Genomic DNA, 143,316 nt, shown 5'->3' with positions numbered 1-143,316 from the left:
TCTGGCATTTTATTACCGAGACCTGGGTGGGTGAGCTAGGAGTTGATCTAACCCAGCTGTGTCCACCTGGATGCTCAGTGCAGAATCAACACAGGCTGCAGTGCCAGAGGACAAGTTGCAGTGGTCCACAGAACTTCCGTTTCCATCACAAGGAAACCCCTCTGTCTTCTCATGGGCCAAGGAGACAGTAACCTAGGACTACTGGTGGTGTACTTTCCACCCAGCTGCCCAGCAGCTTCTCTCACCAAGCTGACAGAGGCCACCTCAGATTTTGTGTTGGAGCAACAGAGAACATTTCCAGGTGATTTCAATATCCATTCTGAAGCTGCGTCTAGTGATCCAACTTGGGGCTTCATGGCCACCCTGACTACCAATACTAGAAATGGAATTGTATCCTCCATTGCATCTGAGGGAAACTGGCTAATTTAGGAGGTCATGTGGCATATACAGCTCTGTCTTCCAACACAGGGAAATGCCCAGGGGTCTCAGGAGGAACTACCAGAAGGCAGCCACCAGTGCTCCCAGCATCTACCACCTGATACAGTTGTCCCATTCTGCCCAGTGATAGGACTGGTCTGGTTGTAGCATACAACAGATTCTGGGAGTGACTGGGAGTGGCCGCCGAGACCATACAACACCGGTCGTGAAAGACCTTCATTGGCTCCCAGTATGTTTCTGAGCACAATTCCAAGTGTTGGTGATGACATTTAAAGCTCTCAACAGCCTCGGCTCAGTATACCTGAAGGAGCATCTCCACTCCCATTATTCTGCCCGGACACTGAAGTCCAGCTCCAAGGGCTTTCTGGTGGTTCCCTCACTAAAAGAAGTGAGGTTAGAGGGAACCAAGCAGAGGGCCTTTTCAGTGGTGCCCACCCTGTGGAATGCCCTCCCATCTGATGTCAAGGAAATATCTGACTTTTAGAAGACATCTGAAAGCAGCCCTCTTTAGGGAAGTTTTTAATGTTTGGTGTTTTGTCATGTTTTTAATATTCTGTTGGGAGCCTCCCAGAATGGCTGGTGAAACCCAGCCAGATGGGCAGGGTATTAATAATAATAATAAATTATTATTAATAATATTAATATTATTATTACCAAATACTTTCTGCCCCCACAAGCATGTGATAAGTGTAGCATAGGAACAAAGGAATCTACCTTATACTGAGTCAGATCCAATGGTCCATCTATCTCTATATTATTCTGTTAGGAGCCACCCAGATGGGTGGGGTATTAATAATAATAATAATAATAATAATAATAATAATAATAATAATAATAATAATAATATATTTCCTTGAGCAATTTGGGTTGGATGGTATTGTTCATTCCACACACACTTTATTAAGGATATTTCACAGATTCCTTGGGACTTCTATCCTGATCTCCCCTATACCTTTGGTACTCAGAACCAAAATTTCTCATGTCAGGGCCAGGTTTTAAAAAGAATAAAAGGAGTGGGCAAGGCCATGAAAGAATGCAGCACAATATCCAGGAGGCTTTCCAGGTCCTTATCAAAAGCTATGGCATTCAATCATAAAAAATGTCACATAAACAACAGAAATGAACTTTTAAAACAGCAGGTGGGTCCGGCTGGATTCAACCGACACTGTCAGCTGTCCTACTTTTGCCATTGACAGCCTGGAATATGGCATCAAATACTAAGCACAGTACTGTCACTTTTACAACAGGGAAATGGCTTGACATTTTAAAGTATATGAAGAAAAGAAAATAAGTGTTGCCACTTATTTCTGAAGAAATGTTTTGTTTTTTTTCTTTTTACCCCACAACAAACATACAGTGGTACCTTGGTTCTCAAACTTTATCCATTCTGGAAATCCGTTCAACTCCTGAAACTGTTCAAAAACCAAGGCACGGCTTCCGATTGGCAGTCAAGTGGAAGCTGTGTCAGACATTTGGCTTCCGAAAAATGTTCGCAAACCAGAACACTTACCTCCAGGTTTGCGGCATTCGGGAGCCGATTTGTTCAATAACTAAGCCGTTCGGGAACCACTCCACCCTACCCCACTAACTCTTAATGATTTCTGAGGCTCCTGGCATTGTACATTGATTTTTCTGCCTGTGGTAGCAATCTTAATGCACTGTGCTAGATCTACGTAATTGTATTTTTTAATTACTTCTTTTGCACTGTATTTTATTGTATTAAAATTTGAATTCCATAGAACCCCTCCCATGATCATCTGGTTGGCCATTGTGGCAACAGGATGTGAAGGGACCACGAGGGTCATCTAGTCCAACCCCCTGCAATGCAGGAAGCTTTTGCCCAACCCATGACCCTGAGATTGAGAGTCTCATGCTGTACTGGCTGAGCTGCTATAAAACAGCAGGATCTCGTAGTATCGCATCCCCACCATATATTCAAGGGTGTAGCCAGGGGGGCAAGGGGGAAACTGCCCCCCAACTCAATAAAAAATAATAAAAATACTTAACTGAGGTTCTGCCCCCCCCAAAAAAAAACAAAAAATCCTGGCTATGCGCATGCATACAATTAAAGCACTCATACCATTGTAACGGGACATGGGTGGCGCTGTGGGTTAAACCACAGAGACTAGGACTTGCCAATCAGAAGGTCGGCGGTTCAAATCCCTGCGAGGGGGTGAGCTCCCATTGCTCGGTCGCTGCTCCTGCCACCCTAGCAGTTCAAAAGCACGTCAAAGTGCAAAAAAGATAAATAGGTACCAGGTAAACGGTGTTTCTGTGTGCTGCTCTGGTTCGCCAGAAGCAGCTTAGTCATGCTGGCCACATGACCCGGAAGCTGTATGCCAGCTCCCTTGGCCAATAAAGCGAGATGAGCGCCGCAACCCCAGAGTCAGTCACAACTGGAGCTAATGGTCAGGGGTCCCCTTTACCTTTTTATACCATTGTAACAGGCATGGCTTCCTCCAAAGAGTCCTAGGAACTGTAATTTGCTCAGGGTGCTGGGAACTGTAGCACTGTGAGGGGTCTGCTAACAACTCTCAGCACCCTGAACAAACTACAGTTCCCATGATTCTTTGGGAGAAGCAATGGCTGTTAAAGTGGTAAAGGAGTGCTTTAAATGTATGATTGCGTTGTGACTTTAGGCCAGAGGTAGATTTTCTGGAGTTACTGCTTTTTATTCTCCAAAACAATGAAATTGGTTCTGCAGTTCTTGGCCATGCATTGGCAGGCATCTGAGGACTTAGTTGTGTAAATGCCAACACCCCTGCCTTAGGCTAACTAATTTATTATGACATACACTTCCATGAACTACGGTTCATTTCGCCAGGTGCTAATTGTTTTAACACTTAAGGGATTCTGAAGGCGCACACTTGATTGCAACATTCTGGTGGACCGTAGAATTCTGTTATGATGGGTGGTATTGAAATGAAGCCATCCTGCTCTAAAACACATTCCAGCTCCTTCAAAGCAGACAGTTGCCAAAGCCTTGGCAGAACCCTCCAGCAGCTTCAAAACATGAAACCACTCTATCTTCCTATTCCAACCTTCCCCACCCCTGGGAGCAGAGGAGCCCAATCCAGTAGGGTTCAGATGGAACAGATGCAAAAATGACTTCAAATATTTGCCTTAAAGTGGTCATTTTGGCCAGCGTGGACTGTCCAGTAAGTGACAAAAAGCCACAGCTGCCAAACTGCAACCCAAGGAATTTTTTAATAAAAACATTTTTCGAAAACTGTAGAGCCATTGGTTTTCTATGTGTTCCATTAGTCTAGGAAGCAGGAGTCCTTGGAAAGCTGACAAGACTACCAATTTGCATTCCTTCCCTTTCCTCCCAATTGTTGTTGTCCAAGGTCCTAAATACTCTGCTTTCATTCACAAAGCCCAGAAAGACTATTACTTGGATTGACAAGCCGAGCATGTGTGTTGGTGGCGTTGAGAACTTGCCATTCTTCCCTGATTCTTCCAGTCTGACAGCAGGAACATTGCTATTATCATCAATAAAGAGCTGGTTTTTACCTTCCAAGGCAAATACACATGAAGGTCAAATGGTGATTCTTTTATCCTGCATATTCCTCCTCACAGCCATTGTCTCTGTACCCACCTAATTAATGTCGTAAACACTGGTTTCTTGCACCTTTGTCTCCATCCCAGCAGCACAGCTGCCTTCTGCTGGGCGAAGCTATAGGTTTTGAAATCAACAACCGCAATTCGTGCTGCTGGCGTATTCCTGATTAACCCACCATTGGAAATGAAACTTTGACAGGATGAGTCTATTTTGGCTTTTGCTCAGCAAGCATCTTCTCAGCAGAAGTCTTCTCTGGCCCAAAGTAAACCAATTAAGAAGTCAGCAGAGATTGTCTCACCTGACCAACAGATGCAATTCAGGGAAGAAGCCTGATGTCTTTGAAGGAAGAGGACATTTTGGCAGGCATTACTCTCACGCTAATACACAGGATAATGAGGGAAGGCAGCACTTTTGAAACCCTTCTTGCTATTTCAGACTGGTAACTGCAGGAATTGCCACAAATGAATTTATTCCTGTGGCCTGTCCAGCTGACCAATCCGTCTGTCAAGTAGATCCTGGTAATTGTTCAGCAAGGTCAGCTGGTATCAGCTAATTGTTTATTCAGTGATGGTTTCTGGGGGCCTGGAGAGTGCTTTTGAGCATTTTAAAGGAAATGTCTAACAGAGCTGAGATAGAGCGCTTCCCCAGCTAAGGAGAAGGGGTTGGTAGAAGGGGTGTGTGAGGTATGGATGCTTGAGGAATGCAATTTATGTGAACTTTGATGCAGGTTGAGCTGATTTTCTAGATTAATGTGTAAATTAGAACATAATTATCCTTTGGATTTTGCACTTCTCTGAGCCATTTCATGCAATTTCCGGCTCAAAAAAAGTACAAAAATGCCTGTTATTGTGTTTTTTCCAAATAAATTACACTGTTCTGGTAAAGCACAGGGATTTTGTGTTGTGGCAACAGTTCTATGCAATAATCTTGCCTTAGGAAGTGAAGTGAGCCCCAACATTGCTATATGTGCTCAATATCCTATTGAAAACTTTTCTCCCAAGTCTTCCCAAATGAGCCTATTTCATTTCTCCAGTTTTAAACTCTTGTTCTTTCTTTTCTGTTCTGTTCTTTTTAAATCATTTGTTTATTCTGCCTCTGTAATCCACTTTAATGCTGGTTTTAGTTGTACCGTTTTATGCATTTTTGTATTTCATTGTTAGGTGGAGTTGGTTTTTGATTGAATATTTTTACTGACGATTGTAAATAAATAAAACTGAGTTGAAATGTTTCTTTACATGCTTGTTTCCATATGGATTCTTTCTAAAAAGAAAGATGCAGATTGGTGCAGAAATAGAATGAGACAGGCTTCTGAAAGAACACATGTGAAACTGGCACAGCCATTTGGAACAGCGGAGGAAAGAGAGGAAGTTGTCATCCAGTCAAAGGCACCTGGAGGGTTCTTGGGTTCTCTCTGGAGATCTGGTGTGGGGTTGCAGATAATCTTCCTGTTCTTCATCTCCATTTCTGCATTTTTAAAATTTATATCCCACCTTCCCTCCAAGGAGAACAAGGCATCATGCAAAGTTCTCCCTCCTCCATCTTATCCTCACAACAATCTACGTTAGGCTGAGAGGCTGTGACTGGCCCATGGTCACCCAGTGAGCTTCATGGTTGAGGTCTAGGTCCTGGTTTAACACTCTAACCACTACACCACAATGGCTTTTGTTATGTACTGATGTTCTCACCCTGGGCCAGCAGGGGGATACTGTAGATAGTTATGCAAATGAAGAATCGAAAGTAACGTTCTGTGATTGGATAGTTTGTATGCAAATGAAGGATCGAAAAGTGTCGTTCTGTGATTGGATAGTTTTAGAAAGTTGCAACAGTTACAATTGTTCTGGAGCTCTATATAAGCAGGCTGACTGAGCTCCTCAGTTAGTTCTGTTCCAGCTTACAAATAAAGAGCTGCTTTGGAAGAATTGCTGTGTCATCTGATATGTTCGCCCACAACTTAACAGCTTTATAAATATAGCAATTATTGCAAAGATACCCTGAGTCAGCAGTCCTCAGAGTATCCAAAGGAAACTGGCCTCAGCTAATGCTGTCCCCAGACCTTCTATAAGAGTTTGGGCAACCACTTGCTCTGTTGATCCTGGTCCATCATAGCTTATAGAAATTGAAATTGAAATACTTCATTGTCACTTGTACAACTTGTATCCAGTGAGATTACACGAGCACCCCCCGCTCAGCTCTCTTAGTCTTAATTCCCCTCGTTTACTGATGCACACCCACCAAACCCGAAAGTCAGTTGCCCTGCTGTTATCTTTTCATTCAGTAGCCTAACAGCCCACGGATAGAAGCTGTTCTTTGCCCTGTTGGTGCAACTAATCATGCTTCTGTATCTTCTGCCTGAGGGCAGGAGATCAAGAAAGTGCCAGCCAGGGTGTGAATCATCCCTGAGGATTTTCCTCACTCTCCTGAGGCAACGTTCTTCCGCTATTTCATCCAGCAGATTCACAGGACAGCCCATAAAATCTTGTGCTGTATTCATCACCCTCTGTAGGCACTTCCTATCAGTTAATGTCAGTAGGGTTGCCATATTCTGAAGATGCTGCTCTTTTGTGATTCTCTGCTGCAGACTAGCTTAGCCAGGTGCCTTAAACCTGAGTCTAATGCGCTAGAAAAAAATATTGCGTTACTGTAAATAACACCACCACCACCCCCGACATTTTGCCAAATTTTAAAAATGTCCCTGGACAGAAATTTTAATCCTGAAAAAGAGGACATGCTCGGGGGAAAGAGGGCATAGGGCAGCCAGACCTGAAAAAGAGGATGTGTCCTGGGAAAAGAGGGTATATGACAACCCTAGCTGAGAGGGGTTGACTAGGTGGGTCCAGGGAGTGGTTGATGCAGGAGGAAGCCATGTTCAAATATATAAAAGGATGTCACATAGAGGAGGGAGAAAGGTTGTTTTCTGCTGCTCCAGAGAAGTGGACATGGAGCAATGGATCCAAACTATAAGAAAGAAGATTCCACCTAAACATTAGGAAGAACTTCCTGACAGTAAGAGCTGTTTGACAGTGGAATTTGCTGCCAAGGAGTGTGGTGGAGTCTCCTTCTTTGGAGGTCTTTAAGCAGAGGCTTGACAACCATATGTTAGGAGTGCTCTGATGGTGTTTCCTGCTTGGCAGGGGGTTGGACTCGATGGCCCTTGTGGTCTCTTCCAACTCTATGATTCTATGATTCTAAGTGGTGGCACATGTCCTTAAAGAGATACATCCCATCCTTAAGAGGACCTTCCTAGACCTAGAAGTTTTGAATAGCTACCGCCCAGTCACAAATATTTCCCTTTTTGGCAAGGTGCTCAAGAGGGGTGGACCTGCTTGGGGGGAAATGATTCAGGCCTGGGTTTGGAACTGAAATGGCCTTGGTTTTCCTGGTGGGTTACCTTTGCCAATGAACTATACATTATCCTTGATGTCTTGATGGATGTCGATACCATGCTATCATTATACAGTTCTGGAAATAAAAGCTCTGTGGAGGGAACAAGAGTCCCCTAGCAATGCTCTGCATCTTTAACAAACTACAGTTCCCCATTGGCAGAAGCCATGGCTGCTTAGTACTGTTGATGATACTGTTCTAAATCAGATGGAGCTTGAGGTAAACATGACATGAAGTTGTCATTTCGGGAGGCAAAATCAATGCCCCTCTCCGCTTTCTAATATTTCAAACATTACAACATTACAACAGAATCCTAGACATGTCTTCTTAGAAGTAGGCTTCCTCCCAGGTGTGTGGGGTTAATGTTGCTGCCTTAGTGAGCTAGGTAACAGACAACTCTGTTCCACTCTGTTGGGATTCCCTTATGCACAACTGTTGCTGCTCCAGTCCAGGGAAGGATAATTCCTTTGGAACACAACACAAAAATCTAGTAAGTGGATAGAATCTATTCGCTGCAGATGAGGACATTTCCATTGACATCAGTCCAGAACAGTCAAATGTTGTTGATAGATGTCAGAGCACACATCACCCGCCTTGAGAATTAGTGGCAATTTTGACTGCCTCTGCTCAAAAAATTGACATTGCCTCTAATTGACCAGTTAATATTCCTGCTTCACTGTTTAAAATAAATAAATGAAAATGAAATGGTCCTGTTGGGCCTAAAAAAATCCATCACGTTCAACAAACAGCAGAGGAGCCATGGTGGACCAAAATGGATGGCAAGGAAGGAAAAGCACGACTCTGTGCTACTGTGTGCAGAGACCATTGTATCTTTATTATATTTGCACATATATCCTACCTGAGGCTCAACATGATTAACTCTCTGGAACCCACAGCTTTGGATTCCAGCAGAAATCAGGCTTTGCTCTGACTCTCTGCCTTCCCAGCCTATTGGCTTGCTTCCATCTTGTACCTTCCTGCTTACATAACTCAATTTTCAACTCTGGCTTTTACCTTTCTAACTACCAGTGAGTTGATGGAGGGGGCCAACACATTTTCTCTCTGGCACAGAGCCACTCACTTTGTTTCCTTAATGGACCTCACCAGGAAACTTGACTGGCTATTCCAGGAATTAGAAGGGTCTCAGCATACAGCCTAGGGACGCTGTGGGTTAAACCACAGAGCCTAGAACTTGCCAATCAGAAGGTCGGCGGTTCGAATCCCTGTGATGGGGTGAGCTCCCGTTGCTCGGTCCCTGCTCCTGCCAACCTAGCAGTTCGAAAGCACATCAAAGTGCAAGTAGATAAATAGGTACTGCTCCGGCGGGAAGGTAAACGGCGTTTCTGTGCGCTGCTCTGGTTCGCCAGAAGCAGCTCAGTCATGCTGGCCACATGACCCGGAAGCTGTACGCCGGCTCCCTCGGTCAATAAAGCGAAATGAGCGTCGCAACCCCAGAGTCAGTCACTACTGGACCTAATGGTCAGGGGTCCCTTTACCTTTACCTTTACCTTTACAGCATACAGCATACAGCATACAGCCTACCCCTTCCCAGAAAATGCATAATGATATGTTTTGAATGAAACACTGTACATCCATCAATCTTTTTTTATTATTCTTTTCAATTACAATATTGAGTCTGTTGTTTTTATCACTGGTTATGCTTTTCTCCCTGAACCCCTGAGCTGCTAATGTGCAAATCTGATCACACATAAGATAACACAATTAACTCCAAGAGGTTATTTTCCTGACACTTCAGGGAGAGCAGCCACTGCACAGAACATTATGCATTAGGTCTTTTTCCCCCTAATGCAAATATTGTTGAAAGAGAAAGGGGGGATAAGCAAATGCCCAACCATCACAGCAACTTACTCTAAATGCATTCTGCAAAATAAATGGCCCCACTGTACCCAGTTCCATCCGTTCTACCTTACCCATACAGCCGAGAAAAAGTGGAGAGGGAGAGAGAGAGCTTATATTTAGCAATTCCAGGAAACGGAAAGCAATTTTCTGAAAATTACATTTGTTCTTTTCACATCACCTTGCGCCACGTGCCTTTCATGCGCTCAAAGTGAGAAGTAGCATTTATCACACTCATTTGAACTCGGGCACCCCATCTAAATCTCGCCTGCCTTCGCCCCCATTTCACGCCACCCCACCATCCCGCCAAACCATCTTCTGGGTGGCTATGTGGAGATTTTCACATGTGATGGATGCATCTTTTCTGCTACTGGTACATCAGGCTGCATGGTCCAGGGCAGATCGATATAAAAGATGGTGTTAACTGGAAGCTACCACTTTCCTTTCAAACTCAGCTTGTGTTGCATGGCAACTGGGACTCTTTGGAAACTCCGTGCATTGATCTGAAGGGCAGAAAGGAACAGCTCCTGCCTTTGACAGATGCTCACAGAACCAGCACAAGGTCTCAGAGAAAGAGAAGGCTGGCGGTCACTGTTTGCTATTATGCTACTTGATTAGAAAGGCAGGAAAGTGCCTTATGCCATCAGACTATTTGTCCATTTCAGGGATGAGGAATCAGATGATTTTTTTTCATAGGGAGACAGTTAGTGTCAGAGGCGCCAGCTTGCAAGGGTGATGGGGGGGCACCCTGGCATAGTGCACATCACATTGTGACGTCCCAACAGTGCATGTGTGAGAATCGCACCTCCCTCTCTAAACCGGGCAGAAGCTTCCTGGGCTTTGGGAAGGACATGCCAGGGACTAGCCTAGCCTCTCTATTCCACTGACAGCACACCACTGTGAGGACTCTTTTTTATGATCAAGGTTCAAATTCATCAGGCAATGTGGTTTCCACCTGTCTTGCCTATGGTTACCAGATTTTTTTCAATGAATCCAGGGACCCTTTTTTTTTTTTTTTAGCTGAGTAGCAACAGGGAGTCAATAGTGGGGATGGTGGGGCAAAACACCCTGGGCCCAAGCATACATACATATTGTATAAAGGAGCAAAGCCCTTCTTTTGCATCCTGTGAAACATAAATGCACAGAGTTTTTAATAAACTGGGCAACGGCCACCCACCTGCGACTCCTGAGCCTCCCCCGATCAGTCAAAACAAAGGGGGAAGGGGGCAGGAGATCACACAAGACACATCCTATGCGCACAAGACACATCATATGGGGACTTCTGGCGAGGAAAAATGGTGGGTGCCATGGCAGTGAGCAGCTCCTGAAGCCAGCCAGAGCCAACTGCACTACCAAACTGGCTCCGGGCTGCTGAGACTGCCGCTGCCACGTTTCCCAGGGACAGGTTTGCAAATCTGGGGACATTCCAAGGACGGAGTTTGTCCAGGGACAGATTTGCAAATCTGGGGACATCTGGTAACCCTAGTCTTGCCCCACCTAGCTTTTCCCAGACTATGACTTTGGGAACAGCAGCTTCTCAGCTGGAAAGACAAGAATTCAGGGAGATTTTTAAAAAATAGTTTTATAAGTTGTGCTTCTTTGTTTCTCCATTTGATCCTTTTACATGGTTTTGTATGTTTTGTGGTATTTTATGCATTGTGATTTGCTGTTACTTTTATTGATTATAGATTGGTAATTCTTTATTGTGGTTGAACTGTTTAATTATTATTTGCTGGTGTTTAATTTTACTGTTTATTATTAGATTCTGATGGATTGTTAAATGTTGCTTTGTTTGATATAAGTTGTTTAAATTAAAGCTATTGTGACTTTTATATTGGATCAGATTGTTACTGTTAATGTCTGGTGTTTTATTATGTTTTTATGTCTTGGAAGCCGACCAGAGTGGCTTGGGCAACCCAGCCAGATGTGTGGGGTATAAATGAAATATTATTATTATTATTATTATTATTATTATTATTATTATTATTATTCCCCCCCCCCAGGCAGCTATTCAGAGATTGCATGCTATTGGTGGGCAGAGTCAGAAGCGAAAGCCGGCAGAGCAGCAAATGTAAAATTAACTTCATACAGAAGGTTAGTTTCTTCGCACACATATTCTTCTCCATTCCCCATTCAGACAACCAAGAGGCATTATCCAAGCTAATGGACATGCGCTAGCCAGGCAGAAACATTTGAGGATGATGAGAGTTGAGGAGGTGTGACTGAAGAGGTCATGTGGCCTGGAGAGAGTCCTGGGGCCAGATAGAGTGACCTAGAGGACCACATTTGGCCCCCAGGCCTGAGATTCCCCACCTCAATCAAGGCCAGAATTCTGGCACAGAATTCTGGCTCCGTGTTGAAGTAGGAAATGGGGAAATAATGGGAAGGAGGAACGGAATGAGGTACATGGCATGGTTGGTTGGCTGGAACCCTGAACAGGAGCACTCCACACTACAACATTTTATTGCGTATCTCATTTGTTCATTTCGCAGTTGAAAAATAATAATCGTGATAATTGTGCTCTGGGACTGAGAAATCATTTCCTTCTTCTCCACTCTCAGTTCCTGCTCAAGCAGACTTGTGGGCTGTTTCTTGGGAACTGTTTAAGATGCCTGCTTATGCATCCTTCCGTGGTCAGGATGCATGAAACAACCTTGGTCCCCTTGAACTCTCAGGCAGGCACAGCCATCTGGAGGGAACTCAACCTGCTGAATGAGGCTTTCAGATTGCAGCTTTCAAACCTGGCAGCTGTAAATTAAATGGATCTCTGGGGAACCCAGACATAACGCAATGTGTTCTGAGGGTTTGCCGAGATGTTACATCCTCTCCCCCAAGCACTTTGATCTATGCAGGGAGTCTAAGAACCGTTCAACTATTTGTCAGCACAGAATCTCTGCTCCATAAGCCCTTCATATACGCAGCAGTCATTGGGACAGCTTCCACTCTGATCAGGAAGAAATGGGATGTGGCTTTGGAAGGAAAGGTCTTGTAATGGTTCTAGGGGTTGCTCGTGTGTAAACTGGTGCCACACCTGGCTGGGTTGCCTGAGTGAACCTTTTTCCGTCCAGACAGCCACTCGCCCGTGGCTGTCTCAATCGCTGGCAGAATCCGTCAGTGGGTGTTTCTTGAACTTCTTCCAGCAAAGAAGCTCTTTGACGCCTAGTCTCCGCCTACTCTCCCTGCGCGGAAGCCTTCTGAGCAAGGAGGGTGTGGGCAGCGGAGGACCCGTGCTCTCCCCGCTGGTCCCCAGCGAGGAGTCATGGGACCGCCTCACCGATTCCCCCATCTGCCCCCCTTCTCCACTGGTGCTACGCTGATTTCCTTCCCCAGAAGATGGACTGCTTCTCCCCATCCCGGGACGCTCTCTGGAATCCCTCTGGAGCCCTCTCTCTCCCTCTGGCTCCGATGGCAGTTCCCTGACAGGTCTGCACCTCTTGTTTGCAGCCATAAAGCTTCTTAATCAGATGCCAAATCAGTCTCCCAACTGGAAGATATAAATCTTTCAACAAAGCTGCTCTTAAGTCTTCATACACTGGGCAAACCAGTAAGTATTGGGGGTAAATCTGTACGCACATTTCCTCCAAATGGCCAAACTCTCCCTTTGTAAGGAATCCAACTATGGCAGAGTGCATAGACTGGAACCTCAGAGTCTTAAGGCTTTTCTCCACTTACCACTGGTTATGCTAGTTACACAGTCTTGGGAAGACAAGCGAACTAATACCAGTGTACTGGAAGAAGCAAAGGTCACCAGTGTTGAAGCAATGATTCTTCAACATCAACTTCGTTGGACTGGTCATGTTGTGCGGATGCCTGATGATAGTCTTCCAAAGCAACTACTCTATTCCGAACTTAAAAATGGAAAGCGTAATGCTGGTGGTCAACAAAAGAGGTTTAAAGACTGTCTCAAGGCAAATCTTTAAAAAGTAGTATAAACACTGACAACTGGGAAACACTGGCCTGCGAGCACTCCAATTGGAGAACAGCCTTTACCAAAGGTGTCATGGGCTTTGAAGACACTCAAACTCAGGTTGCAAGGTGCTAGGAGGAAGGCACACTTGGCAAACCCACACTGTGATCAACTCCTGCCCGGAAACCAATGTCCCCACTGTGGAAGGACGTGTGGATCCAGAATTGGCCTCCTCAGTCACTTACGGACTCATTGTTAAAACCGTGTTTATGGAAGAAAATCTTACTCGGCTACGAGTGATCGCCAAAGAAGAAGGAGGGTGAGGGGTCTGAATGGGTAGTTTGGCATACAGAGGGGCACATGGTTCTATTATTTCGCTATCAGTTTTGTGTGATCAGCACAAAAATGATGTTTCCAAATATGAGATTTCATGTGGTGAGATGCCACCTTTAGGTCCAACAAGCCCACAATGCCCAAAGAGAGGCCATATGTAACTTGTAGTATTTCCTGACTCCAAGATAGAATTGCACTATTGTAAAGACTCAACATCTCCTTGAAAGCAGAAAGTACTAAAATGGGCCCTATCCCATTTTTTCAGTTGGCCAATACCAGTGCAGGCCAGAGTGCATGTCCTTGCATTTAGGCTGGAAGACTGGGTGCATTGTTTGCTCTTGGAACTATTTTGTTTCTCCCCTTGCTGGATTATTATTATTGTTGTTGTTGTTGTTGTTGTTGACCTTATGCTATTTCTTGATTGTTTTATGCTGGTTTCAAGCTGTGTTTTGTACTGGTTACAGTTTCCGTATTGCTTCTGTATTTTGCTGATTTTAAAATTTGTAAACCAGACATTCATTGGGCAGAATATAAATGACTCGATCAATAACTATAATAGTAGTAAGTGGGTATCCATGTTCTCAAGGAGAAATCTTTCCCAGACTTGCTACATGGAGACCTTCTGCTAAAGAGGCTAGGGACCAAACCTGCCATTCTTTGAATGCTTAAAAAATGTGCAGTAGTGTAATCTATCCTTGACGCCCATTTCACAGTAGTGCATTTCAGAGGGGTCTGCTCCACTTCCTTCCATGCACAGGGAAAACCTCCAGTTTGAACCTACAGACCCCCAGCAAATAAAACTAGAAAATCCCAATAAAGCCTTAAGTATGCAATTCTACAGGGCATCTTTCCAAGTTGAATTTCTCTTGGGGTAGACAGATTTTTCTAGCATTTGACATTTGGAGTATAAATCCAATCAATCAATAAGGTACAGTTATCCAGACTCCTTGCTAGTTTATTTGTGTTCTTTGGGTAATTTATATACTGCTCCACATTTCAAAGAAATCTCTGAGTGGTTTACAACATCATAAAAACATCACAAATGAGTACAAAAGTTACAATAAAAATGCCATATTGTTTAGCAGCACAAAACAACTGGGCAATCTATCCTTTTAAAACAGCAATATAAACTGAAACAGCTAACATACAGAGACCATAATAACTACACTGGGGAACAAAAATTTTGTTGCATTGACACCTGCAGTTGTTCTAACCTAATTTTGACGTGCTGATTTCATATCTGAAGTTGGTTATGTTCTGTAAGCTCTAGGTTTTTTTGCAATTCATGTTTTTCACTTTTCACCATAATCTTTGTTTTTCACAGTGCAAGAATTCAATATTTTATTAAACACATAGCCAAAGTAGTACGATATGAGTATAAATGTAAGTGATTTATATAGCATTGAACATGACATGTATATCTATGTACAGTTGGAGGCATGCAAAAAAATGGACTGTATTCCCTTGGAATACAGAGTATACTGGTGAACAATTTGTTTTCCCATTTCCTTTTGCATGAGATTTTTCAACTGTTCTTATATGTTCTTTCAAATCTGATTTCAAATCTGAAATCGATTTTTGTGTACATGCTATAGTTATCTTTCCATTTCCGAGTTTTGCCGATATGTCATATTTACACTGGGGATAAGTGGACACTGACACGTTGATCTACCCTAACCACATGGCAATTATTGTTTTGCAAACTTAATTTTTCTTTATTTTTAACAGTTTTGTAAAAATCCATTGCTGGTGAAGTGCTGCTGTCATTGGTGCTGCTTTAGGGGCAAGTTCCTGCTGATACTGGGTGAAATTTCGCCCCCAAATCCCATGAGATCCTCGGCACTCCACAAAATCACATGCAATTTTGGGTGAGATCTCGCCCAACAGGGACAGGATCTTGCCCCGATTGGCACCAGTGGTGATACTACTTCTCTGCCACAGGTGACAAGGCTGGCGGGGGAACTATGGGCTTGCTGCCCGATTGTCTTCTGCCGCCTGAGGCAACAGCTTCACCCTGCCTAATGACTAGTCCTAACCCTCACTGACACAGAAGAGATGGGAGATGTGAGCTGTTCTGCAGTCCCTTAAGGTGGACTTCTTGTGGCATGTGTTGGCATACTGCCAGGGAGATGGGGGCATCAGGCAGGCCCCCAGCTGGCTCCAGACGATCACTGGTCTCCCGTGGAACAGCATCAGTCAATTAGCGACACAAGCCTCAGATACGTTCCAAGACCCGTGCACACTCTGTCAGCAGTGTATAAATCATCCACAACGGAAGAGGCAGACAGAGAGAGCATATTTACAGCTTTATTCGGTGTAGTTCAGGAACAAAGGAAAACATGGCTGATTGCCTTCATGTCCAGCGAAACAGCCGCATAGCAAAAGCAACATACAGTGGTACCTTGGGTTAAGTACTTAATTCGTTCCGGAGGTCTGTTCTTAACCTGAAACTGTTCTTAACCTGAAGCACCACTTTAGCTAATGGGGCTCCCTGCTGCCGCCGTGTCGCCAGAGCACAATTTCTGTTCTCATCCTGAAGCAAAGTTCTTAACCTGAGGTACTATTTCTGGGTTACCGGAGTCTGTAACCTGAAGCGTCTGTAACCTGAAGCGTATGTAACCCGAGGTACCACTGTACATGCTTTAACTTGAGAAAATAGCATACAATACAGGGCTAGCACTCAAGCTTTTTTTTTTAATTAAAAAAAAAAAGCTTAGCTAGGTGATGTGGTGGGGGAACCAAAAATATTTTCCTTTTTTTAAAAAAATGTGTTATTAATAAAAATAGCTGCTGAAGCTTGGTTCACAATGCAACACAATCCACAGCGCGGCCTTGATTAGTTTTCATGTGGTAGACACAGTGAGAAGGTTATTAATAAGAAGCTTATATCAAGCACAGAAGCAGTGTGGAACCTGGCAGTGTATCAGGTTTCTGGGGTGGCTGCTTTCACATTGCTCCAAATGAAGAAATTCATCTCCAATTAGGACACTGAAAGAGGACCCTGTGTTGCATAAAATTTCCTTGTGTTAACTTGTGTGTGTGTGCACGCAAATCTCAAAATAATTTCTATAATGCAGCAGGTGGACTTTGTCGTGCTCATCCCATCGTTCCATCTGCACAAGCATTGCAGCTTACCATACGGAACCATCTACCCTTTCCTCTCCCCAGCTGTTGTTCTGGGGGCTCACCTGACCCTGAGCCAATATTGGGGAGCATGGAGGGGGATATGGGGAGAAGAGAGAGCGTAAGCCCTGCAGAGGTGGAATTAGAGCCTCGCAACCAGTTCTGCAGCACTGGGCGCCAAAACTAGGGGGCACTGCAGGCCATCACAATGATGACATGGTGAATTGAGCAGAACGGAAGGCAGGGGGCAGGGGACACTAAATTTTGGTCTTGCACAGGGCACCGCCTGAAATCTGAAAGATCCAAGCCCTGGTGAGCAAGTGGAGGTCCTTATGCAGGGCTTCTTCTGATGGAGCCAATCCCACCTTGTTCGTCCAACCCTAGTGGGGAAGGGCATAGTTGTGTTCACAGTTCCCACTTCACTCTAGAGAGGTAATATAAACACACCTGTGCACCTTTCTCAGTCTGCTCTCCTGATGGCCCTGCTCTCCCTTCTATTGGTGCATGATCTATAAGCCATACTTTATGTTATGTATTCAGTGGTCTATGTTTGCCTCAGCTTGCGTCTGGACTAAGGATTCTGAGCTCCTGTGTTCTGATTTGATACATGTTGTCCAATCACAGAACATTTCAGGATTTGGGCCTCTGCCATTGGCCCTTGAACTGTGTCGTGGTTCGCAGTTTGGAAATTTAGACAGCCAATCACGTTGGGAGTGGGAGTGGCCCAGGTTTTCAGAAATGTATTTAAGCAGTAGCCTTGCCTCTGTTTCCCAGTTATGTAGTTCAATAAAGGTATTTGCATGTTATCACTGTGTCTTGCCTTGTGGGAACCCATCTACACTTCAATTTAACTCTGGAAAGTGTACAAAATATCCATCCTAAAGGAACTCACTCTATGTTTCTGCCACTGCTTTCCCGATTGGAAGGGGGGGGGGAATCCCAGAGCGCTGGCTCACAAAGAAACATGATGGGATGACTCCTCAAAGGATAGGTGGTTCTGCTTTGGCTTTGCAACCTTGGAGACCTGAAACTGAGCAAGAAAACAAGGTTCTGAATTTAAACTACCTTTGCAGCTTTCCAGCAAGTACCTTGCAACAAGTAATTTGCAGCAGCAATTTCTTCCACATGTTTACTCTACTGGCTGCCCATACAACCTTTGGGAGTTATTTGTCTCAGAGTCCTGGAATAAAGACAGTTGGGACTGAACTCACAGATATTGACCATAAAAATATTGATCTGATTCCTTTTCACTTTGACAGGCCTTTGTTCTTCTAGTAACTAGAGTTAGCAATGTTTTCACCTTTTGAATGTTGATCTGACAGCCCCACTGTGTATTTCAGTGGGATTCAAAAGGATTCAGAGGATTTCCGCAAGGGGGCGGAATCGGGACAAGATTATCCAGGAGGAGGAACTTTGGACAAAGACAACTTACCACATAGATTGAAACCACCGACAGAAGAAAAACTACTCGGAGCAGTAGGAGGAGAAGACAAATAGACTCATCATAGCTTCGCAACTTCTAAGTTGGAATTGTAACGGTTTAAACATCCCCCGGAAGAGAAAAAGTGTTTTTCATATATTAAAAAAAGAGCAATTGGACTTGATTTGTTTACAAGAGACTCATGTGACGAGGTCACATAGGAAACTACTTATCAATAAAAGATTGGGACAAGAATTTATTTCATCAGATAAAGTTAAAAAAAGAGGAGTGGTGATATATGCAAAGGAAAAATTGCAACCGAAATTAATTTTTAAAGATGAACAAGGAAGATACCTGGCAATTGAAATTCAAGTTCAAGGAGAGAAATTCTTGATCGTGGGAATTTATGCACCAAATGAGGGGGAAGTTGAATTTTTTAAGAAGCTGCATGAGATATTGATGGACTATATGGACATAAATCTAATACTGATGGGAGACATGAATGGAGTAGTATCAACGAATATGGACAAAGCTCAAAGACAGGTAGTCACAAAAGATGGAAGACTACCAAAAATATTTTTTGAAATGACTGACAATATGGACTTGGTTGATATTTGGAGAGTAAAACACCCACTTGAAAGAGAGGGAACCTTCTTTTCTGAAGCCAAAATGACATGGACTAGAATTGACCAAATCTGGATTACTAGAGGAATGGCACCCAAGATAAAAAAAGTTGAAATCTGCCCAAAAACTTGCTCCGACCACAATGCGGTAAAGATGGTGATGAAGCTAACAACAACTGGTACCTTCAGATGGAGGATGAATGACACCTTATTTAGAGATGAAGAAGTTTGTAAAAAGGCCCAGAAAACTCTAAAAGACTATTTTGAAATTAATATGAGGACCAATGTAGAAAAAAGAATAATCTGGGATGCAAGTAAAGCAGTGATGAGAGGATTCTTGATACAACAGAATGTAATTAAAAAGAAAAGCCAGAACAAAAAGAAAGAAAAAATCTTGGAAAAGATAAAAGAGGGGGAAAGGAAATTGAGATCAAAGCCAAAATCACAGGAGATCTTGAAAGAAATTGAATTATATCAGACACAATATATGGAGCTGATGAACCAAGAAATAGAATGGAAAATCAAGCAAATGAGAAAAAAGACTTTTGAATCGGCAGACAAATGTGGTAAATTGCTGGCTTGGCAAATAAAAAAGAGACAAAAACTGAATACGGTTACAAATTTAGAAGTGGATGGAAAGAACATTTACAAACCAACAGAAATTAGGGATTGCTTCCAGAGATATTTTAGACAATTGTATACACAAGGGCCGCAGAAAGATATTGATATAGAACAGTTTTTGGAGAAAAATGGACTGAGAAAGATCTCACAGGAAAGTAAAAGAACTTTGAACAAGGAAATAACAGAGCAAGAAATAGAAGGTGCCATCCAAAATATGGCATTGGGCAAATCTCCAGGACCGGACGGACTGACTTCTAAATACTATAAAGTTTTGAAGAGTGGTTGATACAACCTTTGAAAGAAGTTTGTTACGAAATTTTGGAGGGAAAGAGGGCACCAGATACGTGGAAAGAGGCTTACATCACACTTATACCGAAGACTGAGATAGAAAAGACTCAACTTAAAAACTACCGCCCTATCTCCCTATTAAATGTGGATTACAAAATTTTTGCTGACATTTTAGCGAAAAGGCTGAAAGTAGTTTTGATGGAGGAGATTCATAGGGACCAAGCAGGCTTTCTCCCGAGAAGACATTTGTCAGACAACGTAAGGAACATAGTTGATATTTTGGAAAAGTTGGAAGTGAACATTAACACTAAAGCAGTTTTGATATTTGTGGACGCTGAGAAAGCCTTTGACAATATTTCTTGGAGTTTTATGATGAAGAATCTCCAGGGGATGGGGGTAAACCAAGGGTTTGAAAATGGTATAGGTGCGATATATTCTGAACAAAAAGCAAAACTTATTGTAAATAATGTGGTTACAGAAGAATTTATCATAGAAAAAGGGACACGTCAGGGATGCCCAATCTCTCCATTGCTTTTTATATTGGTCCTGGAGGTTTTGCTGAACATGATTAGAAAGGACCAGTTTGTTAAAGGAATACAGGTCGGAGCGAAACAATACAAATTGAGAGCATTTGCAGATGATCTAGTACTTACACTACAAGAGCCTGAATCTAGCACTAAAAGAGTTTTAGAATTAATTCAAGAGTTTGGTCAAGTAGCAGGATTTAAATTGAATAAGTTTAAAATGAAGGTTTTGGAGAAAAATTTAACAACATTGGAAAAAGAAAGGTTTCAGAATGAGACAGGGTTAACTGTGGTTAAGAAAGTGAAATATTTGGGGATAAATATGACATCTAAAAATCTGAATTTATTTAAAGACAATTATGAGAAAACTTGGGTGGAAGTAAAAAAAGATTTAGAAATTTGGTCAAATATGAAGCTTTCCTTGTTGGGTCGAATTGCAGTTATAAAAATGAATGTATTGCCTAGAATGTTGTTTCTGTTCCAAACATTACAAATATTGGACAAGATGGATTGTTTCAAGAAGTGGCAGAAAGATATTTCTAAATTTGTCTGGCAGGGCAAGAAGCCTAGAATAAAATTCAAGATATTAACTGATGCTAAAGAAAGGGGCGGATTTGCCCTGCCAGACCTTAAACTATACTATGAATCAGCAGCTTTTTGCTGGTTGAAAGACTGGCTACTTCTTGAGAACACTGACATTTTGGACTTAGAAGGTTTTAACAATTTTTTTGGGTGGCATGCATATTTGTGGTACGACAAGGTTAAAGCTCACAAGGGTTTCAAAAACCATATTGTCAGGAAAGCATTATATAATGTCTGGATTAGATATAAAGACTTGTTGGAAAGTAAAACTCCAAGGTGGTTGTCGCCAATGGAGGCAAAAGCCATTAAAAAACTTAATATGGATGTTAACTGGCCAAGATACTGGGAAATTTTGGAACAAGAGGGGGACAGATTGAAATTGCAAAGTTTTGAGAAGCTAAAGGGGAAAGTGAGAGATTGGCTTCATTACTATCAGATACTGGAAGTTTTTAAAATAGACAGGAAAATCGGCTTCCAGGTGGAAAAATCAAAACTAGAAACTGAACTGTTAGAGCCCAGTACTAAGAATTTGTCAAGAATGTATAACTTGCTGTTGAAATGGAATACACAAGATGAAACGGTTAAATCTGCAATGATTAAGTGGGCACAGGATATTGGTCATGACATTATGTTTGTTGACTGGGAAAAGTTATGGACCACTGGGATGAAATTCACGGCATGTAATGCCTTGAGAGAAAATATTATGAAAATGATTTACAGGTGGTACATGACCCCAGTCAAACTTGCAAAAATCTATCATTTGCCCGATAATAAATGTTGGAAATGTAAAGAAACTGAAGGAACATTCTTTCATCTTTGGTGGACGTGCCCAAGGATTAAGGCTTTTTGGGAAATGATCTATAATGAACTGAAAAAGGTACTTAAGTACACTTTCCCTAAGAAACCAGAGGCCTTTCTCCTGGGCATAGTCGGCCAATTGGTGTTAAAGAAGGATAGAACATTTTTAATGTATGCTACAACAGCAGCAAGAATACTCATCGCAAAGTACTGGAAGACACAAGATCTACCCACCGTGGAAGAATGGCAGATGAAGGTGATGGACTATATGGGATTGGCAGAGATGACGAGCAGAATCCGAGACCAGGGAAGAGAAACGGCGGAAGAGGACTGGAAAAAAATTTAAAGACTATCTAAAGAAATATTCAAAAATTAGTGAATGTTAGATTGATGCTGGATGAGAAAACTAGGGGTTAATAGCGGTAATGGTTAAGTTAAAAGAAAATGAGTGTTATTAAAATTAAGTTGAAAGTAAGGGAAGGATTTGTTGACCAATTAATTAGACATGAGAATGCAGAAAGGGGAGGTATGAGGAAGTCGGGAAAGTAAGTTATAAGAAATTAAGAGTTGAAATTATATGTGTTGTATGTTTTTATTGTTATGTTTTATGTTTTGTTTGTTGCGATAAAAATTTTGTGGAAACTTCAATAAAAAATTATATTAAAAAAACCCAAAAGGATTCAGAGGGAAGAATAATATCTTGCTTTAGGTAACATGGAACCAGAAAAAAAACATTAGTAACAACGACCTTCCTAGAAGACAAAAAAGATAGTTTAGGAATGAGAATGAAAAATGTTAATTGTATGTCTGATTTAGCAACACTAGTGTAGAACAAAGAATAAAATGCAAAGACTACCTTAGGCAAGGAATTGTTTGTAAAAAATAAATTTAGAACAGTGTGTTATTACAAATGCTGTAAAGGCATCTCTTTAGTTTTACCACAGGGCCTTCCAGATGTTGTTTTGCTTGTGCATTCATGATTATTTGTGCTCAAAACCCTTATTGGGGATGCCGCTTCCAATACTATTTGTTCCTGAAAATGTTTGGGGACGATTGCACTATTTCCTTTCCCATATCCCGTCTGCGAATATCCCATAACCTTCTACTCAAGTCCTGTGGTTTTTATTTATTTATTAAAACTCACAACTTTTTATACCACGGATTCCTCTGGTTTGTCTTGCTTTCGTTGCTCTGCAGTTCCGTCCCCCCCCCCCCGCCCCCGGGGAAGCAATAATGTGATAGCATTGGGAAAGCATTGCAAAATAACTAAATGAAGCAGAGAAAATGCTCCACTAAGACACTACTATTGTCTCAGAAATTACGTTGCAGAATATGCCCTCAATAAAACACCAGACTCGAGGGGCCCTATATGTATTTTGTCACGAGAATGAATGTTGAGACTGTGCACCCAAAGTGAGGACAACTTCAATCGGCAGCTGCGGTAAGATTCTGCAATGAAGACTGCACACTTTAAAATTACATTCTGCTTTCCTGTGTTTTTATTCTCCTGCTATGACATCTTACAGAGCAATCCTAACACACCCCAAATGGCCATGGGGCAGGGGCAGGATGGTCTACAATTGCCTCTCCGCCAACCTCTGTCACCAGAGAGGTGCACCTCTGATTCAGACGATAGTTTTGCTGTGGTAGGGGCTCCCGCTCCACACAAGCAGACAGTAAGGTACCACTGTGGACAGCCAGAGGACAGTGGCATAGCGTGGGGGGTGCAGGGGGGGTCAGCCGCACCGGGCGCAACATCTGGGGGTTAGGGTTAGGGGGCGTAAATCCACGGGTTAGGGGTGCAAATTACTTGCCTTGCCCCTGGTTCTGCCAACCCACGCTACGCCACTGCCAGAGGAAAGCTCCAAAATTATTATTTCATGGTGGTGCACTAGGAGTTTAGAATCTACTGGATCCAAAGCCCCATGGATCTCCCAAGTGGCCCAAATAATAATAATAATAATAATAATAATAATAATAATAATAATACCTTTAATGTCATTGTACAACCTGTGTACAATGAAATTAAACGAGCCTCCCTCCCCCCCCCCAAACACTCAATCTCTTATCAAACAACACACCACCTCGCAAGTCAATTTCGCTGTTATTTGCCATTCAACAGCCTAACAGACCACGGATAGAAGCTATTTTTTAGCCTGTTGGTACGGCTGATTATACTTCTATATCTCCTGCCCGAGGGGTGGTTTGTTTGTTTTTTTTAATGAAATGATTTTAAAATGTTGTCTTATTTTATTGTTGTTAGCCGCCCTGAGCCCGGCTTCGGCTGGGGAGGGCGGGATATAAATAAAAAATTATGATTATTATTATGATTAAAGAGGTGATGGCCGGGGTGTGAGTCATCCCTGAGAATTTTCCTCTCTCTCCTAAGACAACAATCCCTTGCAATGTCATCTAGCGGACTCACGGGACAGCCCATGATATCATGAGCTGTATTCACCACCCTCTGTAGAGACTTTCTGTCCGTGGCTGTCAGGCCAGCATAAAGGTAAAGGTAAAGGTACCCCTGAACGTCAGGTCCAGTCGCAGAAGACTCTGCAGTTGCAGCACTCATCTCCCTCTATAGTCCGAGGGAACCGGTGTTTGTCCACAGACAGCTTCCGGGTCATGGGGCCAGCATGACTAAGCCACTTCTGTCGAATCAGAGCAGCACACGAAAATGCCGTTTACCTTCCCACTGGAGCAATACCTATTTATCTACTTGCACTTCGTGCTTTCAAACTGCTAGGTGGGCAGGAGCAGGGACCGAGCAACGGGAGCCCACCCCGTCGCAGGGATTCAAACCGCCAACCTTCTGATCGGCCCTAAGCTCTGTGGTTTAGACCACCACGCCACCCGCGTCCCGTCAGGCCAGCATACCACACTGTAATACAATAGGAAAGGACATTTTCTATTGTGGGCCGGTAAAAGGAGTTCATCAATTGTTGTTTAACATTATTCTTTCGCAAGACCCTGGGGAAATGGAATCTCTGTTGGGCCTTTCTGACCACCTGAGTTATGTTGATTTTCCATAAGGTAAACTCCCAGGAATTAGACTCTTCAAAGGAGGTTATTAGGATCCCTTGTTAGGATTGTTCTTAACTCTACTTGCTTTTATGTCTAAAAGGAAGTAAAATGGTTGTTAAGAAACTTTGTCTCTCCTGCTTTTCATATAAGTTAAATGCCAATACATTATCTTAGTTTGCTGAGGTACCGACAGCTAATCTAAAAGTGGGGGTTAAAAACTCACCTTTTGGAGGCAACCATGAGACATATGTTCCAGCTATCCCTTCTCACCAGGGATAAACTCTGTTAACTTGTACTGTTTTAGGTAAAACTCTGAACAGGAAGAATATATGTCTTGACTGTAAAGTGGCATACACATAATATAAATGCATGCATGTGAACCCTAACACACTCTACATGGATGCAGAAGAAATTTGACTTGGTTCACATTTAAAGGTGAATGCAGCCACTTCACATTTTCTAAACTAGTATGTGAACCAAAACACAGCCATTATTTATGCACAATAATGCATATGCTAGAGTTAAGAGTGCATAAAAATGCATGTATTGTTGAAAATAGCATACAAAAAATGAAGTTATATTAGGGAAAATTGCACAAATATGTATATTAGGCAAAAACGCATTCAGATCTGTATATTGAGAGAAATCTGCACTGAGATTTCCATGAGGACTTTTTAATAATTAAAAAATGGAAACCCATGTGGAAATGTGGAGAATGGAAGACTGGAGAAAATGAGAAACCAGAATTGACAAATATCTCTTCTCCCCTAGCTCCGTGTTATGCACAACCTGCCATCAGGAACATGCAGAATGTGAGAACAGGTTGTACCTATGAGCTGCCTGTGTCTAACACAAAACAGGGAAGGCTGGTATACCTAAATTGGATCCCAAAAGCCTCAGGTCCTTATCAACTCAAGTCCCTAGCAAGGCTGGCACTCCACAGAAGGTAGACTATGCAGAACATCTCCATTAAAAGCAGGAGGCATGCCACATGTGGAGTCTTAACATGAGAGCTATTGCCATTTTAAAACTAGCCAGAAAATTATAAATTGCCCAGAGAGCAATTCCTGGGTGAAAGTGAGTAATTAGCCCATCCACAGTACATTATGTACCATGGAAACCACTTCACATACTTGCTTCTTCTTCTCTTTTTCAGCTTTCAAATGCCTGCTGTTTTTCCTATGCCCAGTCTGTGGCTTGTTTGCAAAGCCTTTCAGATGCTGTCCTCATCCACGAAGGATCCATTTGTCCATCATGCACCCACAGATGTCCAGGTGTGTGACTGATGCAGCACATGGACAAGTCAGGGAGGGAGTTCTCTGTAGAATTATCTACGCAAAAGACCTGTGTGATCAGCCCTTTCCATTTAATTGCACAGTTTATTTGTTTAAACTCATCTGTGCACCACATGGGGTGTTTTTTCTGGTGCCCAAAATGACTTCTGAAAATACAGTGATGAAAAAGCAGCTCCTTCACAGCTGGAGGTGGTGTCAGAAGGTGACTTCCATCAATACGGTTTTGCAGCAGATTGACGTTTGTTCTGATGGAGCTTTAAAGAGCAGGTTTTCACTGGGAAAGCTCAGGAGCAAAAACGAAAACAAACAAAGGTACTCAGACATGGAGCTTTCAATCTCAGGCAGTGCCTGGAAAGGGCAGAATAAAGGTAAGTGTGGATTAGCCCTCTGCTGCCCAAGTCAGTGCTGGCTTCCCCTTACTCCATTTTGAATCTCATTCTTGCCTAATGGACAGAAACTCAGACACCACCACAATAATGAGAACAGGCAGTGCCTTGGAGGAGGAAGGGCAACTGGGAGGAGCAAAGAAAGAAGAAACACCATAGTACACCTGGATCAACACAACCAAACACCTTCATCTGGCCCAGCTGCAACAAAATACGTCTCTCCCATATTGGTATGTAACTCTCCAATGGTTTGATTTCACCCCCAAAGGTGCATTCTGTCACTGTCTCCTGAGACAGACGGCTGCCAACCAACAAGACTAACCCTAACAGTTCTGCATCTCTCAATAGAATCCATTTCCATTAAACATCAGATTTGTATCCTGTTGTTTGTATGTTTCTGTTTTGTACGTTTATTTAGTTAACTTCTCCTAGGCTGCTGTTCCAGCAGTTCAAAGCAACTTGCATCAAATAAAAGAAAAATACATTTAGGAGGACAAAAAAAGCAGCATCAACAACATGCCACTACAAATGAAAGCAACCACACACAAAAACTGATTTCTTCATCAAAATCCAGAACAGAAAAGGCAGGGCTTGCAACCTCTCCTCCAGCAAGATAATGAAGTTGCATCTCTCCTGACCTCTTCAGAGAGAAAGCTGTATTTAGGGACAATCACTCAGAATGCTCAGCTCTTGATTGCTGACGTCTAAACCTGCCACCAAAATGGAACAGACAGTACAACCTGCTGAATCATTCAGGGAAGCATATGTAGCTCTTAAGGCATGAAAGTCCCAGGCCATCCAAGGCTTTAAAGGTTAAACCACTATTACCTTGAATTGGTTTCCATAGCAAACCAGCAAGCCCACATAACTGCTGCAGATGTGGATCGAATATGTACCTTTCAACTCCTATTAAGAGGTGACATCAGCATTTAAACCCTCTCAGTATCTGTACAGGATTTGAAACTGTTTTAGGGTGTGCCATCGCTTTAACAACTTTTATATATGTAATGGTTTTCAGTTTGTTTTATGTATGCAATTGTTTAGGGGATTTCATATAGGAAATTATTTGTATATGGCTTTTATTGTATTGTGTATAGGATGTTCCCTTAGGATGTCCCTATTTTAATTAGAGAAATGTTGGAGGTAAACCCCCCCCCCCCAGCCAAGGAGATAAGGAAATACAACCTTTAGAAGACATCTGGAGGCAGCCCTGGATAGGGATGTTTTTTAATGTTTCATATTCTATTATGCTTTTAAATATGTTGGAAGCCACCCAGAGTGACTGGGGAAACCCAGTCAGATGGGTGGGGTATAAATAGTAAAATGATGGTGGTGGTGGTGGAATAGGACATCCCTATTTTCATCGGAGGGATGCGGGTGGCGCTGTGGTCTAAACCACTGAGCCTTTTGGGCTTGCCGATCAGAAGGTTGGCGGTTTGAACCCCCGCGACAGGGTGAGCTCCGTTGCTCAGTCCCAGCCTCTGCCAACTTAGCAGTTCGAAAGCACGTCAAAAATGCAAGTAGATAAATACCACATCAGTCCCTTCTCTCTCCTCAGGGAAAAGCCAGCAAGAGCCACACACACGCTCCGCGTGGCTCTTTAAAGAGCACTGGGCAGAGCCTCCCGCCTGCATTCGCTCCATAACACACACACACACACACACACACACACACACACACACACATTTCACCTTACTTTTTAGGAGGGAAGAAGTGCGTCTTATGGAGCGAAAAATACAGTAGGTACCACTCCGGCTGGAAGGTAAACGGCATTTCTGTGCGCTGCTCTGGTTTTGCCAGAAGCGGCTTAGTCATGCTGGCCACATGACCCGGAAAACTGTCTGTGGACAAACGTCGGCTCCCTCGGCTAGTAAAGCGAGATGAGGAGCTCAACCCCAGAGTCGTCTGCGACTGGACTTAACTGTCAGGGGTCGCTTTACCTTTACCTTTATTTTCATCGGAGAAATGTTGGAGGGTATGATTGTCAGCTACAACCCACGGAAACCCCCTGCCCAGGCCCAGCCCACTGATGAGGCAAGGTGAGGAGCTTGCCTCGAGCAGTGGAAGTCCAAGAGCAGGCACCTGCATCGCCTCCACACCCCACTCGACTTCCAGTGGAGAAGCCTCACCAGCAGAGGCAATGGTTTCTGGCAAAATCTCACTGTCACGGTCCGGTTCACGGGCGATCAAAGTCCCGGCTGGGGACGTCGGGACCGGGGACAAGATGGTGGGGTGGGAGTAGGAACGGAAGTCCAGAAGCCAGGAGTCAGGAAGCCAAGAGTCCAAGGGTCAGAGAGCTGGGAGTCAGGAAGCCAAGGGTCTGAGGGTCAGGAAGCAAGGAGTCACAAAGTCAAAGGTCCAAGGGTCAAGGAGCCAAACGCAGCAAGGCAGGAAGCGTGTTGCTGTGGCAAAGAGCCAAAGGGAAATGCTGACCTTATATCCCTTCCCGGCTCTTGCCACCAGGTGCTGTGAGTTACCAACCGGCCTCACCTGTGCAGCCGCACCTTGCCTCTTCAGAACAAACTTAGGAAGGCCCCAGTCCTGCAAAGTCCTACCGGTCACAGGACCTGGCTCCTGCACACACTGGCACTCAATGGAAGCCGGCGCCACTGCCACTGTTACACCGGCACCATCATGCAGTACCAGTAAGAGTGGCAGCAAGGGGCTGGTAGGGTGCCAATTGTCCTGGCTCCACTGGTCTCTCTCAGCCCTCTATGACAGTAACCTGGGCACAAACGATGTCTTATCCAGGATTTAAACACCACACAGCGTCTTCCTCTTTAGCCCTCTCTCCAATTAAGATAATGGCGTTCTCATCTCTTTTAGCAGCCGAGGCCGGCCCGCTGATAAGAGAGAAACAAAGAGCAGCCTGCAGCAGTCTGGAGCTGGGCCAAATCTCTCAGAGAGTTTCCATAGCATGCGGCTGCAGCAATTATAAAATACTTCAAAAACTTGGGTATTGTCGGCCAGAAGGTGTTAAAGAAGGATCGAACATTTTTTATGTATGCAACAACGGCAGCAAGGATTCTCATCGCAAAAAACTGGAAAACTCAAGATCTACCTACACTGGAAGAGTGGCAGATGCAGCTGATGGACTATATGCAACTGGCCGAGATGACTGGCAGAATCCGTGATCTGGGAGAAGAGAAGATGGAGGAAGACTGGGAGAAATTCAAGATGTATCTACAAAAACATTGTAATTTGGTTGAATGTTAAGAAGGATGCTAGATTATAAAAAATTGGCCACCACTAAACTAGATTTAAATTTGATGATAAGTGAGACTAAAGAAAATATAAAATTTTTTGGAAGAAGTGCTAGACTATATTTGAATGAGTGGACATGAGATTGTAAACAAGTTGATAATTTGTTTGGAAAAAATTTTTAACGATGTAAATGGGAGCGGGAGACGTGAGGGAGTCCAAAGAAGTGATGAAATTGTTGTGATAGAAGTAAGATCGTTTATTATTTGTGCATTTATATTTAAAAACTTTAATAAATATTTATAAAAAAAAAATACTTCAAAAACTGACTGGGTCAGTTAAGATAAAATATAAAAGATTAAAAGAAGTCCTAAGAGCACCGGTAAGCGCATCTTACCTTGGCGCCATATTGGCCCCAAGGGGCACATTCCCATTTCCCCATAAGAAATGAAGAAGATTGGAAGAAATTTAAACTTTATTTACAGAAACATTGTAAAATTAAGGAATGTTAGAAGGAGGCTGGAATGAAGTTATGTGGCTTTAGCAGAAATATTATAAAGGATTAAGTAAAAATAGATTGTTAATGGATGAAAGGAGGAAAGGTAAAGTTACATTATATTAAGATAAATTATAGGATAAAAATTGGGAAAGATGGAAAGGATTTGCTGAAATAGCTAACTGAACTAGAATACAAAAAAGGGAGGTGCGAGGAGGTCAAGGAAAGAAGTAAATGAAAGATAAGTTATGGGAAGGTTCGTTGTGTTTTTAATTGTTTCTATTTTTCTGTTTTTCTGTTTTTTATAATTTTTTTTCTTTTTTTCTATTCTCTTCTTTCTTTATTGTGATGTGTTATTAAGTTTTTGTTTAACTTGGAATTATCTCTTTTTCTTTTTGTAACATTTGAAACTTTAATAAATATTATTTAAAAAGAAAAAAGAAAGAAATGAAATGGGGCACACCTCCCCTAACCCTGACCCCACCTAGCAAGATTGCAGCCCTGGAGAAGTTGGAAGGGTAACCAGAATAATAGGCTCCCTGTTACTCAGGCAGCACTTCCATGTTTGCATGCCCCCCGTGGACATCCCATAGTGCATTAACAGAGCACAGAATAGATTGCCTTCTCCAATCCCAGTGTTAAGAACTGAGCAAAGATTCTACCAGGTAATTCTCCTGCTGGCAAACCTGGCTAGGGACTATCCAAGAGTCTGCACTGCCACCCTCTGGCTGCCAAGTGAACAGCACACTTGCTTCACCTTTGGAAAGCGGGAGAGACGATGAGACTTCACGTAGGCATTAAATAATTTGAAGAGGCCCATTTCAATTAACCTTCACTCTAGTAAGAACTGCAGATATAGGTGTGAATTAAATCTGTCGACCCTGGCTTCACTCACATTTAGGCAGAACTAAAGCTTGCACTTAATAATACATTTATTTTCTATCGAGGGAGGTGTTGGTGCTAGCTAATTACTGGCCAGTGGCACTGGGTTATTACTGATCAAAGCTGAAGGATGAAACTCGGAGAGGGCACATTAATGAAGCTTTCGTCACTTTGGTGCATTTGGGCATAAACCACAATCCCCTAAAACTACCACTGCCATATCCCTGACCATTTACTGGACCCGGTGGGAGCTGGAGACTGTTGCGTTCAGAAGCCAGGGACTCTTAGAAATAAGAATATGGACCCAGACTTTGCGTAGTAGATTTTTTTTTAATTTTAGAGTTCTTTTCTTGCAGAGTTCCCCTTCCTTCCAGAATTCCCCTTGCTGCAAAATCCTGGAGTGGATTAGTCTCTGGTTAGCCCAGAGCATTCAAAAATCCCGGTTTGGAATACGGAATGGATCTGCCATAAACATTACAGCAGGGATGGGGAACTAATGGGGCTTACTCCCCAAATTCCAGTTGTAGGACTGTAGCCTCAGGGATGTAAGAAAGCACTGCTTTCCATTTCTTCCCGTATTCACCACATGTACCACTATTTCCATTCTACTGCAGTTTGTCTTCTGCCATAAACTGTGTTACTCATCTTCCTGTCTGCTGTTACGTATGTTACAATGTCATTACGTTATTCTACCCCATTCATTTCAAAGCAAATGAAATGAAATGAAATGCAGGTGGGGAGTGGTGTAATAATTAGTTCATCATTTGCGGCTGCAGCAAAGACCTGACAGATTCATAGCATTGATTTCCATTCCAGACACGAGACGAATAAGCAAACCTTGGGAATTTCAGCTCCCGTTGCTTGTTTTCATCAGATGTCTCTGGCATCACTAACTGGGAACCCTGTGGGTCTGCTGCCCTGTGCTCTGTTGAAGATAGAGATGGATTAAATAATGAATAAATCACTGCTTTTGAATTATGGATCAAAGATCTCTGCTGCAGCAACAGATGGCCGTAACAGCATTATTGCGAAACATCACTTTCAAAAACATCTCACTCACCTTGACTAAATTTGTGAAAATATTCCACAATAGGGTTTTTTTCTTATTCCCCCTCCCCAAAGAAAACTGGGACAAAATCCTAAAGGTGCAAACACAGGATGCCTCAATATTATCACTGTTTTGCAGGCATGCTGAACCCTAACCCTCAAAAAGTACCTTTCATTTGTTATTGCTGCTATTTAGATATTGCTTTTATGTTTTATTTTGCATTGATCATATTTCAATGTTTGTATTTCTTGATTTATTTTTATTTAATGTAAGGAGAAGAAGGGGCCAGGTGAGCCTCTCTGGGGATGCTGCCCACAGCCAAGGCCATCCATTTGATACTCACCAGCCTTGTTTTGCTTGGCGGGAGCCCTTGAAGCAGGCTGTTGGGTCTCTTTGAAATCTATGCTGTGCGATCAGCTCTCAGTGCAACGGGGGGGGGGGGGATCACATCATCAGGAAGGGATGTTGTATGAAGGCAAGGTAGCTCAGAACTTGCTGTTCTAAACAGGCTCTGCAGTCAACAACACCTGCAGATTTATAGGCATCGCGGTCATTTGCATTTCCATCAGGCAACCTTCCAAGGGGCCCAGAAGTACCCTATCAATTTTTCATCAGCTTTCCTCATTCAAAAAGCCAGCTGAACATATGCTGGGTAGCACTGCTGGGACAGGTTTTCTATTTTCCCCTTTCCTGTGTATATTTTAACCAGACTATCTACCCTTTCCCATCATCTCTCCCGGCTCAGCTGGATGCAAGATTAAATTTGAAGAATAATATTCTCTTTGTTCCCCCATCCCCCACATTAGCTATAAAAAAAAATCATCTCTCTTACAGTTAATTATCAGTGATCCATATTTCATTGTCCTCCAAATCATAGCTTTCCCACACTTCCCCCTCCCACAATCCAGATTCTCTCCTACCCAGGCCTGGCCAGTCCATGGGGCAGGCTGAGGCAGCTGCCTCAGGTGGTGGAATGCCAAGAGGAAGGGCCCTGCAGAGATCTCGTGAGATCTCACTGGACCCTCCTGTTGCCAATGCTGCTTTGAGGGTGCTGCTGCACGACCCAGATAAGGGAGGCTGTGGTGGGGTGGCACCTTCCTGTTCTCCCCTCAGACAGTCAAACTTGACACGACACCCCTGCTCATACTCTCCTGTTTTTTGGCATATCCCTGGTCCAAGAAAATCTAGACCGGCTGAGGGAGAAGTGTGGGAAGGCAGCGATTTAGAGGTCAATGTCATACAGGCAATGGATAATTACTGTGGGTTGTTGTTGAAGTTTAGTCATTTAGTCATGTCCGACTCTTTGTGACCCCATGGACCAGAGCATGCCAGGCACTCCTGTCCTCCACTGCCTCCCGCAGCTTGGTCAAACTCATGTTAGTAGCTTCAAGAACACTGTCCAACCATCTTGTCCTCTGTTGTCCCCTTCTCCTTGTGCCTTCCATCTTTCCCAACATCAGGGTCTTTTCCGGGGAGTCTTCTCTTCTCATGAGGTGACCAAAGTATTGGAGCCTCAGCTTCAGGGCTCTGTCCTTCCAGTGAGCACTCAGGGCTGATTTCCTTAAGAATGGATCGGTTTGTTCTTCTTGCAGTCTCGAGAGTCTCCTCCAGCACCATAATTCAAAAGCATCAGTTCTTCAGCGGTCAGCCTTCTTTATGCTCCAGCTCTCACTTCCATACTAGGAAAATCATAGCTTTAACTATACAGACCTTTGTCTGCAAGGTGATGTCTCTGCTTTTTAAGATGCTGTCTAGGTTTGTCATCGCTTTTCTCCCAAGAATCAGGCGTCTTTTAATTTCGTGACTGTTGTCACCATCTGCAGTGATCATGGAGCCCAAGAAAGTAAAATCTCTCACCGCCTCCATTTCTTCCCCTTCTATTTGCCAGGAGGTGGGTATATACCCACATTAAATGACAGTATGGATGTGCCCTTTATTAGTTCAGTTCTGCTAATCTCTGGCCCCATTAATCCTATCCTATCCTCCACCATAATATGTCAGTGGTACTCTTCAAGAGGTGGAACAGCCAGGTGAAAATGAGGTCAGGGCTCCTGCACCTTTGTTAGTTGTCATATGGGCAATCTATCCGGAAGATAAATTGTACTTTGAGGAGTTAGTGGTCTGACATGGTACCCCTTCCTGCCGCTGTCCCCCACACCCCTGGCCTTCTTGTCTCTTCTTAAGTTATTTGATGGCATGAAGAATAGCCTTTAGTGTCCTAATCAGTTGGGAGGAAGTGATAGTGCTAGGTACCTTCTTTGATGCTGGACATTGTTTTGAGAAAGTGAGGCATTGGGAGGGGGTGCCTAATGAATAATCTGCACTTAGCCAGTAATGAATGATCTGCGTGTAGCCAGTCAGGCAAGCAAGCAACACAGGCTAGCTAACTATAAATTGGATGGTTGTGTGCAGGTATTTTTTTTGAGAAGCTCGTGCATGGAATTGATCGGCCGCAGGGCCGTGCAAACTGAGGGTACCTGGGGGAGTCACTTCGCCGCTTCTTGAGGGCTTCCAAGTGGCAGATTGAAGTGCTTGCTTGGTATGTATATATTGCTTGCTGTTTAGAATAAAACCTTTAATCTTCTCACTCACTTGTGTTTTGTATTACTTCTGAATCTCATTTTAAAAGAGCCACCTTGCATTTAGCAAGACAGTTGTTTAGAAGAGGCAATTTCAGCAGGGGCAGCTTGTCATGCAATTATCATTATTATTGTATTTTTCTGTTGTGAACTGCCTTGAGATTTGTAATTGAAGGGCAGTATACAAATAATAATAATAATAATAATAATAATAATAATAATAATAATAATGCTGGTGCGGATCCCTGGCATCTCCTGATAGGGCTGGGAGAGATTCCCTGCCTGAAATCCTAGAGAGTTGCTACCAGTCAGTGTTGACAGTACTGAATTAGATGGACCAACGGCTAAAGCAGCTTCCCAGGTTTCTATGTTCATTGGGTCACCATACCAAGAGGAAGAATTAAACCTACTGAGTGCTGTCTTCTCCCCCCCTCCCTGGCATTTAATATTTCCTATTGAATTATTCCAAATTATACTACTCTGACATACAAGAGGGCACCATACGTTTCTTACTTGCACAATTGCTTCTTGAATCATATGTCGCCTTGGGAGTTTGAAGTAAATACAAGTTATTCCTTAAATTAGTCTCCTTCGTTTTTCCGAAGCGTTAGTTCTTTGATTGAAAGGTGGGGAGGTTTCTCCTACTGTGTAGGAGGCAAAGACGTAGATTGTTAATTAGCGGGCTCAGTCGTTTCAAGACTTTGGGAGGGTTTTAGCCTTACCTTAGGAACCTGTTTGTAATCAGATTCTGATTGGTATTTCAGGCTGAATTTGAGCCAAAGTTGCTGCAGAAATCCATTAATAGGTTATTTTCCCATGTTTCCGGCAGCTGCAATGGGAGGGGGAGGATATAAGAATTAGGACTGTACTGCTGCTCAGGAAACGAGCTTGATGCTTTCCTTCCCATGACATTTTACTGATTTAAATCCTACCCTTTTGAAGCCACTAAGTAAGGTAGAAAAGGTAATGGACCCCTGGATGGTTAAGTCCAGTCAAAGGCGACTGTGGGGTTGCGACGCTCATCTCACTTTTAGGCCGAGGGAGCCACTGTTTGTCCGCAGACAGCTTTCCAGGTCATGTGGCCAGCATGACTAAACAGCTTCTGGCACAACGGAACATCATGACAGAAGCCAGAGTGCATGGAAACGCTGTTTACCTTCCCGCCACAGTGGTACATATTTATCTACTTGCACTGGCATGCTTTCGAACTGCTAGGTTAGCAGAAGCTGGGACAGAGCAACGGGAGCTCACACCGTCATGGGGATTCGAACCGCCAACCTTCCGATCGGCAAGCCCAAGAGGCTCAGTGGTTTAGACCACAGTGTCACCCACATCCCTAAAGCCACTTTGCAACACACAAGTATCTCTAGTAGTTCCTTCTAAGAGCCAAATAGCTCAATAGTTTCATTGCAAAAAGGCAAATTAGAAAGGTGGTCCATCCGTCCACGCATCTGATCACAGCCCAAATAAGCCCACTCTGTGGCAGCCTGAAATCATTATGATTTTAAGACTAGCTCCATCGGGCTTTCCCAACAACTGCCCCACAGGGCCCTGGTGAGACTATTCGCTCTTCTTGCTCAGTTCCTGTTTGCGCTGGCTCAACCTGACCATGTCCACATTTTATTGAATGGCAGAACTGATACCCACCCTCACAGCTGTTGTAAACAAAGGACAGGTGCAAATATCTTATTTCTCTTGGGGGCTCAGGCACAGTTACCCTTCACCTCATGCTTTTTGGGCTCAGGTTGCATTTAATAAAAGAGAGGAACCTCCAAGCTTCCTAGACTGCCCATCTTGCCCTGACCTCTGCTGATCTTCCTTCAACGCTAGGCTGATACTCCTAGGGTTACTGACCTCATGCCATATTTCCTTTCCTTCTTCCTTCTTCGTGTTTCCCCCATGGGAGCAGCCATGAGGGCAAGCATAGATCATTGCATCTCCATTATAGCATGATAGATCTGGGGAACTTTCCTACCAACATGGATTTCCAATAATAAAGATTAGCTTTCTTGTTTTCTTAAACCTGGTGTGTGATTGTATCCAGAGAAAGTCACAGAGCTATGTTCTCAGAGTTCCCTAGAAAGGCGGGTCAGCTGTTAAGCCATTCTGAGAACTGGAGCTCTGTGATAAACTACAGTTCCCAGGATTCTTGGGGAGGAAGCCATGGCTGTTTCAAGTGGTAAGATTCTGTTTTGAATGTGTAGTGCAGATGGAATCTGAGAAGTAAGAATTTGCGTTGGGGCTTATCTGCACTTAGCTTTCCCCTGATGTTTCCAGACATGGTCCGTGCTTAAAAGCTCAAAAGCTCAATCCATGAAAAACCCAAATGGATGTTTGCTGCAACTGAGCACTAAACAGGGTTTTCACAGGGAAAACTCCAGGGCAAAATCAAAAAACAAAATGCTAGGACACAGAGGTTTTAAGCGTGAGCAGTGCATGCAAGGAGCAGGGCAAAAGGTCAGTGTAAGCCCTTAAGTCTTTCAGCAAGTGAAAACACACACACAAAAACTCACGACCAGCGGTGGCTGTGGCTCTTTGAGACTAGTAGGGCAGAAAGCCAACAGTAGACAGAGTCTGAGCCAAGGGCATGCAGAGTCAACCAATCCTACTTTTCTCTCCATCCTCTTCCCCATGAGTTCAGCAAAACCAACTCTGAGACTAAAGTGAGGGAGTTGGTCATGTACCCCCTCAACTGTGGACATCCCAGAATTACAGAAGCCACCCCCGGCTACTGATTGGATGCTGGGGTGTCCTGCTTTGGCTTCTGTGAGAGAGCAGCCCCCAAAGACTGTTGGAACCTCCGTTACGACCGAGCTATTCCTCCAGTCGAGCCTTCAGAATCTCCAATGCTGGTTAACGACCTGAGCCTTTAATAAGGCTCCAGGCACGTTCCCCATTCAGCAGAGTATCAAAGCAGCAGAAGTGACGAGAAGTTTGAGCTACATTGCTAGGTTTAATTTCTAACTACGCAGACAGAAAGGAAATATACATGCTCTCTCTGTGAAAGCAGAGAGCAACTAGAAAAACAAAGGAACAGGAAACGAGAAACATCGCATCCGTCTCCTGTCTTCCGTGAGAGTTCCAATAGCCTGGAATCTCTGGAATGCAAAACAGAGTCTTATGACTCCAAGCACTGCACAGTGGCATAAACAGAAACTAACAAAGACATCTGTTTTGGGGGAAGGTGCTCTTGCGCAAGTCACCTGGTTCCAGCAAGAGCCCAGCTCCAAAAAAGACATGCGCCCAAGTTTCCCCTCTGCAGCATGTTGGAGAGTATGTGATAGGTGGTGCCTGGAGTAAGAAAGCAGGCAATTGGAGGTGGTGAAGGGCATACCAAGGTTGGTTGGGAAGCAAGCACCCCATTCACCCTAAAGGACCAGCCTCCCATGCCCAGGAGTGCAATTGTCATATGGGATTATTGCAACGCATGGTTGTCGGGTGCAGGGCCATAGCTAGCTGCTTTGGCACCTGTAGCGGTGGGTGTGGGGCGATCCGCACACAGGGCCACGGTGGCGATCTGCGAACTGGGGTGCTGCGGCGCTCCACCCAGGGGGGCACCACAGCATTCCATGCACGGTGCCATGGCGATCTGCACACGGGGGCACAAGCTGACCAAGGAGTCTGCCTGGTGGGCGCAAGCCCCACTCTGCCGTTTCGGGCAACGCGGGGCCCCGAGCCACCGTGTCACTCCCAGGAGAGACATGCTGCAGGCCAAGCCCCACAGTAAGTGCCGCCCCCCGCGGAGTGGCATTTTGTCACCCCCCCTCAAGGATGACACCTGGGGCGGCTGCACTCCCCGCACCACCCCTCCTTCCTACGCCCTTGTTCGAGTGGCCATTTTGTAATGTGTGAAGCAGCTCTTGCTGGCCTCTTCTGGTCACTCAGAAGTCTGCGCTGATCATTCCTGGCATCTAATCATTCCAAAGCAGAGGGCACCCAGTGCCCTTCCCATGCCCATAACATATTGGTCTAAGCTGCAAGCCACTGATCCTCCAAAGTGCTCACTATCGCAAATTAAAGGAGAGACAGGGTTGTCAGAGTGCCAATGAGCTCTGCCCTTTTCTTCCGGCATGGCTTTAAGTCGGATGCTCACAAAGTCACTGGATCGCCTACGTAAATACTTGGAGGAGAAAAATAAGCAAGCATGAGTTGAGCTTTCTACAAATGTAGATTAATTGTCTAATTGGAATTCCTAATCAGGCTCAGCCGCCTACACCAGCTAATCTGCACTCCCTCTGTAGCGAGAGGTTGTTTACTGCTGCTTCAACAAAGATCTCACTACAGAGACTGGAAGAGGCCTGAGCATAAGAAAGTGTTTGTTTTGCAGTAATCGGTCCCCAGATGTCTTACTGCCGTGCCAGCAAGTGGAGAGTTTGCTTCTGAGCGCCAGGCTCCAGCTGCAGAGCAAAGCAGCAATGGAAGGCAAGATGTCACCCTTTCATTCCAGATTGAATTAATATGGGGCAAATAGAAGCCAGTCATCACAGGGCCTGGAGCAAGCCTGCAAAACCTGTGACCCGGGAAGCAGAAAACAACTTGCCAACTATGGAGTGTGGCCTGCTTGTTCCATTTTTACAGTTATAGTCAGGCAGCAAAGAGAAGAGGTCTATGAGGTCCCTGGCAGTCTGCCCTAGATTGCTGGTGGGTTGTATTCACCGAAGTGGGCTCACAAGCTGTATTTGGAGGGAGTATTAAGGGGCAAGCTTAATGGACCAGCTGAGCAACTGATCCATGGAGTGCCATATAAGCAAACCCTTCCAACATTTCCCTGACGAAAGTAAGGTAAAGGGACCCCTGACCGTTAGGTCCAGTCGCGGACGACTCTGGGGTTGTGCACTCATCTCGCTTTACTGGCCGAGGGAGCCGCCATACAGCTTCCGGGTCATGTGGCCAGCATGACTAAGCCACTTCTGGCGAACCAGAGCAGCACACGGAAACGCCGTTTACCTTCCCACCAGAGCAGTACCAATTTATCTACTTGCACTTTGACGTGCTTTTGAACTGCTAGGTTGGCAGGAGCTGGGACAGAGCAACGGGAGCTCACCCCGTCGCGGGGATTCAAACCGCTGACCTTCTGATCGGCAAGTCCTAGGCTCTGCGGTTTAACCCACAGCGCTACCTGCCTGATGAAAGTAGGGACATCATATTCCATAATAATAATAATAATAATAATAATAATATTTTATATTATTTATATGTGTTGGGAGGTTTTCCAGATTTGGAGGCAGTGAAGAAGACATAAAGGGAGAGGAGAGGAAGAAGACACTATTTGCACAATCGGGAGCTATTTTGACTTAACTGGAGTCAACTCTCTGTTATTGGGAGGGCAAGTACTGTTAAACTTCATTTTTAAATTGTGTATATTGCTTGTTCCAACAGGCTTGGGGGAACGGATTGTTTTTAAGGAAACGGCTGCTGCTGTTGTGTTTTTATTGTAATGATTTCTATGTTTTAATTATAGATCACACACACACGTATAGGAATTGTAGAGTTTGACATGACCACATGGGTCTTTAACCTTCTGCAATGCAAGAATCTTTTACCCAATGTAGAACTCAAACCCCCAACCCTGAGATTAAGAGTCTCTGCTGTACCTATTGAGATATATATATTCTGTTTAATTGTAGTTATTTTTTAAGCATTGCTTTTTCTCTGTTTTTAGCTGTTTCTGATTTAGCTCTAAGCCACCTTGAGTCTCTGTCCAGGGCGGGGGGAGGAGGCAGAATATATATCAGGCTTCCTCAGACTCAGCCCTCCAGATGTTTTGAGACTACAATTTCCATCATCCCTGACCACTGGTCCTGCTAGCTAGGGATCATGGGAGTTGTAGGCCAAAAACATCTGGAGGGCCGAGTTGAGGAAGCCTGATATAAATAAATCTAATAATCATAATATGGTGTGAGTCTCCAGGAGATGTTTTGTATTTGGCAACAGATGATTTGAATTAAAATAATGTATTTACTTCCAGTGGCTGGTAGCAAGAAAGCAAATAATCTAAGCTCACAAATAATGGATGGATGGACAGAAGAAATAAAATAAAAATTCTAAGATCCTTCCATCCTGCATTAGTGGAAGCTCATGCAACCTCTTGTCACTAGGTGGCTCTCACCTATTAAATGTGCCTAAAAGAGTTAAGACTCATCTGCACTATATATTTAAAGCAGAATCATACCACTTTAAACAGTCATGGCTTCCCCAAAAGAATCCCAAGAACTGTGGGGTGCTGAGAATTGTCAGGGGACTCCTATTTCCTTCACAGAACTACAGTTCCCAGAGTTGTTAGGGAAGAAGGATGGATGGTTAAAACACATTGTAGCTCTGTAAATATGGAAGGTGTGTTGGTGACATCACCATTACAGCATTTCAGTACTGTGCATTGATGGCTAGGGCTGAAATGAGATAGACCTATTTCCTCCAAGCTCAATCTGGAAGAGAAGGTGATACATCTTGAGGAAGAATAACACTATGGTGCATTTCCTTGGAGCTGGTTTTTTTGAGGGTGGGGAGCCTACCATTGAAATGATTTGTGCCTGTTCTCTAGGGCTGCCATATTTCAAAAAGTGAAAATCCGGACACAAATGTTGCAAAATCTTTTTAAAAAGAAGTTGTTTTTGAGCTCTTTTTAAGGAAATTTGCCAAAATCTATACAGTGGTACCTTGGGTTACATACACTTCGGGTTACAAACGCTTCAAGTTACAGACTCCACTAACCCAGAAATAGTACTTCGGGTTAAGAACTTTGCTTCAGGATGAGAACAGAAATCGTGCTCCGGCGGCACGGTGGCAGCAGGAGGCCCCATTAGCTAAAGTGGTGCTTCAGGTTAAGAACAGTTTCAGGTTAAGAACGGGCCTCCGGAACAAATAAAGTACTTAACCCAAGGTACCACTGTACTTTCAACAATGGTTGCCACCAGGAAAACCGGTTGCGATTTCTGACCAGGACACTGTTTCCAACTGCTGTGTTCCGGCTATGTTTGGAAAATTCATACTTTAGCACAGTTCCATTTCTGAAAATGCAACAGAGAAGAAGAGGCCGTATCTGCTATCTGGTGCAATTGCCAGTTTCAGTGAGTAATTCTGCACGAATCAAACTTCTCCGCACCGCTCAAATAAATAACCTTATGGCGAAGTGCACCAGCCCTTAAGCTGCAAACATTTGAGCCTGGTCAGCAGCACCTACTGGTTTATCATCCATCTATTTAAGGGTGGGCATTGTGTTCAAGGAGCCCAGTAGCTACCTTGCAGCTATACAGAGGGTCCTGAAAATATGCCCTCAGTTTCCAAACCTTTCAGAAGAGCTGGAGTAACATATTTTCACTGAAGATAATCACCCTGGGAACCAGAGGATCATGTTTGCCTTCATGAATATTCAGCAGCTAGTACATTCACCTTCAGGTCTGTAATTTGAATTCCATGTTTCCCTCTGGGACCTGTAGCACTAAGCTGGTAAATACTTTACAACGTCCGTGGAGAGACTCTGAACGCAAAGGAGCAGCATAAAAGCTGAACAGAGATTAAATATGAATGGGCTGAGCGGTAGCATTTAGTAGTTAAAAGCTGCATGCTGTGCTTCGTAGCTGTATGGCTTTCTCGCCGGTGACCTGGGATAATGATTCCAAGTTAAGGCGTCTATAGATGTTACACAAGAACCAGTGCAGCTTGCAATTTCACTTTTCCAAGCATGCAGAAGACTTCTTGCCACACTTACACCAGATACTTTTAAGGTGGTTTGTAAAGACCTCATAATACTGGCTTTTTTTGTGGTGAAAACGTTTCAAATGGGTAGAGTATTACAATCACTGTTAGGCTTTTACTTTTTTGCATTTCCAACATATGTAGTTTGGGTATAATAATACCTACAGGGTTTGGAAGGATCCCTTCTTTTAAAATGGCTCCCTCGTACCACCATGAAACACTGGGCCCTTAAAATACGCAAAGAAGCAGAAATTGTGACATTGGAGGAATTAGCACAATTGCCTGAAATATTTATTTGTTTAAGTTATTTATTTATTCATTTATTTATTACATTTATATCCCCAAATAGTTCAAGGTGGCACACATGGTTCTCCCCTTCCCCATTCTGTCCTCACAACAACCCTGTGGGGTAGGTTCAACTGAGAGACAGTGACTGGTCTAAGGTCACGCAGTGAGTTTCATGTCTGAGTGGGGATTTGAACCCAACTCTCCCAGGTCTTAGTCCAACAATTTAACCACTACACCACAGTGGCTCCCATCCTTCTGCCCAAAGGAGCAATCCTTCGTTCTGCTCAGCTAGATCTGCAATACAGCCTCATCCAACACCAGCTGACTCCATCCTTAAGATTGGACTCCGTTCATAGTCCACACGAGAATCTGTGGTGAGGGGATTCATAAAACGGCCTCTGTGCTGGGGGGCCTTTACTCTGGAAAGATCTCTCCCCAGAGAGTGGTTTGTGTTGGGGTATAGATGCCAACTAAAACGGTTTCTATTTTCCTAACCCTTTCATTCTGAGGTGGTAATAGTTTCCCTGAACAGCAATGTGTGGGTTGTGTTTTTTAATTACGGTTACATAATGAATGCTTTCGTTTTGTATTTGTTTTGTTCCTTAATCCTTTGTCGCACACAGCCCTTTGCTCTGTTCAAGGAAGGGTCATAAATACAATAAAATGAACATGTAGCATGGTGCGGGTGTTTTTCCCTGCTCTCATTTTTTGTTTCAAAGCAGGCTTAGCAGAGTCTTGCCCTCCTCTCGCCAACCACAAAAGGGAACTGTACAACATACATGCTCATTATCTGAGCAACAGGCTCACCGGCTCCAATGTGCTGGGTTTAGATAGCACTTCTTAGGCAAACCCAACAGATGTTGCCATCAGCAGAAATTGTCCCTGCAAACAGAAGGCCAGTGTCACCACAAAATATTTTTCCTCTGTGAAAGAATACCTGGAAACAGTGTTACAGTGGTACCTCAAGTACTTAATTCGTTCCGGAGGTCCGTACTTAACCTGAAACTGTTCTTTTTTTTTTTTTTTTAATAATATTTATTAAAGTTTTCCAATTAATTACAAATTAATAAAACATCCAATTTCAAATCTTTTTCCAATTACATCCTTTCAGGACTTCCCCTTCCCTCCCCCCCTTGTATTCCCAATCTCTCAAATGATCTCAACAAGTTCTTCTCCTCAATTCAAACTTGTTATCCTTAACCCAAATTTTTTTTTTTTTTAAAAAAAACATTATTTTCCATTCCCCTAAAATCGGCTTATTCCCACCACGAGTTCCCCCCTTTAGAATACCATGTAGATGTATATAGCCTAAATAAAACGTAGTTTACGCCTTTAAGGATTCCACATTTCCCACCCCCCCTTTTCCCGGTTGCGTTCCCAATGTTCCTCAATGTCCGATATTTCCACGTCTCTCTAAATCATAGTCCTTTGCCAGTCCTCTTTAGTTTCGAATGTCCAATCATGGAAGGATTCTGTCTCAAAGAGAGGCCCATTTTTTCCATCCAGATTTTTATTTCCAGGAGTGAAAAACTCCAAATTATAATCCTTAAGCTTGTCAAATCTGGATGTCCCAAATGTCCCCACTTTTAACTTGGTCCAATTCTTGTTATTTTGTTGTTCTTATTGATCACACTCCTCTTTCTATTTCTTTCTGTCCCTGTTTTCCTGCACAAATGTCCTAATTCCAAAAGTTAGTTCCTTTACAGAGGCTTGTTATTCAGAAACAAAACATTACGTCAAGTCCCTTTCATTCCACAACAGATGATTCCATTGTCTTCTTCGGTGTAGTGGCCTCTGTAGTCATAATAATGTTCCATTTCTGCAGTTTCCCAGGAGATAAACAGTTCAGTTCCAATTTCCAGCTAAAACTTGTAATGTCCCTCGGCTCCTCTAGGTGGATTGCAAAAGCTGAGTTCTCTTCCAGATCGCATCCATTAGCCCTAGTAACTTTGTAATCCTTATTTAAAACAATTTGTATCCAATTTATAACAAATATAACCAGCAAAGTCCTTGTAACATAGTCTCTATCTTATTTTCCGCTTTGACAGCTCTTTGACAGCTGTCAAAACTTGCCTTTCTCCTCTCCAAACTCCGTCATCGATCGCTCCCGGGGTTCCAGGGGGGGTTGTTTTTAAGTCCGAATTCTACTTTCCTCCTCCAGCTCAATCTCATATTCTTCACTCGTGAGGTTAAAAACTTGCCAAAATGATGTTACTCCGATCTTAGTTATCAGATCCTTTGCTTTGACCCTTCTACAATGGAGGGGGTGGCTGACTTCCTTTTTTGCGCCTCCCCCGCTCGCTCCGAAATTTTTAAAATTTTTGTCCCTCTTTTTAATCCAAGTTCCAATTACTTACAGGTTGTTCTTTTAGGTCCGAATTTTCAAAGGAAGAAGCCAGCGCTCTCCGCCGAATGGCATGCGGCTTCGCACGGCAGGGATAGCAGAGGACTCAAAACACCACGCTTCTCCCCGGCACCCGATCCGTAGCCTTTAACCTGAAACTGTTCTTAACCTGAAGCACCACTTTAGCTAATGGGGCCTCCTGCTGCCGCCGCGCCGCCAGAGCCCAATTTCTGTTCTCATCCTGAAGCAAAGTTCTTAACCTGAAGCACTATTTCTGGGTTAGCAGAGTCTGTAACCTGAAGCGTATGAAACCTGAAGCGTATGTAACCTGAGGTACCACTGTATATCAGAATATGTAACACACAATGGGGAGCTACTGTGGCAAAGTGCTTACAGTGTCAGACCAGGACTGAGGAGACCAGCTGACCTTGGGCCAGTTACTGCTCCTTATCCTAACCTACCTCGCAGGGTAGTTATAAAATGAAAATGGGGAGAGTCGTGCTTGCCACCTTTTGTTCCTTGGGATATAAATGCCAGAAAATAAAGTGCACGTGAATATTATAGGTGATGTGAGTGAGGAGGAGTTTAGATGAATCAAATCTCCTGGGATAGCTCAATCGGTAGAGCATGAGATTCTTAATCTGAGGGTTGTGGGTTTGAGCCCCACATTGGGGAAAGTATTCCTGCATGGCAAGGGGTTGGACTAGATGACCCCCAGGGTCCCTTCCAACACTGCAGTTCTATGATTCTTTGATTCCTGCTTGTGGAGCCAGTGGAGGTTGATCCATTTGGGCAATTGGGCTGCTGCAAACTTTGTACGCAGGTGGCGTCGTGGGTTAAACCGCAGAGCCTAGGGCTTGCTGATCAGAAGGTCGGCTTTTCGAATCCCCACAGGGTGAGCTCCTGTTGCTCGGTCCCTGTTCCTGCCAACCTATCAGTTCAAAAGCACGTCAAAGTGCAAGTAGATAAATAGGTACCGCTCCGGCGGGAAGGTAAACGGCGTTTCCGTGCGCTGCTCTGTTTCACCAAGCTTAGTCATGCTGGCCACATGACCCAGAAGCTGTACACCGGCTCCCTCGGCCAATAAGGTGAGATGAGCACCGCAACCCCAGAGTCGGACACGACTGGACCTAATGGTCAGGGGTCCCTTTACCTTTAAACTTTGTACAAAATTGCAAATTGAGTTATTTTGTACTTGTTTCATTTATGAAAATAGACACATTTAAGAACCAAATATATCATATGACTATTACCATGGAAATGATAGGGATCCTAATATAAAATCAACTCATTTATTGCAAACTGAAGACATCCTACCCCGTCCTCTTTCATTGTCACACTGTAAGTGACATTCCCATGTCTTTCACCCGATGATCAGGATAAAATATGAAACTCTGGGACAAAACTAAACATGTTGGCAGAGAGATATGGTTGGATCTCCGGGATTTGGTGTGGCTTTGCTATTATGGGACTGGAGTTCAGCTCAGCTCCTAGCCAGGTGAGGCTTGTGGATGCAGTAGCAGCAGTGCCATCATGGGGCGTAAGTTGTGGGGTGTCCCGGGAGAGCAAGGCAAGGCGTTAGCCCCATGGGACTTGGTTGGCATGTGGGGCCCAGCAAATGCCCAGGTATGCTGGGGATTGAAATGATGGTGAGTGCTGTTGAGGGGACAAGGCTCCAGCATGTCTTAGAAATGTCACACAGCCTTCCAGGTCCTGGAGCTAAGCCCATCAGCGCTATACATTTCTTTCTACACAATGCATAAAGCCTTGATTCAAATAACCAGCTCATAAAATTTCTGAGAACCGGCTGTCAGCGAAGGAATGCAAAGCCCCCTTGAAGATGCTCTTCTCAAGACCCATCTGTTCTGCCGTGCAATTTTATCTGGAATATTCCGTCTCCAGTCCGCACACATCCAGCCCATGCTCCTACAACGCTGCTTCAGCACTGTATCATCTTGGGCCGATCCCTGCAATTCTCTTTCGCTCCAAATTTGCATGGCTTCCCGGACAGGAAAGCTCTTGTTTAGGTTATGGCCTGGAAGTCTACAGCACTACAGACACAACAAAACAATGTGCCTAAGGAAGGGTGGAAAATCAGAGATCAAAAGGACCCTTTTTGATGAGAGAGAATGCCGAACATCAGCCCTGCTGGCTTGGGACCTATGCATACTGAAAGAGAAATCCCTTTCAAGTCAAAGTTTACAAAGGCCCCCTCTGCCCTCTCTTACTTGTAATTCCCAGATCTGCATTTTTTAAGAATGCACCAAGCAATTTTGCTTATTTAGTTAATAGGAATCTTTTCAAACAATGAAAAGGAAAAGAGCAATAGTTTTGTTGTAAACTGATCCCATTCCCACTGATCCACTCATGGCATCCAACACAAGACAAATGGAAACAAGTGAATAAGCTTTGTACCTGTGCCATTTATACACCTCCATGTTCAGATTACTGTAAGGGAGTGGCTTGTATTTTCTGGTTGCTCCTGTAGTTTGGAATACCCTTTTCTCCTTCGCTCCATGACCCACAAGGCAATCTATTTTAGGTAACTCCTGAAAACACACTTGAAAAAATCCAGGCAGGAGCTGGTTTTAGCCCAGCAACAACACCTCCTTTTTGAGCAAGGGAGATGGTCATGGGGGCACAACTGCAAGCCTTTTGGGGGGATATGGATTATCTAGGCCCATTCCAATCTGGGTTCCAGCCTAGCTTTGGGGCTAAATCAGCTTTGGTCACCCTGATGTATGACCTTCATTTTGAAGGATAAGTGAATTATTCTACTCTACTGCACTCCCTCTGAAACACTAGAAGCAGCCTTGATGACTATGAGTGCTTCTTACCAGCTTTGAATACTATTTTGGATACTTTGGATACTATTGTACAGCTGTTTTATTGTAATTATTTGTATGTTTTAAACAGAAAAAGGCAGGGAATTAATTAATTAATTAATAAGCCATTCCCTGCCAGAGATAGCTTGACTAGAGCAGCTACTCTGCGGATTTGTGGTCGAAGACTGGAGATGATGCACCTATTGCACTAAAAACTGATTTTTTAATTACATTTTTAATCGCTTCTTTCAATTCACAACGCGCAGAGTTTTATGGTAAAACACGATAAAATGCAGTATTATTAACAACCGAAAGAAGTTGGAAATGCATGAGGAAACCGTGCAGCGAATTAGGGCAGCGCATCGCAATTGCTACCAAAAGGTGGTAGTGGGGGGGGGAGATTCATTGGTTCCCCGCGTCCCCCGACAGAGACCCCCGGCGATTTGCAAGCGCTCCCTGCGGAAAGTTTGGGAGGAAGAAGGCACAAGACTTGAGCGGTACAGCCAGTGGCGTAGCGTGGGGGGTGCAGGGGGGCCGGCCGCACCGGGCGCAACATCTGGGGGTTAGGGTTAGGGGGCGCAAATCCACGGGTTAGGGGGTGCAAATTGCTTGCCTTGCCCCGGGTGCTGACAACCCACGCTACGCCACTGGGTACAGCTGCTGTATGTAATCAGGCTCCCTTGCCCTGCCCAGGACAGGCGGGGCGCTGTCCCTTTAAGGAGGAGGGTGCCTGGCAAGGCGGTGGGTGGCTGTTTTGCGCTCTCTCTCTCAATCCGGGCCTGATCAGCCGCCTCCCTTCGCCGGGACCCGTCGGCCGCTTGGGCTGCCAGCCGTGGGAAGCCGGCGCAGCCCCTCCGCGGCCATGCTCCGGCTAGGCCGGCCGTGCGCTCTGCACGCGCTCTGCCCCGGCGGGCTGCTGCAGGTCTGCAGCAGGAGCGCCGCCTCCGGGGAAGCGGGAACCAGCAGCCTCGCGATCGGCCAGGTGCAGCTCAGCCCGGGAGTCGAGAAGCGGGCGCCGCGCAGGACGCACAGGAGGCTCCTGCGGGAAGCGCTGCTGCTCCTGCTGCAGCAGCAGCCGCCAAGCCCCGGGTGCTTCTGGAGCCCGGCCGCCGGGGCTGATCTGCGCCGCGGAAGAGAGGGCGACCCGTTGCTGCTGCTGCTGCTGCTGACATATCCTCTGCCACAGGCAGAAGGGGAGGCGGGCGGCCCCCGCCAGCTGCTCTCCGAGATCACCCTGCATGCGGTCGGGGGCGGCGGAAGAGGCAGCGGCCTCGGGTCCAGGAAGGTGGGTGAGTCTGCAGCCACCTCGAGCGCTGTGGGTGGTTAAAACGCGGGAGAAACCCCACTTCAATAGAATCCTCCGCAAACGTGGCCAAGAGTTCCACTGAGCACGGGCAGAGTGTCCTTTCCTAGGATCCAAGACCAGCAGAGGCCTGGTTTAAGGCCTAGGCACCTCTCTCTCTGCAGGGCCTTTTCTGCGGTGGCTCCCCATTTGTGCAATGCTCTCCCCAGTGAATGCTCTCCCCCGGAACCTTCACTACATATATTTAGACGCCTCTATAACCAGGCCCTCTGCCCTTTTAAATGTGCTTGTGAGAGCGGGTTATTGGTTTTGTTTGACGTTAAGTATTCTGCCTTTTCATTTTGTATTTTTATGCCTTGTGATCTTTGGATGAAGGGCGATATTCAGTGCCAGATTTACGTATAAGATAAACAAGCTATAGCTTAGGGCCCCGCTCTTGGGGGGCCCCAAAAAATTGAAGGAAAAAAACTGGATGTACGTTTCCAAAATATAAGATAAAAAACAAATACAATAAAACCAACATACAGCAACAGTGTTTTGTGTTGTGTAGGCTCCTATGATTGTAAGTAATGGGCCCTGCCTGCTTCCTAAAATATCACTGGTTTGCTTATTTCTATATATAGGGCGCCTATATTCTGCATGGACTTTGCATTTTGCATGGACTTTTCAACAATTACTTTGATGAAATACATATTTTGTTATGTGCAAATGGCTGTAGATACCTATTAGGTCCATAAATTACCATCTAGCTTATATTCAACACAAACAACAGCAACAATTTGTTGTTGACAAAGGACAGCTGGACATATAAAGGGCCCCATTACCTTCAGTAGCTTAGGGCCTCATCCGGCCCTGTATGCATTTAATTAATAATGATGACGATACTAATATTTGCAGTACTGTTGCCGGATTTGGTGGCTGGGAAATGTAGGCCTGCCCTCTGATTCATAAGGGCACTAAGAATCTACATAGAAGTACAGCATATATTGCTAACCCAGTTCAGTGGGGTGGGCAGTCTGTGGACATTCAGACTGCTACTCCCATGGTCCCCAGCCATTGCGTCTTCTGGCTGGGGCTGATGGGAGTTGGAGTGTAGCAACATCAGGAAGTCCAGGCATTGCACAGACCTCTAGCACAACATTCTTTAGGGCATAAGAGAGGCTGAGGCTTGCAGCAGGCCAGGTGCTTAATAGCAAAACTTTGACTTGTGCTGACAGTTCACCCTGGTGACTGCTCTCTGCTGTACTAGCTCTGCTATTTCTTCGTATCCATCAGAACCAGCACTTGTCTCTCTTATTTTTGTTATCTGTATTACTTGCATATTAATGTTATTACTTGTATATCTCCTGCCTTCCCATTGCAGAGCAAAGTCTTTCAACTAACATGTTAAAAACAGCGTATGATGCACTTTTTAAAAAAATGGATCAAGCAAGGCGGTGGTGGCAGCATCAAAATACAAATTTGATGGTGATAATATCTGAAAACAAAATCCAGCTGAAGAGCTGGTGAAACAAAACTGTTTCTGCATGGTGACAAAATGCCATTGATGAGGCAAAGTAGATATTGTGGGGTGGGAAGTCCCAAAGTCTGAGTGCCATTACTAATAATTGAACTTCTGGAGGTCATGGGAGCAGAGAAGAGACTTCTCCAGTTGTATGAGAGGAAGGGAAGATATCTCAGTCCTAAATGGCTAGGGCTTCTGTGCTCTTTGCCTCTCTGTTGCCTATATGCCTGTCCTGTTGTATCAGTCTGTTCTTATCGTTCAGCTGCTTCCTTTCACCCTGTTGCTCTGCTTCTGTACAGCATCTGGAAACCATTGGTGCTAAATGTTAAATTACAATGGCCAGGTGCCATGTAAAATTATGTCATTGAGCACTGGCTTCATTAATCCTGAATCATTACATGAACGTCTACAGGATTTTTTTTTAAGAGAGGTTTTGCAATGTTAGACACTTACTTTAAAAAAGTGGGGGGGGGGAGGAATTTGGGGATTGTGGTTCATCTAGGGAGGAGGAGCAATTGCCTGGCTGGTCATCACTCACCCTTCACCCTATTTGGTCATCCAAGAATCATTACCTTTTATTGGTACTTTGACTTGGTAGCTACCAAGTGCTGAGTCCCTCAGCACCAGCATTATGCATGTATGGTAGGATAAGACATAAGAATAAGAATAATATTACTTATACCCCACCCATCTGGCTGGACCTCCCCAGCCACTCTGGGCAGCTCCCAACAGAATATTAAAAACACAATAAAACATCAAACATTAAATACTTCCCTAAACAGGGCTGCCTTCAGATGTCTTCTAAAAGTCAGATAGTTGTTTATTTCCTTGACATCTGATGGGAGGGTATTCCACAGGGCGGGCGCCACTACCGAGAAGGCCCTCTGCCTGGTTCCCTGTAACCTCACTTCTCACAGTGAGGGAACCGCCATAAGGCCCTCGACGCTGGACCTCAGTGTCCGGGCTGAACGATGGGGGTGGAGACACTCCTTTAGGTATACTGGGCTGAGTCCATTTAGGGCTTTAAAGGTCAGCACCAACACTTTGAATTGTGCTCGGAAACGTACTGGCAGCCAATGAAGCTCTTTCAGGACCGGTGTTATATGGTCTCGACTGTGTTGTAGCTCCCACTGATTTTGATGTGACTTGAGGTTTTTCTAGATTTGCAGTGTTAATCATATCACACCTTCCAATCTATCACACCTTCCAAAACTTTAGCATGGCATAGTGAGAGCTGAATGGCCTGGGAGGCCAGGGTTCAAATCCACACTCAGCTATAAGTTCACTGAGTGATCTTGAGTCAGTCACCAATTCTCAGCCTTGTTTAGCAAAAAGTATTCTGCACTGAATTAAACCCAGGGACAGAGAGTTGTAGAGACATCTGCTGTAAGTTATCGCACGTGTTGACATTAGGTCAGTTGTGCAAAAAAGAGTGATCTTATTTTAACTTCATACGAAATTTATTTCTCAGATTAGTTGTGTGTGAAGCGCGCGTGTGTGTGTGTGGCAGTATGTCAATGTTTTCTCTCCCTGATGCCACTATATGCGCATGAAGCCGACTAGGCAGAATCTGGGTAGCACTGTTTTGCATTTGAGCGGCAGGGACAAGCTGCCAGCTGATGATTTCTGGATGGCAGTGGCCTTATTTTCAAAAATAATCTCACCTAGCACAGCATCCTTTTCTCACAGGGGCTGACCAGATACCTGTGGGAAGCCTGGAAGCTGGACATGGATGCAACAGCACTTTGGACACCTGTGATTCTCAGCAACTGGTATTCAGAAACATACTGCCTCCAACAGTAGAGGCAGAACACCGTTAGCAGGACTAGTAGCTTTTCCTCCAGTCCTCTGTTAAAAACATCCAAGTTGGTGGCCATCAGACTGCTACCTCTGGGAGCAAGTTCCATAGTTTTACTATGAGCTGCAGGAATTAAGTGTTTTCTTTTATGTGGCACGAATCTTCCCAAATTCCACTTCATTGAATGTCCGTTCAATTCTAGCATTTTGGGAAAAGCGGGGGGGGGGGGGTATCCATTTTCTCCATGCCATGTATAATTTTATAAACTTCTAAACCAGGGTTTCCCAAACTTGGGTCTCCAGCTGTTTCTAGACTACAGTTCCCATCATTCCTGACAGCTAGGGATGATGGGAGTTGTAGTCCAAAAACAGCGGAAGACCCAAGTTTGGGAAACCCTGCTCTAAACTAACCCTTTCTTCATTGGGGAGTCGTTCCATCCCCTTTTTTCATTTTGGTTGCCCTTCTCAGAACCTTTTCCAACCCTGCAGTATCCTTTTTGAGGATATTTCTTAATTCATTTTCTGATGCATTTGTTTATATTTGTTTTGTGCAGTTTAAATGTTGCAATCGAACTTCCTTTTCTAGAGCTGCGCTTAACGATCCTTGGAAACTTGCCTGGCATGATATATGTATTTTTCTAGAGCTGATGACCCTAGCCGTTGTGTTCATTATTGACAGAAATCAAAAGGAGCTGTAAGGCTCATTGTCCCTCTTAAATTGCTGGCCTGCTTTTTTCAGCTGGAGGCACTTGATACCGTTTTGAGCAGAAGTGTTGGAAGAAGAGTCGCATAGTGATGGGGAGCTGAATCGCTGCCAGTTCCCATCACTTCAGGTCCTTGACAAAAGTTCCTTTCTCTCCCTATTTTTTTAGACCACCTACAGGCTTCCAGGCTTTTATCCATATGCCCTTTTCTTGGTTGGGTTGAAACACTTCATTTGCACCCATTGTATAGCCTTTGCCTCTCTTAACATTTTCTAATATTACCATGGAAGTGTTTTTAGGGGGCAACATGAGATTAGCAAAGTGTCAAATGGCATATTTGGGGGGGGGAGCAGGGGGGATTTTTGCAGAAGAAGAAAAATTCTCTTGTTCAAATTCACATTAATTTTTTGGGGTATCATAAGCCTTTTGCTCAACATCACATTTTTAAGCCAGCCCCTTGCCCCAAAACAAAACATAACACTTAAGAGGTGCCAACGAAGAAAGATCAGTCTAGGCTGCTACCCTATACCAAGTAAGCCCATTAAACTGAATGGGACTCGTCTGTATATGGGATTCTGCTATTCGTTGATTAATTTTCTTTCTTTTAAAGGAATATACATATTATTTTTTTCGATATAATACACAAAAGTTGCCAAGCATTGTTTGAGTGAACTTGATATTTCCCTTTTTTTTTTTTCATTACATGTTACGGCAACACACCAAAATACCCTCCTATTAAATCAACCTGTTTTTCATCCTCATCTCCGCCATGTAAAACTGGCTTCTACCAATTAAATCAAAAGCTTCAGTTGATCGACCTATTAAGGGCTGCAGCCCTGTAAGCAAGATTAGCTTGCAGGGTAGGGAGCAGAGATCACGGCACTTTCAGGAGAGTGTATCTTCTAGGTATCGTCTAGCAAGTTCAATGTGCCAAGAGGATATACAAAAAAAAGATGTGGGCATGGCGGGTTTGCATTTTGGGTTAGGTGGACACGGCAGGAGCTAACAGAGGACTGAAGGTAGTGAAAGGGAGAGCAACGGCTCATTTTGAAAAAGAGGCTCTGAAATCCAGTTTGCCAGAAATCCACACACGGAACCATAAGAAGAGTCCTTCTGGATCAGACCTAATATCTGTCTAGTCCAGGATCCTGGGACAGGGTTGTAGCTCACTGGAAGCATCTGCTTTTCATTCAGAAGCTCTCACATTTATTATTATTATTATTATTATTATTATTATTATTATTTTCTTTATTTATTTATACCCTGCCCATCTGGCTGGGTTGCCCAAGCCACTCTGGGTGGCTCCCGACACATATAAAAACATAATAAAAATCAAACATTAATAATAAATGTAATGAAACATCAAACATTAATAATAACAGTCTGATCCAATACAAAAAAAGAGTTCACACTCAAAGGCTGGGAATAGTTCTGGAGACTTGCTGCCAGTCACTGAAGACAGTGCTAAGCTACAAGGACCAATGGTCTGTCTTGGTGTGAGGCAACTTCCTGTGTTCTTGTTCTCACAGTCGCCAGACCAACCACAGGTGTCTATGGGATGCCCACAAACAGGACTTGAGGGCCACAGGACTTTCCCCACTTCCCAGCGACTGGTAGTCAGAGGCATATTCAAAGATGGAGCAAGCTGTGGAGGGCAGGACTCGAACCCATGGCTTCAAGCTGCAAGAAAGGAGATTCCGACTAAACATCACAAAGAACTTTCCGACAGTAATAGCTGTTCGACAGTGGAATGGACTCCCTTGGAAGATTGTGGACTCTCCTTCCTTGGAGGTTTTTAAGCAGAAATTGGATGGCCATCTGTCGCGGATGCTTTAGCTGAGATTCCTGCATGGCAGGGGGTTGGACTAGATCAGTGTTTCCCAACCTTGGGCCTCCAGCTGTTTTTGGACTACAACTCCCATCATCCCTAGCTAGCAAGACCAGTGGTCAGGGATGATGGGAATTGTAGTTCAAAAACAGCTGGAGGCCCAAGGTTGGGAAACATTGGACTAGATGACCCTTAGGTTCCTTCCAACTCTATAATTCTATGATTCTACGGCCTCCAACAATGGAGATGGAGCGTAGCTATCATAACGAGTAGCCATTGAGCTAGTGTTGCCTGTGTTATCCTTCATTCAAAGGTGACCTCAACAGCAAGAGAAATGTAATCTGTACATGCCCAGGGAGTTGCAAAATGCCTACCAAAAAGACGAGGCATGGTTTGGGGAGATAATACGAGGAGAGGGTGAAGTAAGAGCTCTTTCTTCTGCCTTCCTCCTCCCTCTGGCCTGCCTGCCGGTCATCCAAACAGCAGCCAACAAGCACACACAGAACAAAGCTCCCAAAACAAAATGCACAGCATTGTATTGATTTTCTTCAAGCTTAGCTCCCTGTTGAGCAAAAGCCAAATTGTGTCCCAGTCAGGCGCAGCCACAGCCAGTCTCATTGTCAAATGGAAAAGCATTTTCTCTCACTTCATGCCTCTCCTCGTGACTGTTTTAAGCGTCTGCAAACTATCCCAGTCTCCTTTGTTTGTGTGTGCTGTTTCCTTTTGTATTTTGTTTTTTAATTACTATTCCAAATCAAAACAAGCTAGCCTTTCTCCAGTTCTCTTGGCTAGGGTTTTGTTGCTCACCAAATGCATTAAAAGCTAGGGTGCTCAGAAGTGAAAGGGAGGAGGGAGCACGGCCTGCCCACACAACGCTGTTGTCACCTTGCAAGTTATCCACCAAGCTGACCGTAGCCCAGGAGCTCACCAAAGATGTTCAACAAGTGCCTCAGAAGATAGGAAGCTGCCTTAAATTCAGCTAGAGTGTGTTGCCGATAACACCAAGGTTGCAGGTTTGATCCCCGTAAAGGACAGCTGCATATTCCTGCTGTCACGGTCCAGTTCATGGGCGATCGAAGTCCCGGCAGGGGACGTCAGGACCAGGGGCAAGATGGCGGGGTGGGAGCAGGAAGAGGGGTCCAGAAGCCAGGAGTCGGGAAGCCAAGAGTCAGAGGGTCAGAGAGCCGCGAGTCACAAAGTCAAGGGTCCGAGGATCAAGAAGCAGGGAGTCAAGAAGCTGAGGTTCAAGGATCAGGAAGCAAGAAGCCAAACACAGCAAGGCAGGAAACATGTTGCTGTGGCAAAGAGCCGAAGGGAAATGCTGACCTTATATCCCTTCCCAGCTCTTGCCACCAGGTGCTGTGAGTTACCAATCGGCCACACCTGTGAGGCTGCGCCTTGCCTCTTCAGAACAAACTTAGGAAGGCCCCAGTCCTGTTGGTCACAAGGCCTGGCTCCTGCATGCACTCCTGACACCTGCATTGCAAGGGGTTGGACCAGATGATCCAACTCTATGAATCTATGAGTCAGGCCATTGGTCAATCTAGTAGAGGGAAAGGGAACCTCAAGGCTGGGCTGTGGTGGGGTCAAATGCAACCCTCTATCTGGCCCTTGGCTCCCCAAGCTGCATCCCCTCCTCAACCAGACACTCCATCAGCCCTATTTCATACCTTTCCAGAGGGTTTTTTTTTTCCTGGCTGGAAAGTGTCCTTGAATTCTGATAATGCTTCTTGATTGCCTGGATGGAAGACAGAGGTGTGTGTAGAAGCTGGTTACTGTACCACTTTTGCCTCTGGTCTCACCCACCACTGGCATTTGGACCAGTTTGAAATGTGGCCTCTGTCTGGAAAAAAAATTTTTCCCACCCCTCATCTATCCCAAAATATATCACGGCCCAAATACTTCAAAAAGTGCCTCTCCAGTATGTTCCAGCCTGACCATTGAGATCGTCAGAGGGGAACCTTCTTAGGGTGCTATCATATAGTGATGATGGAGAGCCTTCTCAGTTGTGGCACCCTCCCTGTGGAACTCTCTGCCACTGGAGGTCCATCAGCTCTTCAGTTTCATCAAGTGCCAAAGCTATGCCTCTGCACTCTGGCCTACAGGCCTTCCTGGCAGGTGTCACCAGTTCGTTTCAGGAAAATTTGGTTTGTATGGGATTGTTCATGTCATGCTGTTTTAAGGCAGAAGTGTTTCGATTTTATTTTGCTCTTCATGTATTTGACAGCCTGGGACATGAGAGCCAGGCCACCGTGACCCAGGACCCTCTGTTTAGTGTGAGCTGTCAGAAGCACCTAGAATGCTGTACATAACCCAGAGGTAGTGTGGTCCCTGGAGTCCCAGCTGGGTCGCAAAAACAATCCCCTTGTCAGCCTTTTAAAAGGAGCCCTCTTCTGTCAACTCAAAATAATCTCTTTCCCTGACCCATTTGGGAGGGTGTGGGAGCGATCCACTCTGGGCGCTCAAGGTCTACTACATTTCCTTTTTTTCCTGGCTCCCAGGGAATTGTTTCTTCCCATATTTCCACCACCTTCTCTCCCATTAAAAAAGGGGCAGGAGTAGTTCTCTCGGCTCCATTTCTCCTCCCCACAAATTGCTTATGCAATGGAGAGGCAGGGCAGCCTTAGGAATTTGCTCAAGTCCTCCTGGAATCTGGGAGTTCTAAACCTGTTCTTCCAGCAAAACAAACAAACCCACTGAACCTGTAGCGCCATTTTAAGGCTCACAGATTTGTAACTGATTTACGGTAAATGTTAAGCCTCTGAGGTGCCACAGCCTTTGTTGTTTTCACTCCAGTACTAACAGAGCTTCCCCTCTGGAATTTGTTCCCCCAGATCTGCTTTTATTAGTCGCAGTCGTTTCACCAGCCTAGCAAAGCATATTGTCAGCAAGCAATTGCCAGCAATTCCCCAGTGGTCCCTTTCCTGAGTTTTCAGTATTTTGTTGCAAACGTGCATATTGCACAATATCGCGGGAGCTGAAAATGCTGGTCTTTATACCGGGATGAATTATTTCAAGTCTCTAAATAGCTTTCTGCTTGCCTGCAGCAGTACAGTACTCCTAGGATTTGCACATGTCAGCAGAGCCAGCTGAAGCATGAACTGAATGTTACTATGCCATAATCAACATAGATTCAGATTCTATAGCTTAGAATAATTGAATTGCAGCGTTGGAAGGGACCCCAGTGGTCATGAAGTCCAACCCCTACAAATGCAGGAATCCTGCCCATAGCTGTCCCGCGGACGGGGGCTCAAACCACCACCCTTCTGATTAACAGCCAGATGCACTGACTGACCCATTGTGCCACTGGAGTCTCTCTGAAATATGACCCATGTGTTTCTCACTTGTAAAAGTAGGAAGTTGAAGACGTAGAAATACTGTGGTTTTCAGTTTGTGATCGAGTTGCCTTACACAGAGTCAGGTACATAGAACAAGGGTCTTTAAAAAGGCTCTGTATTCTGTTCGTGTACAGAGGCCTTCCAAAGTTTGGACAGAGGTCTTTCCCAGTGTTGCTACTTAAGATCCTTTTAATTGAAGATTTGGACCTTCTTTTTGCAAAGCACACATTCTGTGGCCTTGGAGCATAGGCAAAAATGTCAGGCCATTGGTTCATCTTGCTGGGTTAGATAGTTCAGAAATGTATGTGAAGAATGTGCTCTTTTCTTCCAAATGGTGGTCTGCTGCCATATTCTTGTGGGTGTTTTACAACACCCCTGTAAAAAGGTCATGCATTTCATAGACCGGTTATTAGAACTGAAAGAGGGTGAATTGTTGAAGAACACACAGTGAGTCTGGGCCAATTCTCTATGTACTTTATCCACAATCATTTCTTTCTCTCATTAGAAGCATGTCACCATATCTCAGCTTCATGTTCCCAGTTGTAGTATGGGAATGACCATCAGTTCTGCAGCATTAAGAAGACTGTGCAGCTACACATTCACAGTGTGTCCTCCTTGGACAACTGACCATCTTTCACAGCCTTTTACTCATTGCATGTTCACATCAAAATACAGTGCAGTACCTAGTTATGACTATTTTTCAGAGAGCATTATAGTATCTTTTGAGCATCAACAAATATGTGTAGCACTCTGCAGTAGGTACCCTTCACTGGGATAAGAGGGTGGTTGTTCTGAAGCAGCAAGCTATCAGTAACTTATAGCATCTTATTATACACATTGTTTGAAATCAGATGTAGTATAAACATTGCTTGAAAAGTTCCATTGGAAAAAAGAAACTAGTTCAACTTTATCCCGTCCAAAAAGGTACTAGTTCGTTTCTCCTTTTACACAATAATTTAGTTCAAGTTCATAAAAAGTTTATCCTTGGCAAAACAAAAAGAGTGTTCAGAATGTTACAAGCTGAAATATAGGGTCCAAATGGAAGCCAGGGAGCACACATAAGTAGTAAAGTGTCCAACAGACAGAATGTCAACAGGTGAAGTTTTCCTCATAAATGTATTTCCATACTAGGTTTACCTTACAGTGGTTACATATGCTTCAGGTTACATACGCTTCAGGTTACAGGCTCTGCTAACCTAGAAATAGTGCTTCAGGTTAAGAACTTTGTTTCAGGATGAGAACAGAAATCGTGCTCTGGCGCCGCGGCGGCAGCAGGAGGCCCCATTAGCTAAACTGGTGCTTCAGGTTAAGAACAGTTTCAGGTTATCGTATTTTTCGCCCTATAGGACGCACTGGCCCATAGGACGCACCTAGTTTTTTTTGGGGGGGGGAATAAAGGGGGGGATTATCCCCCCCCCCTCCAGCTGCGGATATCTGCCCAAAACTGCTGAAGCAGAGCACCCCGCGCTCCGGAACTCCCGTGGGCTCCCCAGGCTTGCTGATAGCTTCCTGAAGCCTGGAGAGCGCACCGATCCTTCTCGCTCTCCACGCTTCAGCAAAAGCCTGCATTCGCCCCATAGGACGCACACAGATTTCCCCTTCATTTTTGGAGGGGAAAAAGTGTGTCCTATAGGGCGAAAAATACGGTAAGTATGGACCTCCAGAACGAATTAAGTACTTAACCTGAGGTACCACTGTATTTGTAATTTGTGGCAGCCACATAGCTGTTAAAGGCACAATGCAACATTTTCTTTGTTGTTGTAGTTCTTCCTACAAGATACTCCTTTTGGAAGAGAGCAGATATTTTCAGCAAGGAAGATACACAAAAAGCCTCTTTTTCATTCCTTCTAATTGCTTAGCCATATTAATTGACTAAGCATCCTTAGAAGCAACAACAGCTCTATATCTGCCTGATAAGCCTTAGAACATTGTCTCCACACTTTGCTTTCTAACTTTGTCCAAGTGACTTAGCTTTCTTTCCCTTTCTTTTTCTCAATTTAAAAGAAAGAGTCTGGGCCTCCTTTGGGGGGCTGTGAAGATGAAATAGAAATCATTCCATGTTCTACCTCCCAGATTAATTCACCTGGTAATTATGGGAACTACTTTCAGGTGTAGTGCAATGAATTTTGTTCAACTGAAGTAGTTCATTCCAAGCACTGAATAGGCATGATGAGCATCACCATTGTAATTTTTAAAATTTGTATACTGCCCTTCATCCGCAGATCCCAGGGCGGTTCACAGCATAAAAATACAATATAATACATATGAATGATGCAGGTAAGAAATAGGAAAACTATGGTGCACACAGACTATATTGTAGCATTTGAACAGAGCACTCTATGAACTAAACTTCACTTTTATTTTTAGTGAAATGCTCAATCACTCTAGAAACATATTTTAATGAGCACCCATTCCCCCCACTATACATAGGAGACTAGTGAAACTGCAGGAAACGACCATGCAGATCCTAGCCAGGAGAATGGAAAGAAACCTAACAAATCCCAGCAGCTGAAGAAAGTTTTTAAGGAATATGGAGCTGTGGGAGTTGTATTCCATGTTGGGATTTCTTTGATGTCTCTAGGAATGTTCTATCTAGCCGTGTCAAGGTATGTTTTCCATACTATTTGTAATTGGGTTTGGTGTGGCAAGGACTTGATACAATGTCACATATAACATGGGATAAATATTTATGGCTGTTGGATATAAAAATTGATTTGCTGGATCAAAGAGAGATCCATCCAGTCCAGCATTTGGTTTCCAACAACAGCCAGCAAGATCCCTGTAGAAGTTTTTTAGCAGGAATTAAGATGCCCATTTCTTGTAGTTTGTCCCCAGCGTTTGACATTCAAGAGACACTAGGCTGTGTCCAGCTAACCTTTACCCAGAGTGGAACCACTTAAATTAATGAAACTAAGTTAGTTATGCTCATTTTCAGTGGGTCTACTCTAAGTAAGACCTGCATTGGCTATAACCCACTGCTTTTTGGATATTATGCATACCCATCGATTCCCCTCCCCCATGCAGAGAATCTCCATATAGTTGTCATTTTAAAGCCATCTACGCCTCCTTAAGAGGTAGATTTGTTGATCAGCCCCTTTACACTTTCCTCACCTGTAAAGTATTACTTTGATCAGGTCTTTGTAATAGTTGTACTGGCCAACTTGTATGTGAAGAGAAGCAACTCAGGTATAAAATTGTACTTTGAATACAAATTGGGTCCAGCTCCTAAGCCACCACTTTGTAGTGACTCCAACTGATGGACCTTGGAGTTGATATGACACATCTGAAGTCTGCCCATCCCTGATCTAATGTGATGCCCATCATGAAATCTTGCAGTAGCGAAAAATATAACACTTTGGAAAATCCATGCTTGTTTTTGTAATGTTACTAAGCTAAGTTGTGGTTTGTTTTCACCCCCTTTTAGTGGAGTGGACATGACTGCTATCCTCTCCAAGTTGGGATTTGATGACGCTCTTGTGCAATCCAAGTTGGCCGCTGGGACGAGTACTTTTGTTTTGGCCTACGCTATCCACAAACTGTTTGCTCCAGTCCGCATCAGCATCACCTTAGTCTCTGTGCCATTACTTGTGCGATATTTTCGGAAGATAGGTTTCTTCAAACCTCCGACTCCAAATCCATGATTAAATCACTGGAGGAAAACAAGGCTGCCACCTCAGTTAATATAAAATATAAAATGTTTTTAAATTGCTGCACCCTGGTGGTGCCTGTGCAGATTCCTGTAATACCACCTTTGCATTGTATATTCATGGTGGAGGGAGGGGAAGTGTTTTTTCCTGATAAACTACTTCACAAATACTGATTAGCTATGTTTCTTCCTCAAGTCCTGTGCCAGCCCAGAGGGGCAGATGTTCTGATAACAATTATATGGGTACTTCTAGGAAGATAGGAAACTGCCTTATTATAGTAACTTAGACCATTGCCCAGTATTGTCTGTTTGGACCAGCAGTGCCTCTTAAGACAGTAGTCTTTTACCTCACTTTCTAGCTGCTTTTAACTGGAGTTGCCAGGGGTTGATCTTGAAACCTTCTGCAAGAAAAGCATATGCTGATACAGTTGAACTTTGGTTCCTCTCCATATACAGATATCTGTATAAGCTTTCTGGTATAAGCTTTGTGGACTAAAACCTCATCTCATTAAATGCATGACATCTCCATTGGTGGGACACACTACCGGGTTAGAGCAGCACCGGAAAGAGTGTTTGTGCACACGTATGGGTGCGCACTCCCCACCCTCTGCGCAGTCGTCGCTGGAGACACCGGCCCGAGGCAAGGAAAGCTTGGGAGACCCCCGATTTAAGATGACTGAGGACTATAATTCTAATAGCAAACTCTAGTGTTTAGTGCCAACATGTAGGCTAGAATGGGCTGCTAGGTAATGAGGTATCGTCACGCCTGGAGGAATCCCAGGGTTTTTAGAAAGACAAGAACACTTTTTAAAAATCTGAAGCAGGAGGTCAATAAAACTGGGCCTAGGCAGTAGCCACATAATGTTACCTGTCAACTGAAAAAGACTAGGGTAAGGGGCAGTGGATCACCCTATTTAAAGGGAAGGACTGAAAGGAATGCTGAACTGGTGCTGAAATGCTGAATACTCTTCAGGTGAGGTGACTGTTGCCAATAATTGTATTGCCTTTGATGAGATGGGTTTGTTTGTATTGGTATTGGTACTTAACTTCTCTTTCTCAGGTGTTCTCCCACTTGACCAAGTCTAATATTCTATATTGCAATCACTAGTAATAGTCAATGGTAAATTTATCCTCCATCAATTTGTCACCCTTTTAACAGCCATCACATTTTATGGTAGCAAAATCCATTAGTTTTCTGTTCCATGAGGAACTGCTTTTGTCTGTCCTGGATATGCTGCTAATCTACAGCAGTTGAGGCACTGAAAAGTCAGATTTGTTGGCAGGCCATTCTAGTGGACCCAAACACTACAGAAATCAACCAAGAATTGCCATATTCATTTGTTGTTTTCCAGGCCCATATGAAACAAACCAGACACAGGACCCACAAATGTTTCAACTCATACCTTTTATAATAGCCTCACATCCTTGCACACAGCATTGTAGGAATGCCTCAGTGAGATATGAAACTTGTTGCTAATGACAAAAAAAAATCAAATGCCTTCATTTCTGCAATGCATCTGCCTCTTTAATATTTTAAAATTTAGGCTAAAAATCAGTTAACATGTTCATCCCCAAATTTAAGTCCTTGCAGAAATAAATCTAAATCACTTCCAATTACAGTGGTACTTTGGGTTAAGAACTTAATTCATTCCAGGTCCATTCTTAACCTGAGGTCTGCTTTTGCTAATCGGGCCTCCCACTGGCGCACAATTTCTGTTTTTATCCTGGGGCAAAGTTCTTAACCTGGAGCAACCACTTCCTGGTAGCAGAGTTTGTAACCCAAAGCGTCTGTAACCCGAGGTACCACTGTAAATTTAAGATATGAAACCATATTCAAATAATCCCAACAGTAAGTTTTATTATTTGCACCACTTAAGATGCTTAACCCTGTAGCTTTACAGAAGTCTTTCCCTTCCCCCTCTAATATGGTTTTAATAATCAAGAACACTAGTTCTGTCTTGATTTCCAAGACTAGTTCGACTAGTATATTTATTCCACCTGGACATTTAAGCAGTACATTCTTCAAGTTACTGTTAAGTCAGGAATGGGGAAAATCCACCTTGCAGGCCCAACACTATTCCCAATTTGGCATGAGGCAGTTTCCCCAAATGCCCATCTGCCCCACACCTCATGTGATGTCAGATGTGGGATACGTAGAGATACAACTGGGTTGACTTACAAGCGAGTTCCTAGTGGAGAATGCCAGGTGATTGACAGGTGGATCAGTCCATGGGGCTGGGAACCAATAAGGATCTGGTCTGTTAGGCCAGAAAGGTTCCCTACCCTGGCATAGGCAGATGTAAAAAATCCAGAACAGATTTAAGTATCAAAGGCAACTTCAAGTAAGGTATGCCGAATCAGTGTCAGATTGCATTTTGTAATGGATCTTTGCTAGCCAGTAAGCATAGTTGTATTATTGGCAGATTTGGTACACCAATCAGAATGTGTGGGTGCTTAGAATGACCACTAAACCGACCATTTTGGTAGCATAAAGAAGTCTTGTTATAAAAATCTTTATTTAAAACTTAAAGGAAAAAGAACAACTAAACAATACAGTTACACTCAAAGGTGGATTCCATTCATTGCACATGTGTTTTGAATGTTATCTTGTGAGGACATGCTGCTTCATAAACTGCTTCATATTGCACAATAATCCATGGCTCAGTTTCATGATGCTATCAAAAAGGGGCCAAAAAGGAAATGCCAGCCATGAACATGAGACGATCCTCAACCAGCTATGCCTCAGAGTGGCATGTGCAAAGAGGACTTCAAGTAAGTTAGATATTGACAAACTGCTTTATGACCTGATTTGTAAGGTTCATGATCAGAGCTTACAATGCAATAAGCTCTGCCTTTTGAGTCCAACCAGCCTATATTGGCTGGATTACCACAGATCTCATCGGAACTACTTTGTTCCTGGGAACTACATGCTATGACTGGATATTCTTAGCGGTGGTAGTTTCAGCAACTTTATACTTGGGAGTTTTTGTAGAGCTTGCAATAATCCATGGATGTTTGAGCACCTCCTCCAGTGGCAGCCTGTGGAATGGATTATGCTTCAGCAGCTTTGAAATCAGATTCTGAGCACCCTCTGTTACAAATGGAGGAAATTTGTACTCTACCTTTAAACCAAAGAAATAGTCATCATTAGACATGTTTCTATGAAAGCATGCATTCAAGGTGCATGAACTATTAAGTATAACCATTAGACTCCCCCCCCCCACCCAATACATTAGTAATCATGGTTTTTCTCTTGCCTTTTTGCTTAGCAGTCCCTTTCTGCGTCACTGGGTTCTATTTAACTAGTGTTATCCCATACTTCTATTTTTGAACTAGCTCAGAGAAATTGTTCAAGTCTGTCTGTCCTAGGCTGCTTTTCCACAGTGGACTGCAAATGGGAAACACAAATTGAGCAGGTAAGTGTCCCAGAGGATTGCACCTCAAATCTTGCAACTGAACCTGTTGGGAAGGACCACCTGCATTTACCAGAATACAGAAAGATACTAAGACAACACATTTAAAAATCAGAAATTCTAGTTCTTTACTTGAAAACTCCTGAACTAAAGTCAATGATATTAGGCCCCAAACCTGGAAAGTACAAGTTCCATAACAGCTAGTTAAGAGTTCATTCCTATAGCATGAAATGCTCAGATTCTAAATCAAGCAGCATTATAATTCAACTTACCTTTGAAATGGCTCTGTATGTTTCCTGGTATGTGTCTGCCTCAAAAGGAGGCTTTCCTACTAGGAATTCGTAACACAAGACACCAAGACTCCACAGATCAACTTTTTCATCATGTGTTCTCCCTTCAATCATTTCAGGTGGTAAGTAGTCAAGGGTACCACACAGAGTCGACCTCCTAGAAAACAAAAATGATGCACAGACTAACAACTGTAGGTTGCCACACACAACTATTAAGATATTTCCCCACACACTCATCTAGATCTGCATTCATGATTTAACACTTTCTAAAGCACTTTGTCCATGAATAGTAGTACAGTGGTGCCTCGCAAGACAAAATTAATCCGTTCCACGAGTCTCTTCGTCTTGCGGTTTTTTCGTCTTGTGAAGCACGGCTATTAGCGGCTTAGCGGCTATTAACGGCTTAGCGGCTTTAAGAAAAAGGAAACAAACTCGCAAGACGTTTCGTCTTGCGAAGCAAGCCCATAGGGAAATTCGTCTTGCGAAGCACCTCAAAAAAAGGAAAACTCTTTCGTCTAGCGAGTTTTTCGTCTTGCGAGGCATTCGTCTTGCAGGGCACCACTGTATATAGTATACTGGAGGAAGGCATGGCTGATGGTCAACCTGAACAAGAGCATCCCTTCTAGGGATGCTTGATACCCTTGTAATCTAATCAACACTTGCTTGATACCCTTGTAATCTAAGTAACATTCTCAACTAACAGCAGTTTCCCTAAACTCAATTCTTATAATCGGAGACTAATGCTAAGTTATTTTCACAAAGCTTACTGACTACAGAAACAAAACAATTTCCACTTAGCCAAGTTCTGATTCTGTTGTCTGTCTCCATAGTACCAAGCTTCTTCAGCTCTCAGAAACGCAGGTCAGTAAAGCATGAGACTCAGATTAATCTCAGGATTGTGGATTTGAGCCCCACATTGGGCGAAAGATTCCTGCATTGTAGTGGGTAGGTCCAGATTATCCTCTGATCCCTTCCAACTCTACAGTTCTATGATTCCCTTACCTAGAGGATGGAGCATGCACAGACCATCCAAAGTCAGCAATCTTTAGCTCTCCATTCGATCCCAGCAGCAGGTTTTCAGGCTTTATGTCTCTATGAATTACTCTTTTCGAGTGGCAATATGATAACGCATCTGCCAGTTCAGTGATATACTGTAGAACAAATGAAGATTACAGATATAAGGAGTTCAATCTTAAGCATTGTTCAAGCTATGCAGATGCCTAAAATGCATGGGTAAAATGGTAGAAAATGTTTCTCAGTGTATCAATAACATGCTGCATCACTGATGCAAACAAGTCCTTAATACGGGACAAAAACCTTTAGACACACCTAATTCAAGACTCTCTTTCCCACAGCCAAGTATAAAGAACTCAAAACATTAGACACCAAGCTGGATTAGTATAGCCCTCAACATAGCTTCTTCCTCATAAGAAGCTACTTTTAATACCGTATTGGCCAAAATATAAGCTGCACCCAAATATAAGCCGCACCTTTAAAATTGGGGGGGGGGGGAGAGAGAAATACCTGAATATAAGCCACTCTATTCCTCACTGCTCCTGGCTGCATGCTGGGGGGGGGGGGCAGCTGCGTTGCCGAAGGCCTTTCCCCTTCCTTGCTCTCTCCCTTCCCCAGCCTTGGGGGAAGAGGATGGGGAACTACGCACAGGGCGGGTGCCACTTTGCCGCACCCCTGGTGCTGTTTGCCCTGCACTCCTGGCTACATACTGTAAGGTTGTGAATATAAGCCGCCCTAACTTTTCACAGTCAGAATTTTTTTTGGGGGGGGGGGGAGTGACGCTTATATTCAGGCCAATACAATAATAGACACTCCTGCCCCACCCAATCTTGCTCCAGCAACTCCATAGGCTTCATCTGCATGCATGCCAAGCACTGTCCTGTATCATTCAACCCGCCATGTAGCCTTGCCAAAGACTGACACATATAAATGTCCTATTTATTCCAGTGAAATTCCTCCCATCCTATTTTGGGATATTCTTTACTGGAAAAGCCAACCTAGCCCAAAAGTGCAAGTAGATAAATAGGTACTGCTCCGGTGGGAAGGTAAATGGTGTTTCTGTGTGCTGCTCTGGTTTCAGTGTTCCGTTGCACCAGAAGCGGCTTAGTCATGCTGGCCACATGACCCAGAAAAACTGTCTGCAGACAAAAGCCGGCTCCCTCGGCCTGTAAAGTGAATGAGCGCCGCAACCTGAGTCGTCAGGGGTCCTTTACCTTTTTTCTGGAAAAGCTATGAACTTCTCAACTCCACAAAACTGAGGAAACATACCTTACTCTACCATTTATACTGATATTGTTTCCCACTTTTGGACCAGCGAAACAAAGCTGTTTAGTATAACCCTGGATCAAGTCAGTGAAAGAAGAATCTACTCTTTCATGTCCTTCTCTAAGGAAGAGTTTGGTCCTAAAAGTGCAGTTTTAGCTTCAAATGTGGTCACATACACAGTTCTGAAAAAAAAATATCCTCACAAGATCAACATACATTAGCAGTCCGTTCCTCATCAAATTTAGTAAGCCTTTGGAGTTCTTTGTACACTTCTCCACGTGGTGCATGTTCCAGGATTAGGTAGACTCTTGTTGCATCATGGAAGTAGCCATAAAGTCGGAGAATATTTGGATGCCTACAAGTAAGTATATGCATATTTAATAATGATGGCTTCATTTGTAAATGACGTGCACATAATTCTCCATGTCTCCCTCAATCTCCTACAATTTGCTAAATAAATGAAAGTATCATTTGAGAAATTCTGTAACCACCACCAAGTTAGATAGAGCAGCTGTGGCTAGGAGTGTGCTTTACCAGCTTTGTCTGGTTTGCCAGCTATGGCCATTCTTGGATGAGCATAGTCTGACCAGTGTTGCCCAAGTGTTAGTAACTTTGATGCTGGATTACTGCAGTGTACTCTATGTGGGGCTGCACATAGAATGTGGCAGCCAGATTGCTAATGGGGGCACGCTGCAAATAAAACGTGACAGCATTTTATAAAACATCTCCACTGGGTGCCTATCTGCTGAGCTTGGCTCAATGTCCTTTTATTTACACAAACCTGAAGAACTTATATTCAGGATACCTATGGGGGTGCCTAAATCAGAGTTTGATCACTGGGAGCAACGACAGGAATGTCAATGGTCATTCCCCAAGTAGGATAAAGTTCATTTGACATCAGCATGAAATAGACCCTTTAGTGTCATTAGCCTAGTCCTATGGAGAATTCTGCCAATAGAGATTCAGCAGGCACCTGTTTCAACCTTTTAACACCTGCTTAAAACTTTTCTGTGCTGCCAGGCATATGCATGCAATTAAGAAAACATCTTTTCATAAGTTGATTGCCTCTAAATTTCTACTTGCTTTTATTATATATTCTTGTAAGCTGGATTGATTTTTATGATATAGCATTGTGTGTGTGTGTGTGTGTGTGTGTGTGTGTGTGTAAACACACAAACACAAATGTGGAATGCTTCTAAAAATAAAAATCTGCTTAAGATAGCAAACATAGAAACCCATTCAAAACGGCCATTTAAAATCAATGTTACCGAAGATGAGACTGTATTTCTACTTCTCGCCGCAGTTGATGTTCAACACCTGCTTTTTCCAGCTGTGTTTTAAATAAGACCTTCAGCGCCAAGATAAATTTGCTCTCCTTTTCACGAGCCAGATATACATTTCCAAATTTTCCTTTTCCCAGAGGACGACCAATTTCAAAGTCATCAAGAGACCACTGTTTTCTACAAAACAAAGCTATTATTTAGGTTGCTGCAAGGTAATACAGCTGCCTCTCTGAAGTGAGAAGTTACTTTCATGCATATGATCCTGTCCCAAAATAGTAAACTTGCTGGCAATTACAAGGCACTTTTTACAGCATTCAAAGTTGTATGAGTCTTTGTCCATGTATCCCCAACTCAAGTCACTTTTTTTAAAAAAACCAACTTCATTCACATCAGTGTGGCTTTATCTGTGCCACTATACCCAGCTGACATTTTCATCAAGCTAGGCTCCATGACCAAGTTCCTCAAATCTTACCAGGTTCTGAGTGTGGTGCTGACGTCAAGATTTCAGGTAAGATACCCATATGGGACAGCTGCAATTTCTGCATTGCAGGGGATTAGACTAGATGATCCTCAGGATCCCTTCCAACCCCACAATTCTATGATTATTCAGCGTAGGTAGGTTTATTTTCTGTCCTTCAGGGCATAAGGTGCAGTACTTAATGCTTCCTTATTATATGTAATTTAGCCATCTTACTGTACATTTCTCCAGTGCAGTAAGCAAACTGGGACAAGAGCATCTAGGCCATTATTGTGCCAAACACCATTTCAAACACTCAGTTTCAAGATTTAAAATATGCAATATAAATCACTCTTGCGTCTCTGCCTGTGCATGAAAGACAAAACTGCAATTTAAGTGGACTGGTTAAGATTTAAAGTCAAGTGGTGGTAATACAATTCACAAATCACACTTCCGTCTTCCTGCAGTTTTCATCTTTGACATCTTACAGTTGAGGCTGTTTGAAATCACCATCTGTGTTTTGCAAGAATGCAGGGTTAGTCAGCATGCATTTCCCCTTCTTTACTCAGTCTTCTTTACTCAGTTCAAATTAGCACATTGGTTAATGTTGTTTCAGAATTCCAAGGTTTCTGAGACAGGACTTTTCTCAACAACTGAAGTGTGGATTAATCACGCCTCCGTCTTCAATGATTTATCTGCACTCTGCCTATACTTTCTTACCAGTTTAACGAACAGAGGTTAGTCTAATAGGCCTATAAATCCCTGTATTCCTGCATTCAACTCCATAGAGCTGTATCCAAAGCCATAGAAAAGATGCTTGCACAAGGGAAATACTCTGCACCCTGAAAGGAATATGGGGATTAGGGGATCCTCAAGAAAGTCCTGGGGTGTCAGATAGGGCAGCTTGTGTGAGAAGCTCCTCCCATGCCCAATTCCTCACTCCTCATGTTCCTGACCTTTCACAAGCATCCCCCCTCAACCCCCAGAAGAGGCTTTAGGGCAGCGGGGCAGAAGGCCACAGCAGAGAGGAGGGATTCTACTTGCCAATGAAATCTTGTGCTCATGCTGGCACTGGATGCAATCCAGATTTGAGTACAACTGTGCATTTCAGAATGCACTTCAAACACAACATAAACTTCGATGAAGACCAATAAGCTGAAGCGATTAGAGGTTATATGAAAATATATCCAGCTTTTAATTCTTCTTTAAGGATATTTTACTAAAATGTTGTACATTTGCTCAAAGCATCCCATTTTAATTATCTGAGAGACCATCAGTAACTGGGAAAAGGAAGCAAGCTTAGAAACCAATTTAGAATAATATTTTTTAATCTTTTACTATGTGATAAGACATTTGCCAAAAGCTGCAAAAAGAAGTAATCATGAATAACAACAGATTTGTATTTCATCTTCCTAAAAAAAAAATAATGTATGGAAGTACATGAAACATACAACTTACTTTTTGGTCTCACTGTTTGAATTTGACACCCCTTTTGCCTCTTTCTTCTGATTTGATACACCTGGTTCAGCTTTTTTTCCTGCATGTATAAAAGTTCAAAACTCTTAATAAGCTCAGACTTTATGAAGCGACACTGCTCTCTAGAAATTTGTGTTTTAAAATGTCCCTCTCAGAAGGTAAACTTCGTGCTTTATATCCAGCACACAAAATAAAAAACTATTTATCTTCACCTGAAAACCATGCAGACCAATCAATATTCTGAATATATGCAGCTTGGGTAGCAATCCTCCACTTACTTGCCACATATGTACCCTCCCCGCCCCCTGGAAGCTAGGGAAGCTCACTCAAAAGCTCCTAGCTCAAGACCAGTTAGTGGCCTTTGGCAAGCTCACAATCTGTTTCCAAGTCCTCCCACCTGCAATACAAATGACTGCAGATGCTTTCTGCAGAGTGTATCTAGGTCATTTACACCATTGACTAAGTAACACTCCATGCTACCATCTCAATGAATTGGAGCCTAAGCTTCTACTGGGAAGTACCCCAAGACAGGGCCGTCTTTACCTAGGAGTGCAAGGCACCCGGGCACCAAATTCTGGGGGGTGCCAGGTGCCCACCGCTGAAGCTGCCTAAGATTATGTTATGTATTGTATTGAGCTGCTATGTGGCAGCAAGGTTAGTGGCACCTTTGACATGACTGATCTTGCACCAGCGGCAGGCAGGTGGTGTGAGATTAGTTGTGTCAAAGGTGCCATTGACGAGGAATCTCAGCTCAAGCCATCCAAGTTTGCTCTGCTTAAGAACTTCCAAGGGAAGGAGTCAAGAGTGCCCACCACCTCCCGTTTCCTGTGGGGAAACTGCTCGCTTGATCTGCGTCTCCCTCCCAACCCATGATCAGCCTGGACAAGGAAGAGCCCAAGTTCGATTTCAATTTCCTCTTCGAGTTTAACCAGAGCGATGAGGGTGCCAGCAGCAAAGGTGGGTGGCGAGACAACGCCGTCTGGCTTCCCGGGATTTAAGGTGGGGTGTGGGGGGGAGAGAAGAGGTTAGTTTATTTCCAGCACGTTAAATATAGTGATTATTCTGGGACAGAGGAAGAAGGGTCTTCACCAGAGGCAGAGCTGAGGCATGGAAGAAATGAACCATCTGGAGGCACCTCCTGTGGCTGCGATGCACGCATCTCTCTCCCTTCTTTCCCCTAAGGGACGGGTCAGTTTGGGGACTAAACTAAATTTGGGGGCACTGGGCAGATCTTTGCACCCCGGCGGTGCATATGCTAAAGACAGCCCTGCCCCAAGAGCAGGTTCCTATTTGCATTACACTCCAGCTATTGCACACAAGGAGACATTCCAAAATGTCTTGCTTCTCTCTGGAGCCATTTGGGTCCCTTGAAAATCTGCTCTGAAATGTTAAGGATCATGCCATGAATTGGCCTTCCCTGGATCAATAATACAAGTGAAAGAGTTGTTTTGTATGAGACATCCACATCCACATTCTAGGAACATTCTAGGAACTGAGAATAAGGCCCCAGTGCAAACATAGTGTAATATAGGCAACCCTTGTTTTGGACAGCGGTTATCTTCTGGATCATAGTGCATGTCGGCAGAGGGCACATAAGCCTACCCCACCCCCATCACCCCCTCTTCCAGATTTGAAAACGGCCTGCATGTACACAAAACAGGAGTTGCCTGTATATATTACAATTGAATTCTTGTTTCCTATCAAAGAGACCTAATTTTCTGAGCCTAATTCAAGGTACTTGCCTTGATATTAATGCTTTACATGGTTTGGGTTCCAAATACCTTCAAGAGCATCTATGTGCCAATTAGGACATGACAATTTGCAAAAGAAGCTCATCTTATATGGTGCCATTGCCTTTGGAAATGCAGGAAGCTGATGGTCTATAGAGGTGCATCAGGCAATATCTCTTTACAGCTTTAGGTGCACACTGAAGGCTTACCCCTTTTTGACCTTTGACAGTTGAAGTACCATCTCGTTTGTTATGTATATATGGCATATCATTTTGGGGTGGGACTGTTTTATTGCATTATATTATCTTTAAATGTAACCCACCTTGGGACCTTAAGGTGAAAGGCAGGTAACAAACATTAATCAGCATCTCAGTGTCATCCATGAACAGAAGGAACCCTTCTGTTCAGATACCTTGTTAGCATCCAAGCCCAAGTTGCTACTCAGGTCATTATGCAACTTTTTTTTCTTGCAGTAATTTGGTTTCTCTTATGAATTTCTAAGGCCCTAAGCCACCAAGCAACTTCTTCACTTTATAACCATTTTAGTATGAACTTTATACAGAATAGCAACCAACACATTTGTTACAGAGGTGGACACATTTGAACAGCACTATTTACCAGAAACAGAGGGCTGCCGAGACGTTTCAGTGGCTTTACTTGGACCTAGACTCCTAGATGTTGGTTGAACAAGAAGCGTTGGTTGATGCTGAGTTAACTGTTTGGGACGTTTTGCACTGGCAACAGTAGGTTTCTGTGCCTGAGGCTGAATAGGCACCCGCTGAGCAACATTTAAAGGAGTCAGAACACGCTGCTGTTGGACTTCAATTCCAGGTGTCGGGTTCTGGGTCACAGGAACCCGTCTTGCACCATCCACAATAGCTGCCTGATTTTAAAAAAACAACAACAGTAAATATCACTGATAGCAAGCTAAGAGATCTCACATCCTAGTTTGTCTGAACTGACCAATGAGAAAAAACCATAGCTTCCCAAGGTGGAATCTAAACACATAAAAACGCTGTGAAAATGCTTTTTTTAAAAAAAGTTTTGAAAAATACATTGAATTTGGCATAGCTCACTCTCGCCATCTAGTGTCACATTTGTATATTGCACTTTACCACACATTTAAAACATTTCATAGCAGAGTCCCAAGTTTGGACATACAGTGGTGCCCCGCAAGACGAACGCCTCGCAAGACGGAAAACCCGCTAGACGAAAGGGTTTTCCGTTTTGGAGGTGCTTCGCAAGACGAATTTCCCTATGGGCTTGCTTCGCAAGACGACAGCCCATAGGGAAATCTCCGGGACAGTGGGGAAGCGCAGCTCGTCTTCCCCGCTGTCCTCGGACCTCCTCCGAAGCCTGGCGGCGGGGCGGGGACACCTCCTCCCGCCGCCGGGCTTCGGAAGGATGCCCCGATGCCGGGCAGCGAGGCGGGAACGCCTCCCCCCGCCGCCCGGCATCGGAACGATGTCCCGAAGCCGAGCGGCGGGGCGGGAAAGTCTCCCCCCGCCGCCCGGCATCAGAACGATGTCCCGAAGCCGGGCGGCGGGGCGGGAAAGTCTCCCCCCGCCGCCCGGCATTGGAACGATGTCCCGAAGCCGAGCGGCGGGGCGGGAACGCCTCCCCCCGCCGCCCGGCTTCGGGGCGGGAAAGCCTCCCCCCGCCGCCCGGCTTCGGGGCATCGTCCCGATGCCGGGCGGCGGGGCAGGAACGCCTCCCCCCGCCGCCCGGCTTCGGGGCATCGTCCCGATGCCGGGCGGCGGGGCGAGAAAGCCTCCCCCCGCCGCCTGGCATCGGAACGATGTCCCGAAGCCGGGCGCCGGGGCCGCGAAGCCTGGGCGCGCTGGCAACTCTCCGCAAGGAGCGCTCCCGCTGCTTGCGGAGAGGTCCGCGAAGCCTGTCCTGGACCTCTTCTGAAGGCAGGCGGGGGGGCAAAAGTCTTTGTCCCCCCTGCTTGCCTTCCCAGGGGCTTTTAAATCGCCCGGACAGCGGAGAAGTCCTCCGCTGTCCCGGGCGATTTTAAAATGCCGCCCGCCAGAAGAGGTCGGGGGAAGGCGGTTTCCATAGGAACGCATTAATTGATTTTCAATGCATTCCTATGGAAAACCGTGCATCGCAAGACGAAAAACTCGCAAGACGAAGAGACTTGCGGAACGAATTAATTTCGTCTTGCGAGGCACCACTGTAACAGAAAACTGCATTTATGCAAGAATTCATCTAGACTTGGCCTTAAATAGATGGGGAACATTACTTCACATGTTAATTATTCACTCCAGCACTATCAAATATCAGTTTTGTTCACATACAGAAATAATCCAGTAAGAACTGTAGCTCTGATTAACGAAGCCGAGATTTACAATGCTCGGTATCTGAAGATCACTTTACCTTGCCATTATGAGCTGAATTAGCATTCAGATTCTCTTTACAAGCTTTGTCCATTATTGCCTGGAGAAAATGAAATTCAGTTATTCAACTTGTGTAAAACATGAAATCCAAGTTATTTAAAGCTCTCACTTCTATAATCTAGGCGCCAATGATTCTAAAACCAGTGAGCTTGACATATTTGATAAAATATCAAATATGCCTGTCTATGCCTGTCAAAGCAGTGAGGCCCCTAAAACATTAATCCCACTAATCCCACTTCTTGATAATATTTAGGCAGCTTAATAGAAGCAAATAAGGACACACTAGAATTCCCTGGTGCAACTCATACTACCCAATATTTGGAAATGCCTGAAGATTTTATCACTGCCCAGAAGGCTTTTCTGTTTTAAGATCTGAAGGAGCAAACAAGCTATGGTATATTGATAAACTTGATTTGGATGAAATACTTAATGCTTTCCACAGAGGTGGATTATTGGCTATTACAATATGCAGGTTGTCCCAGAGGGTGAAGCCCAAGTAGGTAAATGAGTCAAAATGTAGCTGGTTTGTTTCTGCTTATCCAGCAGAAATGATGGGGTTGTGTTTTATGGATGTGAGAAAGGAAAAAAATAACTTTTTTTACTGAAATACAGTGGTACCTCTGGTTGCGAACGGAATCCGTTCCGGAGGCCCATTCGCAACATGAAAAGAGCGCAACCCGCCATGGCATGTCTGCGCATGTGCGGGTTGTGATTCGCTGCTTCTGCGCATGTCATTTTGCGTGTCTGCGCATGCGGCGAAAACCGGAAGTAACCCTTTCTGGTACTTCCAGGTCGCCGCGGGACACAACCTGAAGAAACATAACATGAGGTATGACTATAATGCAAACACTAATAAACTATAAATAGAAAATAAAACGGGGTTATCCCCACAACTGGAAGGATCTCTGCCTACTAGGACTATATATGCATGTATCTTGAGAGTGACGTGCAGCTTTGTTTCTTCCTAGGAGTAGGGCAAGTTGAAAAATGTGCTCAAACACTTGGAAAACCTTCAGCGTCATGGCAGTTCTTGGGCCTCTTTACATAGTGTTATCCCCATACATTTTATAAACCCCTTTAGTCTTTAACTCTTCAAAACTGCCTCACAACCCATGCCACACAACCTTGTTTCTTTGTTCTGATGAAACTCAACCTTGCAATGTGTAACAAATAAAAATTGAAGATAACAGTTGATCCTTGGGGTACCTTCCAAACCAGTGCTTTTTTAAAAGGGGTACTCATGGGTATGCAGTACCGGCACCTCTTTCTAGGGAAAAAAGGACTGCTTCAAACTACAGTTTTTAAGTACATTGTACCCCACCCCCCAAAAAACCTGGGAGCTGCAGTTTACATCTCCCAGAGCTACAATTCCCAGCGCCCTTAACAAACCAGTTCCCAGGAATCTTGGGGAAGGGGACATGATGTGCTTTCCGTGTATATGGTGCATGCAACCAACCACTGAGGCCTCCTCAATTGGGATCAGACAGCCTAACCACTATGCGACACTCCCTCTCATTCTACGCAGAAAAAAACGGGGCTTTCTAGAAGTTTCCTTCGTGCTGGGCACCTATCCCACCCCAGAGCCATTCAAGCCATTTATGAGCTCACAATTTTTACCAGAAGCGCTACGGCCCTCCGGGATGCGCCTTCCGCCTTTACTCACGAGTGCCACAGCTTAAGGTCGTAACCACTTTCCTTAACGACACCCCGAAACCAGACGCAGGCAGGCCGAATACCTCACGATTCCTGCGCACTCCAGAGGCCTCGGCCGCCTACCCTCCGCGTTCCTCCAACAGCCTCCGGAGCTATTTGAATTCAAACCTTCGCCCGCCCACTCAGCAACGCTCTTTAAACCGCCGCCGCGCTCCTATTGGCGGAGCTCACCCTGTTGTCGACGAAGCTACCGCTCGCTGATTCGTTGGTCTCCGCAACCACCCCTCCGCCCATTCGCGGGCTTCTAACTGTCGCCGTTGAGGGAGAGCCGCTGTCCTCGCGGCTTGCGATCATTTGCCCATGTGCAGAGGAAGGGACACTGAGCGGGGCGGGGTTTCGCAAGGCTGCTCTTGTCCTGCCGGTGTCTGTTGTTGTGAACCGTGAACAAGAGAGAGCGCGCGTGGCTAAGCAGGATACGCTCTCAGCGTAGCGCGCGATACGCTGGTTGCGTAAATCCGTAGCACAGGGCCCATTGCTCTTTTCCCTTGCGCAAGTGGCGCATCGCCTCAGGGCGCAGCCCTTACGATGGCGACGGCAAAAATCTCGTATCCGCCGCCTCATTATAGTGTGACGGACTCAGACTAAGACTGAGAGTTGGGTCTATTCCTGCCCCCAGTCTCTGCACTTTGGGGCCGAAGCCCCCACTTTGAAAGTCTTGAGTGAGGCGGCTCCTGTGAGGGCAGCTGCCAACACTGCAGGGCTGGGGGGGTTTTTTTGTGACAATGAAACTGGCTTGAATGTCATGAGGGAAACTGATCGTGGTCAGATGCCACGACATATTTTCAGGGGGAAACGTGACAGACCAGCAGAAGTGTGGCTCTGCACCTTGGCTGCGAAGGGGGGGAAAAGCAGACAGTGCCATTTTGCATGAGGGGTGACTCTCCCTAAAACCAAGAGTTCACCACGCCAAATCTGAAAGACCGTGTGAATGGCCATTCTGAAATGAGCTAGCTTGCTGCAAACTGTCAGGAGCAGCGGGGCTGCCCAGCCAAAGAGGGCCACAGCCCTCTGGTCCACTGGTGACGTCCAGTAAGTGGTAGCATTTGCCCACAAAGAATGCATAGGTCAGATTCACAGCAATAGATGCTGAGCGGTTGTTTTCTTCTAGGTGGAGGTCATCAGATTGTTTTTAAAACTTATGAGCGCAACAGGAAGAGGTGGCACTGGGTGGGTGAAGGCCAATGATTCTGGTATTCTCAGTTTTTCAATCTGGCATCAAAAAAGTGTTTGTCTGAAGACAACTTTGACCACATTTTATCAGAGCCGTGGTGGTCTATCAGTTCAGGTATCAGGCAACTAAGTCAAAAAAGAGCAACTTGCCACGGAATGGACTTGGTTGACAAATGTGAAACAGCATTGCACCTGACTAGATTTCCCATAATACTCAGTTATGTATGATTGACTTTGTGCCTCTCAGGCAGCTGTTGACAGGTGTGAGTGTGGATTTGAGGAGAAGCCCTCTCCTCTGTCCATGTCTTTTGAAAAGCTACCATGACAGGATTATGAGACTGACCTTTGAGGACCAGGGTAGACATCAGATTAATGTGTGCTTCTCAGGTTGAAGGTCATCTGCATATAACTTAATTCTTGAGGACAAGTGAGAGGATTGAAGAGGTAGTGTGAAGGATATACAGTTGTGAGAAAAAATGACAAGTCGTCGTATCACGCCACCATGTGATAGGCGGCAGTTTCCATGGGGCATGAGTAACATGGCCTTGCCTACCAATGAACCACGACCAATGCGACTGTCATTTCTTGAAGCTGATGTGAGTAGAATTGTTCGATAAGATTGGGGGCATGAGGTATTTGGGCCTGTTGCGATGTAGACTGTCAAAGCAAACATGCCTAAGGTCATCCTTCCTATCTTTTGTCACTGAACAGTGCCCATTTACTTATGCACCGCTTGTCTAAGGTTGCAATCCACTGTACACTTATTTGGGAATGAACTGCCTTGAACTCAGTGGGACACCCTGAGGAAACATGCAACAGATCAGGCTGCACAATTGCAACTCTACTCATTTTTAAAATAAGTCCTATTAAACTCAAGTGGGGTTTACCTCTGGGTAACTGCCTAGGAACTGGTTGTAAGATTACCAGGTAAATGCTTTATTTAAGACAGGCATCCCCAAACTCGGCACTCCAGATGTTTGGGGACTACAATTCCCATCATCCCTGACAACTGGTCCTGTTAGCTAGGGATTATGGGAGTTGTAGTGCCAAAACATCTGAAGGGCGAAATTTGGGGGTGCCTGATTTAAGAGGAGACCCCATATTTCACCATCTGAGCTGCATGGCATTCAATAGGAAGCTCAACCATCTGCCCTTTAGAATGGTTGTGCACCTCTAGATATGAAGAACTGGTCAGGGAAGAGTTTGGAACTTTTTAAGTCAATATACTGTATATTACCCCTTTTTTAGCCAGAAAAAAACCCCAAGAGGCCCATTCTTAAAACTTGGAAATTCCTAAAGGTCCTATATTAGTAAGAAGTTGTGTACACACATTTTCAGGATATCAGTGCTTAAGGCTGCAATTCTGTATGTGCTTACCTAGGAGTAAGCCACATTGTGGGTGGGGCTTAGATCTGAGTAAATGTACAGCAGTGTACTGGAAGTGACAACAGAATTATGAATCAGGCTTAGCAGAATTTACTGTCCCTAGAATAAAATCCTAGCTCCTTGTTTGTGAATGAAATATCTACCGCACTGCATATTTTTTAATATAGTGATTATGGGCATGGCAAGGGATTTGTTAGGGGGGGCAGGCTTTTGTTAGGAGGGGCAGAACCTCATGTTTGTATTGATGTTTATTGATGGGGGGGGGCACCTGCCCCTCTCTAGGCTACACCCATGATACTGATCCATGTAAATTGGATTTTCAACTAAGTATCCTTTTTTGTGTGTGGCAAGGCTCCTGTGCCTCGACCGTTTTATAGTAGCCAAAAAATTAAGAATATTCTACTGTATTGTAAAACATTTGCCCCCAAGAGGGAGTTACAGCGATAGAGAAAACTTGGCATGCCAAATTCCTTCCCAACTATCCATCTTCACGTCGCATTTCGAAAAGACGTAGCTTTACTGGTGGCGCATGCGCACACGTGACCCTTGCTTGAGCTCCTTGTCTCCTCCCAGCTGCGGCTTCAATCGATGTGCGGAGGTTCGATGCAGCAGCCTGTTCGACGCAGCGGCCCTCGGTCCAGGTTGCTGCCGGCCCCTCCGCAGGCTCCGCTCCCGCTGCCTTTGCCGCCGCAGCCGCCCGCCGACGTCGTCGGGCCCCCGGCAGCCATTTTGAACGCAGATCGACCCAGGCCGAAAGACGGGCTGGTAAGAATCAAGTCTCGCTTTCCGGGCCCGGCGGTTTCGCCAGCTCTTCGCCGTGGCCGTTTCTTGCACGTGGAGAACGCCAGGTTACCCGCCGCTTTCCCTTTAATGGAAGAGCCGCCCAGCCCCGCAGCCTTTGTCACGATAGGCTCGGTGTTGTGGGAGGTGGGAAATACGGATCTCGGCGCGGGGAAAAGGCTGCAGGAGGGATCTGCCAAAACCCTCGGCAATTTTCAGGTGGCCCGTGGGAGAAAAATTGTGGGAAGTACTAGGTTATATTGATATATTTTTGCCCTTGGTTGCTTTATTTATTTCTGCTGTGAAAGCAACCTTGAGTATTTTACTAAAAAAAAGAAGAAAGAAGGATACAAATGCTTTCAAAAATAAAATTAAACATTAATGCTTTTTTCCTGTACATGTAAATACTATAGTTATTTTTTCCTTCTTCGTTTCAGACTTCTGGAAGACAGCCCATACTCACAATGTATAGACCAAAAGTAAGCCTGAAAGACAGGCAACAACTTTACAGACTCATTATTAGTCAGTTGCTTTATGATGGATATATCAACATTGCTAACGGTCTGATAAATGAGGTAAAACCACAGTCTGTATGTGCACCCTCCGAACAACTATTGCATCTTATTAAACTGGGTAAGTTGTGATGTGAAACAAACTTAATACGCTGTGTTTAAGGTCAGGTATGCACTATTAGTTCTGTTAAGACTGTTATTTTAGATGGCATGTCAAAACATCAGTAATCAAAATACTTCTTTTGTCTCTGGATATTTAAGCCATTAAAGTTACCTGTAGTCACTTAAGTCAAAAACGATAGTTAGCAAATAGCACTGATAGTTGTCCCAGATCAGTACTTACTAGAGATATATGTAAAATGAGCCATTATATTCTGTTATCCTGCTTGGAATAGGATGTAAAGCAGCAAAGACATGTACATGATGGCTCTGTTGCAGCTATTTGTGCATAAACTAGGTCAGCTTCCCTACCTGTCTAGTGCATTTGCAACCAACTACACCTTAGCTTCCCACCAATCTATCTTTCCATTTTACGCTTCGGAGCTCACCTACTTATGTGGGTTCCAGGTACACTAAACTAGAGAGGCACAGTTGTGAATAATTGCATTTCACCTTGTGGGTTTTTTAGGAAGACTTTTGCACAGCTGAGCATCTCATATAGAGTAAAAATGGTTGTTAGCAGTATGAATTATTGTGACAGTTTACTTTCCACAAATTTTCTGATGTTTTCTTATGCTTCCAGTTAAGTTATAAAAACCTTAAACAACACCCCAGTCCAAGAGTCTATTCAGCAGCCTCAGCTTGTGTAGCTGGGGTCAGACAGGTCCCCGCCCTTCTAGACCAGGTGGGAAAGGCCTATAAGGCAGGGAAGAGGTCTTCTAGGACTCACAGCTTGATAAGCATTCAAAATACCAACAGATTAGGTTTAAGAACTATTGTCGTAACAGGTTTTTTCCTGTTTATAAAGTTTGGGGCTTCTTACTTTTGGAAAATGAGCTTTTGTAATTTCTTTTCTTCCAGGAATGGAAAATGATGATAGTGCAGTTCAGTATGCAATTGGACGCTCTGATACAGTAGCTCCTGGCACAGGGATTGACTTGGAATTTGATGCAGATGTTCAGACCATGTCCCCAGAAGCTTCTGAATATGAGACCTGTTATGTCACATCGCACAAAGGACCATGTCGTGTAGCTACATACAGCAGAGATGGACAGTTAATAGCCACAGGATCAGCTGATGCTTCAATCAAAATACTTGATACAGAGAGAATGTTAGCAAAGAGTGCTATGCCAATTGAGGTAAATGCTCAAATAGTAATGAATCAATAAATGTTTGCATTTTCCTTTTGCAGCTTTAGGGTCCTCTGGGAATTATCTGCCAAAAGAAACTGGTCATGCTTCTATTTGTGGGGCTGTTTTCAGAGAGTAGCTTTGAATGACAGCAGCTCATCACTCTGCCAGTTAAGCTGTGGGGTGCCAGTGCTATTTACTAGTCATATGAAGCTGTTGGGAGCAGTCTCAGTTGGGAGAAGCCTGGACGCCGTCATGGGCTGGATGAGGATCAATAAACTGAGCCTCCTCTGATAACACAAAAAGCCTGTGGGTGGATGGTTCCTGAGTCCAGGAACTGGGTTGCTTGAATTCGCTTTAAGGCACAGGTATACAGATACTGGCATTAGAGGCCTAGGTAGGCATAGAGAGCCCACTACCAACTGCACCTTTTCCTAGACAATGATAGCCTGGCCACCATGATCCGCACATTGATAACCTCATAATTAGATTACTGTAGTGTGGTTTATATGGGTCTGCCTTTTGACATTGTTCAGAAGCTTCAGCTAGTGCAGAATGCAGCAGCTAGGGTTCTGAACAGAGTACCTAGCTTTGCACATATTATATCTGTTTAAAGAACAGCATCAGAAGAAAAGGAGGCAATTTTTATTATTCCCCGCTCTCCCTACGGCCACCCACACCTCTTCTCTCTCTCTTTCTCTCTCTCTCTCTCTCTCTCTCTCTCACACACACACACACACATTTTGTAGAGTTTTGTGGAGTACAGGAAGCTGAAGGGGAAAGGGAATTGGTGACTGAATTTAGTACTAGCATAGCCGTGGACTTGCAAAGTTTGGACCAGTTCTGATCTCTCAAGAGTTCCTTTTTTCATTTGTAAGATGGGCTGTTAATGACCCACTAAAGAGTTATTTGGACATATACGAGAGATTGCTTCACACTTTAAACATCCTGCATAAACAGTTGTGGGAAGTTGCAGATCCACTGTGTCCGCTATGAAGGGAACACCATCAGATGTGCAATAGACAGCATTTGTGTCTTGATGCCTGTAGCGAAAATTCTATGCTTACTGTGCTGTGTTTTGAAATGTATTCTTCAGGTCATGATGAATGAAACAGCTCAGCAGAACATGGAGAACCACCCTGTTATTAGAACTCTCTATGATCACGTGGATGAGGTGACATGTTTAGCTTTCCATCCAACAGAACAAATCCTTGCCTCTGGTTCAAGGGATTACACACTTAAATTGTTTGACTACTCAAAACCATCTGCCAAAAGAGCCTTCAAATATATCCAGGTTAGACACTTAAATCAAAACTTTATAAGGAATAACAAAAATAACTAGAAAAGCATGACTTTTGAAGCCTTATTTATGTTATTAAATGGTGTGTACAAGTGTTCTTGGGATTAAGACCATCCTGGTAAAACATACTTTGGACATTGCCATTCAAACTCCTCCTAACTTTAATTGAGGGGGCAAACTAGCTATGAAATGGTTTTTATTCTTTCTTCCCCTGACTTTTTAAAAACTGAAAAGCAGTATCAGCTGCTGCAGTTGAGTGGAAGAACAGAGAAGTAGATGACAGGACAGCTTAATTTTTTCCCCTTTCAAATAACATTTTATATGGGGATAATGTGTGTGATTTTAAATGTCGAATGCCTGGGAAGGATTTGTATTCTGAAAGATAGGATGTAAATAATTGTAGCAAATACCACCAACACCCAAAGTTGTTTTTAGGGGGAGGGGGAAATCCCCCTATATTTCCCCCCTTAGGAAGGGCAATATAGCTAGAAAATTCCCAGGGGAAGGTTTAAGTGGCTCCTCTGTCCACATACTGACAATCTCTCAAGAAGAAATTAACATGAAACACCATGATCATCCAATCTGCTAGAGAAGGAAAAAATAATGCATGGAGTAGATTACAATAGATCTGAAGTTTGTGACTTCTTTAAGCATAACTAAATACTTCTCTTCCCTAACAGTAGCTTAGTTTTACCAGTTGATTCAGAGCATGAATCCAACTTAAAGGAAAATGAGAGTGGTCTCTGGGGATCTACAAAGTAGGTGATACTGATCTTGACATGGTGTGACTCGGAAACAACTCCCTTCAGAACCTTTTCCCTAATAAATAATAATCTCACCTCTTTTATGAGGACCTGCTTTCCCACACTTTGTTTAGAAAAATCTGTTCTGCTGTGCCATGAGTCCTGCCTGGCTTCTTAAAATAGCAATGTTGTTGTATATTTTATACAGTAGCCAACACAAGTTTGGTGCTTAGGTGGATCAGTGCACTGGGAAGATGCCTTTTAATGTTAACTGCTTATTTTCCAACTAAACAGGAAGCAGAAATGCTGCGTTCTATCTCTTTCCATCCTTCTGGAGACTTCATTCTTGTCGGTACCCAGCATCCTACCCTGCGGCTGTATGATGTCAATACATTCCAGTGCTTTGTATCTTGCAATCCTCAAGATCAGCACACTGATGCCATATGCTCAGTTAATTACAATGCAAGTGCTAACATGTATGTAACGGGCAGCAAAGACGGATGCATCAAATTGTGGGATGGCGTTTCAAATCGTTGTATCACTACTTTTGAAAAAGCGCACGATGGGGCTGAAGTCTGTTCTGCCATTTTCTCCAAGAATTCAAAGTATATCCTGTCTAGTGGAAAAGACTCTGTAGCTAAACTGTGGGAGATCTCTACAGGGAGAACACTAGTAAAATATACAGGTGAGTAGATGTTGACCAATATAATAGATAAGTATATATTTCTCTCATGTACTCTTAGCCATGATCCCATCCTCCATTACATCTAGTTAAATGTAATGGCCTTTCTGGGTGTATCATGAGGAAAAATGTAAATTTAAAGTTCTGTACAAAGTCTGCAACAGTGGCATATAAATCCAGACATTTTCCCTTGGAATTTTAAACAAATAGTTGATTATTGGTCATAAGGAAATAACTTCATGATCTCCTCATGAGCTAGGAGAAAATCAGGTAAATTCTGCAGTCATGTCCAAAATCATACTTGTGTGTTTGCACAACTCTTACTTTAAATCACGGGGGTTTATTTAAGAGAAATCCTTGGGGTTCACACATTGATTCGTTTCCTAATACAAATGATATACAAATGATGTTGCTTCTTTTTTCTATCTTGCTGAGCTGGAAACAAACTACATCAACATGTAAGCTTGCAGTTTTCTGCTCAATGCTTTCTCTAATACTTCCAGTGTGAGATGCTACTGCAGTAACAGCTCCTTCAGAAATCAGGAAATTGTATGAATTAACTTCTCTGGAAGAACTCCTTTTCTGTAGAGGCATATTTTGTTATACAAATTTCCAAGTTTCTAACATGCTAAACCAGCAGGGTGCAGTCAAGTCTTGGCATACCTCCGCTGTCAGAGACACTCTGCCTCTGAATGTCAATTGCTGGAATCGCAAGTGAGACAGCTGTTGCACTAGGGTCTTGCTTCCCATGGGCATCTGGTTGGCCACAGTGAGAACAGAACACTGAACTAGATGGCCTGATCTAGCAGGGCTCCTTCTCCAGTCTTAAATAATGTATGTTATGTTCTTCCTATACAAAGAAAGAAGGGCACTGTGGGTGGGCCCATAGTATGCGTCCTCAGCTCTAGTTGGAAAGCAGTACATTACCTTGATTTAACATTTGTGGTTGGTTATTTTCTCACTAGATGAACTCTACCAATCCAACTAGTGCACTACTGGGTTTCTTTCTGAGAGATAATTTTCTGTTGCTCTTGTACGTTGTGAGCAACAGCTGTTTTGGTTCATGTGAATGGCACATGTTTTAATAATGCTTTCAGTCATTTTATGTTGTTATTGTCTTTGAGATTTTTGGAATAAATATTTTTTCTACGTAGGCATCATTTACAGTGGTACCTCGCAAGACGAAATTAATTCGTTCTGCGAGTTTTTTCGTATTGCGATTTTTTCGTCTTGCGAAGCATGGATTTTGGAAAAGCTTCAAAAATCACCAAAGTCTTCAAAAACCTCAAAAAAGGCTACCACACCGCGTGCTATGAGTTGCTCCTCGAAGTCAAGTCGTAACTGCACCCCCTGAATGCACGGTTTTAAGAAAAAGGAAACAAACTTGCAAGACGTTTTCGTCTTGCGAAGCAAGCCCATAGGGAAATTTGTCTTGCGAAGCAACTCAAAAAACGAAAAACTCTTTCGTCTTGCGAGTTTTTTGTCTTACGAGGCATTCGTCTTGCGAGGTACCACTGTATTAGAATCTAATGCATGGGACTTTAAATAAGTCTATATATCAAAACGTCAGGCTTTGCAATAACTTTTACCATGGATAATTTCACATTGAATTCTGGGTGGTATATTTTCACATTTCTATCCCTATTAGAAGCATTGAAATTAATTTGCTTATAGGCAATCCAGGAAGTAGATAAGTGTCAGTAAGTTTAAAGGCTCTTGAGAATACTTGTCTCAAAATTGGTGTACCAGCTAATGAACATAAATAGTTTGTATAGATACTGAGAACTAAAGGCTTGCTACATTACACTGGAGTAAGAGTTTGGCATTTAAGACAAGGGTACTAACCTGTGGCTTCCCAATGTTAGACTCCAAATCCCATCATCCTGAGGCAGCATGACCTAGAGTTGCAGTCCAGCATCATCTGGAAGGCCATACGTTAGCCACCCCTTATTTAAGATTGCATCAAGTGTGTTGTGTGTCAGTGTAGTTTTTGTGTGAGAGAGAAAGAAGGAAAAAGAAGGATGTACCTAAGCCTTGTAATACTAATACTCTGTTTTCTGTTTTGGAGATTGCAACCAATTTAGTTGACTGTTTCACTGCTATGTTAGTTTAAGTCGTCGTCTAGAGCTGGGTTGCTGGTCTGTTCTTCTCTCAGTTCTGCCATTAAGTTCAGGCATGAAATCTCTTCTCCTACCCCACATGTTTTATGATCATACACTTCATGGTCTCCTATACTTCCAGGAGAAAATGGTTTTTCTTCAGTATTTTTCTTTCTTAATAAAAGTGACTCATGTCCAGTTTCTAACCTTTTAAACTACCCCATATTTTTTTGCCCTGCCCCGTAGTAGGCGATAACCATTTTTGGTGGGGGGTTTTTTTAACTATATGTTAGCAATAGTCCCATGTACTACAGCAGACATAGTTTAATTCTGCTCCCAATTATTATATTATATTTTAAATAGTACTCCACAAAAGGGAAGACTGTCAACTTAAAAGTAAACTTGTAAATTGTATCTCCGATGTTTATTTTATTATATTCTTCTGGTTGCTTGTGATAATTATTTTAAAGGGATATCACTTCCTCCTTTCATGAACACCACCAGCACCAGCAACAAAAGTGTGTGGATTACCACACCTAATTCATGCTGGCAGTATCACCAAAGTGGTATTAGCTTCAGGAATCGGCTACCACAAGACATGGTGGTGCTAAGATGGTTTCAAAAGGACAAATACATGAAGCTTAGGTTTATCAATTATTATTTGCTGCAATAGCCAAATAGAAATTTGGAAGTCCAGAACTAGTAAGCATTAGAATACCAGCCATGGAAAAGAGATGGGGAAATGCTTCTGCGCCATGTTAGAAAGCTTCTACTCATTTCATTTGAAAACTTTTACTCCATCCCTAAAAGGCAAGATGAATAATCTTTCAGATATAACCTTTTTTTTTTCATTTCCAACTGGGAATATATTTTTTTAATATCATAAATAATGTATTTTAGGTTTGAACAGATTCCTTTTCTGCCAACGTGGAAATAAAGGTGGATAACTGAGATTTAGAAGACAGAGAAAATGTGGTACAGGTGGGATCTGCAATAAAATATTTTAGCCTTGGACTGGGTGTTTTTGAGGGGGAGGTCCCTGCCTAGGATTTAAGGTTTTTGTACTTCCCCGCCTAGGATTTAAGGTTTTTGTACTCAGCAAACTTCGAAGTTTTTTGAGCCTGCTGATAATCTCCTGCTTGTGTATGTGATACGATTTTGGCTACATAAATACCATCGCTTGGAGAATTGAGAGCTCTTTAAATATATGTGATAATAGATCGCAAACAAGTCTTTGCCCTCTTGGAGGTAAAGTTTCTTTAGTGGCACTTTTCAAGACAGAGACAGCTGTTTGGATTAAAGATACTTCAGTGTCTGCTAAGATCCCAGCAAACCTTTTGTAATATCCTGATACCAGTCTTGCTACTCATAAATTGACTAATGGTCTCTCTTACTTTCTTTACTGCAACTAGTTGGTTCAACCTATTCTTTTCCTCATCTGAAATTTTAGGAATCTGGACGTTAGAAAGAAAGAACTCTCTTTCTTGGGGTGAGTCAGACCTGTGTAACTATGAATAGTATTTAACCAGTTCTGCCATAATTAGATTAATTTCCATTTCTACCCTGCCCCAGTACAACAAAATAAATTTGAAACTAAAAATAATATAAAAGTGCCCTGCTCATACTTAACCCTGGCAATAAGAGCTCATCTAAACAAATTTACTGTGAAATATTTGACTCTTCCAGGCATTCATTAAGGGCAGTCCCACATAGAGCGCATCACAGTAGTCTAGCCTCAAGGTTATGAATACGTGACAGTTGCTAGGTCTTGATCTGATAAAAACAGAAACACCTCAAAACTCAACCTACCTTTCCCAGTTTTTAGGTAAAAATCTTCAGGCTCACAAGGCCAGCCTCAAAACACTTGATATCCAGGTATGCCTGGAGCTGTAAAGCAAATACTCTCAGTAACCTTTCCAAAAGGAAAGGTTAGAAGTGTATCAAAGCTACGTCCAAGGTACTCCCACCCACCGTTTAAATAGGAACAAAACAATGGCAGACACTGCCCTATCTAAATGGAAGAAAATTCCTGCCCAGCAAGGAAACCCAGTTTTGTTGGACAAGTCATAAGGCCCTTACATCCCTGAAGTCTTTTATGTTTGTTTATTAGATACTCAGTCTAACAGACACTAGATGTATCTTTCTTGAAGTAGAGGCAGCCTATGTTCCCTCATCACCAGAAATAGCTTTAAATAATAATAATAATAATAATAATAATAATAATAATAATAATAATAATAAAAAAACATTTTATTTATATCCCGCCCTCCCCAGCCGAAGCCGGGCTCAGGGTGGCTAACAACAATAAAACAGTACAAAAGTACAGCACAAACAACACTCTAAAATCAATTCTGTAGATGATATTCTTTAGGTATTATGGCAAGCGGGGAGGACTTACTTGCCACAGGCTTTAGCAGATCTTCTGTAGCAAGATCTGTCAGCTTTGTTGCAAGTAAAATACCATCTAACACTCTTAATAATCTTGCACTTCACTTCATCTCCTTTAAGCCCTATGTAAAGTTGTGACTTGTGCCAACGAAGTAATGAAGATGACCCTTGGAAGCAACTGTTATAGAGGCTGACATCCACCTCCTGTTCCATTAGTTAGCAAGGTCATCAACAGAGCAGAGTATTCTGGACTCCAGTCAACTCTGAAACTACAGAGCTCCATTAGCAATTTTGCTTAGAGTTGTCTTGAGAAACATACCCATTCTAACTAATTTTCACGTTATGGTCTTCAGAAAGGAATATTCAAAACCACAATTTTCTGCTGATGCCAGCCTTCAAATTCCTGTCTAGCTTGGATTGTTGCTGTGGAAGTAGTGCTTCCCTTAACCTCTAGGATGCTTCTACACTTGAGTGTGTAGTTTACATGCTTCATTTACTTTCCTGTAGTGGACATTCACTCAGTCATCCAAACCCAGTTATTTTCCTTGCGGTTTTTGCATCTTTTCTCAGACCACAAAGACCAGAAGAGCAGCACAATCTCTGCAAAGAGGTTTCCTTTCATGCCATTCTTTCATCTTTTTATTTAAAAGCTAGGGGTTTAAGTGGGCTGTGACTTACTGGGAAAGTGAACCAATTGCAATTCAGCACACATCGGCTTTAATGGTGGGTACCATTTTATGATCTCATTTGTTTTTCTTGAGGGGGTGGTTATTTTATCTTGTTAATTAGTACAAAACTCCTTTCCAGCTAGTTCTTTTAAATGAAAAAAGCATGACACCGTAATGGTAAGGGTTTTTTAATGAGGGTTTTTTTTATAAAAAAATTAATGGACAAGTAATAATGGATGAATTCTGTGGCACCATAGATATGTGGTGGCAGAACACAGCAGGTTTTACATGTAGAGAAAGTGCAGTACTTCTGATAGTGTGGAAGTCTGTCGCAATTACGTATGTAGCTTATAGCAGTATAGTAAGTGATTGGGTAGTGCTAGGAGCAACCTGTTTATAAACAGTAGAAAACACAACATGTTTGTATTCACCTGAAAATCTGTTTTTCTTACATAATGTTAAACTATAAACAAGAAAATATTATTGAAATGCGTGAAGGCTTAATTTAAAACAGGAGTGTGGAACCCCAGACCTGGGGGCTGAATGTTGTCCTCCTGGCTGCTCTAGGGAACTCTTCTTAGGCCATAACCTTCAACTGCACCCTTCTTGGCTTTTGTCTGACTGGAAAGAGTCTTTGAACTGTGATATTGCATCCTCATAATCTGGATGGAGAGGTAGGGGTGGGTGGGTGTGTAGAAACCTCTGACAGCTGTGTGTCTGGGATATATTTTACTATACAAATATAAGTGTCACATCCTTCAACCTGCCCACTTTTGCCTCTGGTTCCATCTACCACTAACTTGTGGCTCCCAGCCTTTTGCCCTCAAGGGAATGTCGTCCTTGAGCTATAAAATATTCCTAACACAATCTAAATTCCAGAATAGTGTGATATAAATGGTACTCAGTTGGCAGGACTTGAGTTCAAATTGCCACTCAACAATGAAGATTTCTGGGAGAATTGCTTTCTTAGTCTAACCCTCTTTGAAAAGTTGTAAAGAAAAAAGTGGAATATTCCTTAGATGGGATACAGAGGGTAGTGGCCAACTAACTTGAACTCGAAGCACACCCAGTGAAATCATTGGACTTGAGTAACTGATGTCTGAATAATTTCAATGTGTCTGTTTCAAGTCATGTTCAAAGGTAGACCCATTGAAATTGGTGGACATCAGGTAGTCATGTCTATTGACTTCATTGAATCTGCCCCGAGGGTGACTTGATTGGATCCAACCCAAATGTGGTACATTTACCTAGAGCAGGGATTACCAAACTGTGGTACCTTTCTTCCTGCCCAATTTTGATGGTGACCATTGCAAAATGCAATCATCATAGGAGGCATAAGACACTCAAATATTATCTACATCAGGGGTGGCCAACTCTCAAGAGACTGCAGTCTACTTTCAGAATTAAAAACTGACAGTGATCTACCTCCGTTTTTGTGGGGTTCAGCTCAAAGTTGTTGAACTTTTTTTAGGGGGAAGAAAAGATTTGGGGGGAGTTCCATTTGGGGGGGGGTGTTGAAGGCAAGGGACAAAGGGGTAAAGTCACTCACAAAAAGATCGCTGTGGATCAAAACAGCAGCACAGAGAAAGCTTCGTCTTCCCTTCCAGAGATCATACAACAATGGAGGGTGGGAGTCAGTGGGAGTCAGTTTTAGCAACGCTAAGGAAAGGGAGCCAGAGATTGACCGTGATCTACCAAAACCTCATGAGGATCTACCAGTAGATCGCGATCAACCTGTTGGACACCCCTGATCTACATTAATGCAATTCTCTTAGATGGAAAAGCCTTTGTAAAAACAAAATCTTTTTATTGTAATTAAACTTCCCTTGTGCTTTGAGCATTCAGGCACCATATTTTCCTTTGCTAACAGAATCTTTTGGAGCTTTTAACTAGCTAAGGGATCAATCTTTTGGCATTTTTTCTGTTCCCTGCTGAAATCTCCTCCTAACATTTACTCTTACAAACCTGCTCCTTGGTCTCCTAACTGTGGTTGGGCTGCTATGAAATGTCACTTGGCACATTTTGGTCAGATGTACAATCTTTCCAGTATTGAGTTCAGGGAAATCCAGGTCTGTCAATTTGTAGGAAAAGGTGGTTTATACAGTGCTGATTGGCTAGAACCTGTGACTTTGCAAATCCACCTCTTCTCTCAAGAGCAGTTTTTCAACGGGGGGGGGGGAGGTTTGATAAGATGCCAAAGTAACTTATGTATGTATAAACCTTCAAGCAGTATTTTCAATAGTTAAAAAAGACAAATTTATCCGAAAATGCAGGATGAGGACCAAAAGTGAAGCTTAATTAGCAATCAGCTTGAAAGCAAAGTATATCTTTGTTTGTAGTGGGGGTGAAAGAAGCTGGACTCAGCCTGCACCCCCGAAAGTAAAATATATATTTTCTTTAGATGTGTCTGTATATGCAAAACAAAACAAATTCCTTCCAGTAGCACCTTAAAGACCAACTAAGTCAGTTCTTGGTATGAGCTTTCGTGTGCATGCACACTTCTTCAGATACACTGTGTATCTGAAGAAGTGTGCATGCACACGAAAGCTCATACCAAGAACTGACTTAGTTGGTCTTTAAGGTGCTACTGGAAGGAATTTGTTTTGTTTTGACTATGGCAGACCAACACGGCTACCTATCTGTATCTGTATATGCAGTTAGTGTTGGTTTTAAGCTTTCTTTCCAAGTGTGTAACAATTATCTCTCTAGCTTCCTTTTAATTTTTCCGTTTCACATTGAATTTTGAGAAGTGCTAGTGTAATCTTGTTCTCAAACCTTGCCCTACATTCTATAGCTGAGATTTGACTAACAAAGTTCTTTCCTTTTTTTTAGATGGGGAGACTAGTATACTCCTATTATTATTATTTTTAAGAAAGTTACAGTATATATAATGTGTCATTATACTAACATAAATTTTACTAGAAAAGGTGAAGGAGAAATCTGCACCGTACTTAATGCAATTTCCAAGCTGTGACTGCTTAGAGTGGGAGGAAATTGTGACTGTTCTTGATTCCCTTCCATTTCCTCCAATGGGAAGAAATTATGCAAGGTATCAGGCTGGTATAGTTTCTGGCTCTTTTTTGAGATATTTTGGGGAAATGAGGGAGCCTTGGGATCCTGTGTACCCTCAACTGCCCCAGCATCCTCCTAGTCAGCCAGTGGAGCAGCCACGATACTTGGAAACTCCAGCTCTGTCCAGAGATTACCTCTAGCCACATGACGAGAGAGGTCGGTATTACAGGGGCCATAGGATTACACCATGAAAGTATTGTTTAATGTAAACTATTCAAATGTTTAATTGGGCAGGAATTGGTTCCTTATAAAGTAATAACGAAGGCTAAAACTTGCTTATAAAGTAATTTAATCTAACCAGTAATTTAGCCCTAATTTTGCCTCATATACTTTCAGTGATCATAGTGAAGTCAATGCCGTAGCTGCTATTCTAGTCTAAACATCTCAGATTTATTGGGTTTGGTTATGGATAAATCATTACCTAGTAATGACACAGGTGAAAAACCATTAAGATGTGCCTATCAGATACTGATGCATCCTGTTGGTTTTTAGAATTCTTTCTAGGAGGATTTATTGGTGGTCATCTATAGATCTATAGCTGCAGTTAGTTACTTATTGCTTATTTCTTTCTGGAATGACAGGTTGACCTATTATTGACCTCTCTGGTATAAGGCACTGATAAGCACCGTTGGCAAAAGATGTGCAGCCATAATCAGAGTGATGTTTTATGCAGTAGTGGTGCCAAAGAATACTTTCCTCTGCTATTGCTGTACTGCAACTTCTCATAGAGCTGTTCAAGTTGGTGTGAGAGGTCCTGACATGGATTATCCCACCCAGAGAAGGAAACATGTACAGACTGCTGTGGCATGCTAAATATAAAATTGAACCTGTAATGGTGCCACAGAGCAGAAGCTCAACCGGAATTATCATTGGCAACCTCTTGCCGCAAATGCTCGGATTACTTTTGGCCGGTTTATTCCTCTTCCATGATATTCTGTGAACTTCATATAATCTAAGCCCTTGCTCAGCATACTTGCTGAAAACCGCATGGAAAAGGCTGATGTGAAGCTTCTGTTAAAGGTGGATGAGCTGGATCAGGTTTTTTTTTTAAAAGAAATATTTTTAAAGCTCATTGCACTTGAGGAAAATTACAGCTTCTTTCAATGAGATGACCATAGGTTCTCTTAAAAAATCTTTCTTGGTGTGCCAATCCTGACAGGAACTGGTTATTCCTACATTTTTGCCTTTAAACTGGGAAGGTGATTGAATTGACAATTGCACCATTACTGTCTGCTTTCTGGGATGAATAAGAAACAGTTCTCTTAAACTCTGTTCTGTCTGGCTTTCAGCATGGGCTCAGGACAAAGATTCCCATAATAGCCCTGGTAGCCAATCATTTCTTAACATGGGCAAGGAAGTAACACTAGAGTTGTTCCTATTAGATATCTCATTTACCTTTGAGATTACAGATAATAAAATCTTGTTCCCTTTGGGACTTTGTAAATGTAGTGGTCCGGCCTAGTTCGATTTGTTTGTGGATGTAAATTTTGAGATTGCGGATAGGCAAGTTTGTGATAACACTGTAGAAGCTGGCTTGTAGAGTGCCACCATTCCATTATATCTCTGCAATTGTTTAATACTGTACTTGTAAGAGGCTGTTGGGACTCATCAACCTAGGAAGATAGCTCCTGTAGGAGAAAGAAAACTGATCCTGACCCTCTTCACCCTTGTGGAATATCATTGGGATAAAATAAGTCTAACGTGTAAGCCCTACACAAATCAGAGTGAAGTCTCTAAGACGGTTGGATGGTGCCTTGTATGCCTCCCGGCAACTCCTGCAGCCAAGCTGGTGCCAAATGTATTGATTGCTCTGTTTACCTTTGGCCCGTCAGAGAGGGGTCTTGTCATCTGGCCAGCGCAAAACCTCCATACGCAATGCCCAGGCTTTTGCCCCAGAGAGGTCACTTCAGTGCTACTAACACAGCAGTTTGACTTCATCCCCGGATGTGCACTCCATTGTCTTCCAAGACAGACAAATGCCAACAAAAGAGGCCATTAACAAGATCATACATAACTCTTGGAATGAAGCGTGATGAGGATGGTGGTACCCTTCTATTTTTTCTTACTCATTTAATTGAGTGTCCTCAGTAATGATTATTGTGCCTTTGGTTAATTGGAAGAGAACACATAGTCTGAAAACTGAATCCAGACAAGCTTGAGGGGTAGTTGCTAATATTCCCTGAGTTTTGGGAAGGAGGGAAGTGTCTATTGATGGATGTGATCTATCCCTCTTTAATAATCAATGGAAAGTCTGAGAAGAGTTATACATAAAACAAACGAATCTTGTGGCATAAGCTTTCGTAGGCAAAATAATAATAAGAATATGCCCTATTGATTTGTTAGTCTTTAATATGCCACAAGACTTCACTTCTGCTGCAACAGATTAACTCAGTAACCCTTCTGGAAAGAGATAATCAGGTATCAGTTGAGGCCCAGAGAGTATGCTGCCACTTGGCATCATCTGCTCTGTCAACTGTTTCCTTAGCAACCATCAATCTTTTTTCTTCAGCCTCCATGTTTGATTACTGCAATGCGCTCTACATGGGTAGCTCTTTTAAGAGCATTCAGAAGCTTCAGTTGTGCAAAATGTTGCAAATTGTTTTCTGTTACAAATAGAATAGGGGAAACATGGGCACTAATCAACTGTGCTGTCTTATAGCTTCCAGCTACAATTCAAAGTTTTGAACTCCTAAAGGGCCTAATCCTTTTAGGTGTATTCCCCTACTTTTGAGTCAGCCCTGATTATCCTACTCCCATTAATTGGGAATAGAGTACTTTTCTATGTAGAACTAGAGCTGTGGAAGACTCAAAAGATCTGTGACACTTTGTGCAGGCTTTTCTAAAGGCAAGCAAAGGATGTTTATTTTATGAAGCCTCTTGCTGAATTTACTAATGAATATTCTGTTGATTCTTAGAGAAATATTTGATTATTTTATTGCCTTTTTTCTGATATTTGCTGATGTTCATTTCACCCATTGCCAGTCATTATATATATACATTATATACATTATATACATTATACACATTATACACAGGTCCTGCTATCCGAACACAATGCATTCTCAGGAAATCATTTGTTAGGCAAGTGTTTGCATATAAAGTCAACACTTTCCATTGATTTCCTATGGGAAAGTTTCTAATTCATGCCTAATCAAGGAATTTAAACCTCAAAATTATGGGGCGGGGGACAGGAAAACCCTCTGAAACCTTGCAAAAGGCAAACAAGGAAGGATAAAATGCTCAATTATTTGTCCGATATGGCCTCCTTTCGCCTCTCCCTCCCATGGTTTCTAGAGAAATGGCTGCCACAGACCAGCAAAACACAAAAGAGTAAGGCTTGTTTAAGGCTGCTATATGTTTACAATATTACACACACATCTGAATGCGTGGTGTACATAGGGAGGTTTGGATACTAGTTTCTCGTGTTTGAATAAGTGAATTTTGGTATGATGAGCATTTGGACAGCAGGACCTACGTGTACTTTCCTTTAATATGTATTTTGATACTGAATATTTATGTTGCAATACCTGCAGGAGCTGGTTTGAGTGGACGCCAAGTTCATAGGACACAAGCTGTCTTCAACCACACAGAAGACTATGTGCTGCTTCCTGATGAAAGGACCATTAGCCTCTGCTGCTGGGATTCACGAACAGCTGAACGAAGGAATCTTCTTTCCTTGGGGCATAACAGTATAGTTCGTTGCATTGTCCACTCTCCTACCAACCCTGGCTTCATGACTTGCAGTGATGACTATAGAGCTCGATTTTGGTACCGAAGGTCAACCACGGACTGAAGCTGCAACTGCGAAAAAGTTGACTGAATTTTATGCCTTTTTTCTTTTTAAAAATTTTGCTTTTACCATTTCTGAATTTATGTATTTGGATTGAATTCTCTGCTCTAGAAATAACATCACTCCCTACTGAAAGGACAGTTTTTAAAGTTGGGTCCATAGTTGAAAACAGCCAAGATAGCTGAAAATATTTTAATAATTGTACATGTTTGGCAGGACAGGTTGCCCATGTTCAGTAGCAAAACTTGGCCTTCTGTTTTTTTAAACCCCTTAACTCTCTTCGCTCTATTTCATTTGATGTACATGTATTGCTGTATGTTGTGTGTGCTTTTTTCCAGTTCTCTGGTGGCCTTTTTTTTCTTATTTGTAGATGTATAGATACTTAAAAGCTTTCTTATTAAACTCAATCTTAGAAAAGTGTATCTAATTTTTCTCATAATTGGCTATTACCCTACTTTAGAAGCCACTTAGTTTGGTGGAAATCACTGAATCTTGTAATGGATTCTGTGTTTTAACTATGTACTGTGAAAACAAATATTTATTTTGTTGTTCTCAATTTCTCACCATTAAGCTTAATTAGATAGCCTTAACTTCAAATAAGAGGGAGGAAACCTCTATATTAACTTTGTCCACACCATGCATAATTTGAACAGACCTCTGTTATGTGGTGTCCCACCTTTACCATTTTTCTAACTGAAAAGCTTCAAACTAACATTTCCTCATAGATATGATGCTCCAGCCCCTTGAAAGGGTCATTTTTGAGGTGCGACACCCAGAACTAGACACTTGTCTTCCAAGTGTGGTCACACCATATATTAGTATAAAGCCACTATGTCCTGAGAGCTATTTACTGTAGAATTGTAATCCCTCTTTCGGTCACCTCCGTGATCGGTTCTTCTAAAGCATAGAGCTCTATGGTACCTAGAAATCCCTGGAACATTCATTTAGCCACTCTGTTTAAAATTACATCAAAACTTTCACACAGTGCGTAGTCAGAATATGGAATCCATGTGTACAGGAAGCAGTGGTGGACACCAACGAGGATGGCTTTAAAAAAGGATTAGACAAACTCATGGAGGTAAAGGCTATCAGTGACAATGATGGCTGTGCTTTGCCTCCATGGTTTTGGGCACAATATTCATTTGAATACCAGTTGTGGAAGACTTCAGGAGGGGGAAGTGTGGCATCTGGTTGGCCACTGTGAGAGAAGGATCTGGGTTACCTGGGGCCATTGGCCTGTCCAGCAGGTTCTTATGATGTTCTTTGATCCAGATAGATTTGTTAGGTAAAGTTTTGTAGTGTCATCGTCCAGTTTTTGTTGGGTCTCTAAAGGACATATCAAACAGTGTGGGAGTGACCCCTAAGAAATCCCTGATGGTAATATTTTCACAATTACTAGTTCCTTAGTTATGACAATCTCTTCTCCGTACACATGTGTGAAGTTTAAAGCTAATTTCCACATGAAAGCTTTATGAGAATAGCATGGGAGATGAGATGTTACTTAGTTGTTATTAACGCCTATCAGAGATTGGCCAGAGACATTCCTGCTTAACCACAGATTGAATTATATATATATTTTTTTTGTAATACATGTCTAAGGAACACATAAGTGACAGTCATTGGTTCATTTTCTCATTTATAATGCTGTGTGTTACATTATAACATATGCTGCTCTAGCATTCAGCTTCTTAGCCTTTTCAAGTTTTGCTTTTTAGGCTCTTTTGGCTAACTACTTTAAAGCACCAAAATACTCCTAAGAAGAAGTGAAACCTTTGTTGCACTGCATAAACAATACAAAAAACCAAAACCCATGTTGCTTTTTACACATCTCATTTAGCTTGTGCTCTGTTTTAGATGTCTTCCTTGATAGTTCTCAATTTCAAAGCAGTCTTGGATCCCAACTTTTAGATTACTGAGATTCATTTTCTCTAGGAAAATGTCAGCCAGCATCTCCAGTTTAAAAGGACATGTATTTTCATTAAGTGACTGTTTATACGCCTAGCAGTGTATAAAAGGGTTTTTTATTGTAATTTTGTTTTCATCTGGAGATTCATTTTAGATAACTTTCAGTTGCATTGCCTCGATTTGGCAAAATCAACCTCAAGACTTCTTAGGGTTGCTGTTCATTTTAGCTTTCTCCAAATAACAAGTTACCTTTGTAGGCCACTAACATTGGCTTCAAAATTCTCTCTTGGATTTTCTTTGTTGCAATTGCAAATAATGTAACATATACACTTGTGTTCATCAGACAGCAGACAGATCATTATGTCCTGAATTGCTCACAAAATAAGATAAAATTAATTATTAATAATATATTATTATTATTATGTCCTGAATTGTCCACCCACTACATTGCGACACAAAATAAGATAATTTCTTTCTAGGATAGGCATACAAAGAGAAACGCAATAAATAATGAACTAAGTCTCCTATACAGCTGTTTCCTCAGATACACAATGTATTTCTTACTGGGATATGATGGTGCCTGCCATTCAAATAAGCAGATGGCATCCGTTGAAATCTTAATTATGTTAAAAGCTTTTCTCAAGTGTCAGCAGGACCCAATGTATTGAGAAGCTTGGACAAACTGGCATAGCCTACAGTACACAATTGATGGTGGTAAGAAAGTGAGTGAAGAGAAAAGGAGTATACAGGGGTCTGAAATGGTTGCTAAATTCTAGGTATTTTATGCGGGAAGGAGGCTGCCCCAGGTGACAGCTCCCAGTGTGATCCTTGCTGTATCTCCTGCATATAAATTAGAAAAGTCAGCAGCTGGTCCCTCTTTCTCTCCTCCTGCTTGCTCTCCTATCAGCCTGGCTTAACCAGATGTGCCCAGTAGCAAGGGGACAAAGCAAGGATGAGTCCTGGGGAGAAGTAAATCCAAGAATGAGATTAAGGGGGGGGTGTGGAAGCTTTAAAATAAAACCCACCCATTCAAGACTGAACACCTTGGCTGTTCCCTTTATTCCCTTTATTTCCAACATAGGTCATTCCCTTTATTTCCAACATAGAGCCAGTGTGGTGTAGTGATTAGGGTTGGACTAGGCCTTGGGAGACCAGGGTTCAAATCCCACTCAGCCATGAAGCTCACTGGGTGACCTTGGGCCACTCGCTGCCTCTCAGCCTAACCTACCCACACAGGCTTCTTGTGCAGATTAAATAAGGAGGCAAGAACCATGTATGCTGCTTTGAGCGTGGAGGAAAAGGTGGAATATAAATGGAATAGGGTAAAAATACTAAAAATCGTTCAGGCATGAGTGGTGTTTGGTATGTAAGTCAAATGATACCATCCATGCCAGCAGGTGCCAGCAGGCATGGGTGCTCTGCTCTGCCTGGAGCAGGTAAGGAGAGGTACCAACTGCCACCATACAGATACTGTTTTGTACTGGAAGAAGCAAAGATCACCAGTGTCAAAGCAATGATTCTTCAACATCAACTTCATTGGACTGTTCATGTTCGGATGCCTGATTATCATCTTCCAAAGCAACTACTCTGTTCCGAATTTAAAAATGGTAAGCATAATGCAGGTGGTCAACAATAGAAGTTCAAAGACACTCTCAAGGCAAATCTTCAAAAATGTAGTATAAACACCAACAACTGGGAAATACTGGCCTGCAAGCTCTCCAGTTGGAGAACAGCCTCTACCAAATGCGTCATGGACTTTGAAGATGCTCCAACTCAGGATGAAAGGGAGTAATGAGCTAAGTGGAAAGCACACTTAGCAAACCCTCACCGTGATCAATCCCTGCCTGGAAACCTATGTTCCCACTGTGGCACATGTGGATCCAGAATTGGCCTCCACAGTCACGGACTCATTGTTAAAACCATGTTTATGGAAGACAATCTTACTCGGCTACAAGTGATTGCCAAAGAAGAAAAGACTTTTGTGAAACCTCAACATGCAAAGTATTTGGCCGTGATACAGAGAAGGTGTTCAGAGCAGGACGCAAGAACAGCAAGTCCACTTGGCAGGAGCTGGAAGTTGGAAGGCAGAGATGGAAGTGAGCAGTTGGTTCTCCATGGGGAGGAGAATCGGCCAGCACCTGAGGCGGGTCTCAGTCTACTAGCCTACAAAGAAGTGTGAAGGACCATGATGTGGGTGTATGAAACAAGGCCTCAAAGTGCACTGATATGTGCAAACACCCCAACTGTGGTAAGCCAAGACTTCAGTTCAGAGGATGGTGAACATCTACTTGAGGATGATCATTATGGTGACTCATTTGAAAACAAACAAGCTAGACCATATATGTCTAAGGTAAACGAAACATTTCATTTGACCTGTGAAACAGTGACGTTTCTTGCGAAATTGCTTTAGTTGACAGTGACTTGCACAAGCAGAAAGCAGTGGGCCAGACTCAACTCTGGTGACATCTCATGGGGGGGGGCCATTCCCATGGTGTTGTCATTTGAGGTGACCTAATGTTTATTTTAGGCTGCCTGAGGACTGAGGTCATTGCTCATTAAAGTGCTTCGTGGGGAAAAAATACTTTTTGTCCCAAAGAATCTTGAAGGGGAGAGCTTTCCGGTGGTAGAGAATATATGATGTGGGGTATTATAAGTCATATTTTATAATTTTATAAACTATTTAGGGTATTTCCACAGCTCTTTGTCAAAAACGGAACTAGGACCAGTAAACCAATAAAGTAAAATAAATCACACATAAGACAGTGAGAATTCCAAGGTCACCACTTATTTTCCAACTGCTTGAGGTATAGATCTTGCAATAAAAAATAAAAAAATAAATTCGGCACACTTGGTACCAATTTACTATTTTGGGTGCTGTGGCTTATGCAGTAAGAGAGGAATATTGAATCGGATTCAGACCTTGAAACAACAATCTATTGGAGGTGAATTGGCCAGAAGGGGTGGGGATTTTATTGCGCATGTGGGAATTGGCTGGATGCCCTTCTTGATTGATCACCCATTCTTTGTCTTGTCTACAGATATGAATGAGGTTGCTTTGCAGTAGTCTGAGGCCTGCTGCGAGAAAATAATAATTGGGTACTGTCTTTTGCATTCAAAGAGTGGAGATGCGGTCACATGCTCAAGCATTTTGGCTGAAAATGGAATACTGGAGGTTGCCTAGAAATTTCCCGACACAGTTGGATTCAGAGAGGTCTTACCAAGTCCTCATTTGGGCCGAGTGGAATAGTTGTGGAGAGACATTGTTCCCTCTAAAAGGTAAAGGGACCCCTGACCATAAGGTCCAGTCATGACCGACTCTGGGGTTGCGGCGCTCATCTCGCTTTATTGGCTGAGGGAGCCGGTGTACAGCTTCCAGGTCATGTGGCCAGCATGACTAAGCCACTTCTGGCAAACAGAGCAGCGCACGGAAACGCTGTTTACCTTCCCACCGGAGCGGTACCTATTTATCTACTTGTACTTTGACGGGCTTTCGAACTGCTAGGTTGGCAGGAACAGGGACCGAGCAACGGGAGCTCACCCCGTTGCTGGGTTTCAAACCGCCAACCTTCTGATCAGCAAGTCCTAGGCTCTGTGGTTTAACCCACAGCACCACCCGCGTCCCATTGATCCCTCTAGTTACCCACTAACTGATCCTTACTTTATTGGAATTCTCTGGGACTTCCCTCGGAGCAGACAAACTCGTAATTTTGTTGGTAACATTTTTCTCCTGCCCATCCCCTAACCTCCACCAAGAGACTTGTGTAAATTGCAACTGTGCTATATATAAATCGTTTGGGGTGGAATCAGTATGTTCCCCAGCTCCTGGTGGCATTTCCAGCTTCGTCCATCAAGAAAAATGCTCTTTTAAAAGATGTGACTGTTGTGTTTTCCCATTCTGGAAGTCAAGCACCTGATGCACAAAGTTTTTTAAAAGACGCCTGTAGCTAACAAGTCAGGCTGTTCCTCCTATCATCTGTCTAAAATAGGAACCACAGGAAGATGAAGCAAAGCGAAAATATTGTGTGTCTTTTTCCTGTGTGTGGGTTATTTGCAGAAAGACTGTCATGAGAACAAACTTCACTTTGAAACTTGAGTCCCTTCGCTCATGCTTTGTACTGATTTTCTGTGGCCTTAGAAATTCCCTTTTTCCAGGAACATTTGTTCATTTTTCCTCACCAGTGCTTTCTGAAGAATATTATTTTGGATTCTTTTTCTTGAAATATATATTTTGTGACATACACAGAAGTTTGCAAAACGAAAGCTTTGATGGCTGATGATGATATAGGAAGGGGCAACAGTTATTGGTAACAACTATGGATAGAAATATTGGACGTAGCAGATTTGCAAAGGTAGGTCAGCAGAGAACAATGTGATGGAATTTAAGAGAGTAAAAGGTCAAGCCTATTGATGACTACTCAAAAGTAAGTTCTACACTGCAACTTACTCCCATGTAAGTGTGAGGTTGAAACCCAATGCACACTTTCCTGGGAATAAACTACATTGGACTCAGTGGAACTTTTGAGTAAGCATATATAAAATTAATTTGTATATGAGAGTGGCTTACCTCTGAGTAGACATATATAGGATTGAACTGTAAGTCTGGTAGGATGCAATGAGGAAATCTAAATTATTATTTTATTGCCAATATGTTCAGAAACAAACAGGGCAGAAATGAACACAACTGCATTTGTCCTTGTACACTGGCCTAAGAAAAACTGTTGAAGAAATTCTCTTTGTAGTGGTTGTAGTTTGGAGTGCTCATGGTCACAGTTCCAGCCAGTGAACTATGCTCTCTATGGGTTTTCTGTGGGGCAGGGGTCCCTCTCAAGAATCGGTCAGTCTTCTGTGGCCACTGAGTCCCCATTGAACTGTTTCAGGGAATTTCCCTCTTTGAGGGTTCTGCCCCCTCCCCAAAAGATTTTGCATACATTGGTACCTCGGGTTAAGAACTCAATTCATTCTGGAGGTCTGTTCTTAACCTGAAACTGTTCTTAACCTGAGGTACCACTTTGGCTAATGGGGCCTCCCGCTGCTGCTGCGCCACCGGCCGATTTCTGTTCTCATCCTGAAGCAAAGTTCTTAACCTGAGGTGCTATTTCTGGGTTAGCGGAGTCTGTAACCGGAAGTGTATGTAACCTGGAGCATCTGTAACCCGAGGTACCACTGTACTTCTGTAAACCTGGAGGTTCACCATAGCCTGTCTTGTGTTAAAGGTAGTGCCATATTGGCACCGTAAATTGAATATTTGCTAGTGTGTGCATGCATTTTATTCTCAGAAATATTGTTTCTCTGAAAAGAGGAAGGTCTAATTCAAAAGACAAAGGGAAAGGGTATGATGAGTAAAAGGAACCGGAGGCGGTGCGCGCGAGGGGGGGGGGGGATCATTGCACAGAACCGGTGCATGTTAAAAAGTGATTAAGCAGCAGATTCTAGCCAAGGAGACCAGATGGTCAATTTGAATAGCCGGGCCCCAGTGAAAGTATTTCATTTTCGTGGGGCTAATGTGCTTTGTTCTTTGCGATTCTCCTTCTCTGTGTGTGCCTCTAAAGCGATGCCATTACGAAGCCTTTGTTTTTGTAGTTTGAAGAGGGTTCAGTGAGGCAGGACAGTCTCGGTGGAGTGAGCTCGGATAATTCAAAGCCGCCACCATAGCCCAAGACCGAGCCTTGAAACATCAGCTGGGTTCTTGCAAACCTGCTGGAAAAACATCCTCAAAATCTGCCCTGCTCAGACATTATTTTATTTTTTGCATTATAGTCAGTGATGTGCTGTTTCTAAAGTGTTGGAGATCTAAGAACAAGAACACTCTCTGTTTGGGCTTTTATTTCACCCCCTTCCTTTACCCCCTTGACACTAGAGGCACCAAAATCCTCTGGGGTGGCGGAGATGATGAGTAAAAGGAACCGGGGGCGGTGGGATGTCCTCATTTGCATGGAGATAACTACAAGCCAATTGCTGCGCCGGAAGGGAATTTGCTGCGCGATTAGCTCCTCGCCTTTCATCCCCGAGGGCGGCTCGCTTCACTCGAAAGCTACTTCCCCATGCAAGGAGGCTGCACAAAAGGTCTGCACGGAAACCTTGCCGTGCTGCAGACCAGCCTGATTGTTTGCCCCCTTTAGACAACAGAAAAAAAGAGAGACAGGAATAAGAGAGTCTATCTGGAGGGTGCGATTTGGATGATGGACGAGTAGCTAAAAACAGCAAAATGAAAGTCAACGTGAGTGTAGCGGACGTTTCCTTCAGTTCTGTTCTGTTTTCATGGGGATGGGGCATTGTTGTTTCTAAGCGGCATTTATTTAAAGGTTTGGCTTATTTTTAAAATGAAATTATTTTATATGGTGTATCCACTTTGGGGGCATCTCCTCTGTAGATGCTGTCATTGTTTTTCATGTCATTGGTGAATGCCGGTACTTTAAAATCGTGCATCTCTGCCCTCAACCTTCCCCGACGATTCAGTCCATAAACGAACATGCTTACTCAGGTGTAAATTCCACAGAGCTCAGTGGGGCTTCCTCTCTAGTAAGAGTTCTTAGGGTTACAGCTTTGATTTCTGAAAAGAGGAGAAGCTGATATATGCGAGAACGGAGAGGAGGTTTGTGTGTGTGATTGTTTTGGGGAGACAACCGCTCTTTGAATGCCCTTGCCCTCTTGTAGAAAAGATACGCTGTACTGATTGTGGGTGTTCAGTTGCTCCATTTTACTTTGATAATGAGTTGAAATGTATTTCTGAACATCTGTGGAAATCAGAAATGCCTCACCCACCCTTTATTTTGAGAAAGACTACTTGTAACTGCTTGGGAGGAAGATAGGAAACTGCTTTCAGAATACTGGTCCATCTAGCTCAGCACCGTCTCCTCTGACTCCTAGCGGCTCTCCAGGATTTCTGGGAGCAGCTTTTCCCAACTTTACCTGGAGACACTAAGGCTAGAACTTCTGAATTCAAGGCAGGTGCTTTACCAGGGAACTGTGGTCCTGAATCTGTCCAAAGTGTCCCCAATATGATCTTTCTTTCACATAGACCATTTGCTGGGTGGACAGACTACTGCTTGCAGCTTACTGATCAGTTGTTGCAAAGGATGAGTATAGGAAGCTGCCTTGCATTGAGCCAGACCACTGGTCCCCCTAGCTTAGTATTGTCTTCACTGACCCCACCCCTCCTCCATGCAACAAGATATATTGTATGCAAAATGTTGTGTGCATGTGTTTAAGTCCATTATTCTGGAGAGGGGATCCAGGCTTGCATCAGATTCTCAAAGGGGACTGTGACCCCCAAAAAAGTTTAGGAACCACTGCTTTAAATGGTGAATTTATTAGAATGACAATCTATTGTCTTTTTTTCTTTTTTGCATTTCATTTCCCTATTACTATTTCTGGGTTAGCAGAGTCTGTAACCTGAAGCATCTGTAACCCGAGGTACCACTGTACTTGCCAATTTAGGGCAATGCTTCATATATTTGATGAAGTGGACTTTAGTCCATGAAAACATACACCATAATAAATTTAAGATGCTGCAAGTCTCTTTTATAATTTTATTCTATGGGATTTACTAGCAAGGAAGAATGCACAAGTTTGCTGCCATAAAGTGAAAAGTAAATAGCAAACATCTACAGATCTACAGTATTCCAACACAGCCTTTTAATTGCAAACTTTTAAAACTGTTACATGCCAGTCTGCCTTTAAAATGGGTCTTGTCAAACATAAAGTGATGGCAGTTCAGGGTGCTGTTTCAGTTTGACTTGTCTGGGAATCTCAGCAAGGACTTTGTGTTTGTTTGCTCATAGCTGAGCAGCTTAAACAGCAACTTCTGTCCACTCCAGAGGAGTAGCTATGTTGCAGCGAAACAATAAATAATCTTGTGGCACATAAAAGTCTCAGGTCACATCCATACCATCATTTAAAGCAAGTTTAACACGCATAGCTCCCCCCAAGGAATCCTGGGAACTAAAGGGTGCTGGGAATTGTAGTTCTGGGAGGAGTAAATTACAGTTCCCAGGATTCTTTAGAGAAAACCATGTGTTATGGTGTGGATGTGAACCTAACATATTTATTGTGGAATAAGCTTTTGTGGACTACAAAACCCAGTGTGTCAGATGCTGAAGGGTTATCTGTGCTAAACTAATATCCACACTTTGAAGCAGAAAAATGGTGTCGGGGGTTGTAAATACTAGAGTCATGAATTACAAAGGGAAGCATTAGATCTGTGGCATTTTTATGGACAAGACAAGAACGGGTCGACCCATTCACCACAGCAGGCATGGCGATAATACAATAATGCAATATGATGCTGTTGATGTGATAATCACTCAAGATAATGCCATCTTTCTAGCTATACTGTGGTAATTTAATAAGGACATGTTGTGGGAAAGAGGCCCGCAATCTAGATTAAGGCCGAATTGACCTTAATCGACATGGCAGTTTAATACTGAGCTTTCCTTCAAAGTCTTTTGTTGCATTAGTAGTTAGAAACTTTAGCGATTAGGTGGGACATAAATGACCAAAAGCAAACAAACAAATAGTGTGGTGAATTTGAGGGGAGACTAGCCTAGGAGACTGAAATGTTCTCTCACTGACTTCTGGGCTTCTGTTAGGTGGTCTATTGCTGGTGAGCAGCATTTTCAAATCAGGCATAAGGTAGCAGTTCTACAGCCATTGCATAATTCTAATGGGGTGTCCAGAAAGTGAACCTGCTACATAGATTTGTCTAATTCAGGTTGATAGTGAAGTATAAATTATACAGTTGTTTTAAAAGATTATACCATGTCCTTCAGCAATCCTACTTCCAGGACACCTGAGAGATATCACTACATATTTTTAACAGCAAACGAGCATACACTATTCAAATACAGTGGTGCCCCGCAAGACGAATGCCTCGCAAGACGAAAAACCCGCTAGACGAAAGGGTTTTCCGTTTTTTGAGGCGCTTCGCAAGACGAATTTCCCTATGGGCTTGCTTCGCAAGAAGAAAGCCCATAGGGAAATCTCCGGGGACCTCTTTTAAATGCTGGCGGTGGGGAGCAAAGCCTTTTCCCCCCCCTCTGGCCTTCAGAAGAGGTCCAGGAAGGCCGGCGGGGGCTGAAAGGCTTTGCTCCCCACCGCCAGCATTTTAAAAGCGGTCCGGGATAGCAGGGAAGCGCTTCCCGCTATCCCGGACGGCTTTTGAAGGCAGGCGGGGGGCAAAAGTCTTTGCTCCCCCCTGCCTGCCTGCCTTCCCAGGAGAGCGGAGAAACGCGCATTTCTCCGCTTTCCCGGACGTCTTTTGAAGGCAGGCGGGGGGGAGCAAAGACTTTCGCCCCCCGCCAGCCTTCAGAAGAGGTCCAGGACCTCATTTTACCCCGGACAGTGGAGAAGTCCTCCGCTGTCCCGGGGTTTTTTAAAATGCTGGGGGTGGGAAGAAAAGCCCTTGTCCCCCCCCCAGCCTTCAGAAGGGGTCGGGGGACAGACTGTCCCTGGACCTGGTCTGAAGGCGGTTTCCATAGGAATGCATTGATTGATTTTCAATGCATTCCTATGGGAAACCGTGCTTCGCAAGACGAAAAACTCGCAAGACGAAAAAACTTGCGGAACGAATTAATTTCGTCTTGCGAGGCACCACTGTAATAGATTAAACATAGCTCTGAGGAAAACATATGAGTAGCAAAATAATTTTAAATAACACATTAAAAGGAATGTTAGAATGCAATGTCTTCACCTAGTTCAAGGCAAGCTTTTCAGGGATGATTGTTCCAAAAGATGGGAGATGAATAAAAAGACCCTCTCTTTGATCACTTATAAGGCAGAGGTACTCAGGGAAGGGCCTTTGAAGATGATCTCAGTCATCTTTATCCTTACTGTTATTTGTAAAATTTATATCCTGTCCATCCTCTCAGGGTGGCAAACAACAACAGTGAATACATCCATATTCCAATACAATTCCAATACAGATGCAGACTGGGAAACATCTCAGTTTAAAAGGCTTGTTGAATGTGGGAAGGTCTTCAGCAGGTGCAGAAAAGGCAACAGAAATGTCTAATATTTAACAGGAAGGAATTCCAGAGGGCAGATGTCATAACACTAAAGGACAATTCCTATGTGCAGAATGAAACTCCTGATAACATGGTGTCTGCAGGAGGCCCTCATCTCTAGAGCACAAGTGATCAATGGGATATATAAGAGGTGAGACAATCTTCTTATCGCAGTCCTGGTGGAATCCCCAAATGCTTATTCCCAAGGATTCTGGGTGGCAGTGTAATTCATGTTATCTTCGGTAGATGAAAGGTCTTTGGGAGCAGGAGCTAACTGCTCCAAGTCAGTTGTGAGTATGTTGTCACACTACGGAGTGTAGCTGATTGGAGTTGTATTGGAGAATTAATTGGCAGGGGTCTTGCTTGAATTCAAGTCACACTGCAAAGGAAATATGGGTCAACCAATGTTGACAGGTGGCCGAACCCACCCACCCATCAGAGTGCCTCATTGGGGGTGCAGGATCTGGCCCACCAAGGATGGAAATATTTGCCACCCTAGCTGTACAGGTGTGTGGGTAATCATCACAGTGCCATTGTTCTGAGGATAGGAGCAGAGACGATTATGGTTGAGCGCAAATTGGCAGGACTTGGTGGATGACAAACCTGGTTGCTTGCAGCCCATTTTTATGGGAGTTGTTGGTGTATAAAGCTTTTGGGCCAGAGGGAGGGGTGACTCTGGGGTGGAACATGGGGCTGGGCCTGCTGGGAACAGTCCCTCTACTGCAGGGGTCAGCAAACTTTTTCAGCAGGCGCTCGGTTCATTGTCCCTCAGACCTTTTGGGGGGCTGGACTATATTTTTTTGGGGGGGGGAGAGAATGAACGAATTCCTATACCCCACAAATAACCCAGAGATGCATTTTAAATAAAAACACACATTCTTCTCATGTAAAAACACCAGACAGGCCCCCCAAATAACCCAGAGATGCATTTTAAATAAAAGGACACATTCTACTCATGTAAAAACACGCTGATTCCCGGACCATCCATGGGCTGGATTTAGAAGGCAATTGGGCCAGATCCACACACACCCGGCCTTAGTTTGCCTCATACTCTACCCCGTCATGTGTTGATTTAACCCTTAAGTGGAATGCCTGAATAGAGCTCAAGTGATGCTCTGAAGGTGTGAGACTGGAACATGGGACAATATACTGAGTCAAGCTATTGGTCCATCTAGCTCACTGATTGGTCCATCTACGCTGATTGGCAGTGACACTCCAGAATTTGAGACAGGGCTCTCTCCCAGCCCTACCTAGAGATGTCAGGGGTTGGGGAGATGCTCTACCACTGAGCTACAGCCCTTTCCCAAATGCTTCAAGTGCAATGCTTTCCCACAGAGAGCTCATGTGCAACATCAAGTGATAACTCATTTCATGATAAGATGTCAATTGATGCACATGCATATATGTACATGCATGTGTAAATCAGCCCTTTCTCAGCTTGCCTTCCTCTACCTGTATGGTGCTGAATTTTTCTGAATCATTGATCCATCCAGTCCAATAGTGTCTATTTTGATTGGCAGCCTCTCTCCATGGCTCCAGGCTTGCTCTGATAAATTTAACTGGTCATACAGGTGATCTATGTATATGTTTGAAATGTGGGAAGCTCCAGGTAGGTTTGGATTAGGAAATGACACAGGGAAGGACCTGAAGCCTTGAAGATTAGATGGGGCAATGGTCTGACATGGTACTAGGCAAATTCTTGCATGGCCTGAAGGCAGGCAGGCAAAGCAACAGTTTAGTAGGCATTAAGGCAGAGAAGGAATAAAATAAACTACTCAGCTTGCAACAATTGATTGAGATGGAGGAGCCAGTTATTGGATTCCAGGAAAACAACAACTCTTCAGACTTTAGCAGCAGGTAGAAAGAGCTCCCATCAATCCATAGCAAATATAAGGCAGAACCTGGAAATGTTCCACAGAGGCAAAAAAATTCATTGTTTCTGTTAGAAGGAATGAGATTGCTTGAATCTGGGAAGTTAGAATCATTGATTTAAAGCAGGCATAGGCAAAATCTGGCCCTCCAGATGTTTGGGACTACAATTCCTATCATCCCTGACCACTGGTCCTGTTAGCTATGGATGGTGGGAATTGTAGTCCCAAACTTCTGTAGGGCCGGAATTTGCCTATGCCTGATTTAAAGGATGTCAAGAGTCTTTGGGCCAAGTGTTGCTACGTATCAGACATCCCCAACAAAATTTGATAAATACATTTAAAAATGCTGGTTTTAAATGTAATAAATCCGCCAAATGGCAAAATACGTGTGGAATTTTGGTGCAGCTCCACTCTTGAAGCTGTCACCAGTGTTCATCAGCAACTACAGACAACAGTGGCATCCAAGATCCTTTTCCATCATTGAATCACATCTGCCTGCTTGAATATTGAGCCTATATTAGTTATGAGTTACCAGCCTCTGCAGCCACAGCAGGCGTTGTGATACTCCAGCAATTTGACTTCACCCCCAGGAGGTGCATTCCATTGTCTCTTGAGGCAGATGGATTACAACAACAACAAAATAGTTCTTGTTAAGGCACATTAGAAATTTAAATAACTCTTTAAAAACACACCGCTGGCCAAGCTGATATTCTAGCAGATAACCTCCTTTCAAAGTCAGTTTCCGGTTCAGAATAAAGTTCTTGCTGATTTCAACATGGAAATGTCACTTCTCCCATTGTCCCAGGGATATATCTCAGTGGTCATAGGGATGGTTGGGCTCTTACATGAAAAACAAAATCTGTTAGGAGGTTCAGAGGACAGGAGGGGCCAGATCTTGAATATGTGGTTATGATATCCACCCCTGTAGTAGGAATATATTTGAGGCTCATTTTGCTGGTTGGCACGGGAACTGCTAAAGCTTTTAAAAGGCTGAAAGAAGTTCAACACCCACCAATTATTCTCCAGCACTGTCTTTCTGTGGATATGTAAAGGAGCACTATACTGCAGTCCTGACTCAAGAGCAGCAGATAGTATTGTCCATGGCAGGGTTAGGAGGACTCATGGCCTTCTAGGTGCTGCAGGACTTCAACTCCCATCATCCCTCACCATTGACCATGCTGGCTGTGGCTGATGGGAGTTGGAGTCCAAGAACATCCAAAGAGGTATGGCTTCCCCACCCCTGGTCTAAGGTTTTTAAAACCAGGCAGGTATTTTAACAGCACTTGCCATACTGCAGCCAAAACAGTAATATAGGTCACATCCACATCAAGCATTCAAAGCACCCTTATAACACTTGAGGGATGCGGGTGGCACTGTGGGTTAAACCACAGAGCCTAGGACTTGCTCTGTCGGCGGTTTGAATCCCCGCGACAGGGTGAGCTCCCCTTGTTCAGTCCCAGCTCCTGCCAACCTAGCAGTTCGAAAGCACGTCAAAGTGCAAGTAGATAAATAGGTACCACTCTGGCGGGAAGGCAAATGGTGTTTCTGTGCGCTGTTCTGGTTCACCAGAAGCGGCTTAGTCATGCTGGCCACATGACCCGAAGCTGTAATAAAGCGAGATGAGTGCCGCAACCCCAGAGTCGGCCAGGACTGGACCTAATGGTCAGGGGTCCCTTTACCTTTACCTATAACACTTGAGAAGCAGTGGCTTCCCCAAAAAGAATCTGGGTGCTGCAGCTTTAATCTTAAGGATCTCCGAACAGCTTTTGGCACCTTTAGCAAACTGCAGGATCCCATGACTGTTAAAGTGGTGTGAACATGCTTTAAATGTTGGTGTGGCTGGGTTTGCACAACAAGAGCCCGATTTCTCATTCTTTCATTCCTCCTGAGCTGTCATCATGCGTGAGTCACTGCCGCTGAACCAGGTCAAAAAGGGAAATGAGAGGGGGGGGGGAATAACATGACAAAGTCGAAGATGCTCCAGAGCAGAGGCAGAGCTCAAAGGGCAGGCCTTCCTCTGGCTGGGTGTGAAATGCATTCATTTCCTTTTCCTGCAAGTGCGGTTGCCATGGTCTGCACAACAAGACCTCAAAGAAGTCGCGTGGATAACCGCGGCCAAGGAGCGCTCTCTGAATATGCCAAGCGATGCTTGGTGCTGTTCCTGGCTTGGCTCTGGGGCCATCTTTCCAGCAGCCTTTGAGGTGGAAAGGGGGTCAAACCTCAGGGGGTCAAACCTCTGTGTCTAGAGCTGAAATTCAGGTTTGATCTGAAGAAGGGGGACAGTGCCGAATTTAGAGCAGTGTGGGTGGTTCCCCTACACAGGACACCAAGCTAAGCAGGTGTGAAACCAAGAAGATCCATAGTTGAGAAGGTCCACTTGGGGGCGCCAAATTTTGGCCTCACACAGGGCACTATATTATGAAAGATTATCAAAGTCCACCTGGGGGGGACAGGGAGCAAATATGCAAGTATGTGTCCCCTCATCTTCTCTTATTTGGCAATGTGTAAGTGGCCACTAGGTTTATCTGTGTTTTGTCTGCTTGTTTTTCACCCTCTCGACCTGTATATTTGGTAATAAATGAGCATTATAAAAGACGCCACAGGACTTCAGCAACTTCTTACTCACAGGAAAATGATTCTGTAAAGATGTCCTTGCAGGCAAGAGCTCTAAAGAAAGGGGGGTGGACTCTTACCTGTTAAAACTTTTTGATATGAGGTTAAATGTGCAGGTACTGAAAAAAGAAAAAAATATGAAAGAATACTTTTAAATAATAATGGCACAGAGTTCTAAACTAAGAGAAAGAAAAGACAAACATTAAAGAGAACTTAAAAAGCAGTATTCGACTCATTGAGTAATGTCCTTAGATGAAGCTGAATTAAGACAAACAGGAGATATGGGCCTGAGCTGGGAATCGTAGCTCTGTAAAGGATCTCCTAACAGCTCTCAGCACCCTTAACAAACTACAGTTCCCAGGATTCTGTTTGAAGTGGTATGGTACTGCTTTAAGCGCCTGTTAAGGCGCTCTGCCTGTTTTTTAAGGTCCTGAGTGCTGCCAGTTTTCCTTCTGTGAAAGGGTCGTTCTGGGGTGCCTACAACAGTTTCTTAATGATTTCCAAATGTGCTCCTGGGCCCCATAGGGAGCCCTGAAGTGGGGCTTCAATGCTGCATTGCATTGCATTTGGTTTTCAAATCCTCTTCTCCTTTGCCCTGCAAGCAAAGTTGACGATTTGACAAGATGGGTAAATTTTTTGCCTTGCTAGTAGCGGGTACTAAAAATATACAGAACCCTCAAGCAATGAGAAGGAAGTTGTGTTTTCACAAGATAGTACCTTCTCAAAGCAGATGGGAAGTGTGACTCTAAGGGGAAATGCAGAATGCTCAGATAGACTCAAATAGACTTGGAAGGGACACAGAAGTAAGTCTTTTTCAAGAGTTACTCCCATTTTCTTAATTCAATTTTTTTAATTCAACAGGATTTGCGTTTAGTCGTGTCTAACTCTTCATGACCCCATGGACCAAAGCACGCCAGGCACTCCTGTCTTCTACTGCCTCCTGCAGTTTGGTCAAACTCACCTTAGTAGCTTCGAGAACACTGTCCAACCATCTCGTCCTCTGTCGTCCCCTTCTCCTTGTGCCCTCAATCTTTCCCAGCATCAGGGTCTTTTCCAGGGAGTCTTCTCTTCTCATGAGGTAGCCAAAGTACTGGAACCTCAGCTTCAGGATCTGTCCTTCCAGTGAGCACTCAGGGCTGATTTCCTTAAGAATGGATAGGCTTGATCTTCTTGCAGTCCATGGGACTCTCAAGAGTCAACAGGATTTAGATATCGCCAAATCACCAAAAACCTCTAAGCAGTTTGCATAGAACTTTATAAAATATTCACTAAAAATTCTGATGAATCCAAACAATAAAAATAAGTTGGTTTTTAAAGTATAATCAGCAGATAATATTACATGTCTAAATTACATTTCTGGGTAGGCTTTTGTAAGCATTTTTTTTTTTTTAAGAATGTGCCAAAAACAATACAGCAAATTATCAATGCCGATTATCAATGAGCAGGGAGTTCCAGCGCGTAGGTGCTGCTACACAGAAAGACTGATCCCATGCAAGTGTCATATAGTTATTGCATCAGTAGTTTATTATGCAGGCCTGGTCCTGCCATTGGGTAGAGTGAGGCTGTTGTTTCAAGAGTCAGGTGCTGCAGGATGGGAAGGCACGGCATCAGGTTGGAGGACAGAGCTTTGTGTTCCATATAGGCTGCCCTGTATCTTCTCAAGCTACCTTGCTGCCTTTAGATATGGGTGAGAATGTTTTTCCATTATTAGGGTCAATGTAAGAGTCAACTGTCATTCTGGTTGGCTTCTGTATTTGGAAATGCAGGGGGTTTGGGTGATGTTATCTTGTCCACTTATCTTGCAGCAGCATTTTTTGAAGGGAGTATCCCTGAAGCAGAAGGTTAATGCCTATTTATTGTATATGTTTGACTTTCAGCTTGACTCATATTAAGGCATTTGCTAAGCATACCATGATCCTCCTCCTAGCTTTTATTATGGGCTTCTGGACCCTTTATTGATTGATTGATTGATTGATTGTTCAATTCGTTTCTATACCACTTTATATTTTTAAGAAAAACATCTCAGTGCAGTTTACAGCACATTAAAACATTTATTATTATTATTATTATTATTATTATTATTATTATTATTATTATTATTACCCGACATTTTCAGAAGGTAAAATTAAAATTCTTTGGTTTTCCAAAAGCAGTATGACTTACCAAGCTAAATGTTATCCAGTCACAAAAATAATAGCAGATTTGAATTTGTCACTCTCAAAATCATCCTTTTAAGACTCTTGGGTCATTTGTGTTCTCTTACGATGAGCCTCTTAGAGGTATTCAAAATGTGGTTTCTCACTAAGGTTCATTGATGCTGAACTTGGTACCCAGAATTAAAGCAAATTATTTCCCTTCTTTTCTCTTTTGGTGATGCATTTCCTCTTTTTTGGGTGATGGCTAAGTGGTCAGCCTATGCTTTATTGATTTGAAATAATCTACAAATCTTGCATTGCAGGCTTTGAGTCTGAATAGTGGGCTAAATTCTGTTCTTTACTCTTTCTCTCTTTCTTGAGCTATCTGCATGCTGCCTTGGAACTATGCTGATTTAGGGCAATTTATTTGTTTTTAAATAATTTCATCACAGACTTCCTCTTTGGAATTGGATGGGTCACTTTAAGCTGTGACTCAATGCATTGTTGAGCAGAAGAAAACTGCTTTTGCTAGCTTTATTTTTGCTTGCTTCTTCTAAATGCGCTCAGGAGCTGCAAGAAAAGCTTTTGCAGCCCTCCCTCCAAGCCTTGAAATGACACTGCAACTGATGTTCTGATCTGCCTCTTTGCCTATCCTCAGGCCCAGCCAACATGGCCAAAGAGGGGGATGTATGGACCATATGGACAGTCACTGGCTGCCCAGCCCTGTTCTATAGTAATACAGTGGCACCTTGAGTTACAAACACCTCAGGTTACAAACGCTTCAGGTTACAAACTCCGCTAACCTGGAAGAGTTACCTTGAGTTGAGAACTTTGCCCCAGGATGAGAATGGAAATCGTGTGCTGGTGGCACAGCAGCAGCAGGAGACCCCATTAGCGAAAGCACGCCTCTAGTTAAGAACAGTTTCAGGTTAAGAACGGACCTCTGGAACGAATTAAGTTCGTAACTAGAAGTACCACTGTACAGGTGAAAAGAAAATAGCAAAACACCAGACTTTGCCCTAGCCCAACCTATTGTTGTGAGTTGTGTGTGTGGGGGGGGGGGTAAATACCTGAATGCCTCCTAATTCCTGGATCCAGTAAGGATCCAATTGTTGGAAGTCCCAGACCAGCTTCTTGGTAGTGGCCCCCTAAGTATGTGTCATTATGGAAGCAAAGGAAGCGGCTCTGTGCCAGAGGGAAGCTCCCTGGCTCTTGGTAGTTAGAAGGACAAAGGCGAGAGTTTTGAGTGAGAGAGCTAGAAGCTAGAAGCAGGTTGCAGGCAGAGGTAGGGTTGCCACCCATCCCTAGAAAAATGGGATTGTCCCGTTTTTTGGACTAAAGTGTCCCTCAACCCATTTGGACTCCTTTCCCCCCATATTAGAGCTCATCCTCAAAGCTGCACAGGCAGAGGGTGGGTGCAGTGAGAGAGCAAGTTTGCACGGGCAGGGCAGAGGATGGATCCAGTTCATTAGGTTGGTTGGCATTGCCCTCCCACTTCCCTTCCCCTTGGTTCCTGTCACTGTCCTTGCCACTGCTGTATTATCCTTCCCAAGTGCAGGAGTATCCCCTCCCTTCCTTGACACCATTGGGCATGAGAGGGAGGTGGATGGCTAGCCCAAAATGGAGGGTGATTCGCTGTTGGTGCAGTTGATGAGTGCGAGCGACAACAGGGAGAAGGAGTGACCTCCTCTCTCTCCCTTGTCCCTTCCTTCCTTCCTTCCTTCCTTCCTTCCTTCCTTCATAGAGTTGGAAGAGACCACAAGGGCCATCGAGTCCAACCCCCTGCCAAGCAGGAAACACCATCAGAGCACTCCTGACATATGGTTGTCAAGCCTCTGCTTAAAGACCTCCAAAGAAGGAGACTCCACCACACTCCTTGGCAGCAAATTCCACTGTCGAACAGCTCTTACTGTCAGGAAGTTCTTCCTAATGTTTAGGTGGAATCTTCTTTCTTGTAGTTTGGATCCATTGCTCCGTGTCCGCTTCTCTGGAGCAGCAGAAAACAACCTTTCTCCCTCCTCTATGTGACATCCTTTTATATATTTGAACATATATCCTTCCTTCCTTCCTTCCTTCCTTCCTTCCTTCCTTCCTTCCTTCCTTCCTTATCCCTGGTGTTCCTCCTCATCTGCCAGCTGCTGGTCTAGCATGGTGCAGATTCATTGAATTGCCCTGGGTTCCAGTATGATGAAAGTGGGGAGTTCAAGCTCTCTATTAACTTTCCAAACCCATTAACCTGTCTAATCATTTTACGAAGCCATCCAGCCTAGTCTCCATCATTGCACAACTTCCCCCGTTGCATCACACATTTTTTTTACTTTGTGCTATAGTTAAATTCCCATGGGTGGGATACAAATGTACACAGGCTTTGTCTGGAGAGACGCGCGATGCGGCACTTGGCTAGATCAAGAATTCCTTTTTAATTGCCAAAATAGAACAGAATGTTGGGGTGTAATAACTGAAAGAAGAAACGGGTTGGTTTGAAGCCCTTTGCTACGCAAGGTAAGCAGGACTGCTCCCGCCTGTCTATGACAGCTGTCTGGGCAGTCGGCAAAGCACAGCACTGCCAAGCCAGGCATTAAAAGACATCCATTGTTCCCAGGCCATCACTGCGAAAGAAACCGATGTTATCAACAACAGGTTGCTTTCATCCTCTGAGCTGGCAAGCGCATGCCTCCCCCTGATGCTCCAGAGCAGCTGTTTCTTTTCAACAAATGTTGTGGATAAAAAGATGAGCCTTGTGTTCCTTGTGCACTGTGCCTGGGACTTGCAATTTGGGTGAGAAATTCTTCGCACCCCCTGGTGAAATTGGCACAGTGAGGAGTGCCTGCGGTTTACCTCCTGTTTTGCTGTGGAAGCTCTGGAATTCCCCACACTCCCACCCCAGCCGTACCATGCCCTGGCTCCAGGATCAACGCTGGCCCGCAAAACAGGGCTACATCTGATCTTTTTGACATCCAGAGTGTGTTCCCAGTTCCCACCTCTCCAGGAAACAGTGCTGGGGAGGGGTTAAGAGTAGTTGTGGTCCAGTATATCTGAAGGAGCGTCTCCACCCCCATCGTTGTACCCAAACACTGAGGTCCAGCACCGAGGCCTTCTGGCGGTTCCCTCACTGCAAGAAGCCAAGTTACAGGGAACCAGGCAGAGGGCCTTCTCGGTAGTGGCGCCCTCCCTGTGGAACGCCCTCCCACCAAATGTCAAAGAGAACAACAACTACCAGATTTTAGAAGACATCTGAAGGCAGCCCTGTTTAGGGAAGCTTTTAATGTTTGATGTATCACAGTATTTTAATATTTTTTGGGAAGCTGCCCAGAGTGGCTGGGGAAGCCCAGCCAGATGGGCGGGGTATAAATAATAAATTATTATTATTATTATTATTATTATTACTCAGATAGACTGCTCTTGCCCAGCAGTTGCTGTGCAATAAACCTGCACTTTGCTGCTGCCTTGTGTTTACATGTGTCCAGTGTTTGCCTTCCCCAATAGCACTGATTGCTTGATGTGCTTTACTGTTACAGGAATGCTAAGGAGCTACAACAGTGTCCCACCTTGCTTGGCCTGTTAACTTCTCTGAGCCTTGGGAACCTGATTAATTTGTTCCATGGCGAAAAGAAAATATTGCCCAGTTTAACATTAGTTTACTTCAACAGGCACAATATATTGCATTCCTGTCCAGGTTGCAGCAGGGCTAATCCTGCAATCCTACTGAGTACAAAGAGAAATGGCGGGTGGTATTCAGCATCACACTATGGTTGGTTGTAAATTGCTTTGGGTTTCCTGGGCCAGATAATGCAACTAACAAATTTAACAGATGATAATGATGATGAACGTTCTGTCTGTGGAAACAATCCTCCTCTGCATACTGTTTTGGGGGTTCTCCCCGCCAAACCAGTTTCAGGGGGCATGAAGAAGTGGGGGGGGGGAGCCCCATTGCAGAAGTGGAAGTCCTTGCACAGGGCTCGTGCTGATGGGGCTTGTTAGGTGAATCCCATCTGGTGAGAGGATTTGTGTTGCTTGTCACCAATCGCATCACAAGCAATGTCCAAGAGATGCCAGTAGCACTCATGCACCTCCTCAGGAGTGCCAGTTTGGCCCTGTGACTGTGGGTGCCTGGGGCCATGGGTGCCATGCAGCGTGCATGGCCCTGGCACCAAAATTTATGGGTGCCTGGTGCCTCATTGTTGCAGAATTTGGTGGGTGCTCGGGCACCCAAGGCCCCAGGGAGCTGGCACCTATGCACCTCCAGTATCTTCTACACCAGGGATAGCCAAAGTTGTACCTCCATATGTTGTTGGACCCATCAACCCAGCCAGCGTGACGAGTGGCCATGGATAATGGGATGAAATATACTCAGAGTCGAGAGTGGATTTCATGCTCTTTATTCAGCTCATAGTGGTGAGGAGGAATGGAAGTTCCCCCAGAATGTCTGCTTTATATACATTATTTCCACAATGGGCTCCACATGATTGGCTAATTCCGGGATTCTCCTGTAGGCCAATCAGGTTGCGGATTCACTTCCACTTGGGGCTGGATTGGGTGGCTCCTGTGGACCAATCAGACTGCTGCATTCTGAATCCTATTGTTCTAGGACCAATCAGACTGCTGCATTCTGAATCCTATTGTTCTAGGACCAGTCAGACTGCTGCATTCTGAATCCTATTGTTCTAGGACCAATCAGACTGCTGCATTTTGGATCCTATTCAACTCAGCACATAACATGGGAGTTGTAGTCCTAGAACATCCAGACGGCATCACATTAACTACTGATGCTCAACACAGCAGTCACAGGGTGTGAACAAAAGGGACGAGGTCTTCAGCGGTTCTCCCCACTTTGTATGACTCACAGGTAACTTTGTAATCTGGGAGGAAAGCATCAAGCTCTCGAAAAACCTCAGGAATAAACTAGACGTGATGGCACAGTCACATGTATTTTAGATATGCTGTTTACATGAATAGGATCATATGGGGGCGTGAAGTGAAACCTGCTTCCCCCCCCCCCCCCGGGACTTTGCTGTCCCCTGTTGCATTAAGCAACTTCCTCCCAGCCGCACTCTATCGTAGCATCATGAGACAGGCTTAAAGCAGCAGAGCGTGTCAAGGTACTGTTGGTGTGGATGACTACTCTGTAATGTCTACTCTGGTAAATAAGTGTCAGACCTTGGCCGAAACCAGAGATGTTTCATTGCCGGGATCTAGTTCTAGCCCAGGCAGAGCAGGGCTCCCAAATCTGGAAGTTCTTGACGGATGTTGCTTGAGGATGGGGTGGGGACGAGGTTCTGGAAGAGGCAGGTTGGGAGTGAATGGAGCCAAGACACAAGATAGGCTGGTAGGTAGGTTCCAGATCAACGCAGGGGAACCCAGTGTGTGTGGCTACTTAATCAGACAAATTGTTCTGAGCAAAGAGCCAAGTCTAGAACAACAGCTACCTAGAGCCAGCCAGGCCGCTATTGGTTCCTCAGATCACCTGGCTCAGCTGAGATTTTGGGCCACTAAACACTCTTTGTTTTGGTGGTGCAACACAGGGAAGATGTTCAGGCCAGTAATTGCTTCACCTTGGGCTGTCCTCTTCACCTTTTCGTTTCCCTCTTCCCACAGTGGGATTCTTACTTTCTGCACATGGATGTCTTATTCCTGCTCTTACGTTCCGTTGTGGTTTCACTGCGGTCATGCTGTTTACTCTATGGATTAGAGCAGACATGACTAGGGTGTCCGGATCAGAGTAGGGAAAGGGGATAAATTTGGTTCTGCCTCCATTACTGCAAACCTACCTAATTCCCACTTCCCAAAACAATTCACAGACTGAAACACAGCTTTCCTTTGAAATTTTGAAGTTTTCCAACCAAAAACAACAATTTGTTCAAATGATTCTGTGACTTGAAAACAGAGACTCTGCATGTTCTATTTCTACCCAAGAGCAACATTTTAATAAAACCTTTTTTTAAAAAAAGGTGCACATTGTGCATGTGTTAGTGAAATTCATTATATTAAGGAAAATGGCAAACACATTAATTAGGATAAACTTGCAGTTAAATGCTGGTAAATGTTCGCGAACTTACAACCAGGGGGAAATCAGAAAGAAAGAAAATCTGACCCTGGCAACTTCATCATTCCCAGGTCAGAATAAAGCAGGATTTACAGTCGGGCAATCACATTTGGTGATATGGCTGCCATATGCACAACCAGATCAGTTTAAAGGGGGAATAAAGCTGATAGATGAATAAGAGGAGCGATGGCTAAGGGGTGAATGATTTTGCAGAAGATTTATCTGTCAAACATGAAGGACACTGTGGTCTTGTGAAATGCTAGCTTTCACCTGCAGGTGGGGTTGACAGGTGCATCCTTCCTCTTTGAAACACAGGAGGAGTAGAGAAATGACATTGTGGGGCAAACATTTTGCTTAGAAACAGACAGGGCAGGAAATTGTTAGCACTCACTGCCTTACACTGCCTTCCATCCCAAATAAGTGTCTGTAGCACTATGTCAGTGGGAGAGAACCTCACATGACCCCTCCAGGTCTTCTGTCCGGCCATCGGCCCTCTCCCCAACCCCCTCTCTGCAGGCTATATTCACCACCATCCCTGCTCCACACCCTCGCCATAAGGGCTTTGCCTTTGGCCTGGCTGGAATGTGAGCGTGCCTCTTGCTTGCCTGGGCGGAGGAAGGATGAACCTCTGGCTTTTGCATGGCTTGAATGTAGCATGTTGTTGTTGTTTAGTCATTTAGTTGTGTCCGACTCTTCGTGACCCCATGGACCAGACCACACCAGGCACTCCTGTCTTCCACTGCCTCCCACAGTTTGGTCAAACTCATGCTGGTAGCTTCGAGAACACTGTCCAACCATCTCGTCCTCTGTCGTCCCCTTCTCCTTGTGCCCTCCATCTTTCACAACATCAGGGTCTTTTCCAGGGAGTCTTCTCTTCTCATGAGGTGGCCAAAGTATTGGAGTCTCAGTTTCAGGATCTGTCCTTCCAGTGAGCACTCAGGGCTGATTTCCTTCAGAATGGAGAGGTTTGATCTTCTTGCAGTCCATGGGACTCTCATGAGTCTCCTCCAGCACATAATTCAAAAGCATCAATTCTTTGGCAATCAGCCTTTTTTATGGTCCAGCTCTCACTTCCATACATCACTACTGGGAAAACCATAGCTTTAACTATACGGACCTTTGTTGGCAAGGTGATGTCTCTGCTTTGCATACCCTCCAACATTTCTCCGACGAAAATAGGGACGTCCCATTCCATAATGATAATTTCACTATTTATACCCCACACATCTTACTGGGTTGCGCCAGCCACTCTGGGCAGCTTCCAACATATATAAGAACATAATAAAACATTAAACTTTTTTTAAAAAATACCTTCCCTGTACATACAGGATTGCCATCAGACACCTCGGGGGGGGGGGGGTCAGATGACTCCATACCCTCCAACCTTTCTTCAGTGAAAATAGGGATGTCCTAAGGAAAAGTGGGACGTTCTGGGATCAAATTAGAAACCGGGACAGCTTCTCTAAATCAGGGATGTCCCTGAAAATAGGGAAAATAGGGGCACTTGGAGGGTTTGATGTAGCCTACTGTCCAAAGGTAAGAGTCGTGTCCATTGCTCCAGCATCTGGCCCAAGCAACAGCTGACATGTAGCTCCCAGAAAGTTCCATAAAAGGGAATGTATGGAAGCCCCATACAAGAGCCTTTAGGCTGAAAAAGGTCTTCCATCCCCCGCCCAATGGAGTGAGAATTCCTGTTTCCTGTTAAGACATACCTGTTTTGTTCAGATAGTGTGGAACTGTTTGTACTTTGGCTTATTTCAGCACTTTCTGCATTGCACAGAAGGCAACATCTGGAAGTTAGCGCTCCTGGATAGCAGTTGCCCAACTATGCATGGTGTTACTCAGCTCTTGCATCCTGCATGTGGTGCATTCACTTTATCTTGTTTCCAACAGCTTGTTTCTCTTTCCTGGGAGCCTGATCCACACAAAAAAACCCTATAATATCAGTGCTGTAGTTGGCAGTAGCTAGGAAAGGCATCCTACCAATATCCAGTGCTTCTCCTGCTGTCATGCCATCAGTGGTTTTGAGTTGATACTGTCTGCACAGAGGTTCCCAGGGGTGAGGGAGAATGAAGAAACACAGAGGTGGAGGAACCGACTGAGGCATCGCATTACACTGCATCCCATGGTTTATCGCTTGCACAAGCGGCCAAAGGGTTCTGCGGCAAAAGAGCTCTTACTACAGTCTTGTTTGCCGATTGTAGGTGTGGCGAGATTCAGGAAGTCCCAGCTGCTCGCCCTCTTCTTGTGTAGCACCCTACTTGTGGTTAACGCTTAGCTGGAATGAAATATTCAATGCAGCAATAGAGAAATTAAAATAATAATTTATTTGTCAGACAAATAAATGAGAGGCACAGTGGTATATGGTTACCAAGCTCTGGCCTGGTCTCCTGCCATTTTGGCCAGCACTTATATTTCCTTAATCCAGTCCCCTTGCTCCTCCTGTGGCTGCCTCTGTCCAATCAGCCTGGTTGAAATTCCTATTGGCTGTTTGCTAGAACCAATCACAAAAGATACACCCATTTCCTTTTGCCTTTTATGGGAAATAAAAAGCTATATATTCTTCTATCTATAAATGACAAATAAGTAGTCATATATCTTACATTTGTCTCAACAAGGAACCTTAATTAAAAGCTCACCTCTTGCCCTCCTTGCCCTATTGCCCTCCAAAACAGATGGATATTAGTTTTAAATTTTTATCTTAAACAGATGTCAAGGATCTTGAGTTCACATCATCATTGAAAGATCTCCTTCTTTTGGAGGTCTTTAAACAAAGGCCTGACAACCATATGTGTGCTCTAATGATGTTTCCTGCTTGGCAGGGGGGCTGGGCTGATGGCTGACTTAATTTCAGGATAGTTACAACTCTTACAACTATATGAAATAAGAATCCAACATTTCTTAAATCCTTTGCATAATTACATTTAAGCCAATATATTTCATACATAACATAAATAACCTTTTAAAAGGAAAAGAAATCTTTGCAGAGTAAAAGGATCTCAGTTTAAGAAAGAAACAACTTTAGAAAAAGACTTCCCAAAATACTCCCTCCCTTTCTGCCAGCCAGATGCTTTTTCCATTTGCTCTTGACCTTTTAACCTTAGGAAAATATGGCTCAAGTTTAATGGGAGGCACATGGTTTTATTTTACTATTTACCAACTCTTAATTATGTTTTCTCAGCCTTTTTTATATTCTGTAATATGTAGGCTCTCAGCCTGTAATTCCCTTTTTACGACTTTGAGAATTGTTTTCTGCTATAAATCAGGGGGCCCCCTTGTCCAGGAGAATAAACATCTTGCCAAAGTACTTGGGCAGCTGGTCTTCTGCCTGGCATAAAACATTTGAAAATCTTTAAGCTCATTTTAAAATACAGGCCCTGATCGAAATATAAGCTTTGATAAAAATGCAGGCTATGATTAGATGCCTCACTTGGGCACATTGTAGGTTCAATTGTGAAAACATGATATGCTTTAAGAGCACTTGTTGCAAAGCTAGATTGAAACATTAGGTCCAGGATAGGGAATTGGAGGGTCTTTCCAGTTTTGGCCTGCACATTTCCACATGGCTGGGAACTACAAATGGCATGATAGATAAAACTGGCATGAAAGATAAAACATTTAGCTAGAGCTCATATCCCTGACATCTAATTTTCTGTGTGCAGGGAATATGTAGGTGGGTCTTCTTTGTGGTGGCTCCCTGCCTCTGGAATGACATCCCCATTAAGGCATGGTCTTGCTGTTTTTTAAAGTAACTTTTTCTTGAGTTATCATAAATAAGGATAATAGGGATTATAAATGATACAAATAAATAGACCAAGTCTTCTCATGTCAAAAATAGAGCAATAAATTTGCAGTAATATCTACAACATGTGGCCTGTTATTAGTGGTTGATGTGTAAGTTCCTGGTTCATGAATTGGTTTAAACAAAAACAAAGGGGAAACAGAACAGAACAGATAACATTCAACTCTGCGTAGCTAAATGCCTAGTCAGGAGTCCCTACCAAGGAATGTTGAGCACAAACATTATTAACCTCTCCTAAGCAACTGGAGATGCTCCTCTTTAACCAGACCTTGGGGGTGGGGGCTGCGATTTTTAAGCCATTCTTAGATGCTTATTTATTGCCTGCTTCTATATGTTGCTGATTCAAGGTATTTTATTAACATGATATTTTATAACACTGTTATTTTTGTTGTATAGGCAACGGCCATTTTGTGTGGGGTTGTATTCCTGACCGCCATGCGCATCGGCAGAGCATACATAAACCCACCCTGCCCCGTCCTGTTTCACCCCCATCCTGCCAATTTCGGGGTTGCGGCGATGCACGGTGGCACACATTTTGGACAAGTGTAAAACAGTTGTTGCCTGTATAATGTTTCCATGCCATGTCTTCCCACATTTGGACCATACAGTGAAGGGCGAACTGCAAAGAAGATAAAATAACATACGCTTTCATATGGATAGTTATTTCATCATATGAGCCCTTGCCCATAGTCTTGATCATTGCCTTATGCCTAGTCTCTTTCTGGGGCTGGGTGTTCATCAGTATGCATATGATACCCAGCTCTACCTCTCTTTCAAATCAGAACCAGTGAAGGCGGTGAAGATCCTGTGTGAGTGTCTGCAGGCAGTTGGAGGATGGATGGTGGCTAACAGATTGAGGGTGAATCTTGACAAGACAGAAGTACTGTTTTGGGGGGACAGGAGGCGGGTGGGTGTGGAGGACTCCCTGGTCCTGAATGGGATAACTGTGCCCCTGAAGGACCAGGTGCGCAGCCTGGGAGTCATTTTGGACTCACAGCTGTCCATGGAGGTCAATTCTGTGTCCAGGGCAGCTGTTTACCAGCTCCATCTGGTAGGCTGACTGAGACCCTACCTGCCCGCTGACTGCCTCATGAGGGTGGTGCATGCTCTGGTTATCTCCCGCTTGGACTACTGCAATGCGCTCTACGTGGGGCTACCTTTGAAGGTGACCCGGAAACTATAACTAATCCAGAATGTGGCAGCTAGACTGGTGACTGGGAGCGGCCACCGAGACCACATAACACCGGTCTTGAAAGACCTACATTGGCTCCCAGTACATTTCCGAGCACAATTCAAAGTGTTGGTGCTGACCTTTAAAGCCCTAAACAGCCTCGGTCCAGTATATCTGAAGGAGCGTCTCCACCCCCATCGTTCTACCCAGATGCTGAGGTCCAGTGCTGAGGGCCTTCTGGTGGTACCCTCACTGCGAGAAGCCAAGTTACAGGGAACCAGGCAGAGGGCCTTCTCGGTGGTGGCACCTGCCCACCCTCCCACCAGATGTGAAAGAGAAAAACAACTACCAGACTTTTAGAAGACATCTGAAGGCATCCCTGTTTGGGGAAGCTTTTAATGTTTGATGTATTAAAGGTAAAGGTACCCCTGCCCGTACGGGCCGGTCGTGTCCGACTCTAGGGTTGTGCGCTCATCTCACTTAAGAGGCTGGGAGCCAGCGCTGTCCGGAGACACTTCCGGGTCACGTGGCCAGCGTGACGAAGCTGCTCTGGTGAGCCAGCACCAGCGGCAGCACACAGAAACGCCGTTCACCTTCCCGCTATAAAGCGGTACCTATTTATCTACTTGCACTTAGGGGTGCTTTTGAACTGCTAGGTGGGCAGGAGCTGGGACCGAAAGACGGGAGCTCACCCTGCCGTGGGGATTCGAACCGCCATACGATCGGCAAGTCCTAGGCACTGAGGTTTTACCCATGTCCCTGTTTGATGTATTACGTTATTATAATATTTTGTTGGAAGCCGCCCAGAGTGGCTGAGGAAGCCCAGCCAGATGGGCGGGGTATAAATAATAAATTATTATTATTATTTTATTATTTCCAGAACACCTTGGCAAAAGCGTTGTATGACAACAAAGCAGAGTGTCCAGATGAGCTCGCCTTCCGCCGGGGAGACATCCTGACGGTTCTTGATCAGAATCTCCTCGGGAGCGAGGGTTGGTGGAAATGTTCGCTTCATGGAAAGCAAGGCATGGCACCTGCAAATCGCCTCCAGCTCCTGACCACTTTACAGGCTCCTCCCTCCATCCAGCCTGGCTCCCCAGGACCGCCAACCATGCCACGGACTGTCTACCAGGTTCCTTCTGGGCGTAGGCCTCCTGTACCACTACCCGTCTATGAAAAAATGGACGGCTGGATTATGCCTCCTCCTCCTTCCTCTGCTCCTTACCCGCTGACACCGGAAGTTTACCAAGTGCCAGCGATGGCAGCTATACTGCTCAGTGAAAAGACCCAAAGTTCATCGGACCAGGTAAAAAGGCAAGCAAACCCTAAAAGAGGAAAGTGGGGAGCAAACAGGCACTGATGGTGACCCACAATATAATGTGGTGTTTTGTTTTGTCTCACCCACTTTCTCTCTGCCTCCCCCTCCCCTTAAACACACACATTCTGAAGTTTTTTATTAAGTTTTCCAAAATTCCACACATACATTTCAATACATAATAAAAGCTTTCCCCCCCTGACTTCCCACCCCCTTTTCCATAGTGTTTCTGTTTCTCTCCCTCTGTTGCATCCTGTCTTCTATCTCTTAAAGCTTGGCAAAACTACTGTAATCTTTAATCCCTCCTGTTGCTCGTTGTTCAAACCCTGCCCACATGTTTATCGTATAATATCACACACATATTTCTTATTCTTTCATGTAAGTTGTGTAGTCCACTGTAGACCATTTGCTGAATATCAGTAGACCATCTCCTGCCTGCTGCTGGTAGAGGCGCTCTTGCAAAGAATGAACCCAGGAGGTTGCCTTATACTGAGTCAGACCATTGGTCCATCTAGATTGCTATTAACTGCACTGACCGGCAGTGGCTCTTTGGGATTTTAGGGAGGGTTCTCTCCCAGCTCCACCTGGAGATGCCAGGGATTGAAGCTTGGATTAAAGGTAAAGGGACCCCTGACCATTAGGTCCAGTCATGGCCGAGTCTGGGGTTGCGGCACTCATCTCGCTTTATTGGCTGAGGGAGCCAGCGTACAGCTTCTGGGTCATGTGGCCAGCATGACTAAGTTGCTTCTGGCAAACCAGAGCAGCGCATGGAAATGCCGTTTACCTTCCCACCGGAGTGGTACCTATTTATCTACTTGCACTTTGACGTACTTTCGAACTGCTAGGTGGGCAGAAGCAGGGACTGAGCAACGGGAGCTCACCCTGTTGTGGGGATTCGAACCACTGACCTTCTGATCGACAAGTCCTAGGCTCTGTGGTTTAACCCACAACACCAGCTTGGATTATGTACATGCAAAACAGATTCTACTGCTGGGCTACGGCCCTTCTCCTGGCCTAGGTGGACATAGGTACAATTTAACTAGGGCAGGGATATATGGAGGTGTTAATGGGACTCTGTTTTGGCAAGGGACGGGCTGTGGCTCAGTGGCACAGCATCTGCTTTGTATGCCGAAGTTTCCAAGTTCAACCCCTGGCATCTCCACATAGGACGGAGAGAAATCCCCACCTAAAGCCCAAGGTAGAACAGCAATGGTGAACAAAGGGCCGAATTCAGTCGTCTGTCTGGCCCTTGGGCTCTCCCCAGACCACACCTCCTCCTCAGCTAAACCCCTTCTCCACAGGCAACACTCCTTTGGCTTTTGCCTGACTAGAATGTATCTTTGAACTCTGGTAATGCTTCTTGCCTTCCTGGTTGGAGAACACAGAGGGATGTGTGGTTAAATTTACATACATTGCTCCACCCACTGCTATGGGTGGCCCTGCCCACCTCCGACATGTGGCCCCTGGAAGGTTTCCTAGAAGAGTTCCCCAATCCTGGTGTAGACGGTACTAAGACAGATGGACCAATAGTCTCTGAATCTGCATGAAACAGTTTCCTATGTAGTTGTTGTCATAAGTCCAGGTTTCGGTCATTTTCTTCTGAAGGGAAAAGCAGAAGGACTCAGGGGATGGTTGGTGGTGAGATTACCAGGCTACAGAAGCAACCCCTCCATTAACCTGAAGATGACTTTTGATGACATGTCAAGGCTTCTCTCCCACCCTGAAAGGAGGAGACTTTGCCCCAGGCCTCCTGAGTACTTCAGAAATTCTGGAAGAATAGCTGGAAGCCCCCTCTACACTATACAGTGGTACCTCAGGTTACATACGCTTCAGGTTACATACACTTCAGGTTACAGACTCCGCTAACCCAGAAATAGTGCTTCAGGTTAAGAACTTTGCTTCAGGATGAGAACAGAAATTGTGCTCCAGCGGCACAGCGGCAGCAAGAGGCCCCATTAGCTAAAGTGGTGCTTCAGATTAAGAACAGTTTCAGGTTAAGAACAGACCTCCGGAACGAATTAAGTACTTAACCCGAGGTACCACTGTACATTGAAAGCAGTATTGTACCACCTTAAGAAGTCTTGTCTCCCCCCCCCAAAGAATTCTGGAAACTGCTAGAGTTGTTAGGAGACCCCCTATTCCTCCCAGAGAGCTACAACCCCCCTCAAAATATAAATATGAATCATCAGTGTTATTATTAACATTTATTACTTGCTTTATAAAGTGAAATGCAACACATAAAAGCAATTTAAAACCAAAAAATAAAATAAAAAATAAAATAAAACCATAAACAATGCAAAAAACATAAAATACTCATCAAGCAACATATTGCTAAAGACAAGTCCTACCTTTCCAGGCACATCTCCCTGGAAAAAGCATTACAGAGGAGCGTTACAGAGAAAGGGCAGGTTCTCTGCATCCCCCTTAGGTAGGGCACACAGAAAAGGGTTTCTGATGAAGACTGCAGGGTGCAGACTGGTTCATATGGGGAGAGGTGATCCTTGAGGCGTTGCGGCTTTGAGTTGTATAAGCTTTCATGGTCAAAACCCAGCACTTTGAATTGCACCTGGAAACTAATTGGTAGTTAAGTAAAAACAAGATGGATTGCTGCTTGGCACTTCATAAGCATACGCCTTCTTTGGCCCACTGATACCTCAACTTTCCCAGAGGTATTTGGCTGACCCCACCTGGAGACACACTGGCAAAGTAGATGCAACTTAGCCTGATTGAGTTTAGCAGTTCTTCATCTTCCTAGGTAAAGGGACCCCTGACCGTTAGGTCCAGTCGTGACTGACTCTGGGGTTGCGGCACTCATTTCGCTTTATTGGCCGAGGGAGCCAGCGTACAGCTTCCGGGTCATGTGGCCAGCATGACTAAGCCGCTTCTAGCGAACCAGAGCAGCGCACAGAAACGCCGTTCACCTTCCTGCCAGAGCGGTACCTATTTATCTACTTGCACTTTGACGTGCTTTCGAACTGCTAGGTTGGCAGGAGCAGGGACCGAGCAACGGGAGCTCATCCCGTCACGGGGATTCGAACCGCCGACCTTCTGATCAGCAAGTCCTAGGCTCTGTGGTTTAACCCACAGCGCCACCCGCGTCCCATGCTTCATCTTCCTAAACGGCTTTAAATGCTGAAAAAGAGCAAGTAACTGAAACTGCCTCACCCAACCCTTTATGAGTTCTTTGAAACGGGTAGCTAAAAAAACCCCAATCTTGAGCACTGGAAGTTCTCTGGGATTACGTCATACCCTGCATCACAGTTGTCGCTACAAAGGACAAACGTGCCGCAGCAATTCAACACGACACACACCAGCACACGTACGTACACACACACTTAAAGAACGTGGAGGGTGAATGGCCCCAGCTGGGTGCAGGAATAGAAACAGGGTAGTCCAAATTGCAGGGAGACAGCTGGCGGGTGATCAGCTGTTCCCCGAGCAGCCGGCCAAAACCTTTGCCATTCTGCTTGAGACTCTTAATACGGAATCTGTCTGAGGAAGACTCACATGTGTACGCCCCAATCTTTAAGCTTCTACATTGGAAATCTCCACTATTCCAGCAACACTTTCCCTAAACACAGGAGTCAATTCACACATGACAGTGAGGGTATAGCCTTCTGCATGAGTGTACTAAATGACTGAAGAAGGAGCCTCAACATTCACTATAATCACAGTGCTGCTGCCATCCATAGGTTGTGTTAAGTTGTGGGTGAACATATCTGATGACACAGCGATTCTTCAAACAGCTCTTGTTTATTCACAGGCCAGAAGGGTTCAGCCAGCCTGCTTATATAGCGCTGCACTACAACGCGACAGTAACCACTTTCTGTAACTATCCAATCACTGAACGTCACTTTCAATCCCTTATTTGCATATGTGGACCTGAGTGAAAACTATCTACAGTATCCCCCTGCTGGCCCAGGTTGGGAACTTCACTACATAACACCTTGAGTTGAAAGGAGCATGTAGGTAGGCACTCGGTGTGATCATGACCCCCCCCCCAGTTGAACAGATGCTCCTTTCCCACATGTCCCATTCAAAGGACATCGAGAGGTGGGGCTGGTGCAATGGGGCAGAGCCAGTGGGGTGCAGTCCCACCCCTTCCACATTCTTAAGTTTGTACGTAGAAGCACGCACACTGCCACAACACCCTTGATATCCATGTCCAAGAATGCTAGATTAGGCAGGATTGCTGACCATCTTTCAGGTCCAGAAGATTCAAAGTTATTGGGTTGGTTTTTGAATCATGTATCTAACCATTGGATTCTCTCCCCGCACCCCCGGATGCAGCTATAGAGGAAAATATACTGACTGTGTGTTGTACCCAGTGGTAGCTCTGAACTAGTGGAAAGGCTTCCATCAGTACAGGGCAAGGCACCCCATTCTCACCAGTCCTCCTTGACAATTGCAGCTCTCTGTGCCATAATCTTTGGAGGAGATTTGGGGGTGTGCAGGGGGCTGCACATGGTGGGAAGAATCGGTGAAAATCCGGTGCCCAGCACCATTGGATACAGCCCGCTATTCTAACCAGTTGCTCAGGATATTGTAAACTGGCTCCTGATAGCTGGGTGCTGGCCTTTCCTTTTAAAAATGCGGTTTGAAATGTGGTTGATTGCTCACATTTAGTTTTTTACCGGTTGCCCGTAACTTATGGTTCTCCTCCACCAACCTCTTGCACCCTTTGGCTGTCTATCACAACATTTTCATCTCAGGGGTGGAGCTCGCTTTGCCCCTGAAGATTTGATCAGTACTTTCCTAGGAAGTCTTTGGTAGCCTTCTGAGCAGCTGAGAACTTGCTTTTTAGAGGTGACCTGCCCATGGAGTGTTGCCAGTGGCCCTGGGAAGGGACCTCCCTTCCGTTTCACAGCCTTTCTGATCTTTTTCGTGTTGTAATACTTCTAACCTCGCCTGGAAACTTCCTGGGGTGACACACTTGGTGTTCCAGTGTTGCAATCTGTTTACAAAATTGGGCGGTGTGGGGAGGGTATGAACTGCTTCAGAATAGGTAGACGCACTGCGTTTACAAGGCAGATTTCCTTGCTGCTAGCAACTCAGAAGTTTGAGTGGTTTTTCTCTGGAATGGTCGTACTTTCCAACATCTCTCTGTTGAAACACATGCCAGGGTCTTGCTTGTCAGCACCTTCAAGGGAGTGGCATCTGCTTTCCATGCAGAAGGTTCCAGATTCAGTCCCTGGCATCTTCAGGTAAGGCTTGAAATATCCGCTTTCTGAAACCCTGGGAAGCTGCTGCCAGACTCCAGCAATACTGAGCTAGATGGATTCATGATCTGACTCAATGTAAGGCAGCTGCCTATGTTCCTGTCTGTGTCTATTCTTGTCAGAGCTGGCTCCAGGTTTGAGAGGGCGAAGTGCTCTCTGGGCCTTCACCTGCATTAGTGGGCTCACCTGGTGAGCTTACCTGGTGGCAGCAGATGCAGTAGTGCTCTGATCAGACACTCTTAAACCAGAGCATAAAGGAAACATGGCAGTCCTGTCACTATTCGGTCTCTTTTATTTGGTTCTCATTTTAATAGCACTTTAGTGTGAAGTGTTTTAATAGAATTATAGTGCTTCACGGTCGCAACATCTCGGCAGTGTGACATTGGCTAACATTGATATGTTTCTGATGTAAAACTCTGGGTGAGAGAATAGCTTTCCCAAAAGACATACATTATTACCATTCTATTCCAATTGATCAGATTTTTCTATAGGAGTAAACGTGGTGGGATCTTGTCCTCCCCTCTAGGGTTTATAGCACTAAGTTTCTCCTGTCTTTTCAGCCATCTGTTTTGTCAGATGGCAATGGTGGTTGCTCGTGAGTAACCAGGCAGGACTCAGACCTGTCTTTTACAGGTTTTATTTTGGTGCAAATCATTTACAGTGCAGAGCCACAAGTTCATGTCTGCCTCAAAAGCTAGCAGAATCTGGGAGTGGTTGTTTCCTGGACCACCCCCAACATAACAGTTTCCTTACTCCCAGCCTTTTCCTTCCCTCTTTGTGCTTTAGACCTCTGCGCAGGGTGGGCAACGTAAGGGGCGTGCTTCCCTCCTGGCCGGCTTGGCCAGAAGCGGTGCTGAGGCTCCCTGCAACATCCTCTGGTCCTTTTACCTCTTCCCCACTGAAGGTGGGGCTTTCTTCATCACTGGAAGAGGAACTGCTTCGCAAGATTTTCGGAGGCTCCCTGTAACACAACTGCCCCTCTGTTTCCCGCCCCTGTTCCGATGGCAGTTCCCTGACATGTTTGGAGAAAATGGCAGGACCTCTCCTGACTTCTCTTCACTAGATTTTAATCTTGGATGCCTTATGTACTACCCCCTCCAATAAGCACCTTGGTGGCACAGATAATTGTTTACTAATCAGTGATTAGTACAGTGTAGTGTAGTGTAGTGTAGTGTAGTGTAGTGTAGTGTAGTGTAGTGTAGTGTAGTGTAGTACTGTCTTGTCTTGTATCATAGAAACCTGCCAGACAAAAATGGCCAAAATGGGAAATCATTGTTCAAAGAACAATCTCATTCCGCGGACACCTCTGTGGCCAGGAGTGCCTTTTTACCAGCTTCATAGTCCATGCATTAGTAATCTCAGGACTAGAGTATTGCAATGAGCTTTAGTCAGGGCTGGCCTTGGACCTGGTCTGGAACCTCCAGCAAGTGCAGAATTCAGCGACTAGACTGCTGATGGGGCAGGTGGCTGGCAGCATGTGACGCTTCTGCTAAAACACACGCACTGGCTGCTCACATGCTCCTGGGCCAGCTCAAAAATAGACTGACAATAGCTACTGATCTTTATAAAATGTTCACAGATCCTGTAACCTCTTTTCAAACGATTTCAATCGTTTTCTTCCCAGCACCTCTACACTCTTCCCAGAGCAACCTGGGCATCATCAATGGAGAGGAAAAGTGATATATATGACATTCCATCGCCGCAGCATCATGTGTTCACACAGGTGAGGCCCTCTGCCTTGATTGATATGGCTATCAGGTAACAACAGGCAGTCAGTTAAACATCATTGCCAGCTATCCTTCTAAAAAATACACCACTGGGGGAAAATGTTTCACGGCCCAGTAGTGTGTGGAGACCTACCAGCTGAAGACCAAGCAGCTAGTTAGTGCCTGTGACAGCACAGATAACATGCTCTCCTTTCCCTGCCTTATTTTCAGACAAGCTTTCGTTTTAAAGTCGACTTCTGTTTGTAGAGGCTGAGCATTCCTTGCTATGCCACCGCATTGAGTAGATCCATATTTTAATTCAGATCTCCGGAAATACGTTTATTAAGCCACTCTGCCATCTAGTGCCCGTTGTCTTTCAGTGTGCCATTATAATGCATTCAGATTTTTTTTGACAGTACACAAATGACCAGGAGCCATGCAGATCCCTCTAACTCCAACAGTGAACTTCCTGCCAAGCCACTCACTGGGGTTTTATATATTTGCACATTTGTCTTTGCAGTCAAAAGGGCTAGGGTTGTTGTTGGCAACCTTCTGTTTCGGGAGACAATGGAGGAGTAAGCCTTTGCGGGTGAAGTCAAACTGTTGGAAGGTTGTGGCGCCTGCTGTGGCTGTAGAGACCGATATGGGACAGACATGTTTTGTTGCAGCTGGGGCAGATGAAGGTGTCCATTTGTGCTGCTGCAGAGGCACCATGGCGTTTCTGCACTCTGCGCAACTCCCAGTAGTCATTCCTCCTCTGGTATGTCCTATGGGTACATGACCAGACTGCCTGCCTCCAGGCACTGCAGTGGTCTGCAAGGGATTCCCACAAGGAAGGGTTGATGTTGACAGCCTTCATGTCACATTTGGAGACACTAATTTTTAAAAATTAAACACTGAAATGTTAGTGTTAGTCTGGGCTATGCACAATCTAGATTGTGGAGGTCAGTGGCTGGGAAGCAGGAACAGCCAATGGCGCCTAAGGTATACCAAACAGAAGGCCAAACCTCTGCTGTTCATACCAGGCTTGGCCAATTGAGAGTCTCGCTACTATTTTCCAATAGCGGGGGCCTATTCTTTTCTGTCTGTGAGACATAAACAAAACACTTGGCTAGATCCCAGCCCCTACTTCCTGGGAGTGTCTGATAGGTTGGCACCAGGACTGACAGCATGCTTAGCATGGTTTTCCCTGATATGCCTTTTTCTATGCCATGCCCTTGTCCCACTGTCTTACCCAACAGCAGCACTCCTCATGAGGCAGGTACCATTTTAAAGGTAAAAGGTAAAGGGACCCCTGACCATTAGGTCCAATCATGACCGACTCTGGGGTTGCAGCGCTCATCTCACTTTACTGGCCGAGGGAGCCGGCGTACAGCTTCTGGGTCATGTGGCCAGCATGACTAAGCCGCTTCTGGTGAACCAGAGCAGCGCACGGAAACACCATTTACCTTCCTGCCGGAGCGGTACCTATTTATCTACTTGCACTTTGACGTGCTTTCGAACTGCTAGGTTGGCAGGAGCAGGGGGAGCTCATCCCGTCACGGGGATTCGAACTGCCAACCTTCTGATCGGCAAGTCCTAGGCTCTGTGGTTTAACCCACAGTGCCACCCGCATCCCTAGGTACCATTTTAACATCCCACAATGTTCCAGTTCAATGTATGGCAATGTAAAAGTGATGCCAGGGTAGGCATCAGTTCTGGGCCCTGCGCAGAAGACTGATGCTTCAGTATGGTAATGCCAGACCTGATCCCAGATATTAAAACCTCTTCCAAATATTACACAGTTGCATTCACAGAGTTACAGAAAATGGCATACTCCTGTTCTTTTTTTCTCTACCCCTTTTAATTTAGGGAGACTTAGGGAGACTTGTAATGACCAAATCCAAAGAACTTCTGTGCATGCATTGAAAGAAATGTATACAGTGATTCCTCCAGCGCTGTTGGTTAATTTCTTTTTAACCATTTAACTAGGGTCTTGCCACGCCACCCTCTTCCAGAAAGGGCTCCAAACTATTCCCCTCCAAAGAATGCTACCTGGGAACAGCACAGCAGCTTTACGATATCCCGCTGAGCCCAGAAAAGCCACGAACTCACACACTGCAAGAGTCTTCCTTAGAAAATGTAAGTGCAGCATACTTTGTTGTGTGGATTATGAAGCTTTGTCATTCTGTCAGTCATGCTGCTCTTATTATGGGGACCTGGTTGTGGATGGGCTGAACTGGCGTGTGACTTCTACAAAACCCAGATCCTTAAGGTCAGTTGCTGTAGGCTGAAGGGAGAACAAGAGGTTGGCGACTACCTCCAATGTCGGCTTGCAGGTACAGGCAGCTGCAGATCTGAGGTGGCACTGGATGGAACCTCTCCCCTGTTGGTGGCCATCTTGGGCTTCCTTGGTGTCAAGCTGCTGCCAGCGACTCCTAGCCGGTTGCCCAGGAATGTACAAAGACAAGGAACGTATCTTACCATCTGCTTTTTATTCAGTATTTACAGAGACACACTATAGAACCCAGTCTCTTGGATCATGGCGTTGTCCCGAGTGAATCTCCACCCTCCGCTGCTCCACTTCCTCATTTGTCAATCTCATCATCTCTCCTACTGGTGCTGCTATGTGCCCTCTGTCTTTGAGCTCTTTGCTCTCCTACTTTCAAGGTTCGCCAGGTTCTGGGAGAGGGATGTCTGCAATACTTTCTAAAGACATTGTGTCTTTCAGCTTCTTCCTCCTTTCCCACTATTTCCCAACTTTCCCCCTCGTCTGCCTCTGAGCTGTGACCTCTGTTGTAAATCTAAACTGTCTTCCTCTTGGTCCTCCCTGGAAGGGTCAAGCTGGGGAGGCGGTCCCCATCATTCCTCCTCTGCCCAGTCCCTGACAGTTGGCAGTGTCAGGAAGCAGTACTCTGAACAACACTACAAGCAGCATCGGGGGGGTCTGAGCCTAGTGCATTTTTTGAATTTTTGTTATGTTTGTATTGTTTCATTTGGTTTTAAAATTGCTAGCATGGGATTCTGTTTTTTCTCTTTTGTACACTGCTTTGAGTTTGCAGAAGTGGAATAGAATTGCAATTGTAATAGCATGCATTTTGCTGTTTTCCAGGTGTATGTCATTCCCACACCACTTTCAAGAGAACGTGACTTTATAGAAAGAGGGCCTCAAGGAAAGCATCCTGGTCCTTACAATACTTTGCCAAACCTTCGGAAATCAGAATGGATCTATGATATACCTGTGTCACCCGAAAAAGCAGGGTTAAACTCAGCTCTTCAGAATCGTTCGCCAAATATACATGCGTTTTATGATATACCACCAACGAGGCTCGATTCTGGTACGCAGAAAATCCTGCCAACAAATAATGAAGTCAAACTGGTAACTTCAGAAGTATATGATGTTCCACCTGTACAAAGGAAACTAACTCTTCCAGAAATTCCTCTGTATGACATACCATCCACACATGAAGCCTTAGTGCAGCGTCAGAATGGTAACTACGATGTTCCTTTGGGTGCTCTGTCCTCCATGATTGAAAAGGAGAGCCATCAACAGACTGTCTATGATATACCAAGAGGAAAGCCTGTCGTTTTGTCTCAAAAGAAAGAAAACACACAGAGTCCTAATTCTGGAGACCACACATATGTTTTCCCTCTACCACATTACACAGATAGCAAACGAGACCAAGACCGATTGTCTGTTTCCAGTGTGGACAGCAGAACCAGCACCATATCAACATGGTCAAGCTCTTCTACTGAGTCCTGTTCATCTGCAGCATCCTCATCTGCCCCTTCTTCATCATCAGAAGAACCCGCTAAAGAAGCAACAATGGAACTTGAGTTTGCCATAGAAACACTGACTAAGCTCCAGCATAGCGTGTCCAGTTCTATTGCAAGTCTCATGATCTTTGTGAGCAGCAGATGGAGGTACCAAGAACACCTGGAGGGAAACCTTGAGGAAATCCACCGAGCGGTTGACCACATAAGGGTCTCGTTGGGAGAATTCTTGGACTTTGCTAGAGCCATTGAAGGAAACTCTGCTCGGTCCTCAGACAGTAAACTTCATGCGAGAATTAAAAAGCAGCTGAATATCCTCACGGACTCATTTCAGATGCTGGTGGAAACGAGAGAGGCCTTGAATAACTGCAAATGGTCGCTCAATGTTCTAGTCATTGAGAAGCCTCAGAACAACCCGGACGATCTGGATCGGTTTGTTATGGTTGCTCGCACCATTCCAGATGACATCAAGAGATTTGCATCTATCATCATAGCTAATGGGAAGCTACTTTTCAGAAAGAACTGCAAAGAGAAAGAAGGCAAGGAATGGAGAGTTGGTGCAGAGCATGAAATAATTAAGCCCGGAGCTGAACAGCGGGTAGATTCTCTTTTAAGACATATTTTAGATAAGCCAAAAGAAAATAGCCCATGTCTGGAGAAAGCAAAAGCTGCCAACACTGAAGTTTGTGATTATAGTCAGCAACAGGTCAGTAGGGCTTTGATATACATGCACAATATCATGCCTTCCATTCTAGATTAATTAAACTAGAATACCTACCACTCCAATTTTGAACGTACAAACTTTAATTAAAAAATTAATATGCCTTTCAGTCCAAGATTATTGAGGCAGATAACATACAACAAAAGACCATATTGAAAATCACAAAAATAGAATAAACAGAAAGGGTAAAATACTAGAAGAAATGTAGTGGCAATGGAAGCTAGGTGGAACAAAAATGTCTATGTGTCTTTACCCATAGCTAAGAGGTTGATCATCTTACTTGCATGCAGAAGGTACCAAGTTTGATCCCTGGCATCTCCCGGTAGGGTGAGGAGGGACTCCTGCCTAAAACCCTGGAGAGCTGCTGCCAATCAGTGTAGACAACACTGAGCAAGATGGAACAATGTTCTGACTCATTATAAGTCAGCTTCTGATAATGTTTTTTTAAAACAATTTTTTTTATAAAGCTTAGACCTCAGAGGGCATTTGGACAGGATTTCCAATGATGCATGATCATACAGCATGTAGTCTTTTTCCCATTTAAGGATTATGGCCATCTGTGTTAAATATAATACATACATCTTTCTCCCCCCACCCCCACCCTTTGCAGAAATCACCAGGACTGGGACAGACACAACCATCTCTTTCATCTAGCAAGGTGGAGAAGAAGAATGTCAAGTTAAAAATAAAGGTAAAGTTATTATTTGCAGCAAAGATCTAAAATTATTAATCTGTTTCAGATTTTTTCCAGCACCCCCGCACCACAATTAGGCTTTTAAAAATGTCTCCTTTTACTGGAGGTTCCCCACTGTGGTATATAATCCTTCAAATCACACCTTTGTTCCATTGAAATTGTGACTGGAACATTTAGTTGATAGATCTGTTAACAGATTAATTTAGTAAAAAACATTTTGACCAACAAAAACAGTTTTCCACAGTTAATCAGGCAGCATATTCCCTGCTCCGAAATGTATTGTTATTAAAAACCCTGGTGTACCAAGAAACATTCCCTCCTGTGTGAAAGAAAGTGGAATGTCTCTTTAAAGATCATGATTGACACATGCACAAATAATCTTAAAACACCGTTTTCTCATGTGCAGATATATGCAGATTTTATTCTCTAATTAATTAATTGACAGGTAACATATGCAATTAATTGAATAACATTCCATAAATTGAGTTACCGCCCTAGTTCAATCCCCGACTTCACTAGAGGAAAGAATTTGGTAACAGGTGACTTCCCTCTGATTCCTTGGAGAGCTTTTGCCAGTCATAGTAGACCAAGCTGGGCTAAATGTCTGATACAGCATAAGGCAGGTTTCTGTGTCTCTAACTGTAGTATTTCTGAGTATACTGGTATTAGTAAATAACCTTTACTTCTGATGTGATGGAATGCCTTACAAAAATACTACACTCAGGCTTCCCCAGGTTGCTATGCTCCGATTTGTCTTTGACTACAACTCCCATCATCCCTGACCATTTGCCATGCTCATTGGGACTGATGGGAGTTGGAGGCCAACAACATCTGGAAGGTACCAGGCTGGGGAATCATAGAATCTTAGAGTTGGAAGTGACCCCAAGGGTCATCTAGTACAACCCCCTGCAATGCAGGAATCTCAGCTAAATCATCCATTACAGATGTCCACCCAACCTCTGTTTAAAAACCTCCAAGGAAGGAGACCACCACTTCTCATGGGAGTCTGTTCCACTGCTGAACAGCTCTTACTGTCAGATAGTTTTTCCATATGTTTAGTCGGAATCTCCTTTCTTGCAACTTGAAGCCATTGGTTTGAGTCCTACCCTCCAGAGCAGGAGAAAACAAGTGTGCTCCCTCCTCCATGTGATAGCCCTTAAGATATTGGAAGATGGTTTATCATATCTCCTGTGATGAGGCATAATGTTGTGGGCAAGGAGGATTCAACCAATAAGATGAATGTTGATAGCTCCCAATAATAGTTCTTGTTTTCGTTTTTCCCTCTCTAGGATTCTCCACCAATGATGAGGCATAATGTTGTGGGCAAGGAGGATTCAACCAAGAAGATGGTCCTCTCTGATCTCTGCAGGCTGTATTTTGGTGCTGTCCAGAAGGCCATTGGTGTTTTCCACAAAAGTCTTAGCAACGATCTGGCTCCTGAAGTTTTCATAGCCAACAGCAAAATGATAATTATGGTGGGCCAAAAGTTGGTGGACGCCTTATGTCAGGAAGCCCTTCAGAAGGCCGATCGAAACGAGATATTGCATGGCAGCAGCAACTTTTGTGGTTTGCTAAAGAACTTGGCAGTTGCAACAAAAAATGCTGCAATGCAATATCCAAGCCCTGAGGCAATGAAGGAACTTCAGAATCAAGCTGATGGGCTGTCAAAGTATACACAGCAATTCCGAGCAATGATGGAATGAAGCCATCATTCTTCTGGTGTCCTGAGGATACCCCATACTGACAGGTCTTTAGATTCAGGCATTCATTCAGAAATCCTGTGAAATCAAGATTCTTGAATGTGGGGAGGATTCTAGCTGCACTCAGTGAAACACTTTTAACAACCCCCCTTCAGAACTTCCCATTTGACACAGGAAGGTTTGGAGTGGAGGAAGTGGGGGGCTGCCACCTGCGGTCCCTTCACAGTGCAGGGTAACAATAGGGACGAACAGAAGCTGAATTCCAACAAGGCAGACCCTGTGGGTGAGTAGTTCCAGGAATTAGATGGGCTGCCTATTCTTAATGCATTGCATTCTCCCTGAAAGTACGTGTGTGAAGTTTGAAGGTACTCCTGGAAACATCAATGTCACTGGAGGCCACCTTTTCTGTTTCCAATGGAACACCGTAACTACAACTAGACTGAAATAAGTTGGTTGCAGTGACCCATGCACTGGTAACCACAAGTTTGGATTAATATTATGTGCTCTTAGGAAGGTTATGTGTTCTTAGGAAGTTGTAACTGGTGCCGAATGTGGCAGCTATGCTTCTAACCACATATATGCTACACCTCTCTTGAAGATGCTGCAAGGGATGGCAATGGACTACTGAGCCCAGTTTAAGGTTTTGTTATGGACTTATATGACCCTGAACAACTTGGGACCCAGTTATCTGGCAGAGCGCCTCCTTCCATATGATCCTGTCTGTCCATTAAGATCTTCAGGGGAACCCCTCCTAGTGGTGCCATGACCTGCATTGGTCCATCTGGTGACAACCAGGAAGAGGCCATTCTCTACAGTTGTACCAGTGCTATGGAGTAGCCTCTCCTCAGAAATACAGCAGGCACATTCAGCCTTACGTTTACACCCACAGTTTAAAACATTTTTTATTGATGCAAATATCTACCAGCCCTTAATGCTGGCTTAATTGTCCTCTGCTCATTGTTTTATTGTGTATTTATGCAGTTTGATGTAATTCTACTGTAATTTTATCATTGTACACTGCTTTGATACATTTTAAGTGAGACATCTTTTAATAAATAAATTTAAATCAATAAGTGATTGCAAAAACTGAGTTCTTTTTTTATAAGTAATGGAGAGACTCTTCGAGAAACAAACAGAATGTGTGTCCATTTTCTCCTTGTGCAAGGAACACAATAGTACTGTAGCTCCCTACCTCACAGGAATGTTGCAACAACAAATATATATCGGGGTGTGTGTGTGTGTGATAATGTGTTGCCTCGGGCTGCTGAGAAGGCCCTTAAACAGCTTAAGAAAGAATCAGGCAACACACTGGAAAGTAAGCTTAAAATATAATTTTCTTACTTATGGCCTTGCATTGGTTTCCAGCAAAGCCAGCAGTAAAACATAAGAAGGCAAAATACTTAGATTTTCAGTACAGTAGTACCTCAGGTTAAGTACTTAATTCGTTCCAGAAGTCCGTTCTTAACCTGAAACTGTTCTTAACCTGAAGCACCACTTTAGCTAATGGGGCCTCCTGCTGCCGCCGCGCCGCCAGAGCACGATTTCTGTTCTCATCCTGAAGCAAAGTTCTTAATCCGAACTGTTTCAGTGTATCTGAAGAAGTGTGCATGCACACGAAAGCTCATACCTAGAACTAACTTAGTTCGTCTTTAAGGTGCTACTGGAAGGAATTTTTTTATTTTGTTCTTAATCCGAGGTACTATTTCTGGGTTAGTGGAGTCTGTAACCTGAAGTGTATGTAACCCGAGGTACCACTGTATAGCCAGCTTCAGACATGTATGTATTTAAAGCTGGAGCAAGCGGAGGCATGCATGCCTCCATGGCTGGTCAAAGGAAGAAAGAGAGGAAGAAGAAAGACAGGCACTTCACAGGATTGGCTGCATACACATAGGGTACTGGGAAATTAATAAATAACTAAATAGATTCAAACCAAGAAATGGTGGGAGGGAGCTGGAGAGTCATTGTGGCTCGTAAGGATACTATCCCCGTGGCCTGAAGAGGACTTCAGTGAAAGGAGAGGAAGCCCCAAAGGGGATGCGAGTCCAGTCTTGTTTACTCAGAACGGAGTCCCGTTGATCTTAGTGATGCTTTGCACACAACAGCA

General features: G+C 43.9%; 4 protein-coding genes across 11 annotated transcripts; 3 read left to right on the top strand and 1 right to left on the bottom strand.

Moving 5' to 3' along the window:
- Nucleotides 1-48,301: 48,301 nt before the first annotated feature.
- Nucleotides 48,302-61,814, top strand: FAM210B (family with sequence similarity 210 member B). The gene is made up of 3 exons (XM_081868194.1): nucleotides 48,302-48,805; nucleotides 60,425-60,600; nucleotides 61,419-61,814. Exons 1-3 carry the CDS (start codon nucleotides 48,383-48,385, stop codon nucleotides 61,633-61,635), a joined length of 816 nt encoding a protein of 271 aa, XP_081724320.1. The 5' UTR covers nucleotides 48,302-48,382; the 3' UTR covers nucleotides 61,636-61,814.
- Nucleotides 61,815-64,136: 2,322 nt separating this feature from the next.
- Nucleotides 64,137-76,802, bottom strand: AURKA (aurora kinase A). Of its 5 annotated transcripts, none has more exons than XM_081867936.1 (9): nucleotides 76,708-76,802; nucleotides 74,952-75,011; nucleotides 73,188-73,452; nucleotides 70,822-70,900; nucleotides 68,892-69,083; nucleotides 67,840-67,978; nucleotides 66,346-66,494; nucleotides 65,326-65,500; nucleotides 64,137-64,762 (listed from the first exon to the last, which is right to left on the bottom strand). In XM_081867936.1, exons 2-9 carry the CDS (start codon nucleotides 75,003-75,005, stop codon nucleotides 64,571-64,573), a joined length of 1,245 nt encoding a protein of 414 aa, XP_081724062.1. In that variant the 5' UTR covers nucleotides 75,006-75,011; nucleotides 76,708-76,802; the 3' UTR covers nucleotides 64,137-64,570. The 5 variants fall into 5 exon arrangements, with proteins under 5 accessions (XP_081724062.1, XP_081724060.1, XP_081724059.1 ...); XM_081867934.1 differs by having other exon boundaries at nucleotides 76,580-76,762; XM_081867933.1 differs by having other exon boundaries at nucleotides 76,589-76,762.
- Nucleotides 76,803-77,060: 258 nt separating this feature from the next.
- Nucleotides 77,061-96,983, top strand: CSTF1 (cleavage stimulation factor subunit 1). 3 transcript variants are annotated; one of them, XM_081867763.1, is made up of 8 exons: nucleotides 77,061-78,450; nucleotides 79,814-80,005; nucleotides 80,458-80,653; nucleotides 81,553-81,830; nucleotides 82,918-83,115; nucleotides 84,159-84,549; nucleotides 88,096-88,134; nucleotides 96,307-96,983. In XM_081867763.1, exons 1-8 carry the CDS (start codon nucleotides 78,331-78,333, stop codon nucleotides 96,564-96,566), a joined length of 1,674 nt encoding a protein of 557 aa, XP_081723889.1. In that variant the 5' UTR covers nucleotides 77,061-78,330; the 3' UTR covers nucleotides 96,567-96,983. The 3 variants fall into 3 exon arrangements, with proteins under 3 accessions (XP_081723889.1, XP_081723890.1, XP_081723891.1); XM_081867764.1 differs by lacking the exon at nucleotides 88,096-88,134 and having other exon boundaries at nucleotides 77,183-78,450; XM_081867765.1 differs by lacking the exons at nucleotides 77,061-78,450; nucleotides 79,814-80,005 and adding an exon at nucleotides 80,217-80,239.
- Nucleotides 96,984-104,392: 7,409 nt separating this feature from the next.
- Nucleotides 104,393-142,248, top strand: CASS4 (Cas scaffold protein family member 4). 2 transcript variants are annotated; one of them, XM_081867642.1, is made up of 7 exons: nucleotides 104,393-104,685; nucleotides 126,985-127,410; nucleotides 134,263-134,361; nucleotides 136,316-136,465; nucleotides 137,436-138,695; nucleotides 139,429-139,509; nucleotides 140,802-142,248. In XM_081867642.1, the coding sequence occupies exons 1-7, from the start codon at nucleotides 104,674-104,676 to the stop codon at nucleotides 141,213-141,215; spliced, it is 2,442 nt and encodes an 813-aa protein (XP_081723768.1). In that variant the 5' UTR covers nucleotides 104,393-104,673; the 3' UTR covers nucleotides 141,216-142,248. The 2 variants fall into 2 exon arrangements, with proteins under 2 accessions (XP_081723768.1, XP_081723767.1); XM_081867641.1 differs by having other exon boundaries at nucleotides 104,394-104,685; nucleotides 137,436-138,803.
- The last annotated feature ends 1,068 nt before the right edge of the window (nucleotides 142,249-143,316 follow it).

This window comes from Podarcis erhardii (assembly GCF_964252035.2).
Source record: "Podarcis erhardii genome assembly, chromosome: 6".
Classification (NCBI taxonomy): Eukaryota; Metazoa; Chordata; class Lepidosauria; order Squamata; family Lacertidae; genus Podarcis; species Podarcis erhardii.
The sequence above is the reverse complement of the archived record's forward strand: the minus strand, read 5'-3'. Positions and strand labels throughout refer to the sequence as shown.

What these genes read in the sequence shown, in the direction of transcription:
- FAM210B (XM_081868194.1), top strand. Translation starts at nt 48,383, where the DNA reads ATGCTCCGGCTAGGCCGGCCGTGCGCTCTGCACGCGCTCTGCCCCGGC. An exon ending in GCGGCCTCGGGTCCAGGAAG is followed by an intron (nt 48,806 to 60,424) that starts GTGGGTGAGTCT and finishes CACTATACATAG; the next exon opens with GAGACTAGTGAAACTGCAGG. An exon ending in TTCTATCTAGCCGTGTCAAG is followed by an intron (nt 60,601 to 61,418) that starts GTATGTTTTCCA and finishes ACCCCCTTTTAG; the next exon opens with TGGAGTGGACATGACTGCTA.
- AURKA (XM_081867936.1), bottom strand. Translation starts at nt 75,005, where the DNA reads ATGGACAAAGCTTGTAAAGAGAATCTGAATGCTAATTCAGCTCATAAT. An exon ending in ATTCAGCTCATAATGGCAAG is followed by an intron (nt 73,453 to 74,951) that starts GTAAAGTGATCT and finishes TTTTAAAATCAG; the next exon opens with GCAGCTATTGTGGATGGTGC. An exon ending in TCGGCAGCCCTCTGTTTCTG is followed by an intron (nt 70,901 to 73,187) that starts GTAAATAGTGCT and finishes TTATACATGCAG; the next exon opens with GAAAAAAAGCTGAACCAGGT.
- CSTF1 (XM_081867763.1), top strand. Translation starts at nt 78,331, where the DNA reads ATGACAAGTCGTCGTATCACGCCACCATGTGATAGGCGGCAGTTTCCA. An exon ending in TGTCATTTCTTGAAGCTGAT is followed by an intron (nt 78,451 to 79,813) that starts GTGAGTAGAATT and finishes GTCTCCTCCCAG; the next exon opens with CTGCGGCTTCAATCGATGTG. An exon ending in AGAGTGCTATGCCAATTGAG is followed by an intron (nt 81,831 to 82,917) that starts GTAAATGCTCAA and finishes TGTATTCTTCAG; the next exon opens with GTCATGATGAATGAAACAGC.
- CASS4 (XM_081867641.1), top strand. An exon ending in AGCATCATGTGTTCACACAG is followed by an intron (nt 134,362 to 136,315) that starts GTGAGGCCCTCT and finishes CCATTTAACTAG; the next exon opens with GGTCTTGCCACGCCACCCTC. An exon ending in ATGTCAAGTTAAAAATAAAG is followed by an intron (nt 139,510 to 140,801) that starts GTAAAGTTATTA and finishes TTCCCTCTCTAG; the next exon opens with GATTCTCCACCAATGATGAG.